At 39.1% G+C, this 121,896-nt stretch overlaps 2 protein-coding genes and 3 gene segments (V, D, J or C); all 5 read right to left on the bottom strand.

Moving 5' to 3' along the window:
* Nucleotides 1-1,581: 1,581 nt before the first annotated feature.
* Nucleotides 1,582-13,873, bottom strand: LOC142988031 (uncharacterized). The gene is made up of 14 exons (XM_076137028.1): nt 13,708-13,873; nt 12,303-12,608; nt 7,349-7,666; nt 6,971-7,264; nt 6,575-6,886; nt 6,179-6,463; nt 5,679-5,978; nt 5,283-5,594; nt 4,887-5,171; nt 4,378-4,704; nt 3,967-4,281; nt 3,605-3,892; nt 3,332-3,486; nt 1,582-1,593 (listed from the first exon to the last, which is right to left on the bottom strand). Exons 1-14 carry the CDS (start codon nt 13,796-13,798, stop codon nt 1,582-1,584), a joined length of 3,600 nt encoding a protein of 1,199 aa, XP_075993143.1. The 5' UTR covers nt 13,799-13,873.
* Nucleotides 13,874-23,498: 9,625 nt separating this feature from the next.
* Nucleotides 23,499-27,658, bottom strand: LOC142987995 (immunoglobulin heavy constant mu-like). The segment is given in 8 exon segments: nt 23,499-23,564; nt 23,757-23,899; nt 24,356-24,694; nt 24,805-25,110; nt 25,239-25,523; nt 25,644-25,940; nt 26,846-26,939; nt 27,422-27,658. Coding segments are annotated over 7 exon segments (1,479 nt in total).
* Nucleotides 27,659-29,580: 1,922 nt separating this feature from the next.
* LOC142988030 (uncharacterized) lies at nt 29,581-50,383 on the bottom strand. The gene is made up of 17 exons (XM_076137027.1): nt 50,231-50,383; nt 48,828-49,133; nt 43,875-44,192; nt 43,497-43,790; nt 43,101-43,412; nt 42,705-42,989; nt 42,205-42,504; nt 41,809-42,120; nt 41,413-41,697; nt 40,904-41,230; nt 40,493-40,807; nt 40,131-40,418; nt 39,858-40,012; nt 32,857-32,875; nt 32,383-32,627; nt 30,313-30,493; nt 29,581-29,591 (listed from the first exon to the last, which is right to left on the bottom strand). The coding sequence occupies exons 1-17, from the start codon at nt 50,319-50,321 to the stop codon at nt 29,581-29,583; spliced, it is 4,044 nt and encodes a 1,347-aa protein (XP_075993142.1). The 5' UTR covers nt 50,322-50,383.
* An 11,972-nt stretch (nt 50,384-62,355) lies between these two features.
* Nucleotides 62,356-65,744, bottom strand: LOC142988029 (Ig heavy chain C region-like). The segment is given in 6 exon segments: nt 62,356-62,370; nt 62,563-62,705; nt 63,164-63,502; nt 63,613-63,918; nt 64,047-64,328; nt 65,651-65,744. Coding segments are annotated over 6 exon segments (1,179 nt in total).
* Nucleotides 65,745-68,891: 3,147 nt separating this feature from the next.
* LOC142988028 (immunoglobulin heavy variable 3-48-like) lies at nt 68,892-69,323 on the bottom strand. The segment is given in 1 exon segment: nt 68,892-69,323. A coding segment is annotated over 1 exon segment (432 nt).
* Between the last annotated feature and the right edge of the window lie 52,573 nt (nt 69,324-121,896).

Raw genomic sequence — 121,896 nt, 5'->3', positions numbered from 1 at the left:
CCGACTCAGAAGTTCTTACTTGTTTTTCTGGCAGAAATGTCCCACCCGGACTCAATCCGTCATGGTTTAAACCAGATTATTATTATTTTTTAATTACTGGGAAATGTGTGTCGCTGTCTTTCGACAACAAGATGGCGTCAACAGCTAGGAACCAAACTTTGCCTTAGCTGCTGATGTGTTATTGTCTTATTTAGAGGTGGTTTTTCGGACTTGTGATGCTTCTTGCTGAATGTTGAAGCTCTTACATGATGCTTACGCTCTGCTGTTGTATATAACTAGCTGTGGTATATAACTAGCTGTGGTTGTTACTTTCTTGGCTGTGTGTTTACCTTTTATGTTCATGTACAGCTGGAAATGTACAGCACATGCAATAGACCTTTTTCATTGCATATATCCTGCTTCTCATGAAAGCTGTTATCAAAAGTTTAGGATGTTGGGACTTCAAAATGACGTTCACCACTCTATTTGTGATATGCTATTATCCTAAGCCTTAACGAAGTGTTGAATGTGTTGCCGCTTCCGGTAAACCACACGAGCAGCTAACATATATGCCTTCCAAAAAACAGTCCAAGTTTGCTAGCGTCTGTCTTCATTCACCTGGAAATGTATTGGCTAATAGTGCTCTGGTGACACCAACAAGGATGAACTAGATTTACTATTGCACTTGACTTTTAACGAGCACTGAAATTGCAACACTTGTGTAGTGTACTGAAATGTCATTATTTTCATCCAAGCAGTTGGAAACTTTAGAGCAAGTAGGCTCGTCTCTAGCATTGACAAATTGTGCTCTTAGGACATCACCTACTCTGTCCTAGCTCCTCTGATGCTCTTGTTTTCTAATCTTTCATTTCTAATTTGTCCTTTTTTCTTTCATTTCTAATTTGTCCTTTTTTCTCATTCATCATAGTACCTAACTTATTGCACTTCTACTCTAGCTCTAGTTATGCTCTTAGCTGTTGGTTTAGGAAGGAAATGCGCTTACGATTTCTTGTGACCTGAAGTTCTTTTATCTACCTTTGTTGAACACACTTATTGTAAGTCGCTCTGGATAAAAGCGTCTGCTAAATGATCGTAATGTAATGTAATGTAATGTGCTATCATTACTAATCATGCTATCATTAAGTTCCAGGTTTAAATTCTGGGGTGAGTACTGTGGTTTTTACTACACCATCCTGCAAGTTTTCTGCTCTTCTATGTAGACTGAAATCCCAAATAACTGATATGTTATGTAATCTTCTCCTAGATCTTTAAGCATTGGTTCTCTGGGCCTTTAAGGCTGCATGAGTCCTATAGAGGAGTTAGCGATGACTCACCCAAATCATTTGAGTCACACCCCTTTGATGGAAATAGATTTTCAATTTCACAAGTACATTTTAGTTTAACAAATAAATTTTAAACATAAACCTTCTTTTCCCCCTTCATTTATTTTTATTCATTAACTACATTCACCCATCACCGGGAGACATATTGTACATTGTATTTGTCAGTCCAAGTGTAAACACACATCGGCAGGATTTCACAACAGTCAAACCGGTGGGACAAAACCAAACCACACTTTTACTGAAAGTCGACTAGATGGTGCTATTTGACCACCTAATGAGCAACACATCAGCTCATCACACACTTCATGGATGGGATCAGGTTCACAGGAAAGCCTCACAATGTGAAATCCAACAACCATATTTCCGCCATCCACATAGCACATTATTCTATGTTTAAGGTAATTGTTGAATAGAAATGTGCTAAAGCAGACGTGATGGGACAGGGTGGTCATCTTTCCTTGGGAAAATGATGGAAAAGAATCACAACTGGAGGATAGCACTCCATCTCCCATTTCCTATGCATGGGCAATTTCTTAAAGTTATGATAGAAACACAGTATCTCCAACATATTTCACATCCATGATAGATATATATATATATATAGATCTATATATCTATATCTATATATAGATATATAGATCTATATATAGATATAGATATATAGATATATATGTATAGAAACAGTCTAATGCATAGATTCATGAATAGATGTGTGTGTGTGTGGTGTGTTTTGTGCTGATGACCAACAGGTGGCTCTGCAGCTCTATCACAGCATCACAGCCTATAACCTCCTCCTATAAGACTCCTGTCACATCAATCTCGTTTTTCTTTACTATTTAAGTGTTGTTTATATATGTAACCTGATGAATAAATGACTCTGATTTGTATGTCTGAAGCATACTCTGTATTCTGTCCATACACATATGGAACAAAGAAGTCATAACCCTTGAAGGCTCAGATTTAGAGTTGAGGCTTTCATTTCTTTATGTGAGACATTAAAAATACTACATTCAATATTTGATACACTGTAGATATACAGTCAAATGTGTCCAACAGTACATGTATATACACTGGGCATGTGTGTGTATGTATCCAAATATAGCATAGTGTTCACTTTGTGTTTTTGTCTGTCTTTTCCCCTCTTGGTAATAGGACTTGTAGCCACATGTGAGCATTATTTCATTATTTCAGCATTCATTCAGTGACTCCATCCCACCACCAGCGTCACAGACTTGGGCCGGCTGCCACAGGGTCCTCTGCCAATAAAGGCCACGCACTGTGCTGTGGAGATGACTCCAGAGGCAGCCAATGGTTAGCCTGGATGAGCTAAGTGTCATCCCTCCCAGATGTGAATTCCTTCAAAGCTGCAAGCTACACAGCTCTTACTCACAGTGAGTGTGCATATATGTAAACTATTGAAAATGGAGCACACAGATATCTCTCTTGTCATGGGGATGTACCTTAATCTTGACATGTAAAAGTCCTCTTAAGACCTAACAGCACTGGCAAGCTGCAGCTCATGACGAGCATTTCATCTGGGAAATGTCAAATCACTACTGCTTCATGTAGAGCTATAGCTCACTCTTCTGGACAGTTTGAGTAACACAGAAAATGTTGGTACTGTGCCAGTGCACACAATGATTTGCACAAGTAACTTTAAAACAACAGACATGGAGTTTTGTGTCATAATGCATTTAATCACTGTATTCAAGAAGGCAGAAATGTGCTATTTTTCTCCAAAACTTTCTCCCGTTATGATGGAAAAAAAACACACACACACAAAATAACATGAAAAAACTAAACACAACTCAATATGTGAAGTGTGACAAAAATGCCAGGATTCTTTTGTTAAACCATGCTCCCTAAAAAATAAAAATCCATATCAGGGCCAGGAAATAGTGATCATCATCCCTCTGTGCTCCTCATCATTTGGTCTGAAATGAAAAAATCAGAAAATCAGACGGGATCTGTTGGACGGTTTTATATTCAAATTGAACTGTCAATCTCACCTTGATGAGCGTGACTAAGACATTATAGATGATGGACACAAGGAAAAGGAAGAGGACTGTGAAAACCATATACATGTACACATTCTCCTCCTCCAAGTCCCGGTTGACATCAGCATGCACGTTGTAATCAAAGACAGCACTTGTCTCTGGGATCACTGTAAAAGAATCATGTTGAGAGATGTCTGTTAAGTATGATCAACATTGACTTTGCTACAGTACAAGCTAGATAGTTGCATGGGAGTAAACCATTTCAATTTATGGAGCAACTGGCACCTGGTTTAGATATATTCAGGGCTATGGTGACAGTAGTGTGTGTCACGATGCAGTTGTAGACCACCCCAGATGCCCAAATGCCTGGGTCCAGACGAAGCCGGCTTTGGATGCTGAACTTTCCCTTTGGCCCTTGGTGGGGTTCACTGGTGTTATAGTCCAACAGCTCTGTGGTGTCATCCAGAAACCAGGTAATGTTGATGTTTGCGGGGCTGAAGCCAAACACCAGGCACATCAGCTCACCAGCGCCATGGAACAAGGTTGCAGAAGGTTGCGACGGGGTTACTGCAGCTGGGAATACACACATTGGTATGAATTGATGCTGGGGAGCTTCACGTTACTACAGCTATTGACTCTTTACTCACCAAAAATATCTGTTATTGTTCTTTTGAGAGGAATTTCAGATGATTCATGTTCAACAACACAAGAATACGATTCCTGCTCCTCTGTCCTGGATGCGTTGAGTCGACTGCTCAGTGAATAAGTGCTGCTCCCTGTGTATTTCCACGTAGGGCTGTTGGTGTAGTGAGATAAGGGTAGCTTGTCTCCCTCTCTCTCCCAGTACACTATGACATTGGATGGGAAAAATCCCGTAACCATACAAACCACTGTGAGCATGTTTGATGTTGTCAACTCAGACATTGTCGGCTGAATTATCTTCAGCATTGGTGGATGTAGGGCTTTAGAAAAAAAGAATGCACAATATTAATAGGGTTTACATTTTGCTGGGTCAGAATTAGCAATAACATTCTTATGCATAGTTGTTGGGATCCTACCTGTGCTTCTGCTTACACGGTCCTCGTAGACCTTATTGGAACATTTGTGCTTTCCTTCACAAGACACTTCTTTGTATGAATTCCAGGCCCTTGTTGATACATTGAGGAAGCTCAACAAAGTCTCTGTTCCATTGCTGTGACTGACGGGTGACATTGTAAGGACATTCAGTTGAGATTCTTTCCCCCCTATTTTCCAGGTGATCAAGAAATCTCGGAGACTCGGACCAACCAAAAGACAAGAGATATTCATCTGTCCACTGTTCTGGAGCTCTTGAAGGGTCGGTCCCTGAACATACACACCAACTATATGGGATGATGGTGGTGTAACTGAAAAACAGAATGTGATGGTAAACTTTTTATGGCACTTTTGTAGTGGATAAAATACCAATGTTTGACTCCACCTGAAGTTTGTTGTTATGGCGGTTGAATGTTTCTTTCGTACTACTTTATTTTACCTGCTTCCATTTGGCAGTGGGTTGAGACTGTTATTGTGTTAAGTTTCACTTTACCTGAACAGACGCTGATGTTCTTTGTTTCTTTTTTGATCCCTGACTGGTCAGAAACCTCACATGTGAAGACCTTCCCTGTTTTCCACTCTGTTTGAGGGACAGGAAGTTGACTTCTTATGCCCACACGTCCATTTGCACCCATGCTGATGTCACTGGTTGATGCAGGTGTTTGTGGGGACCCAGAAATCCATTTAATTTGAGGGTTGAAGCCCCATGCAGAGCATAGGAGTGTCTGTGGTTGTGTTTCTTCACTGGGGACAAGAGAGAGCTCCATTGATGGGTCCTCTAAATATATTGAAAAACATATATCAATCAAATGGTCCAATTAAAAGGAATAAAGAGGGAACTAAAATCTGCAAATCAACCGTTTAATGGAAGAACAGTAGCTGTGCTCACCAAATATACCCCCAATGGAGTTGGACTTCCAGCTGTTGGAGAAGCCTTGATTCACTTTGCATGTGAAAGTTTTCCCATCATTCCAGTAAAGCTCAGGGACAGGGAAGTGTCTTGTGACTGAATGGTGGCCTGGGGCTTCCGGGAGTTCAACAAACAGTTTTTCAGAGATGTCAACCCCGTTGGCCTGAAACGTGACATAAAGGTCGCTGGAGGAGAGCTGTGTGATGTCACACTCCAGCACAAACCTGTCTCTCTTCTGTACATCTGGCAACAATCTTCTGATGGCCACAGATGGAGTTGAAAGTGAAGGACCTGGGTGAGAACCAAAACATTATGTTTTTTCATATATTTCATTGGAACGCCACAGCTGATTTGAGTGCTGCACAGTCCTCTTACCTGTAATATTCACAGGCTCCTCTTTGGTTTGGAAGCAGCTGTGTTTAGCGCTGCAAGATACATGCTTGAGGGTTTTCCACTTTTTTAAGGGAACTGTCAGATTGCTGATGATATGAGATGTGTTTCTGGCCTGGCTCACTTTCTTGGGTGTAGACCGTCCATCCATCTTCCAGGTCACTGTGGCATCAAAGACAGTGTTGACCAAGCATGTTGCCTTCACCTCAGACCCTGCAAGCATTACTGTCTTGAAGCTGGGGAGCTCCACATGAATGGAGGGAGAAGTCTCTGAATGAGTTGTTACTGGAACCACAGAAGAAGAATTATTTATAGCAGGATGCAAGACATAATCTTGAGTAGATTGCAATTTTACTAACAAAATATTTTTCATAGAATAAGACCATGACCCACTTAAGACTTTTCAATTACAAGCTTTTGATAAGAGCCATTGCTTCTATTTGGCAGTGGGTTGAGACTGTTATTGTGTTATGTTTTCACTTTACCTGAACAGACGCTGATGTTCTTTGTTTCCTTTTTGATCCCTGACCGGTCAGAAACCTCACATGTGAAGACCTTCCCTGTTTTCCACTCTGTTTGAGGGACAGGAAGTTGACTTCTTATTCCCACACGTCCATTTGCACCCATGCTGATGTCACTGGTTGATGCAGGTGTTTGTGGAGACCCAGAATTCCATTTAATTTGAGGGTTGAAGCCCCATGCAGAGCATAGGAGTGTCTGTGGTTGTGTTTCTTCACTTGGGACCAGAGAGAGCTCCATTGATGGGTCCTCTAAATATATTGAAAAACATATATCAATCAAATGGTCCAATTATAAGGAATAAAGAGGGAACTTGCATCTGCAAATCAACCGTTTAATGGAAGAACAGTAGCTGTGCTCACCAAATATACCCCCAATGGAGTTGGACTTCCAGCTGTTGGAGAAGCCTTGATTCACTTTGCATGTGAAAGTTTTCCCATCATTCCAGTAAAGCTCAGGGACAGGGAAGTGTCTTGTGACTGAATGGTGGCCTGGGGCTTCCGGGAGTTCAACAAACAGTTTTTCAGAGATGTCAACCCCGTTGGCCTGAAACGTGACATAAAGGTCGCTGGAGGAGAGCTGTGTGATGTCACACGCCAGCACAAACCTGTCTCTCTTCTGTACATCTGGCAACAATCTCCTGATGGCCACAGATGGAGTTGAAAGTGAAGGACCTGGGTGAGAACCAAAACATTATGTTTTTTCATATATTTCATTGGAACGCCACGGCTGATTTGAGTGCTGCACAGTCCTCTTACCTGTAATATTCACAGGCTCCTCTTTGGTTTGGAAGCAGCTGTGTTCAGCTCTGCAAGATACATGCTTGAGGGTTTTCCACTTTTGTAAGGGAACTGTCAGTTTGCTGATGATATGAGATGTGTTTCTGGCCTGGCTCACGTTGCTGGGTGTAGACGCTACATCCATCTTCCAGGTCACTGTGGCATCAAAGACAGTGTTGACCAAGCATGTTGCTGTCACCTCAGACCCTGCCAGCATTACTGTCTTGAAGCTGGGGAGCTCCACATGAATGGTTGGAGGGGAGTTTCCGTGAACTGTCACATAAAATAGTTCTGGTCAAAAACGTTACTCACTCTGATGGAGGCATTTCACGCTTTTACTGTGATACATTCACTTACCTGTACAAATGCTCATTGATGCATCGGATTCCCTGTTGCCATGGTTGGACTTGCATGTATACGCTGAGCCTTCTGTCCACTTCTTCATGTCCGGCTCAATCTGACTGGTTACACTGAAGGTTTTCCCCACCTCCTGCACACTCTGCAGCCTTCTTTGGATTGGCACAATGTTTAGAGTACTTTTGTCCACTTCCCATTCCACATTGAGTTCTCCTGGAAAGAAGTCACTTAGCGTGCAGATGAGTTTGACTGTTGAGGCCCCAAATTCACCTTCCCACACAGGGTAGAGTGTGATGTTTGGAGAGACAACCCGTAGCACTGAGGTAAGAACACAGGTTATTTTTTAACAATTAGTTTATTGTCCAAGCTCTCTCAGGACATTTTAGAAATGTACATCATTCAATCAGAAATGTAGATGTACATACCTTAAGTGATTGATCAAGGAACAACTATACAGTCTCAAATCTAGGTGCCTTATTCTTTTATTTAGACTAGATGGCAGACTTGTACTTTTACAGTTTCAGGTGGAAATGTAGCTGGAAGTCTGTTGCACAGATGTTGCAGAATGACAGAGCAGAGTGATCAGTGCGTGCAGCAAGCAGAAGCATTGGGTAACACCCAGAACACAAAAAGTCTCCGAAAAACAGAAGTGAAACATGACACTGAGCAACGGTGCATCACATACAGCAGGTGTGAGGTGTGGTTATGCCAGTAAGAGAAATATACTGTACATTTGAATATCTCACAACTGTTTACATATGTTATCATTCAAATCCTTTTTACATGATAACTCGTGACTTTGCTACAGGTTTCAGTTCTCATGGCTATTAATAATAGAGTTGAGAACCAACAGAGTATTTGCATATTGAATTGAACATGGTCTGTTGATTTCCAGATGCTGACCAGCTCAGAGACGTATGATAAAACATAATTATGAAGTAAAAAAATATGAAACATAATTAAAGGTTTTAAAGGGGAAAGTGAGTAACAAACATGTTATAATTGATCATTCAAACTCAAAGATAAAATGGCTAAAGCAAGAACATGAAAAGTGTAATGGACATCATATTTTTAGAAATGGAAGCACATTTTTAAATGCTATCTTTAGTTAAATGTTTATTTAGGTAGTAATGCTAATCTAAGTAAACCTGAACAAGACAGTGAGAACAATAACAAAGTATAAGAGGACGTCAATGTGGAAATGTTTTTAAACAGAAAGTTAATTTCTTTTCATTTGACCTGAAAAGAAAAACAAAACAAAAAAGTCTTAGTGCACAAACAATATAAACAAAAACACATACATTCTAATTCTATTTGAGCTTAATGCACATCATATACTGTATACAGATCATAGCTGCATCATGAAATGGAGGGAAACCCTCATGTGGGATCCATCTGGTTTGACCTGATTATACATCTCAAGGTTGAAATAAATCAATACATTGTTGCATGAACAACTCAATACACTGAAAAATGTATAGATATATGCTAAACATATGATCAGTAAAATTTCAGAAAAAAATAATGCTTTTGATAATATAATGTAACACTAAATTACATTATGATAATATAATAACTGTTCACAACTATGCACAACTATGTGTACAGCATATTTGTCATTATTGTCAGCACTATGCGATATGTATTTTGCCAACTTGATTTTAAGTCATTAAAAAATAAAATCATACCTTGAAAGCAGTGGTTCCAATGCTGTACAACAGAGTGATGAGGAAGAGGAGGATGAAGATGAGGCCTGTGATCTCCATGCTGTCTTCATATGCTGTCAGGTCTTTGCTTAATTGGCTGTCAGTCACAATCAGGTAATCTGGATCTATTTAGTATTAAGTCAGAGAGCTTCAGTTATTGCTTTTATGTAAGTGGCCATTCACAACAAGTTCTGGGTGTGTTTTGAAAATAATCACAAAGCTTTTTGTGCTGTGGCGTTTGTCTCTACAGGGGTCAGAATGCATTATGCCACATAGTTCATGGCTTCTTGGCAGTAATGAATATAAAAGTACTGCATGCTTGTTCTGAAATTAAAGTCACACTTAAGTCAATAGAAGGAGTTTTGGACAAGAGGGAGGATGAGAACCGAACTGAGATCCCAACCCCTTAAAAAACATAATTCTAGGTTCAGCTTTTTCTGCTGCCTCCAGCAGAACAAAGTAAGAGTGATATGGTGACCCTGACTTGCTAAATACAAGACTTCTACCCAGTTGTTGTAAAATTGACTTATTGCCGAATCTCCTTGAGCTCTCGTTTCGCATCATTAGGATAAATACTGGCTTGCAAAAGATTGGAGACCTAATTTCATGCCAAGTTATTGTGACTTGACACTTTTGTATCAAATCTAATAGTCAAGACCTATTTTGGACACCGTAGCAGTTACAATCATCCTGATTTGTTTCTGAAAGACCCCACAGGGATGCACGACTTGGACCCAGTAGAGGAACACAAGCAGACAAAGACGAGGCACAAACATTGATGGTGCACGGCTATATTTAGTTGGATTGAATGTTAATCTTAAAAGTAGTTGGGTGGATTAAATGTGAGAAAGTTTATGCCCTGCTATTTTCACTACACCCTGAAGCATATGTTTGATTGGAATACCTTGGCTTGAGGCTAATATAGATGAGCACAGCTGCACTTAAACACATAGACTGCACGAGACGTACATCAACAGTTACAACAGAGTTACAAAGTGATTTTTTTTTATTTTGATTTTGAATTTGCATTTAAAACACAAACAGCACATCATATCACACAAGCAACAAACATTTAACAACAAACAGCAGTAGACACAGCAAGACACCACAACATCTACTGGGCCTAGCACGTTTGAGGGACGTTCATGTTGAGGTTGACCAGGTTGACATTCTCACGTGATCTCTCAGCCATGGACCTCATAATGACGCCAGTTGAGTCCAAAATGGATTCGTGGTAAACTACACAGTTATATACCACATCATTATCTACCCAGTCCTCACGGCTGAGGGTTAACTGGCCATAGACAGAATAGGAGCCATTATTTTCTACAGGGATTGTGGTGGAGAATGTGCCCGCCTCTGCAGGCTTATCATCAATAAGCCAAGACACCGCAATCTGCTGTGGGTAGAAGTCTTTCACATAGCAAGTCAGGGTCACCATATTGCTTTTACGTTGTTCTACTGGAGGCAGCAGAAACACTGACGGACGCTGAAACTTTCCTCCTGCAATCAGGAAAGAACAATTAGGCCTTTATGCTGCAAACCTTCCCAGACATTTCTGCTTCAAACTACATTGATAATGACAATTTCTTACCTCTCTGCTTTTGATAAACTGTCTCAATTGGTGTCAGCAACTGTGAATGGTGTACATAACAGATTCTCTTCAATCCATCGGCCCAAGTTTCATAAGGGATTTCAAGAGAGAGGCTGAGTGATTTCTTTCCATTTTTTTTCATTGTTTTAAGCTTTTTCCCGTTCTCATCCTCCCAGATAATCTCGTTCAAATGGTCTGGATTTGACTTCAGTGTGACTTTGCACACCACGTTTGCTGTTTTGTTTAGAAACAATGTAGCAAGTGAAGGGGGGATGATCTCTACTTTCACCAAATCATCAGAGGGAGGCTCAATGGAAGGATCTGTCGGGTGAAGGATCAGTGATGTTTTATTGGGTTGTAATTAACTTACATTAACCAAAAAGAAGAAAAACAGGTCTACTCACCAGTTCCACACTTCTTGCTCCAAGTTGCATTCCAAGTTTGAGGACCTTCTGCATCTTTCCCGTTAAACTTGCATGTAAACACGCCGTCAGTCTCATTGGTCAGAAGAAAACTTGCTGCACTGTACACTTTGGTTCCATTGCCATACTTTGTTTCACCAGCAGGTGTTTTGATCTCATTATTGTCTTTCTGGATTTCCGTTCCATCTCTCAGCCATTTGATGTCATAATCTTTAGGTGAAAACTCTTTGGCAAAGCAGGAGAAGGTCCTTCTAGTCTCCTCATCAGAGGAGGCCAACACTTCAAGAGTTGGCGCCTTAAAAAACGGCACTGAAAAACAAACATATACACAAATATATGTATGCAGAAGCAGGGAATAATATATATGAAGAAGCAACGTGAACTATACCCTACAATGTTGTATTATTAGGTTATAATTTTCCAGGGAACTTGCATGTACAAATGCACACACTTGATGCGAACATGAAAGCTATTTGCTAAAGTCTGCAGAGGTGTCCAAAGGGAAAACAAACTAAAACGACTGAGCCCTTCATGCTTGCTTCTGCATATACATTGATTGTAGAGGCAACAGATTGAACCTTACAGGCTTTAACAGTGAATTATCATCGACAGATCAAGTGAAAGCAGTCAGCGAGGGGAAAGAACAGGGATTATGCAGATGGAGGGGGAAAAGCGGAACATTAACAAACCGCTAAAATAGGTGAAAAGAACATATATGAGTGTGAGAAAGTCAATGAGCATAAACAAACTTCAGCCTTTTCCTTCCACCTTCCTGTCTGGCACACAATTACAACTATTACAACTATCCATGCATCCATTTACATTAGTTTACAAACAAAATAGAATTATTGTTGGATCAGCAAAAGCAGCACAACTAGTTAATTTTGCTTACATATCTGGAATCATAGTTTTCCAGACAAATGATCCTTATTGCTAATGGATTTAGTTTTTCCCGTTTTACCAATCAAACGATGTTAGGTTAAAATTGTAAAAATAAATAGGACAGTACAGTACAGTGTGACTGATAGGACTTGGAATGCACAATAACAAACAGTCACTTTTGAATTCCGCCCCAATAAACTAGGATTAATCAATTAAGTACAAATAAATATAAACCAAGATATAGAGATTAGCTTTACGTAAAGATATAAAGGTGCAAATGGATATAGTATATATCAGTTAAATGACAATTATTATTCCTATTAGTTATGTTGATAGTTTTAGAGTCTTACCGGGTGGTGGTGGTATCTGGGCATCAGTAGTATCTCCTCCTGGCAGTGTCGCAGAACATTTAAAAACGTTCGCGGTCGCGGTCCATTCTGCACGATTCACAGTGATCTTAGAGACTCCGGTGAAAAAGTTGTTTTTCTGCACCGAAGGATATTGAACAAAGTCAGGCAGGTTGTTTCCATTTTGGGTCCATTGGAAGGTCAGTGCGGACGGTGAGAATCCGGTGGCAAAGCAGCCGAGAGTGACCGTGGGCTCAGACCCAGAACGACATGGCATCAGTGGAAACACAGTCGGTGCTCTTGGTGTGCCTGAGAGAAGACAAGCAAGCATGTGGCATTAAGATAATGAAGCAAAAATTAACCTCAACATCAATTTTAATTCAAAGATCGCAGAAAACCAACAGTCACGTTTAAACTTTGTGTTGCCCTATTCTTCATGACCTTCCTGATAATTAATCATATTTCATTCAGAGTAAGTTAGACAAAAAAACAAATTCAGCATTTCCCTCAAATATGAGGATGATATTAATGTCATTGATAGTCGATGATCATGGCAGCATTAATGTCACCCAAATCATTTTATCCCCCTGAATATTACCGAATAAACTGTATATATAAGAAACTTTGCAATAATACAGCAATTATTTACAAGGACAAATCGATTCTTACCTGATGTCACAGTTACTGTTGTACCTTTGCCCCAGTAATCAAAAGCACCGTAGTACCGCAGTGCCAAATCTACTACTACCAGTTAATATGTAAGGTCACTTTTGCTGAATAGTCAGTATAAAAACTCTGTCTTTACACTAACATGGTATTTCGTCATTAGATAGACAACTTGAATAAAAAAAGCCATGAAATACATTTCACACAGCAGTTTTCGACACAATGAGTAATACTGAGAAATAAAACTCTAAACATGGCGATGCCCAGTGTGAAACATGTGCCGCTGTAGACTCTAATGTATAAATATTAATCAAACTCTTACCTGATGATACTGTTACTGTCGTGCCTTTCCCCCAATAGGCAAAAGCCCTGTTATCACAGTTGTGAAATGTAACCTACACTGTTCACAAAAACTATCCTCCCATCATGTAGCACATTTGTACACTAAAGGTAATGTCATTTTCTAAAAATCACAATAACATTTTAATAATGTGATTACATTATTAACAGTCTCACAAATTATGTATTACTGCATTAAAAAACCTGCATCCACAAACCCACACAGGGCGTTGTATTGCTTTTATCTTGCTTTGGCTTACCTGTTTGGTTATCTGGATGAAATGAAATCATTTCAACCAACAAACTATTTTGCCGGGTTATCATGACACTCAAAGCATCACAATTGGTAAAAAAAAATACATTTCAATTCAAACATTTGGACACACTAAAATGAAGGGCTTACCTGATGTGACAGTCACCATTGTGCCTTTTCCCCAGTAGTCAAAACCATAGTCACAGTATAATATTCTGACACAATCAGCATACAAAAACATGCTCCTAAAAGCTGTTGAATTCAGCCACTGTTTCGAATATTAAACATTAAACGGCGCATTTTGAGAATGAAAATAAAACAAAGCTTTTACCTGTTGTAACAGTCACCGTTGTCCCTTTTCCCCAGTAGTCAAAGTAGTAATCACAGTGACAGATTTAATAGCGCTTTAGCGCAAAGACATAGTCCAATTTGAATCACCGAATGAAATGATTCAATACATTATACGCCTAACACTTTCCCTGATCTACATTTGTAGTTTTCTGTATTCATCCTATTTAAAGGAAGGCTGCGATATACATCAACACAACGACAATTAAAATTGAAAAACAATATATCTTGACTTGACATTGATTCTAATATTACTTACCAGAAGTTACGGTGACTTGTGTTCCTTTCCCCCAGTAGTCAAAGTAGTTGTCACAGTGATGTCAAGTTATCTGTGTGTAATTCAAATACCAAAACATAATTTAAATCAATAAAGACAAACGTTTTTCACTGACAAAGCCCCTCTTTATTAACCATATCCCATGGGATGTTCATTTCCTGTGGTCTGGGTTACATAAAATTAAGTGTGTTTGCTAACAGTTGGTGAAAACTTCCTCTTTTTCAAACATTCCTGCCAACTCTATTTCCTGCAGCATATTCATACCACCAAACATACCAATGACAGAAAGAGGAGTGAATGACTATGGAGTTGAGATATGTACAATTCTTGCATTTTCAGAAAATGGCTTTTAGTATATTTAGGAAATCCTTCCAGACCATCGGTGAACTACCATACAAGTAGTAAGCTATTATAAGCTTTCCATGCAAATGTGTTTGAAAGTACAACAATGGGAAAAAAAAATAATAATAACAGAGTATGTGTTAGTCTTTATAGTACTATTTTGAAATTGTACACATGTAGGAGTATTTGCTGGATCATGGGAGTGGAATGAATCCTCCTAGTTTGACTTCTAAAGGAATGCATGTGGATGTCCTCTGTAGGGGACATGAATCAATCATCTTCATTTCAAAAACCGAAATTGGCTACAATATTGAAACCTGTGGAGAGGACATCCAGGGCATTTCAGTAATATCTCACTTGTTGGGATTTGTGACCAAATCAACTCACTCTCTTCAAATTGGCAGATATGGTGTTTCTAAAGGCGGCCACGGGGACAGTAATCTCTATGAAAAAGGAAGGCAGCTACAGAAATGGTCATCAGAAAACGTTTGCAACAGTAACATAGGACGAGTGCAATGATTGCATATGATTAGCTACGATCAGATGTTAGGCCTGAACTGGGAAATGGACACAATGCTCAGATTTGTTGAACTGTGTGCCATTAACAGCCGAATCCAGTACAGATCAGACAATCAAGTTCTGGGAGACTTAAGGAAGACACCCATGAACATGATTGTCCAGGAACAATCTGATTGAAGTCCTCAAAGTCATGTGGGGAGCACTGATGATGAAAAAACAAATTCATTCACGGTCAAAAAGTTCTCATTCTTCTCCCAGGTGCACAATTCATACTCTAGGATAGATTATTTTCTTAAAGACAACTCTCTCAAATCCTGTGTCGCTTCCTCTGATTACCTAAGCATCCTAATATCTGACCATGCCCCCTGGATTATTACATATCCAACTGTCTACATACAAATCCTCCCCTCCCCTGTGGAGGTTTAACTCATTACTGCTGGCAGATAACAATCTCCAATTCCATTGATGACTTTCTTTTGTTTAGTGAAAACGACTCTACTTCATACTCATTGCTCTGGGAGTCGCTGAAAGACTTAGAGGTCAAATTATTTTCTACTCTTCTCACTCCAGTAAAAAACACAACAGCAAGGTTAAAAAACTCTCTGCTACCATCACCTCCCTCGACCAAGAGTGCGCATCGGATCCCTCCCCAGAACCTTTCAAGAAACGCCTTAACCTTCAGACCGAATTTGATCTTATATCCACCAAGGATACCGAGCGCCTACTACTACAAACCCGTGCTACTTACTACGAACATGGCAATAAACCCAGTCGTCTATTGGCACATCAGTTAAAAAGACAATCCACCTCCCGTCTGACACCCAAGATCTGTACTGAAACGAACACCCCCACTACTGACCCCGTGGAAATAAACACCACATGTAAATCATTCTACTCCTCCCTTTACAAGTCCGAATTTCCTTCAGACATCACAGAGATGAATCAGTTCCTTGCCAACCTCAATTTCCCAAACATCAAATCCGACATTGCGATAGCACTGGATTCTTCAATTTCTCTTGAAGAATTACACTCCGCAATCAGAGCCATGCAATCCAACAAAGCCCCAGGCCCCGATGGATTTCCCATAGATTTTTTCAGGAAATTCAGTACTAAACCTGCACCCCTACAATGTTTAATGAATCTCTAGAGAAAGGCACCCTTCCGCCCACCTTGGGTCAAGCTTCAATAGCTCTCCTCCCCAAAAAAGACAAAGACCCCACCGCCTGTGGCTCCTATAGACCTCTATCCCTTGCAATGTCATGTAAAATGCTTGCTTCAACTAAAAAAAACATTCACACCAAGTATCACAATCTAACCATCAAATAATATAGTCTAGGTCAAATAATACATTTGACAAACAAACCAAATATGTTTAATTTTAAGATGGAAATTTTAATACTAGATATCCTGATTTTTTTACTTGATTTGGGCATTTATCATCGGATGCCTGCCAACATTCAATATTCAATGTGGCCTTCTTCCTTCAGTGTGGCATTCTTTGTGTGCACCTGTCAGTCAGAAGTGTTACAACCACAACGACACCCGTGCCTCACCTACAGGTAAGGTCGGAAACTTGGGGCTGAGTCTGACACTAGAAATGTGTTAGTTTGGGGAAGCAAAGTGTGTGAAATGTTTTGTGATTGAATTTGAAGGTGCAACTTCTGTATATCAGTCTGCAGGCTTTATACGTAATTGGCAATCACGCCATTGTTGATTCGTCAAGAAAGCTGCATCGACTGAAGAATGCCACACTGAATGATGAATGCCACATCAAATAATGAATGTCGGTATAAAAAATGTAATGGTATGAAAAAATGTAACTGGGCACGAAAAGCAAAAGAAAGACAGAAGAGACAAAAATGGGGGTGGGGGGTGCAGTTGGAATGGCAGAGACATGGGGGTCGGGACCCTCACCCATTTTAATTAGTTTTAGGGATAGAGTCAGCAAGCTTAAGAGCCTGAAAGCTTTTCAACAGCTTAGCAAAGGTTTGTCCAACAACAGTAGAGGATGGTATCATTTACATTAAAGTGATGCATTTGTAATTGTAGAGTAAATGTTATTGATAGATAACGAGAATTGAGAGTGGACCTAAACAGGTGCTTTGTGCGACATCTTAATTACATGTTTAGGCGTCAAAGGACTCTTACCACTCTTACTACATTTTATCTCCCAAAGGTACTAGTTTTTTCAGTAGACTGATTCAGTGCAAACAATTCATTTATGTGTACCGGACAAACATCTTTTCTAATATAATTGTTTGAGTGAGTAATTCCAGAGCTTTTCTGCAGCATGAAATTTGCCACTGGTGTGAGAGCCTTTGGCCGTCACATTTAGTTAATAGGTTCCAGTCTGTGGTTTCAGTTTGTTAACTGGATGCGGAAGCACCTGCTGTGGTGAAGTTTCCTGTGTGTTATAGAAATATTACCCAGGAAGGATGTTGATTGCCAAAAGTTCAAAATGTGTACAGTTCTGAAAAATACCCCCAGATACTTTTTGAGTACAAAGGAGGAAGCTCACTACAGCCAACAGAGGTTTTTGTCATGCCATGTATCACTGTGCCAGTTCCCGTACACACAGTGACACATCCTCATACAAAAACCTCTGACCTTCTCTTTTAATGTTGATGTGTGGCAACATTTTCTTTTCTTCAGCAGGCTCATTTATTTTGTAGTACCTTTGTTCCACAATCAAAGTCATCATAATAAATGTAAATTACTCTAGTTAAGCAAAAACAATAAAAATGCGACTTTCAACTTTTGACACTTTTCTATCTATAATTTTAATTATTATTTTATAATATTATTATTTATTATTACTATTTTATGTGTATAATATAATATAATCATAACACAAACCCTCTTCACTCTCCTGGAATCTGAGGCATTGAAATTCAATTTCCTCACACATTTTTTGCCCCTTTGGATGACCTTACCTAAGAGGGTGATCATCTTTAGTTAATTAGAGAAGTGCAAGTAGTGGTGGTCTCTGTTAAAAATCAAATGATCCCGTTACACATGTTATTGTTATCTACAATCATTTCTTCTATGGAAAAAGCTCATATTGCGCATCAACAAGTGGATTGATTGCACATTAATAGAGACATAACTTTCAAGGATTGGAACGAGTGTTGTAATATAATATATGTAATATTATTTTCCCATTAAATCACTGTTATGATATTACTTTTCACACTTATGGGTAGTTGCTAACTGGTGCATGTGCTTGATAATGCACTCTATGTGAAATCGTATCAAATGTGTCACAAATTCTGCATGGACTCACTGTTGCTACATTTTACCTGTTAAATTGACAAAAGACAAAAGTCCGTCAGTGTAGTGAATTTAATCATCCAACTGACCTCTACTAACATAAAACATACCCCCGGATTCGTTGTGAGTACAAAGGAGGAAACTCACTAAAGTCAACAGGTTTTTGTCATGCCATGTATCACTGTGGTACCCACTGTATACACAGTGACACATCCTCATACAAAAACCTTTGGCCTCCTCTTGAATCCTCGAATGTTGATGTGTGGCAACGTTTTCTTTTTTCAGCAGGGTAAATTATTTTGTAGTACCTTTGTTCCACAATAAAAGTCATCATACTAAATGTAATATGACTCTAGTTAAGGAAATTAAAAATAAAATGCAATTTTCAACTTTTGACACTTTGTGTAACTATAGGTTGAATTCTGCTAATTCATTTTTGAATGTAATACATGTGCTTGATAATGCACTCTATGTGTAATCGTACCAATTGCAAATTTAATCATCTAACTGACCTCTACTAACATAAAAGAAAAATACCCCCAGATTCTTTCTGAGTACAAAGGAGGAAGCTCATTAAAGCCAACCGGGGTTTTTGTCATGCCATGTATCACTGTGCCACCCCCCCGAGTAGTCACAGTGACACATCCCTATACAAAAACCTTTCACCTCCTCTTTTAATGTTAATGTGTGGCAATGTTTTCTTTTCTTCAGCAGGGTCACTCATTTTCTTAGTACCTTTGTTCCACAATAAAAGTCATCATAATAAATATAATATTACTCTAGTTAAGCAAAAACAATAAAAATGCAACTTTCAACTTTTGACACTTTTATATATAAACTTATAGGTTGAATTCTGCTTCATCAAACCTAAGCAAGTATTGTGGAGTAATATCAACTATTTTTGTTATTTGTTGTGGTTTGTGCTTATGCGATCTTGTTAAGCAAATATGTAGCAGGCTTTTTCTAACATCATCATCTTCTGAATGTAACTGGCTGGCTGACATCACCTTAGTTACACACTTAATTGTAGTCGTATGTTTTGGTCATATTATTTCACCTGTATAGATAAATCTCTTGAGCTCATATATTTCACTATCAAAAGCTGGATCTGTTTTAACCCCAGTTAATAAACCATCATGGGATACACGTGAATATTTTCAACGTGAGTGGGACTTTAGTATTGAAGACATTTTATAAAACATCAAATATGTACAATATTAAAGAATTAGTGTCAAAAATGCCATATCAATTTCAAAAGAATCCTCTTTCAATCTCATACTCTGCTGAAAGTCATTCACACATTGCAGAGTCTTTCCCTCTGGTTGTAGAGGGTGGTTTTTGTCATAGGTTATATCACTGTGGTTGCTATATGAACCACAGTGATACAAATCTTTACAAAAACCCCGCCCTGTGTATCAGCTTCCACAAGTCACAATTACAGTGCATTCACTTTAAACCACAACGCTTCTACTCCAACTGTTATCTACAATCATTTCTTCAATTATCTAACATATATATTTTTTCAAATCATTTCTTCTATGGAAAAAGCTCATATTGCGCATCAACAAGTGGATTGATTGCACATTAATAGAGACATAACTTTCAAGGATTGGAACGAGTGTTGTAATATAATATATGTAATATTATTTTCCCATTAAATCTCTATTATGATATTACTTTTCACACTTATGGGTAGTTGCTAACTGGATTTTGTTAACTTTGTGCTCAATAACAGTAAAGTTGATGAACTGATTCCTATCTTATTCATTGTTAAATGTAATACATGTGCTTGATAATGCACTCTATGTGAAATCGTACCAAATGTGTCACAAATTCTGCATGGACTCACTGTCGCTACAATTTTACCTGTTAATCAGACAAAAGACAAAAGCCCATCAGTGTAGTGAATTTAATCATACAACTGACCTCTACTAACATAAAACATACCCCCAGATTCTTTGTGAGTACAAAGGAGGAAACTCATTAAAGTCAACAGGTTTTTGTCATGCCATGTATCACTGTGGTACCCAGTGTATACACAGTGACACATCCTCATACAAAAACCTTTGACCTCCTCTTGAATCCCGAATGTTGATGTGTGGCAACGTTTTCTTTTTTCAGCAGGGTAAATTATTTTGTAGTACCTTTGTTCCACAATAAAAGTCATCATACTAAATGTAATATGACTCTAGTTAAGGAAATTAAAAATAAAATGCAATTGTCAACTTTTGACACTTCCTGTATAACTATAGGTTAAATTCTGCTTCATTAAACCTAAGCAACTATTGTCATGTAATAATAAACTATTATCTACAAACATTTCTTCTTTGGAAGAAGCTCATATTGCGCATCAACAACTTTCAAGAATTAGACCTAGTGTTGATTTGCATTCTAAAACACTTCAGAGAGGTTTTGATCACTGTGTGAAGCACTGTGGGTCCCCGTGTACACAGTGAAACAAAGCACTGCCAAAACCTGCTGCACACTCACAACAGTGCCACCATCATTCATCCTTTCATTCACATGCATTTACATGTAGTTACTGTAAAACTGAATATTATCATCAAAGACAGCATCTTTTGTTTTATTTGTAGTTTTGTTTGTTTGAAGGAACATTTTATTGTTTTTCAATTACACAAATACATTTTTGTTTTACAAATACATTTGCCCCAAAAAGGAAATCACATGAGGCAACATTTAGAGTTTGTTCATTGCTTAACATCGTAGCTATTGAAATCTTGCAGTGCTGTTCTGCTGGTACAATCGAAATAACTCCGAACATTACACTGAATTACACTGAAATATAAATGTGAATGCAATGTGGAGCAAAAAACATGCAACTTAACTTGTCTGATTTGTGTTGTGCACATAACTGCAGGGCAAAGCGATTCTCAATTGAACTGAAATGAGTCATGCTCATCATTTATTCTTTTTATTCTTTACATACTCTTGATTAACAACAGCAGACGTGACACAATTGTTGTCACAACTTGGTTTTTGTTATGGTGTGTAACACTACAGGTTGCAGCAGCTTCTATTTTTTTAGGCATATATAAATACACAGAGACTGGCCAAGAGGTCAGAAAATATGTACGGTCTTCCTCTCACTATACGATTCTACTGATAAAACCAAATCACAAATATGTGATGAGCCAGAGACTTTATAGTAGTTATATGTACCCATAATGTTTGTATTGTGTTGTTGTATTTCTTCTGGCTGTGCTTTAGGATCTTCAGTGTCAATTAAAGCTTGAACACTACTCATAAATACGTAAGTGTCGTGTGCCTTTCTGACCTTCCTGTGCTTCTTTCTTTCTTTTTAAAAGCTAAAAGTAAATAAAATTATAGCTTAATGATGGAGGTCACAAAATGAAATAGACATGGTCAGAACCCTAAAATGTCCTTGATGTCCAAATTCTGTAATTTCTCACACTCTACAGTTACACCTTTTTATACTAACTGGGAGTATTGGCTCATTAGAAGTATTAGTAAAAGTAGTAGTCTTGCTAAAAGTACTGCTAAAGGTACTACTAGTTGTAGAACTGGTATGAGTATTGTTTTATTGTTATATTGTTGTATAATAGTAGTACTAAAAACACTTCCTCATAGTGGTAGCAGTCCTAGTATGAGTACTACTACTATGAAACTGTTGGCTTGGTCAGTTTGGTCACTGTTTTGGCAGAGCTTGGACGTCCTGGGCCTCTGGCCAGTACAAGTACCTATACTAGTATAAGTAGTATTAATACATTTTAATGACATGATCGTTTGCTGTGGATTAACATGTGTATGAAGTATGCACATGGATGTATTTTTCACCTATCTGTCACTTTTAATCTAGCTAATACTGCCCCCTCCTGTACATCAGGGCCCCTGTACTCATGAGTCACTGGGGAGGCTTGTGTCAACACAGTCATTACAAATATATAACCGTCATTCGATATTTGTTATGACTCAGCACTGAAAAATACATTAAGAACAGGATAGATTTTAAGTCCCTTATAAACCAAATGTTTTGACCTTTTTACCCTGAAAATGTTTTATTTTGGAGACAAACAAAACAAGAATTTTAAAGGAGCAATCATTTATTTTAGAAAATTATTCTAAAAGCTGTATAAATGTATTTATTATGTATTTAGATCACATAAATTATTATCATGATGATTTATAGAACAGAGACGTTTGTGGAAAAAAGCTCTTTTTTTTTTGTGAGACTAAATGTTTTGTCCAGTCTAGCAAAACATGAAAAGTCTAGAAGTCCAATGAAAGCCAATAAAAAAGAAATTACAATTACAAAGTCTACTGCCAGCACCGTTCTATTGTAACTGCCTGATGCTGATGTGACTTTAATTTTCATCCACTCCATTTGTTGGTATCTTCCATGTTGTCATGCAGCAAAGCATCTTAAAATGAATGTGTAGATTTCCTTAGTAACTGTTCTCACCACTAAAAAGGAAAACACATCAAACATTTATCTTATATGCACTGAAAACATTTATTATGCCATCCAGTTCAACACAACGAATACATCTAAGCTTAAATATTGCACATCCACTACCATACGCTGTAGTCAATGTACAAAAGAATAAAAAGAATAAAATACCATATGTATATGAAGATCTATCTATGCTATGGCTGTCATATGTAATTGCAGTAAGACAATCAGCACAAACACTTGATATACCAATGGACACACACCAAAGGATGTTTGTCTTGTTTCGAGGAAGGTTATTTGTAGCTCTGACTGTTTGTGTGTGGGGTGGGGGAGGGAGGGGAAGCTCTCTAGGGAAGATATCTTTAGAAGCCACAGGAAACACAAATACCTCCTTCACTTAACTGATAACAGAAGTGAGAGCACAAAAGACCTCAAAAGCATTTACAAAGACAGTATCATACCAAGTTGGAGTCATTTACACGTTTGAACACATGTTACATCTGTATTCAGTTGTCTCTCCCCCTTAGTTTAAGAAAGCCCACTTACAGACATGGCCATAAAAGCCCAATAATAAATGTGGTGATATTTACTTTACAAACTGCCACAGATACATCTCATTTACATATCAATGGAATGTTAATTAACAAGTTGAAAGTTGTTACAAAAACTAAATCATTCCTTAGCAACATTAGGTTTGGGTATCATTTCATATAGGAAATATAGGTAACTTTGTTTTGCTAGTTTTTCTACGACTTCCATTTGTAAAAACAAAAAATCCAAAATGCCGATCGGCTACGACTCCCTTTACTGTCTCTGCATCTGAAAGAAACAACGAAAATGTAGTTAAAAAACAATTTAAAACTACAGCTAAACAGTTACAAATAAAAAGCAGTCACCCTCGCACTCGTGATTAACCCCTGCAGGCCCCCCTACAAATCTACAGGCTGTCCCCGTCTGTCCCATATTGTTCTTCTTATTGGTGCTAGAAGCTGCTTCCTGTCATTCGTTTACCTTGATCAGGCTGAATATCATGGTATAGGAGAGAGAGAATATGAAGAGGAATATGAAGGACGAGGCTGTGGACCACAGACTGCTGAACTCATCATAGTCCACGTCATTGTCTGTGCAGTTTAGAGCACAATCCGTAGGCAGCTCTACGAAGGAGAAGGTACATGAGATTAGCTGAGGTATTCTGTAAATGTGTATGTGTGTGTGTTTTATATTAGTGAAATTATACCAGAATTTAATCTTGGAATATGTATTATAGTATCTATAATATAGCAATTAAACTATGCATGATCAGCATGTGTGAAACTGAGTACAGTATGTGAGCTCTCTGCTGACACAAACCTTTCACTTTCTTTGCTCTTACTTTGCATTTAAGTCAAATCAAGGACATTCAACAAAAAGCGTCTCCATGCTGCAACATTTATTGAAACACGTATCACACTGACAATGCAGTGACTTGCACAGGTACAACATTAAGCACATAACACGACGACAAAAACCAAAGTGACACGTACAAAGCCATCACAGAGTGAACGTTTTCCACAGAGAGACAGAAGGGCAACATACACAAAAGACCACGTCTAAAGGTGAAGCCTATTTACTTTCACATGTGTTACTCTGCTCCTTAGACACTCCTCTTGGTTTGACAGCATCTTTGGCGCCAGCATACCAAACATTGCAGGAGAAAACTACATTCTTTTCCCACTTCTCCTTGGTGGTGGTGTAAACATTTGTAACCGAGAAGCCATTTTGGGTCTCCCTTGGTGGGAAGGTGATGCCGTCAGTGTAGCTCCCAGTCTTATTGCCAACTTGTTCTGACCAGGTGATGTAGTAATCACACTGCGAGGCACTGGAGACCAGACACACCAGACTGACGGAGCCTGATTGGCTGATTTCCTCCTCTGGAGGCACATAGACTGTTACTTTAAGGTCCTTTCCATCTGAAACAGATATTTGGTTTACCATGGAGGCTGATATATGAGCCTTATGCCTATATGACATGTCTGTGTGTGTAGTTTAGTGAGTATAGTAACATCAGATGGCAACATACCTCCTTTGTGGAGAGAGAGATCTTGAATAACTGGTGTCATGTCCTCCCACAGGGCATAACAGCGGACTTTGTTAACAGTGGCCCAGTCTCTGCGAATCAGCGTGTTGGTTTTGCTGTAAAGTTTTCCTTCCTTCTTTAGCGGTAGATTTGTGTTACTGCTGACATTTTGCCCATCAACCTGCCAACTGATTCTAGTGTTGGATACAATGTCGTTGTCCACTCCAGTAATGGTGCATTCAAACTCTGCCTGGTTGTTCTTGAAGATCATGTGTGCTCTTGGAGGATGCAGTGTCATTGTCACAGGAGCTACAGGAGGGAGTGACAGAGAGAGAACACACGTCCATGTCCACATGACAGGAGAAAGACACCATTCTGTCCTAATCCTTTCAATGCTAGATTACTTTCAGATAGTGACAACCTGGCTCATACTGTACCTGTTGAGGCTTTCTTTGTAATGGTTTTTCCACTGTGAATGACCTCACAGCTATAGACATCGTTACTGTCCCACTCTGTCTTGTTGACCTTCAGGACACTGACAGCAGAATGGAGGGAACCCGTTTTCAGGGTGGACCACTTGTTGAAACCGTTCAGCTCTTGGTTATTTTTCTTCCATTTGACTGACAAGGTTACAGGGCGAAAGGTTTCAATCATGCATATGAGGGACTGGGTATCTCCATTTGGCACTGAGAGTAAAGTTACTTCTGGGTGAAATACAGAATCTGAGAACAAGGGGAAACATAGGTATAGAGGTCATTCATTGTCAGATATAAATATCAAAATGATTGTCTTCAATGAGTATATAAATCTTAGAAAGACGTAACATTTTTACTATCACATACTTTCTACAGTCACTGTTTGAGGGGTTCCTTCATGATTTACAGAACAACGAAAAGAGCTCCTGGAATCCCATTGAGATCTCGCTACGTGGACCAGGCTGACCCCCGTATAAGCGCTGTTCCTCATAACCGAGGGATATTGTTGAGAAGACAATTCGCTGCCACTGCTACTCGTCCACTGAAAAGTGACAGCTTCTGGGTAGAAGCCATATGCGAGGCATCCCAGTGTGATTGTATTTCCAGCCCCAGTGCTGCATTGATGCAAAGGGACCACAGACGGTGGTGTTGTTGGGGTTTGAACTGTGTAAAGAAGTTGTAAAAGGTGTTATAACACATGAATACAAAGACATCTAAATTGTAAAAAAAGAAAAGAAAACTAAATGCACACAGATATTTACATTCAAACACAATTTATCGAATCTCTCAAACTGCATTTTTGTCACTGTAATCATATCAACAATATTAGTATCACTATGTTTCAACATGCATCTGCTGTAGAGATCTTTGAAAAATTTGGAAATTTCAATTAATAATTTCACAAATTACAATTACAATATACATTTGAAATTATTAAAAAAAATGGATTAATGGCAAGTTGCAAAAACAGAAGACATATCAAATCAAAGTTATTTTTGATTTAAATAAAGGAAGATTACTCAAGAAAAACATTAATGTGACACAGTTTGATCGACGTCCACAGGACAAACAATTAATTATTTGAAAATGTAACGTTTTCAGTGAAATAATACATTGAAAACGTTCTGATGATCAAGTTTGACCTGTAGTATATTTGCACTTTGTCGTTTTAAAACAAGTTTCTTGAAAATATTTACTTGCTGGTGTCTATTCAATTGTTAAGTGAAGGACGTGTTTTAGATTAAATATTTAACAACTATTGCTTACACACAGTATACTAAAGAAAACAAACTAAAGGATAATAAAGGCTCTACACAGATGCAGACATTCATCACCAGCAGTTACATTTTACCTTCATAAATTAATATCAAACTGTATAGTTACGGGGTTTTTTTCAGCTTTCTAAAAACCTGTTGCATCAAATATCTTTCATCTGTCTAACCTTAACCGAAAACCACAAAGACACCAAATCTGCTCTCTACCCTCAGGACACTTGACCTTGACACTTTCAAGGTATAAATGTAAAATATCCTGGTGAACAGTAGATATTCTGATCAAACGTGACTTACCTGAAGAAACGGTGACTTTGGTCCCACGACCCCACAGGTCAAAGTAACACAGTGATACATCTCCATTCAGTGCTTGAACAAAAACCCTGAGCATCTAAAAACCACACTAAAACTTCAGTAAATGCATGAAATAAACAGTAACATGGTTTATCATGTGGGTAATATAATATATTACAGTCATCCTAAATGTTTTAATGTTTTATTGATACATGAGCAGATCTATAAGTAACATTTACTGGAAGACGTATTCTTTTATCTGTGTTATAACTATAACTTTTGCCTACTAAATAATTCACAAACATCATGACATAAGCGTTACGTCATGATATAAAGACAAGATACACAAATATGTTTTTCCTCTCCGATTTTCTCATCACAAATGTGCATAAACTTGAGGTTTTTGCACTTTGGTTTTTGTATAGGCATCTTTCTTAGTGGCCCATCCCATAGTGCCACAATGATACACACTGATACAAAAACCAAACTCCACTGGAAATCTCTCATGCACAGTGTTTACAATAGTGATATACTACGCAAACTACAGTATAAAGAAGGATTAAAAGACATATTTCTTACCTCGAGGGCTCTGCTATAAATAGAACATTTTTCAGTTTTCAGTTGAGCTCTGTTTTCCTGTTGTATAATTGTGTAGCTTCCACACACTCACAGACTTCTGGTGCTGGGTGCTGACTGTAGCTAAAGAGCATACTGTATACAAGAAACACAAAATAATGGATGGATATTTGGGTGGATGAGTGGAAAGAAAATGTAGGAATAGACTGGCAGGAGGTCGAGCGGTTAGACATGCAGACAGACAGATGGATGGGTGGGTGGATGGGTGGGTGGATGGGTGGGTGGGCGGCTGAATGCTCTGTGCTTGACTTGACAGAGTACAGGAGGGTGAGAAATTTTGTGAGACATTTACTAAGTCCAGAATGTCTATCAACATTAATTATCATTTACACTTAGTTTATCATGTTTGTGACTTGACAGAGTACAGGAGGGTCAGAAATGAAGGATTTTGCACAGCTGCTCAATCTACTCCAGCCACTGTGGCTTTCGAGCACAATAATAAACAGCAGAGTCTTCAGTCTTCAGGCTGTTCATCTGCAGATACACCTTGTCCATGTTGTTGTCTCTAGAAATGGTGAAGCGGTTCTTCACAGACTGGGAATACGATATAGTGCTACCACTCGGAGCAGAAATGTAGGCGATCCATTCCAGTCCTTTCCCTTCAGCTTGTCTGATCCAGCCGATATCAGCGCTAGAATCTGATATTCCTGCATATGTACAGGTCAGTTTGTGAGAGTCTCCATGCTGCTTTACCACTGCTTCAGACTGAGTCAGAGTCTGACTCCAAACACCTGCAGCTTGACGAGAACAAAACCAAAAAACCTTAACAATGAATGAATGATGTGTTGCGTCCTTCACCAGTCAAAGCTGACAGCATTAGAAATGTGACACACGTAGATCATCAGAACTTAGAGATGACTTGAGCTTCTTCATAAAGAAAAAAAAAACATGATAGATCTTATCCTATAATTGCATGCACAATGTCATGTTAAATGTTTGCTTCAATAAAAAAAAATAGCACAAAAAAAATAAAAAATAAAAAAATAAAAAAATAATATACATGAAACATTTTTTTGCCATATTTCGTTTGAGTATAAAACTTGAAGTAAATAAATCTATAGAGTATAAACTAGTGAATGAGATACAATATACATTATGACATTTATGAGCTGGTACGTTGTAATGTACACATAATGAATAAATAATAATGTATCAAAATAGATTGTTAATGTATTTTGAATTGTTATTGTGAATGAAGTACTGTGTCTTTTTCCTTTTTAGATAAGAGCAACAATTCCACCAACACCACCTGAGGAGGTGCAGTGTCAGGAAACTGTATGTGGATTATAAAGGAAGAACATTATGGACTTGTTGTGTTTTTAACATGAGCTCATTTGTTTCTGAGGTCATTTTATACAGCTGAAGCTTTTCATGATTCAAGACAGTGAGTGTTCTCAAAGTGTGAGTTCAGTAGGATTTTGTACAGCTGCTTCACAACTTCAGTCACTGTGGCTCTCGAGCACAATAATAAACAGCAGAGTCTTCATTCTTCAGATTGTTCATCTGCAGATACACCTGCTGTCTGCTGCTGTCTCTGGAGATGATAAACCGGCCCTTTACTGACTGAGAGTGGTAACCACTGCCACCATCATCAGAAGCAACCCACTCCAGTCCTTTTCCAGTAGCCTGTCTGATCCAGCCCATCCAGTAGCTGCTGAGTGTGAACCCAGAGACTGTACAGGTCAGTTTGTGTGAGTCTGCAGGGTTTTTAACCACTGCTTCAGATTGTGTCAGAGTTTGAGCAGCAACACCTGTCAAGATAATAAAAGATCATTATATACATTGAAGTGCATTCTTGACATCATTGGAAACATCAGATCCAGATGTGTAGAGCTTCACCTGCCCAGCAGACAGCTAAAAGCAGCAGTCCTGTCCTGTAGTCCATCATGCTAAAGTGTGTGTCCACTGTTCTCTGTCAGCCTCTCTGCAGTCACATATGTAGAGGAGGAAGACATCCAAGTTTTGCATTGACTCCTCCTCACAGGGAGGAAGGACACAACTGGACTGGACTTTACTCTCAGTTGCTGTTTAGTCAAAATGTAGAGCTGCAAAATTACTTTGTGTTCATGTATTTACATATAAGAAACATACAGGATCTTTTTCTACACAAAGCCTTTGTCACACAGCACAACAGCAAAGATCACTGGTTGATTTTTTTGTCATTTCATGGCCATCAATGTACAACAAACTCAATCTACCCTTCATAGGTTTAAACAGGAAAATATGTTACATTTGTATCTGGAGGAATGAAACTATTCTCTAAACTTCTGTCTCCAGTAAAACATTATAAAATAATAATAATAATAATAATAATAATAATAATGATGATGATGATGATGATGATAATGATGATGATGATGATGATGATTATGATGGTTATAATAATAATAATAATAATAATAATAATAATGATGATGATGATGATGATAATGATGATGATGATGATGATGATGATGATGATTATAATGGTTATAATAATAATAATAATAATAATAATAAAGATTATGATGATGATGATGATGATGATGATGATGATGGTAATAATAATAACAATAATAATAATAATAATAATTATAATAATAATAATAATCATAATAATCATAATAATAACATATTAGTACAGCTCAGCTTCATGGTGAAGTTTTGGATCAGTTCATCTATTTATTTGTTTATGAGGCAGTGTTTGGTTTTGTGTAATTTACTGTATTCATTTCTACATTATATATGCTAATTACACAAACAAATCAATAGTTCAATATAAATAGTTTAGAAAAAAGAGAGTGGGTCATGATTAAACTACTCTGATGTCAAGTAACTGACAACAACTGACTTACATTCCAGTGCTTCAGCTAAATAGAGGAAGTGGTTTGTGTATGTTGTCTCTGTTACTGTTTCCCACTGTGTTCCTCTTGCACAGTGATACACTGCAGTGTCCTCGGCCTTCAGATGGTTCATCTGTAGGTAGACTTTCTGGCTGGAGTCGTCTCTGGAGATGGTGAATCTGCCCTTGACTGACTGGGAGTAAGAAATGGGAGTACTAGCTGTGTCTATGTAAGCGATCCACTCTGGTCCTTTACCCGCAGCCTGCCTGATCAAGCTTCACGCTAAACTACTAAAACTAAACCCTGAGGTTGTGCAGGTGAGTCTGTGGGATTCTCCAGGTGTTTTCAGCACCGGTCCAGACTCGGTTATGCTCCAACCTTTAACACCCGTGCAAACAAACAGCAGCGAGCAAGAGCGTTAGCTTCATGTCAGCCATGTTTACAGCGTGCTTAGAATGTCTTCAAAGCAATGAAAGCCCTTTAAATATGATGGGAGCTGTCTCCCTCACACAATTTGTTTATTGCAAACTCCTCCCACATCTCAGCCAGCATCTGTGATTCCATGCATCTGGAGCAAAATATCATGCAAAACAAAAGAACATGTGAGTGTTTACAGTGGTGGTGTTATTAGTGTTGGTTATTATATTGTTCAATATCAGGTTCTGGTTGATTTTCACTTAATCCTTTGCCTAAATATGAGAGATATTCTTAATTTATTAACTCTATCATCTTTTGTTTATTTGTTCATGTGGACATTTCATTATCAATATTTTTCTAAATATACGATATTCATTTTATTTTTTATTCTATATCTTATTCCAGCTGTAGCTCTGGTTAGTATTTTGAGCTTAAGAGGGAGAAATATCAAACTTTGTACAGTATTTAAGGATTCAAAGAGCTGTCAGTGATGTGAGACAGTGAGTGTTCTCAAAGTGTGAGTTCAGTAGGATTTTGTGCAGCTGCTTCACAACTTCAGTCACTGTGGCTGTCGAGCACAATAATAAACAGCAGAGTCTTCAGTCTTCAGATTGTTCATCTGCAGATACACCTGCTGTCTGCTGTTGTCTCTGGAGATGATAAACCGGCCCTTGACTGACTGAGAGTAGTAAGCAGTGCCACCATTATGAGTAGCAACCCACTCCAGTCCTTTTCCAGGAGCGTGTCTGATCCAGCCCATCCAGTAGCTGCTGAGTGCGAACCCAGAGACTGTACAGGTCAGTTTGTGTGAGTCTGCAGGGTTTTTAACCACTGCTTCAGATTGTGTCAGAGTTTGAGCAGCAACACCTGTCAAGATAATAAAAGATCATTATATACATTGAAGTGCATTCTTGACATCATTGGAAACATCAGATCCAGATGTGTAGAGCTTCACCTGCCCAGCAGACAGCTAAAAGCAGCAGTCCTGTCCTGTAGTCCATCATGCTAAAGTGTGTGTCCACTGTTCTCTGTCAGCCTCTCTGCAGTCACATATGTAGAGGAGGAAGACATCCAAGTTTTGCATTGACTCCTCCTCACAGGGCGTGAAGTTGGTCTGGACTCTAACTCGTGTTTGGTGAACTGTGAGTAGTGCTTGATTGTACATCTAAGGAGTTTGGCCGCCCCCTACAGGTTCAAGTAGAGACGACACAATCTCTGTATAAACGTGGAAAGGACTTTACAACTACTGTATATTATTGTGAATTCTGAATGACTTTAGGTGACATTTAGTTGATGTTTATTTCCTACAGTACTGCAGAGGTCAATGTTTCACATTTATAATGTTTCTACAAATGTTATCGAGTGTTGTTTGTATCAAATATACAGCGTGTCATCATTGTGAATGGTTGAACTGCTCACTCAGTAGATCTTTTGTGCTTGGTTATTCATTAAGCAAATTGAATTATATATGGATGTTCAGTCTGTATTCATGGTGATGTAATACTTTATACTGTGGTAAGTAGACATTACAGTGGAGGGAGGGGAGGGAGGATCGCTCTTTGAAAAGCTCTGTGATGATTTTGTTCAGCGTTGCTTGCTCTTGTGTCACTGTGCCTCACGAGCACAATAATAAAGTGCAGAGTCTTCAGCTTTCAGACTCTTCACCTCTAAGTACACAACATTTCGGGAAGTGTCTTTGGTGATGGTAAACTGGCCCTGGAGACTTTGGGCAAATATTGTTCCAGTTCCGCTGTCAATACGTCCGATCCATTCAAGTCCTTTTCCTGGTTTCTGACGAATCCAGTGCAGCCATGCAAGAGGAAGTCCATCCACCTTACAGGACAGTGTGACGGACTCTGCGGCGCTCCTGACCACAGCCTCTGAGGAGGTGAGGGACTGGCCACCAACAGCTGAGAGACACACGCAGAGTTTAGATGATGGGAAGACAGCAGGCGATCCATTTTCCAACAGCGAATAAGTACTTCACTCACCTGAAATGAGAGCCAAGAGGAAGACACTTTCCACAGCTGCTATGGTGGAAACCTTACTGAATCTGCCACTGCTGGAGATGAAGAGATATATGTGATACGGACAGACTGGGTGGAGACTGTGGCTCAATCCTCATATTTGCATTGTTACCAGTCTTGATCTGGAGGTACTTAAAGATCACAAAGACAAGCACTGTTTGTCAAATGGGCAACAGCTGATAGTGTGTGTGTAAATAGAGGAAAAGCAATCTTGAATGTTTTCTTCTTTCTGAATTATTTCATTGTTAAAAACACATTTGCTCAGATGTAAAAATGTGTTCTGTTCATGTTACAAACTTTGGTGCATTCAGTGTCACCCTAACCCGGTTTTGGCATTTGCTGATAATAGATGGATGCCAATTTTACACTATGGCTCTGTGGTTTGGGGATTCAATGTGACATTTACTGCTATTCAAGTACTGCGATTTGTATTCTCAGCCTCGTCAAAAGTGATTTAATCTAGCAAACTCCATTGATCAAATATGTTTCCATTCGTCAGATGCTTTGGAGTTGTCTTTCTGTTTTGGTGTGTTGGTTTAAATGATATAAACATTAGTCAAAGAAAGGAAAGAGAGGTCAGACAAAACTGTTTTATTTGTTTTATTTTTAACAAATAAAGTTGTGCCTCCATAATAAAACATTGCCCTCCATGTGCATCTTTCTTCCTGATCAGTTAAAAGTGTGAAAATACATGGGCTCCTCCTCTGGTCACTTTGTGCATCAACTGTGCAAACACTGAGGGGTTTTTGTGCAGGTCCACTGATGGTTTGTATCATTGTGAGTCTCTGGCACAGTAATACACAGCAGAGTCTTCAGGCTGCATATTCTGTCCGTTCAGAGTCGCTGTGTTTGTAGACGTTTCCAAGGAGATACTGAACTTGTTTTTAAGTGAATCTTTGAAGAAAGTGTAATGAGTACTTTTCATTCCAATCCACTCCAGTCCTTTCCCTGCAGGCTGTCTGATCCAAGCTGTGTAATAGCTGCTAAAAGAATACGTGACCTGACATCTGATGGTCAGCTGTTGACCTGGCTGCACACTCACAGAGGCTGGCTGTGTCAGCTGTTCACACCTCACACCTGTAAAGAAAAACATGTTCAATCTTCAGTCGGTGTTGAACAGAGTGAGACCTATAAAAGAGTCTCAGTGAAACTCACAGGATCCGGCAGACAGCAGCAGCAGCAGCAGAGCTACAGAGAACATGGTTGGTATTGAAGGTGATCTGCTGGGAGCTTCTCTCCTTCTGCCTCAGCTGACAGCATGATAGGAAGAGTTTATAGCAGACTGGAAGGAAGTTCACTTTGCATAGAAAAGGACACTGACAGGCTATAAAAGAGGCTCCAGGTCAGACTGTCCTATTACAAGCAGACAATACTTGGATTGTGTGTATGAGTCATCTTTTAGTTTTTCAATACTTCCTATAGAAAATGAGTTTATTTTTCATACATTAACTTAAACTGAATGTGTTGCAGGTCCTGCTGTATATGTTTAGATGATAATGTCCCTCACTCTTTATTTGTTATCTACATTTGAAGTGTATCAAGTATGTCACAGAAAGGAAAAACAACATAATTGATTAATATGTGATCATGCTCTTGTCTCAGACCTTCAGTTATTATTCAGTTCTCAACTAGTTTTAACTTGAAGGCTCCTTCATTTCAGATTATTGGAAAATTACTGAGAGATGTTCGATTTATCATTGTTGATGTTTTTGTTTGTTGTTCTTGAGAGAATCTTTACTTTTGTGGTGTATTTATATTTTCAGAAATATTTGTGTTTGCTTCACTCCATAACCAAATTAAAATACATACTTTCAGTCCATTACCTTCAAAGCTTTGATGATGGAATATTCACGTCCCTGTGGTGAAAAAATGTAAATAGAACTGCAATATTTGTTAAAAAATATATATATATATATATATATATATATATATATATATATATACAAATTTCAAAAAATTATGAATGAATTATAATTGCCAGAAATATTTTTAATAAAAAAAGTCAAAAAGTGACAGAGATTACATAATATTATGGATATACAGATTTAGTTCATGTCTGCATCAGAAGTTCTGCATGTCACCGTGAGGAGAAAGAGATTATTTTACTTTCAATACTGGAGTACAGTTAATATCCAAAAAATACTTTTGGTACTTGAGTAGAATTAACATCAACAGCTGAGTTCATTTTACTCAAACATTTTTCCTCATTGATGTATTTCACTTGTAACAACGTCATTTTGGAATGATAAATAAATGATGACTCTATACTTTTACACAAGTGCAGCTTCCAGGTTCTTGCTCCTCCTCTTTGTTTCTGTTATATTTATTTTTCCACATCACATAAAGATGATAAAACAGTTCTGATTCAGTGAACAAATTCATGTGTATGCTCTTCATCGTTATTAAATGTGATGAGTCAAATGTTGCTAAAGAGACTTTTTGGAGATTTCAGATTCACTGAGTGTCATTTGAAATAATGTTTCAGCAGAATCTGTATTGTGCTTCATTCCTCTCTGTTGTAACTGCTCACATTATGAGTTAGAGAGAGAAAAGTCAAGAAAAACAGTGGTGTGGTGGCGCCCCCTCTGGTGGCTTCATGAACAACTGTGCAGACACTGAGGGGTTTTTGTGCAGGTCCACTGATGGTTTGTATCATTGTGAGTCTCTGGCACAGTAATACACAGCAGAGTCTTCAGGCTGCATATTCTGTCCGATCAGAGTCACTGTCTTTGTGGACGTTTCCAAGGAGATACTGAACTTGTTTTTTAAGTGAATCTTTGAAGAGAGTGCCACCAGTATTTTTCATTCCAATCCACTCCAGTCCTTTCCCTGCAGGCTGTCTGATCCAAGCTGTCCAATAGCCAAGAGAATAAGAGACCTGACATCTGATGGTCAGCTGTTGACCTGGCTGCACACTCACAGAGGCTGGCTGTGTCAGCTGTTCACACCTCACACCTGTAAAGAAAAACATGTTCAATCTTCAGTCGGTGTTGAACAGAGTGAGACCTATAAAAGCAGACAATTTGTTTCAGAAGTTATCATTTAATATTTCCCTATTTCCTGAAGGAATTTTGTTTACTTTTCAAATATTTGCTTAAAATTGCACTCTGTATGAGTACTGCACTGGAGTCCTGCTGTATGTGGGTTGATGATAATATCCTATACTCTATTTTTGTGCCAGACTGGTTCAGGCCCAGAAATGACATCATTCTTTGTCTGAACATTGCAGTAACACTCCTGCCTTCAACAAACTATTTGAACACTGGTGTAATTCCCTTAAGAGTCCTCCTCTAAGTTAAAACTGATAATAATTTTTTTTATACGGTTTCACATTCTTGTCTCAGATCTTCAGTTATACTACAATTATCTACTGGTCCCCGATACATTCAGGAACCTTGACTTCAGATTACTGACAAATTATGATTCAGGGTCAATGTGCAATTAATGATCATTATCGTTTTTCCTTTGAACTATCACATTCATGTTTGTTCACATCACAGCAAAGGTTTCTGAAAATGTTCATGCTCTTAATTAACTGTATAAAAGTCACTGTACAGCTCTTCGTCAAAACGTGTGGATTCGTGTTGGTCTGTATCCCCACCTAGAGGTGAAAACGATCATGGGCACGGTGGGTTCTACTCCCAGACATGTTGGTTGTATTGATTGCCTGCATTTCACTTCGGTGCAAAGGTAAAAATGGCTGACAGAGACGGAGCAAGTTGACTTCTGTTTTTCTTCAATCGGAAGTCACTTTGGTGTTTTAGTTGCTGTTTTATGGAAACATATCATGAAAGCCCACGTAACAGGAAACAAACCAACTGCAAATACAGCTGGTGCTTTCATTTTGACTTTGTGTGCGCTTGTGTATTTGTGTTATGTGTCCAGTTGTGTTTTTTATGTCTTTTCTACATGTTTTCATAATAAGGCTTCCACAATCGCATAACCATAATAACTGTATTGATGTTTTGTTTTTCATTTAGTTGCATGGATAGTCGATGTACTTGCTAGGATGCACTTTAAATTATAATTAAATATGATGACTTGCTCTTTATGTGTCGGGTATGTTCATCGACATTGTCATGCTGTGCTGTGATTTATTTTAGAACTTCCGACTCAGAAGTTCTTACTTGTTTTTCTGGCAGAAATGTCCCACCCGGACTCAATCCGTCATGGTTTAAACCAGATTATTATTATTTTTTAATTACTGGGAAATGTGTGTCGCTGTCTTTCGACAACAAGATGGCGTCAACAGCTAGGAACCAAACTTTGCCTTAGCTGCTGATGTGTTATTGTCTTATTTAGAGGTGGTTTTTCGGACTTGAGATGCTTCTTGCTGAATGTTGAAGCTCTTACATGATGCTTACGCTCTGCTGTTCTATATAACTAGCTGTGGTATATAACTAGCTGTGGTTGTTACTTTCTTGGCTGTGTGTTTACCTTTTATGTTCATGTACAGCTGGAAATGTACAGCACATGCTTCAAACCTTTTTCATTGCATATATCCTGCTTCTCATGAACGCTGTTATCAAAAGTTTAGGATGTTGGGACTTCAAAATGACGTTCACCACTCTATTTGTGATATGCTATTATCCTAAGCCTTAACGAAGTGTTGAATGTGTTGCCGCTTCCGGTAAACCACACGAGCAGCTAACATATATGCCTTCCAAAAAACAGTCCAAGTTTGCTAGCGTCTGTCTTCATTCACCTGGAAATGTATTGGCTAATAGTGCTCTGGTGACACCAACAAGGATGAACTAGATTTACAATTGCACTTGACTTTTAACGAGCACTGAAATTGCAACACTTGTGTGGTGTACTGAAATGTCATTATTTTCATCCAAGCCGTTGGAAACTTGAGAGCAAGTAGGCTCGTCTCTAGCATTGACAAATTGTGCTATCATTACTTATCATGCTATCATTAAGTTCCAGGTTTAAATTCTGGGGTGAGTACTGTGGTTTTTACTACACCGTTCTGCAAGTTTTCTGCTCTTCTATGTAGGCTGAAATCCCAAATAACTGATATGTTATGTAATCTTCTCCTAGATCTTTAAGCGTTGGTTCTCTGGGCCTTTAAGGCTGCATGAGTCCTATAGAGGAGTTAGCGATGACTTCACCCAAATTATTTGAGTCACACCCCTTTGATGGAAATAGATTTTCAATTTCACAAGTACATTTTAGTTTAACAAATACATTTTAAACATAAACCTTCTGTCCCCCTTCATTTATTTGTGGAACGCTTCATTTACTACATTCACCCATCAACGGGAGACATATTGTACATTGTATTTGTCAGTCCAAGTGTAAACACACATCGGCAGGATTTCACAACAGTCAAACCGGTGGGACAAAACCAAACCACACTTTTACTGAAAGTCGACTAGATGGTGCTATTTGACCACCTAATGAGCAACACATCAGCTCATCACACACTTCATGGATGGGATCAGGTTCACAGGAAAACCTCACAATGTGAAATCCAACAACCATATTTCCGCCATCCACATAGCACATTATTCTATGTTTAAGGTAATTGTTGAATAGAAATGTGCTAAAGCAGACGTGATGGGACAGGGCGGTCATCTTTCCTTGGGAAAATGATGGAAAAGAATCACAACTGGAGGATAGCACTCCATCTCCCATTTCCTATGCATGGGCAATTTCTTAAAGTTATGATAGAAACACAGTATCTCCAACATATTTCACATCCATGATAGATAGATATATATATATAGATCTATATATCTATATCTATATATAGATCTATATATAGATATAGATATATAGATATATATGTATAGAAACAGTCTAATGCATAGATTCATGAATAGATGTGTGTGTGTGTGGTGTGTTTTGTGCTGATGACCAACAGGTGGCTCTGCAGCTCTATCACAGCATCACAGCCTATAACCTCCTCCTATAAGACTCCTGTCACATCAATCTCGTTTTTCTTTACTATTTAAGTGTTTTTTATATATGTAACCTGATGAATAAATGACTCTGATTTGTATGTCTGAAGCATACTCTGTATTCTGTCCATACACATATGGAACAAAGAAGTCATAACCCTTGAAGGCTCAGATTTAGAGTTGAGGCTTTCATTTCTTTATGTGAGACATTAAAAATACTATATTCAATATTTGATACACTGTAGATATACAGTCAAATGTGTTTAACAGTACATGTATATACACTGGGCATGTGTGTGTATGTATCCAAATATAGCATAGTGTTCACTTTGTGTTTTTGTCTGTCTTTTCCCCTCTTGGTAATAGGACTTGTAGCCACATGTGAGCATTATTTCAGCATTCATTCAGTGACTCCATCCCACCACCAGCGTCACAGACTTGGGCCGGCTGCCACAGGGTCCTCTGCCAATAAAGGCCACGCACTGTGCCAGATGACTCCAGAGGCAGCCAATGGTTAGCCTGGATGAGCTAAGTGTCATCCCTCCTAGATGTGAATTCCTTCAAAGCCGCAAGCTACACAGCTCTTACTCACAGTGAGTGTGCATATATGTAAACTATTGAAAATGGAGCACACAGATATCTCTCATGTCATGGGGATGTACCTTAATCTTGACATGTAAAAGTCCTCTTAAGACCTAACAGCACTGGCAAGCTGCAGCTCATGACGAGCATTTCATCTGGGAAATGTCAAATCACTACTGCTTCATGTAGAGCTATAGCTCACTCTTCTGGACAGTTTGAGTAACACAGAAAATGTTGGTACTGTGCCACTGCACACAATGATTTGCATAAGTAACTTTAAAACAACAGACATGGAGTTTTGTGTCATAATGCATTTAATCACTGTATTCAAGAAGGCAGAAATGTTCTATTTTTCTCCAAAACTTTCTCCCGTTATGATGAAAAAAAAACACACACAAAATAACATGAAAAAACTAAACACAACTCAATATGTGAAGTGTGACAAAAATGCCAGGATTCTTTTGTTAAACCATGTGCCCTAAAAAATAAAAATCCATATCAGGGCCAGGAAATAGTGATCATCATCCCTCTGTGCTCCTCATCATTTGGTCTGAAATGAAAAAATCAGAAAATCAGACGGGATCTGCTGGACGGTTTTATATTCAAATTGAACTGTCAATCTCACCTTGATGAGCGTGACTAAGACATTATAGATGATGGACACAAGGAAAAGGAAGAGGACTGTGAAAACCATATACATGTACACATTCTCCTCCTCCAAGTCCCGGTTGACATCAGCATGCACGTTGTAATCAAAGACAGCACTTGTCTCTGGGATCACTGTAAAAGAATCATGTTGAGAGATGTCTGTTAAGTATGATCAACATTGACTTTGCTACAGTACAAGCTAGATAGTTGCATGGGAGTAAACCATTTCAATTTATGGAGCAACTGGCACCTGGTTTAGATATATTCAGGGCTATGGTGACAGTAGTGTGTGTCACGATGCAGTTGTAGACCACCCCAGATGCCCAAATGCCTGGGTCCAGACGAAGCCGGCTTTGGATGCTGAACTTTCCCTTTGGCCCTTGGTGGGGTTCACTGGTGTTATAGTCCAACAGCTCTGTGGTGTCATCCAGAAACCAGGTAATGTTGATGTTTGCGGGGCTGAAGCCAAACACCAGGCACATCAGCTCACCAGCGCCATGGAACAAGGTTGCAGAAGGTTGCGACGGGGTTACTGCAGCTGGGAATACACACATTGGTATGAATTGATGCTGGGGAGCTTCACGTTACTACAGCTATTGACTCTTTACTCACCAAAAATATCTGTTATTGTTCTTTTGAGAGGAATTTCAGATGATTCATGTTCAACAACACAAGAATACGATTCCTGCTCCTCTGTCCTGGATGCGTTGAGTCGACTGCTCAGTGAATAAGTGCTGCTCCCTGTGTATTTCCACGTAGGGCTGTTGGTGTAGTGAGATAAGGGTAGCTTGTCTCCCTCTCTCTCCCAGTACACTATGACATTGGATGGGAAAAATCCCGTAACCATACAAACCACTGTGAGCATGTTTGATGTTGTCAACTCAGACATTGTCGGCTGAATTATCTTCAGCATTGGTGGATGTAGGGCTTTAGAAAAAAAGAATGCACAATATTAATAGGGTTTACATTTTGCTGGGTCAGAATTAGCAATAACATTCTTATGCATAGTTTTTGGGATCCTACCTGTGCTTCTGCTTACACGGTCCTCGTAGACCTTATTGGAACATTTGTGCTTTCCTTCACAAGACACTTCTTTGTATGAATTCCAGGCCCTTGTTGATACATTGAGGAAGCTCAACAAAGTCTCTGTTCCATTGCTGTAACTGACGGGTGACATTGTAAGGACATTCAGTTGAGATTCTTTCCCCCCTATTTTCCAGGTGATCAAGAAATCGGAGAGACTCGGACCAACCAAAAGACAAGAGATATTCATCTGTCCACTGTTCTGGAGCTCTTGAAGGGTCGGTCCCTGAACATACACACCAACTATATGGGATGATGGTGGTGTAACTGAAAAACAGAATGTGATGGTAAACTTTTTATGGCACTTTTGTAGTGGATAAAATACCAATGTTTGACTCCACCTGAAGTTTATTGTTATGGCGGTTGAATGTTTCTTTCGTACTACTTTATTTTACCTGCTTCCATTTGGCAGTGGGTTGAGACTGTTATTGTGTTAAGTTTCACTTTACCTGAACAGACGCTGATGTTCTTTGTTTCTTTTTTGATCCCTGACCGGTCAGAAACCTCACATGTGAAGACCTTCCCTGTTTTCCACTCTGTTTGAGGGACAGGAAGTTGACTTCTTATTCCCACACGTCCATTTGCACCCATGCTGATGTCACTGGTTGATGCAGGTGTTTGTGGAGACCCAGAATTCCATTTAATTTGAGGGTTGAAGCCCCATGCAGAGCATAGGAGTGTCTGTGGTTGTGTTTCTTCACTGGGGACAAGAGAGAGCTCCATTGATGGGTCCTCTAAATATATTGAAAAACATATATCAATCAAATGGTCCAATTATAAGGAATAAAGAGGGAACTTGCATCTGCAAATCAACCGTTTAATGGAAGAACAGTAGCTGTGCTCACCAAATATACCCCAAATGGAGTTGGACTTCCAGCTGTTGGAGAAGCCTTGATTCACTTTGCATGTGAAAGTTTTCCCATCATTCCAGTAAAGCTCAGGGACAGGGAAGTGTCTTGTGACTGAATGGTGGCCTGGGGCTTCCGGGAGTTCAACAAACAGTTTTTCAGAGATGTCAACCCCGTTGGCCTGAAACGTGACATAAAGGTCGCTGGAGGAGAGCTGTGTGATGTCACACTCCAGCACAAACCTGTCTCTCTTCTGTACATCTGGCAACAATCTTCTGATGGCCACAGATGGAGTTGAAAGTGAAGGACCTGGGTGAGAACCAAAACATTATGTTTTTTCATATATTTCATTGGAACACCACAGCTGATTTGAGTGCTGCACAGTCCTCTTACCTGTAATATTCACAGGCTCCTCTTTGGTTTGGAAGCAGCTGTGTTTAGCGCTGCAAGATACATGCTTGAGGGTTTTCCACTTTTTTAAGGGAACTGTCAGATTGCTGATGATATGAGATGTGTTTCTGGCCTGGCTCACTTTCTTGGGTGTAGACCGTCCATCCATCTTCCAGGTCACTGTGGCATCAAAGACAGTGTTGACCAAGCATGTTGCCTTCACCTCAGACCCTGCAAGCATTACTGTCTTGAAGCTGGGGAGCTCCACATGAATGGAGGGAGAAGTCTCTGAATGAGTTGTTACTGGAACCACAGAAGAAGAATTATTTATAGCAGGATGCAAGACATAATCTTGAGTAGATTGCAATTTTACTAACAAAATATTTTTCATAGAATAAGACCATGACCCACTTAAGACTTTTCAATTACAAGCTTTTGATAAGAGCCATTGCTTCTATTTGGCAGTGGGTTGAGACTGTTATTGTGTTATGTTTTCACTTTACCTGAACAGACGCTGATGTTCTTTGTTTCCTTTTTGATCCCTGACCGGTCAGAAACCTCACATGTGAAGACCTTCCCTGTTTTCCACTCTGTTTGAGGGACAGGAAGTTGACTTCTTATTCCCACACGTCCATTTGCACCCATGCTGATGTCACTGGTTGATGCAGGTGTTTGTGGAGACCCAGAATTCCATTTAATTTGAGGGTTGAAGCCCCATGCAGAGCATAGGAGTGTCTGTGGTTGTGTTTCTTCACTTGGGACCAGAGAGAGCTCCATTGATGGGTCCTCTAAATATATTGAAAAACATATATCAATCAAATGGTCCAATTATAAGGAATAAAGAGGGAACTTGCATCTGCAAATCAACCGTTTAATGGAAGAACAGTAGCTGTGCTCACCAAATATACCCCCAATGGAGTTGGACTTCCAGCTGTTGGAGAAGCCTTGATTCACTTTGCATGTGAAAGTTTTCCCATCATTCCAGTAAAGCTCAGGGACAGGGAAGTGTCTTGTGACTGAATGGTGGCCTGGGGCTTCCGGGAGTTCAACAAACAGTTTTTCAGAGATGTCAACCCCGTTGGCCTGAAACGTGACATAAAGGTCGCTGGAGGAGAGCTGTGTGATGTCACACGCCAGCACAAACCTGTCTCTCTTCTGTACATCTGGCAACAATCTCCTGATGGCCACAGATGGAGTTGAAAGTGAAGGACCTGGGTGAGAACCAAAACATTATGTTTTTTCATATATTTCATTGGAACGCCACGGCTGATTTGAGTGCTGCACAGTCCTCTTACCTGTAATATTCACAGACTCCTCTTTGGTTTGGAAGCAGCTGTGTTCAGCTCTGCAAGATACATGCTTGAGGGTTTTCCACTTTTGTAAGGGAACTGTCAGTTTGCTGATGATATGAGATGTGTTTCTGGCCTGGCCCACGTTGCTGGGTGTAGACGCTACATCCATCTTCCAGGTCACTGTGGCATCAAAGACAGTGTTGACCAAGCATGTTGCTGTCACCTCAGACCCTGCCAGCATTACTGTCTTGAAGCTGGGGAGCTCCACATGAATGGTTGGAGGGGAGTTTCCGTGAACTGTCACATAAAATAGTTCTGGTCAAAAACGTTACTCACTCTGATGGAGGCATTTCACGCTTTTACTGTGATACATTCACTTACCTGTACAAATGCTCATTGATGCATCGGATTCCCTGTTGCCATGGTTGGACTTGCATGTATACGCTGAGCCTTCTGTCCACTTCTTCATGTCCGGCTCAATCTGACTGGTTACACTGAAGGTTTTCCCCACCTCCTGCACACTCTGCAGCCTTCTTTGGATTGGCACAATGTTTAGAGTACTTTTGTCCACTTCCCATTTCACACTGAGTTCTCCTGGAAAGAAGTCACTTAGCGTGCAGATGAGTTTGACTGTTGAGGCCCCAAATTCACCTTCCCACACAGGGTAGAGTGTGATGTTTGGAGAGACAACCCGTAGCACTGAGGTAAGAACACAGGTTATTTTTTAACAATTAGTTTATTGTCCAAGCTCTCTCAGGACATTTTAGAAATGTACATCATTCAATCAGAAATGTAGATGTACATACCTTAAGTGATTGATCAAGGAACAACTATACAGTCTCAAATCTAGGTGCCTTATTCTTTTATTTAGACTAGATGGCAGACTTGTACTTTTACAGTTTCAGGTGGAAATGTAGCTGGAAGTCTGTTGCACAGATGTTGCAGAATGACAGAGCAGAGTGATCAGTGCGTGCAGCAAGCAGAAGCATTGGGTAACACCCAGATCACAAAAAGTCTCCGAAAAACAGAAGTGAAACATGACACTGAGCAACGGTGCATCACATACAGCAGGTGTGAGGTGTGGTTATGCCAGTAAGAGAAATATACTGTACATTTGAATATCTCACAACTGTTTACATATGTTATCATTCAAATCCTTTTTACATGATAACTCGTGACTTTGCTACAGGTTTCAGTTCTCATGGCTATTAATAATAGAGTTGAGAACCAACAGAGTATTTGCATATTGAATTGAACATGGTCTGTTGATTTCCAGATGCTGACCAGCTCAGAGACGTATGATAAAACATAATTATGAAGTAAAAAAATATGATACATAATTAAAGGTTTTAAAGGGGAAAGTGAGTAACAAACATGTTATAATTGATCATTCAAACTCAAAGATAAAATGGCTAAAGCAAGAACATGAAAAGTGTAATGGACATCATATTTTTAGAAATGGAAACACATTTTTAAATGCTATCTTTAGTTAAATGTTTATTTAGGTAGTAATGCTAATCTAAGTAAACCTGAACAAGACAGTGAGAACAATAACAAAGTATAAGAGGACGTCAATGTGGAAATGTTTTTAAACAGAAAGTTAATTTCTTTTCATTTGACCTGAAAAGAAAAACAAAACAAAAAAGTCTTAGTGCACAAACAATATAAACAAAAACACATACATTCTAATTCTATTTGAGCTTAATGCACATCATATACTGTATACAGATCATAGCTGCATCATGAAATGGAGGGAAACCCTCATGTGGGATCCATCTGGTTTGACCTGATTATACATCTCAAGGTTGAAATAAATCAATACATTGTTGCATGAACAACTCAAAACACTGAAAAATGTATAGATATATGCTAAACATATGATCAGTAAAATTTCAGAAAAAATAATGCTTTTGATAATATAATGTAACACTAAATTACATTATGATAATATAATAACTGTTCACAACTATGCACAACTATGTGTACAGCATATTTGTCATTATTGTCAGCACTATGCGATATGTATTTTGCCAACTTGATTTTAAGTCATTAAAAAATAAAATCATACCTTGAAAGCAGTGGTTCCAATGCTGTACAAAAGAGTGATGAGGAAGAGGAGGATGAAGATGAGGCCTGTGATCTCCATGCTGTCTTCATATGCTGTCAGGTCTTTGCTTAATTGGCTGTCAGTCACAATCAGGTAATCTGGATCTATTTAGTATTAAGTCAGAGAGCCTCAGTTATTGCTTTTATGTAAGTGGCCATTCACAACAAGTTCTGGGTGTGTTTTGAAAATAATCACAAAGCTTTTTGGGCTGTGGCGTTTGTCTCTACAGGGGTCAGAATGCATTATGCCACATAGTTCATGGCTTCTTGGCAGTAATGAATATAAAAGTACTGCATGCTTGTTCTGAAATTAAAGTCACACTTAAGTCAATAGAAGGAGTTTTGGACAAGAGGGAGGATGAGAACCGAACTGAGATCCCAACCCCTTAAAAAACATAATTCTAGGTTCAGCTTTTTCTGCTGCCTCCAGCAGAACAAAGTAAGAGTGATATGGTGACCCTGACTTGCTAAATACAAGACTTCTACCCAGTTGTTGTAAAATTGACTTATTGCCGAATCTCCTTGAGCTCTCGTTTCGCATCATTAGGATAAATACTGGCTTGCAAAAGATTGGAGACCTAATTTCATGCCAAGTTATTGTGACTTGACACTTTTGTATCAAATCTAATAGTCAAGACCTATTTTGGACACCGTAGCAGTTACAATCATCCTGATTTGTTTCTGAAAGACCCCACAGGGATGCACGACTTGGACCCAGTAGAGGAACACAAGCAGACAAAGACGAGGCACAAACATTGATGGTGCACGGCTATATTTAGTTGGATTGAATGTTAATCTTAAAAGTAGTTGGGTGGATTAAATGTGAGAAAGTTTATGCCCTGCTATTTTCACTACACCCTGAAGCATATGTTTGATTGGAATACCTTGGCTTGAGGCTAATATAGATGAGCACAGCTGCACTTAAACACATAGACTGCACGAGACGTACATCAACAGTTACAACAGAGTTACAAAGTGATTTTTTTTTATTTTGATTTTGAATTTGCATTTAAAACACAAACAGCACATCATATCACACAAGCAACAAACATTAAACAACAAACAGCAGTAGACACAGCAAGACACCACAACATCTACTGGGCCTAGCACGTTTGAGGGACGTTCATGTTGAGGTTGACCAGGTTGACATTCTCACGTGATCTCTCAGCCATGGACCTCATAATGACGCCAGTTGAGTCCAAAATGGATTCGTGGTAAACTACACAGTTATATACCACATCATTATCTACCCAGTCCTCACGGCTGAGGGTTAACTGGCCATAGACAGAATAGGAGTCATTATTTTCTACAGGGATTGTGGTGGAGAATGTGCCCGCCTCTGCAGGCTTATCATCAATAAGCCAAGACACCGCAATCTGCTGTGGGTAGAAGTCTTTCACATAGCAAGTCAGGGTCACCATATTGCTTTTACGTTGTTCTACTGGAGGCAGCAGAAACACTGACGGACGCTGAAACTTTCCTCCTGCAATCAGGAAAGAACAATTAGGCCTTTATGCTGCAAACCTTCCCAGACATTTCTGCTTCAAACTACATTGATAATGACAATTTCTTACCTCTCTGCTTTTGATAAACTGTCTCAATTGGTGTCAGCAACTGTGAATGGTGTACATAACAGATTCTCTTCAATCCATCGGCCCAAGTTTCATAAGGGATTTCAAGAGAGAGGCTGAGTGATTTCTTTCCATTTTTTTTCATTGTTTTAAGCTTTTTCCCGTTCTCATCCTCCCAGATAATCTCGTTCAAATCGTCTGGATTTGACTTCAGTGTGACTTTGCACACCACGTTTGCTGTTTTGTTTAGAAACAATGTAGCAAGTGAAGGGGGGATGATCTCTACTTTCACCAAATCATCAGTGGGGGGATCTGTCGAGTGAAGGATCAGTGATGTTTCATTGGGTTGCAATTAACTTACATTAACCAAAAAAAAGAAAAACAGGTCTACTCACCACTTCCACACTTCTCTTTCTTGCTCCAAGTTGCATTCCAAGTTTGAGTACCTTCTGCATCTTTCCCGTTAAACTTGCATGTAAACACGCCGTCAGTCTCATTGGTCAGAAGAAAACTTGCTGCACTGTACACTTTGTTTCCATTGTCATACTTTGTTTCACCAGCAGGTGTTTTGATCTCATTATTGTCTTTCTGGATTTCCGTTCCATCTCTCAGCCATTTGATGTCATATTCTTTAGGTGAAAACTCTTTGGCAAAGCAGGAGAAGGTCCTTCCAGTCTCCTCATCAGAGGAGGCCAACACTTCAAGAGTTGGCGCCTTAAAAAACGGCACTGAAAAACAAACATATACACAAATATATGTATGCAGAAGCAGGGAATAATATATATGAAGAAGCAACGTGAACTATACCCTACAATGTTGTATTATTAGGTTATAATTTTCCAGGGAACTTGCATGTACAAATGCACACACTTGATGCGAACATGAAAGCCATTTGCTAAAGTCTGCAGAGGTGTCCAAAGGGAAAACAAACTAAAACGACTGAGCCCTTCATGCTTGCTTCTGCATATACATTGATTGTAGAGGCAACAGATTGAACCTTACAGGCTTTAACAGTGAATTATCATCGACAGATCAAGTGAAAGCAGTCAGCGAGGGGAAAGAACAGGGATTATGCAGATGGAGGGAAAAAAGCGGAACATTAACAAACCGCTAAAATAGGTGAAAAGAACATATATGAGTGTGAGAAAGTCAATGAGCATGAACAAACTTCAGCCTTTTCCTTCCACCTTCCTGTCTGGCACACAATTATAACTATTACAACTATCCATGGATCCATTTACATTAGTTTACAAACAAAATAGAATTATTGTTGGATCAGCAAAAGCAGCACAACTAGTTAATTTTGCTTACATATCTGGAATCAAAGTTTTCCAGACAAATGATCCTTATTGCTAATGGATTTAGTTATTCCCGTTTTACCAATCAAACGATGTTAGGTTGAAATTGTAAAAATAAATAGAACAGTACAGTACAGTGTGACTGATAGGACTTGGAATGCACAATAACAAACAGTCACTTTTGAATTCCGCCCCAATAAACTAGGATTAATCAATTTAGTACAAATAAATATAAACCAAGATATAGAGATTAGCTTTACGTAAAGATATAAAGGTGCAAATGGATATAGTATATATCAGTTAAATGACAAATTATTATTCCTATTAGTTATGTTGATAGTTTTAGCAACGAGTCTTACCGGGTGGTCGTGGTATCTGGGCATCAGTAGTATCTCCTCCTGGCAGTGTCGCAGAACATTTAAAAACGTTCGCGGTCGCGGTCCATTCTGCACGATTCACAGTGATCTTAGACACTCCGGTGAAAAAGTTGTTTTTCTGCACCGAAGGATATTGAACAAAGTCAGGCAGGTTGTTGTCATTTTGGGTCCATTGGAAGGTCAGTGCGGACGGTGAGAATCCGGTGGCAAAGCAGCCGAGAGTGACCGTGGGCTCAGACCCAGAACGACATGGCATCAGTGGAAACACAGTCGGTGCTCTTGGTGTGCCTGAGAGAAGACAAGCAAGCATGTGGCATTAAGATAATGAAGCAAAAATTAACCTCAACATCAATTTTAATTCAAAGATCGCAGAAAACCAACAGTCACATTTAAACTTTGTGTTGCCCTATTCTTCATGACCTTCCTGATAATTAATCATATTTCATTCAGAGTAAGTTAGACAAAAAAACAAATTCAGCATTTCCCTCAAATATGAGAATGATATTAATGTCATTGATAGTCGATGATCATGGCAGCATTAATGTCACCCATATCATTTTATCCCCCTGAATGTTACCGAATAAACTGTATATATAAGAAACTTTGCAATAATACAGCAATTATTTACAAGGACAAATCGATTCTTACCTGATGTCACAGTTACTGTTGTACCTTTGCCCCAGTAATCAAAAGCACCGTAGTACCACAGTGCCAAATCTACTACTACCAGTTAATATGTAAGGTCACTTTTGCTGAATAGTCAGTATAAAAACTCTGTCTTTACACTAACATGGTATTTCGTCATTAGATAGACAACTTGAATAAAAAAAGCCATGAAATACATTTCACACAGCAGTTTTCGACACAATGAGTAATACTGAGAAATAAAACTCTAAACATGGCGATGCCCAGTGTGAAACATGTGCCGCTGTAGACTCTAATGTATAAATATTAATCAAACTCTTACCTGATGATACTGTTACTGTCGTGCCTTTCCCCCAATAGTCAAAACCCCAGTTATCACAGTTGTGAAATGTAATCTACACTGTTCACAAAAACTATCCTCCCATCATGTAGCACATTTGTACACTAAAGGTAATGTCATTTTCTAAAAATCACAATAACATTTTAATAATGTGATTACATTATTAACAGTCTCACAAATTATGTATTACTGCATTAAAAAACCTGCATCCACAAACCCACACAGGGCGTTGTATTGCTTTTATCTTGCGTTGGCTTACCTGTTTGGTTATCTGGATGAAATGAAATCATTTCAACCAACAAACTATTTTGCCGGGTTATCATGACACTCAAAGCATCACAATTGGTAAAAAAATACATTTCAATTCAAACATTTGGACACACTAAAATGAAGGGCTTACCTGATGTGACAGTCACCATTGTGCCTTTTCCCCAGTAGTCAAAACCATAGTCACAGTATAATATTCTGACACAATCAGCGTACAAAAACATGCTCCTAAAAGCTGTTGAATTCAGCCACTGTTTCGAATATTAAACATTAAACGGCGCATTTTGAGAATGAAAATAAAACAAAGCTTTTACCTGTTGTAACAGTCACCGTTGTCCCTTTTCCCCAGTAGTCAAAGTAGTAATCACAGTGACAGATTTAATAGCGCTTTAGCGCAAAAACATAGTCCAATTTGAATCACCGAATGAAATGATTCAATACATTATACGCCTAACACTTTCCCTGATCTACATTTGTAGTTTTCTGTATTCATCCTATTTAAAGGAAGGCTGCGATATACATCAACATAATGACAATTAAAATTGAAAAACAATATATCTTGACTTTACATTGATTCTAATATTACTTACCAGAAGTTACGGTGACTTGTGTTCCTTTCCCCCAGTAGTCAAAGTAGTTGTCACAGTGATGTCAAGTTATCTGTGTGTAATACAAATACCAAAACATAATTTAAATCAATAAAGACAAACGTTTTTCACTGACAAAGCCCCTCTTTATTAACCGTATCCCATGGGATGTTCATTTCCTGTGGTCTGGGTTACATAAAATTAAGTGTGTTTGCTAACAGTTGGTGAAAACTTCCTCTTTTTCAAACATTCCTGCCAACTCTATTTCCTGCAGCATGTTCATACCACCAAACATACCAATGACAGAAAGAGGAGTGAATGACTATGGAGTTGAGATATGTATAATTCTTGCATTTTCAGAAAATGGCTTTTAGTATATTTAGGAAATCCTTCCAGACCATCGGTGAACTACCATACAAGTAGTAAGCTATTATAAGCTTTCCATGCAAATGTGTTTGAAAATACAACAATGGAAAAAAAATAATAATAATAACAGAGTATGTGTTAGTCTTTATAGTACTATTTTGAAATTGTACACATGTACGAGTATTTGCTGGATCATGGGAGTGGAATGAATCCTCCTAGTTTGACTTCTAAAGGAATGCATGTGGATGTCCTCTGTAGGGGACATGAATCAATCATCTTCATTTCAAAAACCGAAATTGGCTACAATATTGAAACCTGTGGAGAGGACATCCAGGGTATTTCAGTAATATCTCACTTGTTGGGATTTGTGACCAAATCAACTCACTCTCTTCAAATTGGCAGATATGGTGTTTCTAAAGGCGGCCACGGGGACAGTAATCTCTATGAAAAAGGAAGGCAGCTACAGAAATGGTCATCAGAAAACGTTTGCAACAGTAACATAGGACGAGTGCAATGATTGCATATGAGTGAAATGATTGCATATGATTAGCTACGATCAGATGTTAGGCCTGAACTGGGAAATGGACACAATGCTCAGATTTGTTGAACTGTGTGCCATTAACAGCTGAATCCAGTACAGATCAGACAATCAAGTTCTGGGAGACTTAAGGAAGACACCCATGAACATGATTGTCCAGGAACAATCTGATTGAAGTCCTCAAAGTCATGTGGGGAGCACTGATGATGAAAAAACAAATTCATTCACGGTCAAAAAGTTCTCATTCTTCTCCCAGGTGCACAATTCATACTCTAGGATAGATTATTTTCTTAAAGACAACTCTCTCAAATCCTGTGTCGCTTCCTTTGATTACCTAAGCATCCTAATATCTGACCATGCCCCCTGGATTATTACATATCCAACTGTCTACATACAAATCCTCCCCTCCCCTGTGGAGGTTTAACTCATTACTGCTGGCAGATAACATTCTCCGATTCCATTGATGACTTTCTTTTGTTTAGTGAAAACGACTCTACTTCATACTCATTGCTCTGGGAGTCGCTGAAAGACTTAGAGGTCAAATTATTTCCTACTCTTCTCACTCCAGTAAAAAACACAACAGCAAGGTTAAAAAACTCTCTGCTACCATCACCTCCCTCGACCAAGAGTGCGCATCGGATCCCTCCCCAGAAGCTTTCAAGAAACGCCTTAACCTTCAGACCGAATTTGATCTTATATCCACCAAGGATACCGAGCGCCTACTACTACAAACCCGTGCCACTTACTACGAACATGGCAATAAACCCAGTCGTCTATTGGCACATCAGTTAAAAAGACAATCCACCTCCCGTCTGACACCCAGGATCTGTACTGAAACGAACACCCCCACTACTGACCCCGTGGAAATAAACACCACATGTAAATCATTCTACTCCTCCCTTTACAAGTCCGAATTTCCTTCAGACATCACAGAGATGAATCAGTTCTTTGCCAACCTCAATTTCCCAAACATCAATTTCCGACATTGCGATAGCACTGGATTCTTCAATTTCTCTTGAAGAATTACACTCCGCAATCAGAGCCATGCAATCCAACAAAGCCCCAGGCCCCGATGGATTTCCCATAGATTTTTTCAGGAAATTCAGTACTAAACCTGCACCCCTACAATGTTTAATGAATCTCTAGAGAAAGGCACCCTTCCGCCCACCTTGGGTCAAGCTTCAGTAGCTCTCCTCCCCAAAAAAGACAAAGACCCCACCGCCTGTGGCTCCTATAGACCTCTATCCCTCGCAATGTCATGTAAAATGCTTGCTTCAACTAAAAAAAACATTCACACCAAGTATCATAATCTAACCATCAAATAATATAGTCTAGGTCAAATAATACATTTGACAAACAAACCAAATATGTTTAATTTTAAGATGGAAATTTTAATACTAGATATCCTGATTTTTTTACTTGATTTGGGCATTTATCATCGGATGCCTGCCAACATTCAATATTCAATGTGGCCTTCTTCCTTCAGTGTGGCATTCTTTGTGTGCACCTGTCAGTCAGAAGTGGTACAACCACAACGACACCCGTGCCTCACCTACAGGTAAGGTCGGAAACTTGGGGCTGAGTCTGACACTAGAAATGTGTTAGTTTGGGGAAGCAAAGTGTGTGAAATGTTTTGTGATTGAATTTGAAGGTGCAACTGTATATACTACTACTGATATACTTCTGTATATCAGTCTGCAGGCTTTATACGTAATTGGCAATCACGCCATTGTTGATTCGTCAAGAAAGCTGCATCGACTGAAGAATGCCACACTGAATGATGAATGCCACATCAAATAATGAATGTCGGTATAAAAAATGTAATGGTATGAAAAAATGTAACTGGGCACGAAAAGCAAAAGAAAGACAGAAGAGACAAAAATGGGGGTGGGGGGTGCAGTTGGAATGGCAGAGACATGGGGGTCGGGACCCTCACCCATTTTAATTAGTTTTAGGGATAGAGTCAGCAAGCTTAAGAGCCTGAAAGCGTTTCAACAGCTGAGCAAAGGTTTGTCCAACAACAGTAGAGGATGGTATCATTTACATTAAAGTGATGCATTTGTAATTGTAGAGTAAATTTTATTGATAGATAACGAGAATTGAGAGTGGACCTAAACAGGAGCTTTGTGCGACATCTTAATTACATGTTTAGGCGTCAAAGGACTCTTACCACTCTTACTACATTTTATCTCCCAAAGGTACTAGTTTTTTCAGTAGACTCAGTAGATTCAGTGCAAACAATTCATTTATGTGTACCGGACAAACATCTTTTCTAATATAATTGTTTGAGTGAGTAATTCCAGAGCTGTTCTGCAGCATGAAATTTGCCACTGGTGTGAGAGCCTTTGGCCGTCACATTTAGTTAATAGGTTCCAGTCTGTGGTTTCAGTTTGTTAACTGGATGCGGAAGCACCTGTTGTGGTGAAGTTTCCTGTGTGTTATAGAAATATTACCCAGGAAGGATGTTGATTGCCAAAATGTTCAAAATGTGTACAGTTCTGAAAAATACCCCCAGATACTTTTTGAGTACAAAGGAGGAAGCTCACTACAGCCAACAGAGGTTTTTGTCATGCCATGTATCACTGTGCCAGTTCCCGTATACACAGTGACACATCCTCATACAAAAACCTCTGACCTTCTCTTTTAATGTTGATGTGTGGCAACGTTTTCTTTTCTTCAGCAGGCTCATTTATTTTGTAGTACCTTTGTTCCACAATCAAAGTCATCATAATAAATGTAATATTACTCTAGTTAAGCAAAAACAATAAAAATGCGACTTTCAACTTTTGACACTTTTCTATCTATAATTTTAATTATTATTTTATAATATTATTATTTATTATTACTATTTTATGTGTATAATATAATATAATCATAACACAAACCCTCTACACTCTCCTGCAATCTGAGGCATTGAAATTCAATTTCCTCACACATTTTTTGCCCCTTTGGATGACCTTACCTAAGAGGGTGATCATCTTTAGTTATTTAGAGAAGTGCAAGTAGTGGTGGTCCCTGTTAAAAAACAAATGATCCCGTTACACATGTTATTGTTATCTACAATCATTTCTTCTATGGAAAAAGCTCATATTGCGCATCAACAAGTGGATTGATTGCACATTAATAGAGACATAACTTTCAAGGATTGGAACGAGTGTTGTAATATAATATATGTAATATTATTTTCCCATTAAATCACTGTTATGATATTACTTTTCACACTTATGGGTAGTTGCTAACTGGTGCATGTGCTTGATAATGCACTCTATGTGAAATCGTAGCAAATGTGTCACAAATTCTGCATGGACTCACTGTCGCTACATTTTACCTGTTAAATTGACAAAAGACAAAAGTCCGTCAGTGTAGTGAATTTAATCATCCAACTGACCTCTACTAACATAAAACATACCCCCGGATTCGTTGTGAGTACAAAGGAAGAAGCTCATTAAAGCCAACCGAGGTTGTTGTCATGCCATGTATCACTGTGCCACCCCCCGAGTAGTCACAGTGACACATCCCTATACAAAAACCTTTCACCTCCTCTTTTAATGTTGATGTGTGGCAATGTTTTCTTTTCTTCAGCAGGGTCACTCATTTTGTAGTACCTTTGTTCCACAATAAAAGTCATCATAATAGATATAATATTACTCTAGTTAAGCAAAAACAATAAAAATGCAACTCTCAACTTTTGACACTTTTATATATAAACTTATAGGTTGAATTCTGCTTCATCAAACCTAAGCAAGTATTGTGGAGTAATATCAACTATTTTTGTTATTTGTTGTGGTTTGTGCTTATGAGATCTTGTTAAGCAAATATGTAGCAGGCTTTTTCTAACATCATCATCTTCTGAATGTAACTGGCTGGCTGACATCACCTTAGTTACACACTTAATGGTAGTCGTATGTTTTGGTCATATTATTTCACCTGTATAGATAAATCTCTTGAGCTCATATATTTCACTATCAAAAGCTGGATCTGTTTTAACCCCAGTTAATAAACCATCATGGGATACACGTGAATATTTTCAATGTGAGTGGGACTTTAGTATTGAAGACATTTTATAAAACATCAAATATGTACAATATTAAAGAATTAGTGTCAAAAATGCCATATCAATTATAAAAGAATCCTCTATCAACCTCCAACTCACACATTGCAGAGTCTTTCCCTCTGGTTGTAGAGGGTGGTTTTTGTCATAGGTTATATCACTGTGGTTGCTATATGAACCACAGTGATACAAATCTTTACAAAAACCCCGCCCTGTGTATCAGCTTCCACAAGTCACAATTACAGTGCATTCACTTTAAACCACAACGCTTCTACTCCAACTGTTATCTACAATCATTTCTTCAATTATCTATCATATATATTTTTTCAAATCATTTCTTCTATGGAAAAAGCTCATATTGCGCATCAACAAGTGGATTGATTGCACATTAATAGAGACATAACTTTCAAGGATTGGAACGAGTGTTGTAATATAATATATGTAATATTATTTTCCCATTAAATCACTGTTATGATATTACTTTTCACACTTATGGGTAGTTGCTAACTGGTGCATGTGCTTGATAATGCACTCTATGTGAAATCGTATCAAATGTGTCACAAATTCTGCATGGACTCACTGTCGCTACATTTTACCTGTTAAATTGACAAAAGACAAAAGTCCGTCAGTGTAGTGAATTTAATCATCCAACTGACCTCTACTAACATAAAACATACCCCCGGATTCGTTGTGAGTACAAAGGAGGAAACTCACTAAAGTCAACAGGTTTTTGTCATGCCATGTATCACTGTGGTTCCCCCCGTATACACAGTGACACATCCTCAAACAAAAACCTTTGACCTCCTCTTGAATCCTCGAATGTTGATGTGTGGCAACGTTTTCTTTTTTCAGCAGGGTAAATTATTTTGTAGTACCTTTGTTCCACAATAAAAGTCATCATACTAAATGTAATATGACTCTAGTTAAGGAAATTAAAAATAAAATGCAATTTTCAACTTTTGACACTTTGTGTAACTATAGGTTGAATTCTGCTAATTCATTTTTGAATGTAATACATGTGCTTGATAATGCACTCTATGTGTAATCGTACCAATTGCAAATTTAATCATCTAACTGACCTCTACTAACATAAAAGAAAAATACCCCCAGATTCTTTCTGAGTACAAAGGAGGAAGCTCATTAAAGCCAACAGAGGTTTTTGTCATGCCATGTATCACTGTGCCACCCCCCGAGTAGTCACAGTGACACATCCCTATACAAAAACCTTTCACCTCCTCTTTTAATGTTGATGTGTGGCAATGTTTTCTTTTCTTCAGCAGGGTCACTCATTTTGTAGTACCTTTGTTCCACAATAAAAGTCATCATAATATATATAATATTACTCTAGTTAAGCAAAAACAATAAAAAATGCAACTTTCAACTTTTGACACTTTTATATATAAACTTATAGGTTGAATTCTGCTTCATCAAACCTAAGCAAGTATTGTGGAGTAATATCAACTATTTTTGTTATTTGTTGTGGTTTGTGCTTATGCGATCTTGTTAAGCAAATATGTAGCAGGCTTTTTCTAACATCATCATCTTCTGAATGTAACTGGCTGGCTGACATCACCTTAGTTACACACTTAATGGTAGTCGTATGTTTTGGTCATATTATTTCACCTGGATAAATAAATCTCTTGAGCTCATATATTTCACTATCAAAAGCTGGATCTGTTTTAACCCCAGTTAATAAACCATCATGGGATACACGTGAATATTTTCAATGTGAGTGGGACTTTAGTATTGAAGACATTTTATAAAATTTCAAATATGTACAATATTAAAGAATTGGTGTCAAAAATGCCATATCAATTATAAAAGAATCCTCTATCAACCTCCAACTCTGCTGAAAGTCATTCACACATTGCAGAGTCTTTCCCTCTGGTTGTAGAGGGTGGTTTTTGTCATAGGTTATATCACTGTGGTTGCTATATGAACCACAGTGATACAAATCTTTACAAAAACCCCGCCCTGTGTATCAGTGCTTGATAATGCACTCTATGTGAAATCGTATCAAATGTGTCACAAATTCTGCATGGACTCACTGTCGCCACATTTTACCTGTTGAATAGACAAAAGACAAAAGTCCGTCAGTGTAGTGAATCTGATCATCCTACTGATCTCTACTAACATAAAAGAAAAATACCCCCAGATTCTTTGTGAGTACAAAGGAGGAAGCTCATTAAAGCCAACAGGTTTTTGTCATGCCATGTATCACTGTGCCCCATCCCCCAGTATACACAGTGACACATCCTCATACAAAAACCTTTGGCCTCCTCGTTTAATGTTGATGTGTGGCAACGTTTTCTTTTCTTCAGCAGGGTCATTTATTTTGTAGTACCTTTGTTCCACAATAAAAGTCATCATAATAAATGTAATATAACTCTAGTTAAGCAAAAAAAAAATGCAACTCTCAACTTTTGACACTTTTCTATATATACTTGTAATTATAATTTCATTATCTTATTATTTCATAAAATAAATAAATCTCTTGAGCTCATATATTTCACTATCAAAAGCTGGATCTGTTTTAACCCCAGTTAATAAACCATCATGGGATACACGTGAATATTTTCAATGTGAGTGGGACTTTAGTATTGAAGACATTTTATAAAATATCAAATATGTACAATACTAAAGAATAAGTGTCAAAAATGCCATATCAATTATAAAAGAATCCTCTATCAATCTCCAACTCTGCACATTAATAGAGACATAACTTTCAAGGATTGGAACGAGTGTTGTAATATAATATATGTAATATTATTTTCCCATTAAATCACTGTTATGATATTACTTTTCACGGGTAGTTGCCAACTGGAGTTAACTTTGTGCTCAATTACAGTAAAGTTGATGAACTGATTCCTATCTTATTCATTTTTAAATGTAATACATGTGCTTGATAATGCACTCTATGTGAAATCGTATCAAATGTGTCACAAATTCTGCATGGACTCACTGTTGCTACATTTTACCTGTTAATCAGACAAAAGACAAAAGTCCATCAGTGTAGTGAATCTAATCATCCAACTGACCTCTACAAACACAAAAGAAAAATACCCCCAGATTCTTTGTGAGTACAAAGGAGGAAACTCATTAAAGTCAACAGGTTTTTGTCATGCCATGTATCACTGTGGTTCCCACTGTATACACAGTGACACATCCTCATACAAAAACCTTTGACCTCCTCTTGAATCCTCGAATGTTGATGTGTGGCAACGTTTTCTTTTTTCAGCAGGGTAAATTATTTTGTAGTACCTTTGTTCCACAATAAAAGTCATCATACTAAATGTAATATGACTCTAGTTAAGGAAATTAAAAATAAAATGCAATTTTCAACTTTTGACACTTCCTGTATAACTATAGGTTAAATTCTGCTTCATTAAACCTAAGCAACTATTGTCATGTAATAATAAACTATTATCTACAAACATTTCTTCTTTGGAAGAAGCTCATATTGCGCATCAACAACTTTCAAGAATTAGACCTAGTGTTGATTTGCACTAAAACACTTCAGAGAGGTTTTGATCACTGTGTGAAGCACTGTGGGTCCCCGTGTACACAGTGAAACAAAGCACTGCCAAAACCTGCTGCACACTCACAACAGTGCCACCATCATTCATCCTTTCATTTACATGCATTTACATGTAGTTACTGTAAAACTGAATATTATCATCAAAGGCAGCATCTTTTGTTTTATTTGTAGTTTTGTTTGTTTGAAGGAACATTTTATTGTTTTTCAATTACACAAATACATTTTTGTTTTAGAAATACATTTGCCCTAAAAAGGAAATCACATGAGGCAACATTTAGAGTTTGTTCATTGCTTAACATCGTAGCTATTGAAATCTTGCAGTGCTGTTCTGCTGGTACAATCGAAATAACTCCGAACATTACACTGAATTACACTGAAATATAAATGTGAATGCAATGTGGAGCAAAAAACATGCAACTTAACTTGTCTGATTTGTGTTGTGCACATAACTGCAGGGGAAAGCGATTCTCAATTGAACTGAAATGAGTCATGCTCATCATTTATTCTTTTTATTCTTTACATACTCTTGATTAACAACAGCAGACGTGACACAATTGTTGTCACAACTTGGTTTTTGTTATGGTGTGTAACACTGTGCCACCCCACCCCACCCCACCACAGTGGCATATGGGTGTGCAAAAACCTTGGCACACATTTTTGGATAAAGGAGCGAGGAAACCGATGCAATCACATCAAATTGAGAGATTCCAGGTCACCTATACCCACTTGGAATAGGAATAGGAAACCAGACCACCCAAAAGATGATAACCGGGCCGGGTTTGACCACAGGACCTTCTGGTTATGAGGTACGCGTTGGGACCAACCTGGATTATTTTTATAATCCTCATTTGGAGCAGACAAGGGTTAAGCATTTTTAAATGTGAGACATCAGCGTTATGATCGACACCTTCGTGTTCTGGTCTGAGCCTTGATCTTGGGCCTCCTGGGCAGCGGTCAGCTACAGATTGCAGCAGCTTCTATTTTTTTAGGCATATATAAATACACAGAGACTGGCCAAGAGGTCAGAAAATATGTACGGTCTTCCTCTCACTATACGATTCTACTGATAAAACCAAATCACAAATATGTGATGAGCCAGAGACTTTATAGTAGTTATATGTACCCATAATGTTTGTATTGTGTTGTTGTATTTCTTCTGGCTGTGCTTTAGGATCTTCAGTGTCAATTAAAGCTTGAACACTAATCATAAATACGTAAGTGTCGTGTGCTTTTCTGACCTTCCTGTGCTTCTTTCTTTCTTTTTAAAAGCTAGAAGTAAATAAAATTATAGCTTAATGATGGAGGTCACAAAATGAAATAGACATGGTCAGAACCCTAAAATGTCCTTGATGTCCAAATTCTGTAATTTCTCACACTCTACAGTTACACCTTTTTATACTAACTGGGAGTATTGGCTCATTAGAAGTATTAGTAAAAGTAGTAGTCTTGCTAAAAGTACTGGTAAAGGTACTACTAGTTGTAGAACTGGTATGAGTATTGTTTTATTGTTATATTGTTGTATAATAGTAGTACTAAAAACACTTCCTCATAGTGGTAGCAGTCCTAGTATGAGTACTACTACTATGAAACGGTTGGCTTGGTCAGTTTGGTCACTGTTTTGGCAGAGCTTGGACGTCCTGGGCCTCTGGCCAGTACAAGTACCTATACTAGTATAAGTAGTATTAATACATTTTAATGACATGATCGTTTGCTGTGGATTAACATGTGTATGAAGTATGCACATGGATGTATTTTTCACCTATCTGTCACTTTTAATCTAGCTAATACTGCCCCCTCCTGTACGTCAGGGCCCCTGTACTGGTGAGTCACTGGTGAGGCTTGTGTCAACACAGTCATTACAAATATATAACCGTCATTCTATATTTGTTATGACTCAGCACTGAAAAATACATTAAGAACAGGATAGATTTTAAGTCCCTTTTAAACCAAATGTTTTGACCTTTTTACCCTGAAAATGTTTTATTTTGGAGACAAACAAAACAAGAATTTTAAAGGAGCAATCATTTATTTTAGAAAATTATTCTAAAAGCTGTATAAATGTATTTATTATGTATTTAGATCACATAAATTATTATCATGATGATTTATAGAACAGAGACGTTTGTGGAAAAAAGCTCTTTTTTTTTGTGAGACTAAATGTTTTGTCCAGTCTAGCAAAACATGAAAAGTCTAGAAGTCCAATGAAAGCCAATAAAAAAGAAATTACAATTACAAAGTCTACTGCCAGCACCGTTCTATTGTAACTGCCTGATGCTGATGTGACTTTAATTTTCATCCACTCCATTTGTTGGTATCTTCCATGTTGTCATGCAGCAAAGCATCTTAAAATGAATGTGTAGATTTCCTTAGTAACTGTTCTCACCACTAAAAAGGAAAACACATCAAACATTTATCTTATATGCACTGAAAACATTTATTATGCCATCCAGTTCAACACAACGAATACATCTAAGCTTAAATATTGCACATCCACTACCATACGCTGTAGTCAATGTACAAAAGAATAAAAAGAATAAAATACCATATGTATATGAAGATCTATCTATGCTATGGCTGTCATATGTAATTGCAGTAAGACAATCAGCACAAACACTTGATATACCAATGGACACACACCAAATGATGTTTGTCTTGTTTCGAGGAAGGTTATTTGTAGCTCTGACTGTTTGTGTGTGGGGTGGGGGAGGGAGGGGAAGCTCTCTAGGGAAGATATCTTTAGAAGCCACAGGAAACACAAATACCTCCTTCACTTAACTGATAACAGAAGTGAGAGCACAAAAGACCTCAAAAGCATTTACAAAGACAGTACCATACCAAGTTGGAGTCATTTACACGTTTGAACACATGTTACATCTGTATTCAGTTGTCTCTCCCCCTTAGTTTAAGAAAGCCCACTTACAGACATGGCCATAAAAGCCCAATAATAAATGTGGTGATATTTACTTTACAAACTGCCACAGATACATCTCATTTACATATCAATGGAATGTTAATTAACAAGTTGAAAGTTGTTACAAAAACTAAATCATTCCTTAGCAACATTAGGTTTGGGTATCATTTCATATAGGAAATATAGGTAACTTTGTTTTGCTTGTTTTTCTACGACTTCCATTTGTAAAAACAAAAAATCCAAAATGCCGATCGGCTACGACTCCCTTTACTGTCTCTGCATCTGAAAGAAACAACGAAAATGTAGTTAAAAAACAATTTAAAACTACAGCTAAACAGTTACAAATAAAAAGCAGTCACCCTCGCACTCGTGATTAACCCCTGCAGGCCCCCCTACAAATCTACAGGCTGTCCCCGTCTGTCCCATATTGTTCTTCTTATTGGTGCTAGAAGCTGCTTCCTGTCATTCGTTTACCTTGATCAGGCTGAATATCATGGTATAGGAGAGAGAGAATATGAAGAGGAATATGAAGGACGAGGCTGTGGACCACAGACTGCTGAACTCATCATAGTCCACGTCATTGTCTGTGCAGTTTAGAGCACAATCCGTAGGCAGCTCTACGAAGGAGAAGGTACATGAGATTAGCTGAGGTATTCTGTAAATGTGTATGTGTGTGTGTTTTATATTAGTGAAATTATACCAGAATTTAATCTTGGAATATGTATTATAGTATCTATAATATAGCAATTAAACTACTTGCATGATCAGCATGTGTGAAACTGAGTACAGTATGTGAGCTCTCTGCTGACACAAACCTTTCACTTTCTTTGCTCTTACTTTGCATTTAAGTCAAATCAAGGACATTCAACAAAAAGCGTCTCCATGCTGCAACATTTATTGAAACACGTATCACACTGACAATGCAGTGACTTGCACAGGTACAACATTAAGCACATAACACGACGACAAAAACCAAAGTGACACGTACAAAGCCATCACAGAGTGAACGTTTTCCACAGAGAGACAGAAGGGCAACATACACAAAAGACCACGTCTAAAGGTGAAGCCTATTTACTTTCACATGTGTTACGCTGCTCCTTAGACACTCCTCTTGGTTTGACAGCATAATCGGCGCCAGCATACCAAACATTGCAGGAGAAAACTACATTCTTTTCCCACTTCTCCTTGGTGGTGGTGTAAACATTTGTAACCGAGAAGCCATTTTGGGTCTCCCTTGGTGGGAAGGTGATGCCGTCAGTGTAGCTCCCAGTCTTATTGCCAACTTGTTCTGACCAGGTGATGTAGTAATCACACTGCGAGGCACTGGAGACCAGACACACCAGACTGACGGAGCCTGATTGGCTGATTTCCTCCTCTGGAGGCACATAGACTGTTACTTTAAGGTCCTTTCCATCTGAAACAGATATTTGGTTTACCATGGAGGCTGATATATGAGCCTTATGCCTATATGACATGTCTGTGTGTGTAGTTTAGTGAGTATAGTAACATCAGATGGCAACATACCTCCTTTGTGGAGAGAGAGATCTTGAATAACTGGTGTCATGTCCTCCCACAGGGCATAACAGCGGACTTTGTTAACAGTGGCCCAGTCTCTGCGAATCAGCGTGTTGGTTTTGCTGTAAAGTTTTCCTTCCTTCTTTGGCGGTAGATTTGTATCACTGCTGACATTTTGCCCATCAACCTGCCAACTGATTCTAGTGTTGGATACAATGTCAGTGTCCACTCCAGTAATGGTGCATTCAAACTCTGCCTGGTTGTTCTTGAAGATCATGTGTGCTCTTGGAGGATGCAGTGTCATTGTCACAGGAGCTACAGGAGGGAGTGACAGAGAGAGAACACACGTCCATGTCCACATGACAGGAGAAAGACACCATTCTGTCCTAATCCTTTCAATGCTAGATTACTTTCAGATAGTGACAACCTGGCTCATACTGTACCTGTTGAGGCTTTCTTTGTAATGGTTTTTCCACTGTGAATGACCTCACAGCTATAGACATCGTTACTGTCCCACTCTGTCTTGTTGACCTTCAGGACACTGACAGCAGAATGGAGGGAACCCGTTTTCAGGGTGGACCACTTGTTGAAACCATTCAGCTCTTGGTTATTTTTCTTCCATTTGACTGACAAGGTTACAGGGCGAAAGGCTTCAATCATGCATATGAGGGACTGGGTATCTCCATTTGGCACTGAGAGTAAAGTTACTTCTGGGTGAACAAATTCTGGGAACAAGGGGAAACATAGGTATAGAGGTCATTCATTGTCAGATATAAATATCAAAATGATTGTCTTCAATGAGTATATAAATCTTAGAAAGACGTAACATTTTTACTATCACATACTTTCTACAGTCACTGTTTGAGGGGTTCCTTCATGATTTACAGAACAACGAAAAGAGCTCCTGGAATCCCATTGAGATCTCGCTACGTGGACCAGGCTGACCCCCGTATAAGCGTTGTTCCTCATAACCGAGGGATATTGTTGAGAAGACAATTCGCTGCCACTGCTACTCGTCCACTGAAAAGTGACAGCTTCTGGGTAGAAGCCATATGCGAGGCATCCCAGTGTGATTGTATTTCCAGCCCCAGTGCTGCATTGATGCAAAGGGACCACAGACGGTGGTGTTGTTGGGGTTTGAACTGTGTAAAGAAGTTGTAAAAGGTGTTATAACACATGAATACAAAGACATCTAAATTGTAAAAAAAGAAAAGAAAACTAAATGCACACAGATATTTACATTCAAACACAATTTATCGAATCTCTCAAACTGCATTTTTGTCACTGTAATCATATCAACAATATTAGTATCACTATGTTTCAACATGCATCTGCTGTAGAGATCTTTGAAAAATTTGGAAATTTCAATTAATAATTTCACAAATTACAATTACAATATACATTTGAAATTATTAAAAAAAATGGATTAATGGCAAGTTGCAAAAACAGAAGACATATCAAATCAAAGTTATTTTTGATTTAAATAAAGGAAGATTACTCAAGAAAAACATTAATGTGACACAGTTTGATCGACGTCCACAGGACAAACAATTAATTATTTGAAAATGTAACGTTTTCAGTGAAATAATTCATTGAAAACGTTCCGATGATCAAGTTTGACCTGTAGTATATTTGCACTTTGTCGTTTTAAAACAAGTTTCTTGAAAATATTTACTTGCTGGTGTCTATTCAATTGTTAAGTGAAGGACGTGTTTTAGATTTCATATTTAACAACTATTGTTTACACACAGTATACTAAAGAAAACAAACTAAAGGATAATAAAGGCTCTACACAGATGCAGACATTCATCACCAGCAGTTACATTTTACCTTCATAAATTAATATCAAACTGTATAGTTACGGGTTTTTTTTCAGCTTTCTAAAAACCTGTTGCATCAAATATCTTTCATCTGTCTAACCTTAACCGAAAACCACAAAGACACCAAATCTGCTCTCTACCCTCAGGACACTTGACCTTGACACTTTCAAGGCATAAATGTAAAATATCCTGGTGAACAGTAGATATTCTGATCAAACGTGACTTACCTGAAGAAACGGTGACTTTGGTCCCACGACCCCACAGGTCAAAGTAACACAGTGATACATCTCCATTCAGTGCTTGAACAAAAACCCTGAGCATCTAAAAACCACACTAAAACTTCAGTAAATGCATGAAATAAACAGTAACATGGTTTATCATGTGGGTAATATAATATATTACAGTCATCCTAAATGTTTTAATGTTTTATTGATACATGAGCAGATCTATAAGTAACATTTACTGGAAGACGTATTCTTTTATCTGTGTAATAACCCAAACTTTTGCCTACTAAATAACTCACAAACATCATGACATAAGCGTTACGTCATGATATAAAGACAAGATACACAAATATGTTTTTCCTCTCCGATTTTCTCATCACAAATGTGCATAAACTTGAGGTTTTTGCACTTTGGTTTTTGTATAGGCATCTTTCTTAGTGGCCCACCCCATAGTGCCACAATGATACACACTGATACAAAAACCAAACTCCACTGGAAATCTCTCATGCACAGTGTTTACAATAGTGATATACTACACAAACTACAGTATATAGAAGGATTAAAAGACATATTTCTTACCTCGAGGGCTCTGCTATAAATAGAACATTTTTCAGTTTTCAGTTGAGCTCTGTTTTCCTGTTGTATAAGTGTGTAGCTTCCACACACTCACAGAGTTCTGCTGCTGGGTGCTGACTGTAGCTAAAGAGCATACTGTATACAAGAAACACAAAATAATGGATGGATATTTGGGTGGATGAGTGGAAAGAAAATGTAGGAATAGACTGGCAGGAGGTCGAGCGGTTAGACATGCAGACAGACAGATGGATGGGTGGGTGGATGGGTGGGTGGGCGGGTGAATGCTCTGTGCTTGACTTGACAGAGTACAGGAGGGTGAGAAATTTTGTGAGACATTTACTAAGTCCAGAATGTCTATAAACATTAATTATCATTTACACTTAGTTTATCATGTTTGTGACTTGACAGAGTACAGGAGGGTCAGAAATGAAGGATTTTGCACAGCTGCTCAATCTACTCCAGTCACTCTGGCTCTCAAGCACAATAATAAACAGCAGAGTCTTCAGTCTTCAGGCTGTTCATCTGCAGATACACCTGGTCCATGTTGTTGTCTCTAGAAATGGTGAAGCGGTTCTTCACAGACTGGGAATACGATATAGTGCTACCACTCGGAGCAGAAATGTAGGCGATCCATTCCAGTCCTTTCCCTTCAGCTTGTCTGATCCAGCTGATATCAGCGCTAGAATCTGATATTCCTGCATATGTACAGGTCAGTTTGTGAGAGTCTCCATGCTGCTTTACCACTGCTTCAGACTGAGTCAGAGTCTGACTCCAAACACCTGCAGAGAAAACAGCTTGATGAGAACAAAACCAAATAACCTTAACAATGAATGAAAGATATGTTGCGTCCTTCACCAGTCAAAGCTGACAGCATTAGAAATGTGACACACGTAGATCATCAGAACTTAGAGATGACTTGAGCTTCTTCATAAAGAAAAAAAAAACATGATAGATCTTATCCTATAATTGCATGCACAATGTCATGTTAAATGTTTGCTTCAATAAAAAAAAATAGCACAAAAAAAATAAAAAATAAAAAAATAAAAAAATAATATACATGAAACATTTTTTGCCATATTTCGTTTGAGTATAAAACTTGAAGTAAATAAATCTATAGAGTATAAACTAGAGAATGAGATACAATATACATAATGACATTTATGAGCTGGTACGTTGTAATGTACACATAATGAATAAATAATAATGTATCAAAATAGATTGTTAATGTATTTTCAATTGTTATTGTGAATGAAGTACTGTGTCTTTTTCCTTTTTTAGATAAGAGCAACAATTCCACCGACACCACCTGAGGAGGTGCAGTGTCAGGAAACTATGTGGATTATAAAGGAAGAACATTATGGACTTGTTGTGTTTTTAACATGAACTCAGTTGTTTCTGAGGTCATTTTATACAGCTGAAGCTTTTCATGATTGAAGACAGTGAGTGTTCTCAAAGTGTGAGTTCAGTAGGATTTTGTACAGCTGCTTCACAACTTCAGTCACTGTGGCTCTCGAGCACAATAATAAACAGCAGAATCTTCAGTCTTCAGATTGTTCATCTGCAGATTCAGCTGCTGTCTGCTGTTGTCTCTGGAGATGATAAACCGGCCCTTGACTGACTGAGAGTAGTAAGCAGTGCTACCACTATGAGTAGCAACCCACTCCAGTCCTTTTCCAGCAGCCTGTCTGATCCAGCCCATCCAGTAGCTGCTGAGTGTGAACCCAGAGACTGTACAGGTCAGTTTGTGTGAGTCTGCAGGGTTTTTAACCACTGCTTCAGATTGTGTCAGAGTTTGAGCAGCAACACCTGTCAAGATAATAAAAGATCATTATATACATTGAAGTGCATTCTTGACATCATTGGAAACATCAGATCCAGATGTGTAGAGCTTCACCTGCCCAGCAGACAGCTAAAAGCAGCAGTCCTGTCCTGTAGTCCATCATGCTAAAGTGTGTGTCCACTGTTCTCTGTCAGCCTCTCTGCAGTCACATATGTAGAGGAGGAAGACATCCAAGTTTTGCATTGACTCCTCCTCACAGGGAGGAAGGACACAACTGGACTGGACTTTGCTCTCAGTTGCTGTTTAGTCAAAATGTAGAACAGCAAAATTACTTTGTGTTCATGTATTTACATATAAGAAACATACAGGATCTTTTTCTACACAAAGCCTTTGTCACACAGCACAACAGCAAAGATCACTGGTTGATTTTTTTGTCATTTCATGGCCATCAATGTGCAACAAACTCATTCTACCCTTCATAGGTTTAAACAGGAAAATATGTTACATTTGAATCTGGAGGAATGAAACTATTCTCTAAACTTCTGTCTCCAGTAAAACATTAGAAAATAATAATAATAATAATAATAATACTACTAATAATAATAATAATAATTATAATTATAATTATAATTATAATTATAATTATAATTATTATTATAATAACCATAACATATTAGTACAGCTCAGCTTCATGGTGAAGTTTTGGATCAGTTCATCTATTTATTTGTTTATGAGGCAGTGTTTGGTTTTGTGTAATTTACTGTTTTCATTTCTACATTATGTATGCTAATTACACAAACAAATCAATAGTTCAATATAAATAGTTTGGAAAAAAGAGAGTGGGTCATGATTAAACTACTCTGATGTCAAATAACTGACAACAACTGACTAACATTCCAGTGCTTCAGCTAAATAGAGGAAGTGGTTTGTGTATGTTGTCTCTGTTACTGTTTCCCACTGTGTTCCTCCTGCACAGTGATACACTGCAGTGTCCTCGGCCTTCAGATGGTTCATCTGTAGGTAGACTTTCTGGCTGGAGTCGTCTCTGGAGATGGTGAATCTGCCCTTGACTGACTGGGAGTAATAGATGGGAGAACTACCTGTGTGTATGTAAGCGATCCACTCTGGTCCTTTACCCGCAGCCTGCCTGATCCAATTCCACCCTGAGCTACTAAAACTAAACCCTGAGGTTGTGCAGGTGAGTCTGTGGGATTCTCCAGGTGTTTTCAGCACCGGTCCAGACTCGGTTATGCTCCAACCTTTAACACCCGTGCAAACAAACAGAGCAGCGAGCAAGAGCGTTAGCTTCATGTCAGCCATGTTTACAGCGTGCTTAGTATGGCTTCAAAGCAATGAAAGCCCTTTAAATATGATGGGAGCTGTCTCCCTCACACAATTTGTTTATTGCAAACTCCTCCCACATCTCAGCCAGCATCTGTGATTCCATGCATCTGGAGCAAAATATCATGCAAAACAAAAGAACATGTGAGTGTTTACAGTGGTGGTGTTATTAGTGTTGGTTATTCTATTGTTCAATATCAGGTTCTGGTTGATTTTCACTTAATTCCTTTGCCTAAATATGAGAGATATTCTTAATTTATTAACTCTATCATCTTTTGTTTATTTGTTCATGTGGACATTTCATTATCAATATTTTCCTAAATATGCGATATTCATTTTATTTTTTATTCTATATCTTATTCCAGCTGTACCTCTGGTTAGTATTTTGGGCTTAAGAGGGAGAAATATAAAACTTTGTACAGTATTTAAGGATTCAAAGAGCTGTCAGTGATGTGAGACAGTGAGTGTTCTCAAAGTGTGAGTTCAGTAGGATTTTGTACAGCTGCTTCACAACTTCAGTCACTGTGGCTCTCCAGCACAATAATAAACAGCAGAGTCTTCAGTCTTCAGATTGTTCATCTGCAGATACACCTGCTGTCTGCTGTTGTCTCTGGAGATGATAAACCGGCCCTTGACTGACTGAGAGTAGTAAGCACTGCTAGTATCATGAGTAGCAACCCACTCCAGTCCTTTTCCAGGAGCCTGTCTGATCCAGCCCATCCTGTAGCTGCTGAGTGAGAACCCAGAGACTGTACAGGTCAGTTTGTGTGAGTCTGCAGGGTTTTTAACCACTGCTTCAGATTGTGTCAGAGTTTGGGCAGCAACACCTGTCAAGATAATAAAAGATCATTATATACATTGAAGTGCATTCTTGACATCATTGGAAACATCAGATCCAGATGTGTAGAGCTTCACCTGCCCAGCAGACAGCTAAAAGCAGCAGTCCTGTCCTGTAGTCCATCATGCTAAAGTGTGTGTCCACTGTTCTCTGTCAGCCTCTCTGCAGTCACATATGTAGAGGAGCAAGACATCCAAGTTTTGCATTGACTCCTCCTCACAGGGAGGAAGGACACAACTGGACTGGACTTTACTCTCAGTTGCTGTTTAGTCAAAATGTAGAACTGCAAAATTACTTTGTGTTCATGTATTTACATATAAGAAACATACAGGATCTTTTTCTACACAAAGCCTTTGTCACACAGCACAACAGCAAAGATCACTGGTTGATTTTTTTTGTCATTTCATGACCATCAATGTACAACAAACTCAATCTACCCTTCATAGGTTTGAACAGGAAAATATGTTACATTTGTATCTGGAGGAATGAAACTATTCTCTAAATTTCTGTCTCCAGTAGTAAATAACAGTAACAATAATGATATAATATCAGTACAGCTCAGATTGATGTTGAAGTTTTGAATCATCAATCTCTCCGTCCCTTTGTTTATTTCCAATAACTTAACTAGTTTTTATTGTGGTTCACTAAATTGATTCTTCAAGATAATCATTGATAGATTCATATTTATACTTTAATAATTAAATGTATAAAATGAATACATTATACCTTAAATGTGTGTATATAGTGTATGTTGATGCAACATGAAGTACTTTTGTGAGATCATTTCCCTGCTTGTTGTCTGTGGAGGTTTGGTCACAGCTGCTCCACTGTCTTCAGTCACTGTGGCTCTCGAGCACAGAAGTAAACAGCAGAATCCTCTGCTGTCAGGCTCCTGGCCTCCAGGTACTGAGTGCTGCTGGGCACATCTTCAGTCAGCGTCAAACGGCTTTCAAAGGAGCTGCTATAGGTAGCAGAGTTTGAACCTGTGTTCATATATGCCATCCACTCCAGAGCTTTCCCTGGTCTCTGCCGTATCCAATGAATATAGTAAGCTGTCATGTCAAACCCAGATATGACACATGACATCTTCACTGTCTCTCCAGGTCTCTTCACCTGAGAGGGAGACTGGTCCAGTTTGATGTCACCTAACACTCCTATAAGCAAAGAAAAGGACATCCATCAAATGTTAAACTCTCATGTGAGTCAGTGACACAGAAAGCTTAAAGTGTGTAACTACACAAATCCCTGACTTACCATGAAGAGTTACTAGAAAGAACAAACTGCACACAATCATCTTATAAACAGTGGGATGAAGAGTTTTCTGCTCAAAGTTCCAGTTGTTCTGTCACAAATGTCACTGGTTGTTGGTATATAAAGAAGGAAGAGTTTGCATAGACCGCCCCCTACAGGTTTAAATAGAGGAACATGTTACACAAACAAGTTTCACTGTTCAGATCTCAGATGATGATGTGTGAGTCACAGCTTTTGTAGATATCACACATGTTTTTGAGTTTTTGGACAAAGATTAACAGTTTCATCATAGTTTCATTCAGATGAGTCTATGATCAACCGCATGTTATCAAAGATCTGTTAATATTGGGGACATGAATCTGTAATGCACTCGCACTTTATTGATCTGGGCTACAAGAAGACAGACATCAATAGTCTCCTATCATTCACTTCTTTATTTGTCAGGAAGAAACACAATCACACTAAGTTTTGCTTTGTTTATTCCACTGTGTCTCATTGGGACAAACACACACAGCTGCATTCAGTCCTCAGTCTCTGCCCTCAAAGTGCTGCTTGCACAGGATGTGTCTCCAGCTGAGGGGTTTTTGTGCAGGTCCACTGATGGTTTGTATCATTGTGAGTCTCTGGCACAGTAATACACAGCAGAATCTTCAGGCTGCATATTCTGTCCGTACAGAGTCGCTGTGTTGGTGGAAGCATCTAAGGAGATACTGAAGATGTTCTTTAGTGAATCTTTGTAGTATGAAGTTGTTCCAGCTTTCTGACCAATCCACTCCAGTCCTTTCCCTGCAGGCTGTCTGATCCAAGCTGTGTAGTAGCTGTTAACAGAATAAGAGACCTGACAGGAGATGGTCAGACGTTGACCTGGCTGCTTACTCACAGAGGCTGGCTGTGTCAGCTGTTCACACTTCACACCTGTTTAAAAAAGAAATATGTCTGATAAATTAACCAGTTCCTTTGCAAAGGGAGAAATGCTGATGCAGTCCAACTCTGAGACACTCACAGCATCCAGCAGTCAGCAGCAGCAGCAGCAAAGTCACACAGAACATGATTGTGTTGGAGCTGAAGAGATGGAAGCTTCTGTTCCTCTTTAACCTCCACTGACAGGCGGATATGAAGTCTTTATATCTGAACATGGAGACTGAGTCATTTACATACTGAGCACATGACACACTGACGTGAATATAACAGAGAAGCAAATGGATGAAGTAGATTTGAGTCATTTGCAGAAACAGCTTACTGAGCTTCACTGTAACACTTCACTTCAACCTGCTGTCTGCTGGTATTACAGCCAGCTTATGATACTGCAGACTGTGTCAGACATGTTAGACTGGATTCTGGCTGTCAAACTTCATGAAAACTTCCATGGGCCTCATCATCAATATTTGTTCATATGAACAAAGACGAAAAGTCACGACTGGTTGATGAAATGTGCACAAGAGTTTGTTAGTTAGTTCATATATCACATGACAAGAAGAGGAAAAACATTGTTTCTGCTTATCAGAATACTTTCTGTTTGAGTGGAGTTGAGAAAAATACTTATTTTTACTGTGAATCAAGAATAATTCTGTTGAAGGTAAATATATAGAGAGAGATTTATATTTATAATAGCTGTTAATAATCCAGTGCTGCTAATTCTCTCAGGGGGAGAGGATGTGCTGGCCCTCACTTATTCTACATGAGTCGCTCTAAAGACTTCATTTGAATTTTGTGAGACATTTACGAAGTCCAGAATGTCTATCGACATTAATTATCATTTACACTCAGTTTATCATGTTTGTGACTTGACAGAGTACGGGAGGGTGAGAAATTAAGGATTTTGCACAGCTGCTCAATCTACTCCAGTCACTGTGGCTCTCTAGCACAATAATAAACAGCAGAGTCTTCAGTCTTCAGGCTGTTCATCTGCAGATACACCTGGTCCATGTTGTTGTCTCTGGAAATGGTGAAGCGGTTCTTCACAGACTGGGAATACGATATAGTGCTACCACTCGGAGCAGAAATGTAGGCGATCCATTCCAGTCCTTTCCCTTCAGCTTGTCTGATCCAGCCGATATCAGCGCTAGAATCTGATATTCCTGCATATGTACAGGTCAGTTTGTGAGAGTCTCCATGCTGCTTTACCACTGCTTCAGACTGAGTCAGAGTCTGACTCCAAACACCTGCAGAGAAAAGCAGCTTGATGAGAACAAAACCAAATAACCTTAACAATGAATGAAAGATATGTTGCGTCCTTCACCAGTCAAAGCTGACAGCATTAGAAATGTGACACACGTAGCTGAAGCCATGATGATCTGCTCAGGAGTCTGATCTCACTTCTTCAAATAAAGAAGGAACACAGCAGGGTTTTGCATCGACTCCTCCTCGCAATCATGAATAGTCAAAATATGGTGTGTGGCCATTAGAGTTTGTGGTCGCTTCTCTGGAGTAATATCTTTGTTCAAGAGATGTAGTGCAAGAGAACAGTGCAGGAGTTGATTCAGTTTCTTCTACTTCTTGGGATTTTATTATTTTTTTCTTGCAAACAGAACCCATTCATGGCAGGAAAACAAACACATAATCTGATAATTAGTCAATTGATGACTTGCAGGATTTCTTTGATTTGGACTGATTCTTCTTGCAGATGAGAAGGCAAACCACCATCAGATCATCAGAACTTAGAGATGACATGAGCTCCTTCATAAAGATAAACATCGTATCCTATAATTGTATGTGCAATGTCATGTAAAATGTTTGCTTCAATAAAAAAAAAAAAACACAAAAAAAAATAAAAAAATAAAAAAATAAAAAAATAAAGATATACATGAAACATTTTTTGCCATATTTCGTTTGAGTATAAAACTTGAAGTAAATAAATCTATAGAGTATTAACTAGTGAATGAGATACAATATACATTATAACATTTATGAGCTGGTACGTTGTAATGTACACATAATGAATAAATAATAATGTATCAATATAGATTTTTAATGTATTTTGAATTGTTATTGTGAATGAAGTACTGCGTCTTCTTCCTTTTTAGATAAGAGCAACAATTCCACCAACAACAACTGAGGAGGTGCAGTGTCAGGAAACTGTATGTGGATTATAAAGGAAGAACATTATGGACTTGTTGTGTTTTTAACATGAGCTCATTTGTTTCTGAGGTCATTTTATACAGCCTAAGCTTTTCATGATTGAAAACAGAGAGTGTTCTCAAAGTGTGAGTTCAGTAGGATTTTGTACAGCTGCTTCACAACTTCAGTCACTGTGGCTCTCGAGCACAATAATAAACAGCAGAATCTTCAGTCTTCAGATTGTTCATCTGCAGATACACCTGCTGTCTGCTGTTGTCTCTGGAGATGATAAACCGGCCCTTGACTGACTGAGAGTAGAGAGCAGTGCTACTATAATGATAAGCAACCCACTCCAGTCCTTTTCCAGGAGCCTGTCTGATCCAGCTCATCTCGTAGCTGCTGAGTGTGAACCCAGAGACTGTACAGGTCAGTTTGTGTGAGTCTGCAGGGTTTTTAACCACTGCTTCAGATTGTGTCAGAGTTTGAGCAGCAACACCTGTCAAGATAATAAAAGATCATTATATACATTGAAGTGCATTCTTGACATCATTGGAAACATCAGATCCAGATGTGTAGAGCTTCACCTGCCCAGCAGACAGCTAAAAGCAGCAGTCCTGTCCTGTAGTCCATCATGCTAAAGTATGTGTCCACTGTTCTCTGTCAGCCTCTCTGCAGTCACATATGTAGAGGAGGAAGACATCCAAGTTTTGCATTGACTCCTCCTCACAGGGAGGAAGGACACAACTGGACTGGACTTTGCTCTCAGTTGCTGTTTAGTCAAAATGTAGAACAGCAAAATTACTTTGTGTTCATGTATTTACATATAAGAAACATACAGGATCTTTTTCTACACAAAGCCTTTGTCACACAGCACAACAGCAAAGATCACTGGTTGATTTTTTTGTCATTTCATGGCCATCAATGTACAACAAACTCATTCTACCCTTCATAGGTTTAAACAGGAAAATATGTTACATTTGTATCTGGAGGAATGAAACTATTCTCTAAACTTCTGTCTCCAGTAAAACATTAGAAAATAATAATAATAATGATAATAATAATAATTATATATATTTATTTATATTATATAATGTATCATTTCTACATTATGTATGCTAATTACACAAACAAATCAATAGTTCAATATAAATAGTTTGGAAAAAAGAGAGTGGGTCATGATTAAACTACTCTGATGTCAAATAACTGACAACAACTGACTAACATTCCAGTGCTTCAGCTAAATAGAGGAAGTGGTTTGTGTATGTTGTCTCTGTTACTGTTTCCCACTGTGTTCCTCCTGCACAGTGATACACTGCAGTGTCCTCGGCCTTCAGATGGTTCATCTGTAGGTAGACTTTCTGGCTGGAGTCGTCTCTGGAGATGGTGAATCTGCCCTTGACTGACTGGGAGTAATAGATGGGAGAACTATCTGTGTGTATGAAAGCGATCCACTCTGGTCCTTTACCCGCAGCCTGCCTGATCCAGCTCCACACTGTGCTACTAAAACTAAACCCTGAGGTTGTGCAGGTGAGTCTGTGGGATTCTCCAGGTGTTTTCAGCACCGGTCCAGACTCGGTTATGCTCCAACCTTTAACACCCGTGCAAACAAACAGAGCAGCGAGCAAGAGCGTTAGCTTCATGTCAGCCATGTTTACAGCGTGCTTAGTATGGCTTCAAAGCAATGAAAGCCCTTTAAATATGATGGGAGCTGTCTCCCTCACACAATTTGTTTATTGCAAACTCCTCCCACATCTCAGCCAGCATCTGTGATTCCATGCATCTGGAGCAAAATATCATGCAAAACAAAAGAACATGTGAGTGTTTACAGTGGTGGTGTTATTAGTGTTGGTTATTCTATTGTTCAATATCAGGTTCTGGTTGATTTTCACTTAATTCCTTTGCCTAAATATGAGAGATATTCTTAATTTATTAACTCTATCATCTTTTGTTTATTTGTTCATGTGGACATTTCATTATCAATATTTTCCTAAATATGCGATATTCATTTTATTTTTTATTCTATATCTTATTCCAGCTGTAGCTCTGGTTAGTATTTTGGGCTTAAGAGGGAGAAATATCAAACTTTGTACAGTATTTAAGGATTCAAAGAGCTGTCAGTGATGTGAGACAGTGAGTGTTCTCAAAGCGTGAGTTCAGTAGGATTTTGTACAGCTGCTTCACAACTTCAGTCACTGTGGCTCTCGAGCACAATAATAAACAGCAGAATCTTCAGTCTTCAGATTGTTCATCTGCAGATACACCTGCTGTCTGCTGTTGTCTCTGGAGATGATAAACCGGCCCTTGACTGACTGAGAGTAGAGAGCAGTGCTACTATAATGATAAGCAACCCACTCCAGTCCTTTTCCAGGAGCCTGTCTGATCCAGCTCATCTCGTAGCTGCTGAGTGTGAACCCAGAGACTGTACAGGTCAGTTTGTGTGAGTCTGCAGGGTTTTTAACCACTGCTTCAGATTGTGTCAGAGTTTGAGCAGCAACACCTGTCAAGATAATAAAAGATCATTATATACATTGAAGTGCATTCTTGACATCATTGGAAACATCAGATCCAGATGTGTAGAGCTTCACCTGCCCAGCAGACAGCTAAAAGCAGCAGTCCTGTCCTGTAGTCCATCATGCTAAAGTATGTGTCCACTGTTCTCTGTCAGCCTCTCTGCAGTCACATATGTAGAGGAGGAAGACATCCAAGTTTTGCATTGACTCCTCCTCACAGGGAGGAAGGACACAACTGGACTGGACTTTGCTCTCAGTTGCTGTTTAGTCAAAATGTAGAACAGCAAAATTACTTTGTGTTCATGTATTTACATATAAGAAACATACAGGATCTTTTTCTACACAAAGCCTTTGTCACACAGCACAACAGCAAAGATCAATGGTTGATTTTTCTTTGTCATTTCATGACCATCAATGTACAACAAACTCAATCTACCCTTCATAGGTTTAAACAGGAAAATATGTTACATTTGTATCTGGAGGAATGAAACTATTCTCTAAACTTCTGTCTCCAGTTGTAAATAACAGTAACAATAATGATATAATATCAGTACAGCTCAGATTGATGTTGAAGTTTTGAATCATCAATCTCTCCGTCTCTTTATTTATTTCCAATAACTTAACTAGTTTTTATTGTGGTTCACTAAATTGATTCTTCAAGATAATCATTGATAGATTCATATTTATACTTTAATAATTAAATGTATAAAATGAATACATTATACCTTAAATGTGTGTATATAGTGTATGTTGATGCAACATGAAGTACTTTTGTGAGATCATTTCCCTGCTTGTTGTCTGTGGAGGTTTGGTCACAGCTGCTCCACTGTCTTCAGTCACTGTGGCTCTTCGAGCACAGAAGTAAACAGCAGAATCCTCTGCTGTCAGGCTCCTGGCCTCCAGGTACTGAGTGCTGCTGGGCACATCTTCAGTCAGCGTCAAACGGCTTTCAAAGGAGCTGCTATAGCTAGCAGAGTTTGAACCTGTGCTCATATATGCCATCCACTCCAGAGCTTTCCCTGGTCTCTGCCGTATCCAACCAATATTGTAACTTGTCATGCGATACCCAGATATGACACATGACATCTTCACTGTCTCTCCAGGTCTCTTCACCTGAGAGGGAGACTGGTCCAGTTTGATGTCACCTAACACTCCTATAAGCAAAGAAAAGGACATCCATCAAATGTTAAACTCTCATGTGAGTCAGTGACACAGAAAGCTTAAAGTGTGTAACTACACAAATCCCTGACGCACCATGAAGAGTTACTAGAAAGAACAAACTGCACACAATCATCTTATAAACAGTGGGATGAAGAGTTTTCTGCTCAAAGTTCCAGTTGTTCTGTCACAAATGTCACTGGTTGTTGGTATATAAAGAAGGAAGAGTTTGCATAGACCGCCCCCTACAGGTTTAAATAGAGGAACATGTTACACAAACAAGTTTCACTGTTCAGATCTCAGATGATGATGTGTGAGTCACAGCTTTTGTAGATATCACACATGTTTTTGAGTTTTTGGACAAAGATTAACAGTTTCATCATAGTTTCATTCAGATGAGTCTATGATCAACCGCATGTTATCAAAGATCTGTTAATATTGGGGACATGAATCTGTAATGCACTCGCACTTTATTGATCTGGGCTACAAGAAGACAGACATCAATAGTCTCCTATCATTCACTTCTTTATTTGTCAGGAAGAAACACAATCACACTAAGTTTTGCTTTGTTTATTCCACTGTGTCTCATTGAGACAAACACACACAGCTGCATTCAGTCCTCAGTCTCTGCCCTGAAAGTGCTGCTTGCACAGGATGTGTCTCCAGCTGAGGGGTTTTTGTGCAGGTCCACTGATGGTTTGTATCATTGTGAGTCTCTGGCACAGTAATACACAGCAGAGTCTTCAGGCTGCATATTCTGTCCGTACAGAGTCGCTGTGTTGGTGGAAGCATCTAAGGAGATACTGAAGATGTTCTTTAGTGAATCTTTGTAGTATGAAGTTGTTCCAACTTTCTGACCAATCCACTCCAGTCCTTTCCCTGCAGGCTGTCTGATCCAAGCTGTGTAGTAGCTGTTAACAGAATAAGAGACCTGACAGGAGATGGTCAGACGTTGACCTGGCTGCTTACTCACAGAGGCTGGCTGTGTCAGCTGTTCACACTTCACACCTGTTTAAAAAAGAAATATGTGTGAGAAATTAGCCAGTTCCTTTGCAAAGGGAGAAATGCTGATGCAGTCCAACTCTGAGACACTCACAGCATCCAGCAGTCAGCAGCAGCAGCAGCAAAGTCACACAGAACATGATTGTGTTGGAGCTGAAGAGATGGAAGCTTCTGTTCCTCTTTAATCTCCACTGACAGGCGGATATGAAGTCTTTATATCTGAACATGGAGACTGAGTCATTTACATACTGAGCACATGACACACTGACGTGAATATAACAGAGAAGCAAATGGATGAAGTAGATTTGAGTCATTTGCAGAAACAGCTTACTGAGCTTCACTGTAACACTTCACTTCAACCTGCTGTCTGCTGGTATTACAGCCAGCTTATGATACTGCAGACTGTGTCAGACATGTTAGACTGGATTCTGGCTGTCAAACTTCATGAAAACTTCCATGGGCCTCATCATAAATATTTGTTCATAAGAACAAAGACGAAAAAGAGTTTGTTAGTTAGTTCATATATCACATGACAAGAAGAGGAAAAACATTGTTTCTGCTTATCAGAATACTTTCTGTTTGAGTGGAGTTGAGAAAAATACTTATTTTTACTGTGAATCAAGAATAATTCTGTTGAAGGTAAATATATAGAGAGAGATTTATATTTATAATAGCTGTTAATAATCCAGTGCTGCTAATTCTCTCAGGGGGAGAGGATGTGCTGGCCCTCACTTATTCTACATGAGTCGCTCTAAAGACTTCATTTGAATTTTGTGAGACATTTATGAAGTCCAGAATGTCTATCGACATTAATTATCATTTAAACTCAGTTTATCATGTTTGTGACTTGACAGAGTACGGGAGGGTGAGAAATTAAGGATTTTGCACAGCTGCTCAATCTACTCCAGTCACTGTGGCTCTCGAGCACAATAATAAACAGCAGAGTCTTCAGTCTTCAGGCTGTTCATCTGCAGATACACCTGGTCCATGTTGTTGTCTCTGGAAATGGTGAAGCGGTTCTTCACAGACTGGGAATACAATATAGTGCTACCACTCGGAGCATTAATGTAGGCGATCCATTCCAGTCCTTTCCCTTCAGCTTGTCTGATCCAGCCGATATCAGCGCTAGAATCTGATATTCCTGCATATGTACAGGTCAGTTTGTGAGAGTCTCCATGCTGCTTTACCACTGCTTCAGACTGAGTCAGAGTCTGACTCCAAACACCTGCAGAGAAAAGCAGCTTGATGAGAACAAAACCAAATAACCTTAACAATGAATGAAAGATATGTTGCGTCCTTCACCAGTCAAAGCTGACAGCATTAGAAATGTGACACACGTAGCTGAAGCCATGATGATCTGCTCAGGAGTCTGATCTCACTTCTTCAAATACAGAAGGAACACAGCAGGGTTTTGCATCGACTCCTCCTCGCAATGATGAATAGTCAAAATATGGTGTGTGGCCATCAGAGTTTGTGGTCGCTTCTCTGGAGTAATATCTTTGTTCAAGAGATGTAGTGCAAGAGAACAGTGCAGAAGTTGATTCCGTTTCTTCTACTTCTTGGGATTTTATTATTTTTTTCTTGCAAACAGAACCCATTCATGGCAGGAAAACAAACACATAATCTGATAATTAGTCAATTGATGACTTGCAGGATTTCTTTGATTTGGACTGATTCTTCTTGCAGATGAGAAGGCAAACCACCATCACATCATCAGAACTTAGAGATGGCTTGAGCTCCTTCATAAAGATAAACATGATACATCTTATCCTATAATTGTATGTGCAATGTCATGTAAAATGTTTGCTTCAATAAAAAATAAATAGCACAAAAAAAAATAATAATAATAATAATAATAAATAAATAAAGATATACATGAAACATTTTTTGCCATATTTCGTTTGAGTATAAAACTTGAAGTAAATTAATCTATAGAGTATAAACTAGTGAATGGGATACAATATACATTATAACATTTATGAGCTGGTACGTTGTAATGTACACATAATGAATAAATAATAATGTATCAATATAGATTTTTAATGTATTTTGAATTGTTATTGTGAATGAAGTACTGTGTCTTTTTCCTTTTTTAGATAAGAGCAACAATTCCACCAACAACACCTGAGGAGGTGCAGTGTCAGGAAACTGTATGTGGATTATAAAGGAAGAACATTATGGACTTCTTGTGTTTTTAACATGAGCTCATTTGTTTCTGAGGTCATTTTATACAGCCTAAGCTTTTCATGATTGAAGACAGAGAGTGTTCTCAAAGTGTGAGTTCAGTAGGATTTTGTACAGCTGCTTCACAACTTCAGTCACTGTGGCTCTCGAGCACAATAATAAACAGCAGAGTCTTCAGTCTTCAGATTGTTCATCTGCAGATACATCTGCTGTCTGCTGTTGTCGCTGGAGATAAACCGGCCCTTGACTGACTGAGAGTAGTAAGCAGTGCTGCCACTATGAGAAGCAACCCACTCCAGTCCTTTTCCAGCAGCCTGTCTGATCCAGCCCATCCAGTAGCTGCTGAGTGAGAACCCAGAGACTGTACAGGTCAGTTTGTGTGAGTCTGCAGGGTTTTTAACCACTGCTTCAGATTGTGTCAGAGTTTGAGCAGCAACACCTGTCAAGATAATAAAAGATCATTATATACATTGAAGTGCATTCTTGACATCATTGGAAACATCAGATCCAGATGTGTAGAGCTTCACCTGCCCAGCAGACAGCTAAAAGCAGCAGTCCTGTCCTGTAGTCCATCATGCTAAAGTGTGTGTCCACTGTTCTCTGTCAGCCTCTCTGCAGTCACATATGTAGAGGACGAAGACATCCAAGTTTTGCATTGACTCCTCCTCACAGGGCGTGAAGTTGGTCTGGACTCTAACTCGTGTTTGGTGAACTGTGAGTAGTGCTTGATTGTACATCTAAGGAGTTTGGCCGCCCCCTACAGGTTCAAGTAGAGACGACACAATCTCTGTATAAACGTGGAAAGGACTTTACAACTACTGTATATTATTGTGAATTCTGAATGACTTTAGGTGACATTTAGTTGATGTTTATTTCCTACAGTACTGCAGAGGTCAATGTTTCACATTTATAATGTTTCTACAAATGTTATCGAGTGTTGTTTGTATCAAATATACAGCGTGTCATCATTGTGAATGGTTGAACTGCTCACTCAGTAGATCTTTTGTGCTTGGTTATTCATTAAGCAAATTGAATTATATATGGATGTTCAGTCTGTATTCATGGTGATGTAATACTTTATACTGTGGTAAGTAGACATTACAGTGGAGGGAGGGGAGGGAGGGTCGCTCTTTGAAAAGCTCTGTGATGATTTTGTTCAGCGTTGCTTGCTCTTGTGTCACTGTGCCTCACGAGCACAATAATTAAGTGCAGAGTCTTCAGCTTTCAGACTCTTCACCTGTAAGTACACAACATTTCGGGAAGTGTCTTTGGTGATGGTAAACTGGCCCTGGAGACTTTGGGCAAATATTGTTCCAGTTCCACTGTCAATACGTCCGATCCATTCCAGTCCTTTTCCTGGTTTCTGACGAATCCAGTGCACCCAGTGCAAGAGGAAGTCCATCCACCTTACAGGACAGTGTGACGGACTCTGCGGCGCTCCTGACCACAGCCTCTGAGGAGGTGAGGGACTGGCCACCAACAGCTGAGAGACACACGCAGAGTTTAGATGATGGGAAGACAGCAGGCGATCCATTTTCCAACAGCGAAGAAGTACTTCACTCACCTGAAATGAGAGCCAAGAGGAAGACACTTTCCACAGCTGCCATGGTGGAAACCTTACTGAATCTGCCACTGCTGGAGATGAAGAGATATATGTGATACGGACAGACTGGGTGGAGACTGTGGCTCAATCCTCATATTTGCATTGTTACCAGTCTTGATCTGGAGGTACTTAAAGATCACAAAGACAAGCACTGTTTGTCAAATGGGCAACAGCTGATAGCGTGTGTGGAAATAGAGGAAATAGAGGAAAAGCAATCTTGAATGTTTTCTTCTTTCTGAATTATTTCATTGTTAAAAACACATTTGCTCAGATGTAAAAATGTGTTCTGTTCATGTTACAAACTTTGGTGCATTCAGTGTCACCCTAACCCCGTTTTGGCATTTGCTGATAATAGCTGGATGCCAATTTTACACTATGGCTCTGTGGTTTGGGGATTCAATGTGACATTTACTGCTATTCAAGTACTGCGATTTGTATTCTCAGCCTCGTCAAAAGTGATTTAATCTAGCAAACTCCATTGATCAAATATGTTTCCATTCGTCAGATGCTTTGGAGTTGTCTTTCTGTTTTGGTGTGTTAGTTTAAATGATATAAACATTAGTCAAACAAACTGAAGAGCGGTCAGACAAAACTGTTTTATTTGTTTTATTTTTAACAAATAAAGTTGTGCCTCCATAATAAAACATTGCCCTCCATGTGCATCTTTCTTCCTGATCGGTTTAAAGTGTGAAAATACATGGGCTCCTCCTCTGGTCACGTTGTGCATCAACTGTGCAGACACTGAGGGGTTTTTGTGCAGGTCCACTGATGGTTTGTATCATTGTGAGTCTCTGGCACAGTAATACACAGCAGAGTCTTCAGGCTGCATATTCTGTCCGTTCAGAGTCACTGTTTTTGTGGACGTTTCCAAGGAGATACTGAACTTGTTTTTTAGTGAATCTTTGAAGTGAGTGCCACCAGTATATTTCATTCCAATCCACTCCAGTCCTTTCCCTGCAGGCTGTCTGATCCAAGCTGTCCAATAGCTGCTAAGAGCATAAGACACCTGACATCTGATGGTCAGCTGTTGACCTGGCTGCACACTCACAGAGGCTGGCTGTGTCAGCTGTTCACACCTCACACCTGTAAAGAAAAACATGTTCAATCTTCAGTCGGTGTTGAACAGAGTGAGACCTATAAAAGAGTCTCAGTGAAACTCACAGGATCCAGCAGACAGCAGCAGCAGCAGCAGAGCTACAGAGAACATGGTTGGTATTGAAGGTGATCTGCTGGGAGCTTCTCTCCTTCTGCCTCAGCTGACAGCATGATAGGAAGAGTTTATAGCAGACTGGAAGGAAGTTCACTTTGCATAGAAAAGGACACTGACAGGCTATAAAAGAGGCTCCAGGTCAGACTGTCCTATTACAAGCAGACTATACTTGGATTTGTTTTAGAAATTATTGTTTAATATCTCCGTCTTTTCACCTGTTGAATTGTAGACGCTTAATATGTTTTCATTCATATGTTTCATCTATCTATCTAGCTATCTATCTATCTATCTATCTATCCATCTATTTTGATCTGTTAATGACCTTCATTCTTTATTTGTTTTGTGAATGTGAAGTATAAACAGCAACTCTTCACTTGGCTTTGTGTGTTGAGTGTTTGTGTTGTTCTCTCCTGTGTCTCTGTGGCTGTGGAGCACAATAATAAACAGCAGAATCTTCTGTTTTCAGGCTGTTCATCTGGAGATACACCTGCTGTCTGCTGTTGTCTCTGGAGATGATCAAGCGGCCCTGGATTGACTGAGAGTAGTAAAGTGTTGTCACCATCACTGATAGAAGCTTCACACTACACATATTTTACTATCAGTTACACTTTTTGTTGTCACATTGTCTATCATCAATGTGACATCAATGCACCACAGATGAACCTGTTTTTATTATTTATGAATATTATACATTTATCCATATTGTTTTTTGTTGATTTTGTCAATTTTCATCAGTTTTCTATCAAATCCAGCTTTTTATTTGTCCTATGCTTGTCATTATAACTCATGATTATAATATTCATCATTACACTTTCATACATGCAAAGTCATTCAACCATAAGCACAGCTGTTTCTTTCACACTGACTTCACATCAACTAAGGAGCAGTCCTCATTGTCTTCATTTACACCTCCTGCTGCCCCCTGGAGGTCAATATATAAAACACTTCTTTGGGTTTTTGTAAAGCCTCTCTCCTTGTTCTCATCACTGTGAGTCTCTGGCACAGTAATAGACTGCAGAGTCCTCTGGCTTCAGGTTGGGCAGTCTCAGATAAACCATGCTGTTGCTATTATCTCTTGTGATTTCTGCACGTCCTTTCACACTGCTGGCATATAATGTTGTGCCTCCACCGGTGCTAATATACGCCAACCATTCCAAAGCTTTTCCTTCAGCTTGTCTTATCCAGTTCATCTCAAAGCTACTGAAGCTAAAGCCAGTACCCCTGCAGGAAAGACTGAGAGTTTCCTGAGGCTGTTTCAACACTGGAGTGGAGGGAATGGACTCCATAGCCTGGCCATTCACAGCTGCCAAACAACAAGAGAACAGACAGAAGGTGAGAAAAAGGAGAATAAGGAGGAACTGTAAAACAACCAAAAACCTTTTTTCCTCTTTAAAGCAGCATGAAGCGTCACACACTCACAGGGCAGGAAGAGAGCTGTCAGCAGAAGGCACAGTTTGTTGGCCATCCTAGAGTTGAAGATGTGAAGTCAGCTGCTCCACACAGCACAGTGAGACAGCCAGTCAGTGTGAGGACAGATGTAAGCACTCTGCAGCTCTGTATTTGCATTGTGATGAAGGTCAGAGGTTATTCAAATACACCTTTACATACAAATGATGACATCACAACTGCCGGTGCTCCTGATCTTTACAAAGTGCACGCAACCAAAAACAGGGAGGAGGGAGTGGCTACAGTACTGCCACTCATGTACAGCTTCTCTGTATCTGAGTGGATTCAGTGTTAGTCATGTTTTATCTGTGTTGTTCCTGAAACCTGAGTAGCACAAAAATATGAAGAGTAATAATTGTAAATATATATTAGTAGATATTATTATGTTGATCTGCAGGATAAACTCCATATCTCACAATGTAACAGCAGGTCATGTTAGAGTTTACATCCAGCCTTGACTTTCTCTGATGTGGATGACATCATCATGTAATATTACTCATTTTACTACGCTGTCAGTTCAATTGTTTCTTTAAAATGTCCACACTTTCATAATTTTATATGAATGTCTGCATGATTGAATAACATTCAGTGGCCTCTAACATGTTAAGCAGGGAATCAGTCTTGAATGATTGTGAGGTCTCATAGCGCCTCCTCTGGTGGGTTTGTGGAACTGTGCAGACACTGAGGGGTTTTTGTGCAGGTCCACTGATGGTTTGTATCATTGTGAGTCTCTGGCACAGTAATACACAGCAGAGTCTTCAGGCTGCATATTCTGTCCGTTCAGAGTCACTGTCTTTGTGGACGTTTCCAAGGAGATACTGAACTTGTTTTTCAGTGAATCTTTGTAGTGAGAGTCACCAGTATATTTCATTCCAATCCACTCCAGTCCTTTCCCTGCAGGCTGTCTGATCCAAGCTGTGTAATAGCTGCTAAGAGCATAGGTGACCTGACATCTGATGGTCAGCTGTTGACCTGGCTGCACACTCACAGAGGCTGGCTGTGTCAGCTGTTCACACCTCACACCTGTAAAGAAAAACATGTTCAATCTTCAGTCGGTGTTGAACAGAGTGAGACCTATAAAAGAGTCTCAGTGAAACTCACAGGATCCAGCAGACAGCAGCAGCAGCAGCAGAGCTACAGAGAACATGGTTGGTATTGAAGGTGATCTGCTGGGAGCTTCTCTCCTTCTGCCTCAGCTGACAGCATGATAGGAAGAGTTTATAGCAGACTGGAAGGAAGTTCACTTTGCATAGAAAAGGACACTGACAGGCTATAAAAGAGGCTCCAGGTCAGACTGTCCTATTACAAGCAGACAGTACTTGGATTGTGTGTATGAGTCATCTTTTAATATTTCAATACTTCCTCTAGAAAATGAGTTTATTTTTCATACATTAACTCAAACGGAATGTGTTGCAGGTCCTGCTGTATATGTTTAGATGATAATGTCCCTTACTCTTTATTTGTTACGCACATTTGAAGTGTATCAAGTATGTCACAGAAAGGAAAAACAAGATAAATGATTTCTTTGTGATCATGCTCTTGTCTCAGACCTTCAGTTATTATTCAGTTCTCAACTAGTTTTAACTTGAAGGCTCCCTGACTTCAGATTTTAGGAAAATTACTGGGACTTAGCATTGTAATTGTTTTTGTACAGAGTGTTGCTCTCTCCTGTGTCACTGTGGCTCTCCAGCACAATAATAAAGAGCAGAATCTTCAATATTAGAGGTTGTTGTAGTGTTTAGTATGGTGTTGATGTGGAGATACACCTGCTGCTGTCTGCTGCTGTCTCTGGAGATGATAAACAGACCTCAGATTAACTGACAGTGCAGCTCCTGTATATATACCTAAGTATAAAGACATTAACTATATGGGTATGTATGATGGGTATATCAGCTCAGTGTAAGTATGAGTACAGTAGGACTTTGTCCAGTTGCTCAGCTAACTTTAGTCCCTGTGGCTCTCCAGCACAATAATAAAGAGCAGACACAGATTAACCTCTGATTATTATTTATGAATATTGTCTCTATTGATTACGGCAATTTTCATCAGAGTTTTCTATCAAATCCAGCTTTTTATTTGCCCTATGCTTGTCATTATAACTCATGATTATAATATTCATCATTACACTTTCGTACATGCAAAGTCATTCAACCATAAGCACAGCTGTTTCTTTCACACTGACTTCACATCAACTAAGGAGCAGTCCTCATTGTCTTCATTTACACCTCCTGCTGCCCCCTGGAGGTCAATATATAAAACACTTCTTTGGGTTTTTGTAAAGCCTCTCTCCTTGTTCTCATCACTGTGAGTCTCTGGCACAGTAATAGACTGCAGAGTCCTCTGGCTTCAGGTTGGGCAGTCTCAGATAAACTATGCTGTTGCTATTATCTCTTGTGATTTCTGCACGTCCTTTCACACTGCTGGCATATAATGTTGAGCTTCCAGCGGAGTTAATATACGCCAACCATTCCAAAGCTTTTCCCTCAGCTTGTCTTATCCAGTGCATCCAATAGCTACTGAAGGTAAAGCCAGTACCCCTGCAGGAAAGACTGAGAGTTTCCTGAGGCTGTTTCAACACTGGAGTGGAGGGAATGGACTCCATAGCCTGGCCATTCACAGCTGCCAAACAACAAGAGAACAGACAGAAGGTGAGAAAAAGGATAATAAGGACCAACTGTAAAACAACCAACAACCTTTCCCACTACTCACAGGATTCAGCAGACAGCAGCAGCAGCAGCAGAGCTACAGAGAACATGGTTGGTATTGAAGGTGATCTGCTGGGAGCTTCTCTCCTTCTGCCTCAGCTGACAGCATGATAGGAAGAGTTTATAGCAGACTGGAAGGAAGTTCACTTTGCATAGAAAAGGACACTGACAGGCTATAAAAGAGGCTCCAGGTCAGACTGTCCTAATACAAGCAGACAATACTTGGATTGTGTGTATGAGTCATCTTTTAATATTTCAATACTTCCCCCAGAAAATGAGTTTATTTTTCATACATTAACTCAAACTGAATGTGTTGCAGGTCCTGCTGTATATGTTTAGATGATAATGTCCCTTACTCTTTATGTGTTATCTACATTTGAAGTGTATCAAGTATGTCACAGAAAGGAAAAACAATATAAATGATTAATATGTGATCATGCTCTTGTCTCAGACCTTCAGTTATTATTCAGTTCTCAACTAGTTTTAACTTGAAGGCTCCTTCATTTCAGATTACATGAAAATTACTTGGATTCATCATTGTGATTGTTGTTGTGCAGAGTGTTGCTCTCTCCTGTGTCACTGTGGCTCTCCAGCACAATAATAAAGAGCAGAATCTTCAATATTAGAGGTTGTTGTAGTGTTTAGTATGGTGTTGATGTGGAGATACACCTGCTGCTGTCTGCTGCTGTCTCTGGAGATGATAAACAGACCTCAGATTAACTGACAGTGCAGCTCCTGTATATATACCTAAGTATAAAGACATTAACTATATGGGTATGTATGATGGGTATATCAGCTCAGTGTAAGTATGAGTACAGTAGGACTTTGTCCAGTTGCTCAGCTAACTTTAGTCCCTGTGGCTCTCCAGCACAATAATAAAGAGCAGACACAGATTAACCTCTGATTATTATTTATGAATATTGTCTCTATTGATTATAGCAATTTTCATCAGAGTTTTCTATCAAATCCAGCTTTTTATTTGCCCTTTGCTTGTCATTATAACTCATGATTATAATATTCATCATTACACTTTGTACATGCAAAGTCGTTCAACCATAAGCACAGCTGTTTCTTTCACACTGACTTCACATCAACTAAGGAGCAGTCCTCATTGTCTTCATTTACACCTCCTGCTGCCCCCTGGAGGTCAATATATAAAACACTTCTTTGGGTTTTTGTAAAGCCTCTCTCCTTGTTCTCATCACTGTGAGTCTCTGGCACAGTAATAGACTGCAGAGTCCTCTGGCTTCAGGTTGGGCAGTCTCAGATAAAGCATGCTGTTGCTATCATCTCTTGTGATTTCTGCACGTCCTTTCACACTGCTGGCATAATATATTGGGGTTGACCTTGTGCCAATATATGCCAACCATTCCAAAGCTTTTCCTTCAGCTTGTCTTATCCAGCCCATATAATAGCTACTGAAGGTAAAGCCAGTACCCCTGCAAGAAAGACTGAGAGTTTCCTGAGGCTGTTTCAACACTGGAGTGGAGGGAATGGACTCCATAGCCTGGCCATTCACAGCTGCCAAACAACAAGAGAACAGACAGAAGGTGAGAAAAAGGAGAATAAGGACCAACTGTAAAACAACCAACAACCTTTCCCACTACTCACAGGATCCCGCAGACAGCAGCAGCAGCAGCAGAGCTACAGAGAACATGGTTGGTATTGAAGGTGATCTGCTGGGAGCTTCTCTCCTTCTGCCTCAGCTGACAGCATGATAGGAAGAGTTTATAGCAGACTGGAAGGAAGTTCACTTTACATAGAAAAGGACACTGACAGGCTATAAAAGAGGCTCCAGGTCAGACTGTCCTATTACAAGCAGACAATACTTGGATTTGTTTTAGAAGATATTGTTTAATATCTCCGTCTTTTCACCTATTGATTTGTAGACGCTTAATATGTTTTCATTCGTATGTTTTATCTATCTATCTATCTATCTATCTATCTATCTATCTATCTATCTATCTATCTATCTATCTATCTATCTATCTATCTATCTATCTATCTATTTTGATCTGTTAATGTCCTCCATTCTTTATTTGTTTTGTGAATGTGAAGTATAAACAGCAACTCTTCACTTGGCTTTGTGTGCTGAGTGTTTGTGTTGTTCTCTCCTGTGTCTCTGTGGCTGTGGAGCACAATAATAAACAGCAGAATCTTCTGTTTTCAGGCTGTTCATCTGGAGATACACCTGCTGTCTGCTGTTGTCTCTGGAGATGATCAAGCGGCCCTGGATTGACTGAGAGTAGTAAAGTGCTGTCACCATCACTGATAGAAGCTTCACACTCCACATATTTTACTATCAGTTACACTTTTTCTTTACATTGTCTATCATCAATGTGACATCATTGCACCACAGATGAACCTGTTTTTATTATTTATGAATATTATACATTTATCCATATTGTTTTTTGTTGATTTTGTCAATTTTCATCAGTTTTCTATCAAATCCAGCTTTTTATTTGTCCTTTGCTTGTCACTATGACTCATGATTATAATATTCATCATTACACTTTCGTACATGCAAAGTCATTCAACCATAAGCACAGCTGTCTTTCACACTGACTTCACATCAACTAAGGAGCAGTCCTCATTGTCTTCATTTACACCTCCTGCTGCCCCCTGGAGGTCAATATATAAAACACTTCTTTGGGTTTTTGTAAAGCCTCTCTCCTTGTTCTCATCACTGTGAGTCTCCGGCACAGTAATAGACTGCAGAGTCCTCTGGCTTCAGGTTGGGCAGTCTCAGATAAACCATGCTGTTGCTATTATCTCTTGTGATTTCTGCACGTCCTTTCACACTGCTGGCATAATATGTTGCGCTTGAATCAGTGTAAATGATCCCCAACCATTCAAACGGTTTTCCTTCAGCTTGTCTTATCCAGTGCATATGATAGCTACTGAAGGTAAAGCCAGTACCCCTGCAGGAAAGACTGAGAGTTTCCTGAGGCTGTTTCAACACTGGAGTGGAGGGAATGGACTCCATAGCCTAGCCATTCACAGCTGCCAAACAACAAGAGAACAGACAGAAGGTGAGACAAAGGAGAATAAGGAGGAACTGTAAAACAACCAAAAACCTTTTTTCCTCTTTCAAGCAGCATGAAGCGTCACACACTCACAGGGCAGGAAGAGAGCTGTCAGCAGAAGGCACAGTTTGTTGGCCATCCTAGAGTTGAAGTCAGCTGCTCCACACAGCACAGTGAGACAGCCAGTCAGTGTGAGGACAGATGTAAGCACTCTGCAGCTCTGTATTTGCATTGTGATGAAGGTCAGAGGTTATTCAAATACACCTTTACATACAAATGATGACATCACAACTGCCGGTGCTCCTGATCTTTACAAAGTGCACGCAACCAAAAACAGGGAGGAGGGAGTGGCTACAGTACTGCCACTCATGTACAGCTTCTCTGTATCTGAGTGGATTCAGTGTTAGTCATGTTTTATCTGTGTTGTTCCTGAAACCTGAGTAGCACAAAAATATGAAGAGTAATAATTGTAAATATATATTAGTAGATATTATTATGTTGATCTGCAGGATAAACTCCATATCTCACAATGTAACAGCAGGTCATGTTAGAGTTTACATCCAGCCTTGACTTTCTCGGATGTGGATGACATCATCATGTAATATTACTCATTTTACTACGCTGTCAGTTCAATTGTTTCTTTAAAATGTCTCCACTTTCATAATTTTATATGAATGTCTGCATGATTGAATAACATTCAGTGGCCTCTAACATGTTAAGCAGGGAATCAGTCTTGAATGATTGTGAGGTCTCATAGCGCCTCCTCTGGTGGGTTTGTGGAACTGTGCAGACACTGAGGGGTTTTTGTGCAGGTCCACTGATGGTTTGTATCATTGTGAGTCTCTGGCACAGTAATACACAGCAGAGTCTTCAGGCTGCATATTCTGTCCGTTCAGAGTCACTGTCTTTGTGGACGTTTCCAAGGAGATACTGAACTTGTTCTTTAGTGAATCTTTGAAGTGAGTGCCACCAGTATATTTCTGTCCAATCCACTCCAGTCCTTTCCCTGCAGGCTGTCTGATCCAAGCTGTGTAATAGCCAAGAGAATAGGAGACCTGACATCTGATGGTCAGCTGTTGACCTGGCTGCACACTCACAGAGGCTGGCTGTGTCAGCTGTTCACACCTCACACCTGTAAAGAAAAACATGTTCAATCTTCAGTCGGTGTTGAACAGAGTGAGACCTCTAAAAGAGTCTCAGTGAAACTCACAGGATCCAGCAGACAGCAGCAGCAGCAGCAGAGCTACAGAGAACATGGTTGGTATTGAAGGTGATCTGCTGGGAGCTTCTCTCCTTCTGCCTCAGCTGACAGCATGATAGGAAGAGTTTATAGCAGACTGGAAGGAAGTTCACTTTGCATAGAAAAGGACACTGACAGGCTATAAAAGAGGCTCCAGGTCAGACTGTCCTATTACAAGCAGACAATACTTGGATTGTGTGTATGAGTCATCTTTTAATATTTCAATACTTCCCCCAGAAAATGAGTTTATTTTTCATACATTAACTCAAACTGAATGTGTTGCAGGTCCTGCTGTATATGTTTAGATGATAATGTCCCTTACTCTTTATTTGTTATCTACATTTGAAGTGTATCAAGTATGTCACAGAAAGGAAAAACAAGATAAATGATTAATATGTGATCATGCTCTTGTCTCAGACCTTCAGTTATTATTCAGTTCTCAACTAGTTTTAACTTGAAAGCTCCTTCATTTCAGATTATTGGAAAATTACTGAGAGATGTTCGATTTATCATTGTTGATGTTTTTGTTTGTTGTTCTTGAGAGAATCTTCACTTTTGTGGTGTATATATATTTTCAGAAATATTTGTGTTTGCTTCACTCCATAACCAAATTAAAATACATACTTTCAGTCCATTACCCTCAAAGCTTTGATGATGGAATATTCATGTCCCTGTGGTGAAAAAATGTAAATAGAACTGAAATATTTATTAAAAAATATATATATATATACATATATGTATATACAAATTACAAAATATTATGAATGAAATTTAATTGCCTGAAATATTTCTAATAAAAAAAGTCAAAAAGTGACAGAGATTACATAATATTATGGATGTACAGATTTAGTTCATGTCTGCATCAGAAGTTCTGCATGTCACCGTGAGGAGCAAGAGATTATTTTACTTTCAATACTGGAGTACAGTTATTATCCAAAAAATACTTTTGGTACTTGAGTAGAATTAACATCAACAGCTGAGTTCATTTCACTCAAACATTTTACCTCATTGATGTATTTCACTTGTAACAACGTCATTTTGGAATGAAGAATAAATGATGAATCTATACTTTAACACAAGTGCAGCTTCCAGGTTCTTGCCCCTCCTCTTTGTTTCTGTTATATTTATTTTTCCGCATCACATAAAGATGATAAAACAGTTCTGATTCAGTGAACAAATTCATGGGTTTATGCTCTTCATCGTTATTGAATGTGATGAGTCAAATGTTGCTAAAGACTTTTTGGAGATTTCAGATTCACTGAGTGTCAAAATAATGTTTCAGCAGAATCTGTATTGTGCTTCATTCCTCTCTGTTGTAACTGCTCACATTATGAGTTAGAGAGAGAAAAGTCAAGAAATACAGTGGTGTGGTGGCGCCCCCTCTGGTGGCTTCATGAACAACTGTGCAGACACTGAGGGGTTTTTGTGCAGGTCCACTGATGGTTTGTATCATTGTGAGTCTCTGGCACAGTAATACACAGCAGAGTCTTCAGGCTGCATATTCTGTCCGTTCAGAGTCACTGTTTTTGTGGACGTTTCCAAGGAGATACTGAACTTGTTTTTCAGTGAATCTTTGTAGTAAGAGTCATCAGTATCTTTCATTCCAATCCACTCCAGTCCTTTCCCTGTAGGCTGTCTGATCCAAGCTGTGTAATAGCTGCTAAGAGCATAAGACACCTGACATCTGATGGTCAGCTGTTGACCTGGCTGCACACTCACAGAGGCTGGCTGTGTCAGCTGTTCACACCACACACCTGTAAAGAAAAACATGTTCAATCTTCAGTCGGTGTTGAACAGAGTGAGACCTATAAAAGAGTCTCAGTGAAACTCACAGGATCCAGCAGACAGCAGCAGCAGCAGCAGAGCTACAGAGAACATGGTTGGTATTGAAGGTGATCTGCTGGGAGCTTCTCTCCTTCTGCCTCAGCTGACAGCATGATAGGAAGAGTTTATAGCAGACTGGAAGGAAGTTCACTTTGCATAGAAAAGGACACTGACAGGCTATAAAAGAGGCTCCAGGTCAGACTGTCCTATTACAAGCAGACAATACTTGGATTGTGTGTATGAGTCATCTTTTAATATTTCAATACTTCCTCTAGAAAATGAGTTTATTTTTCATACATTAACTCAAACGGAATGTGTTGCAGGTCCTGCTGTATATGTTTAGATGATAATGTCCCTTACTCTTTATTTTTTACGTACATTTGAAGTGTATCAAGTATGTCACAGAAAGGAAAAACAAGATAAATGATTAATATGTGATCATGCTCTTGTCTCAGACCTTCAGTTATTATTCAGTTCTCAACTAGTTTTAACTTGAAGGGTCCTTGACTTCAGATTTTAGGAAAATTACTGGGACTTAGCATTGTAATTGTTTTTGTACAGAGTGTTGCTCTCTCCTGTGTCACTGTGGCTCTCCAGCACAATAATAAACAGCAGAATCTTCAATATTAGAGGTTGTTGTAGTGTTTAGTATGGTGTTGATGTGGAGATACACCTGCTGCTGTCTGCTGCTGTCTCTGGAGATGATAAACAGACCTCAGATTAACTGACAGTGCAGCTCCTGTATATATACCTAAGTATAAAGACATTAACTATATGGGTATGTATGATGGGTATATCAGCTCAGTGTAAGTATGAGTACAGTAGGACTTTGTCCAGTTGCTCAGCTAACTTTAGTCCCTGTGGCTCTCCAGCACAATAATAAAGAGCAGACACAGATTAACCTCTGATTATTATTTATGAATATTGTCTCTATTGATTATAGCAATTTTCCTCATAGTTTTCTATCAAATCCAGCTTTTTATTTGTCCTATGCTTGTCATTATAACTCATGATTATAATATTCATCATTACACTTTCGTACATGCAAAGTCGTTCAACCATAAGCACAGCTGTTTCTTTCACACTGACTTCACATCAACTAAGGAGCAGTCCTCATTGTCTTCATTTACACCTCCTGCTGCCCCCTGGAGGTCAATATATAAAACACTTCTTTGGGTTTTTGTAAAGCCTCTCTCCTTGTTCTCATCACTGTGAGTCTCTGGCACAGTAATAGACTGCAGAGTCCTCTGGCTTCAGGTTGGGCAGTCTCAGATAAACCATGCTGTTGCTATTATCTCTTGTGATTTCTGCACGTCCTTTCACACTGCTGGCATAAGATGTTGTGCCTCCACCGGTGCTAATATACGCCAACCATTCCAAAGCTTTTCCTTCAGCTTGTCTTATCCAGTGCATATGATAGTCACTGAAGGTAAAGCCAGTACCCCTGCAGGAAAGACTGAGAGTTTCCTGAGGCTGTTTCAACACTGGAGTGGAGGGAATGGACTCCATAGCCTGGCCATTCACAGCTGCCAAACAACAAGAGAACAGACAGAAGGTGAGACAAAGGAGAATAAGGAGGAAGTGTAAAACAACCAAAAACCTTTTTTCCTCTTTAAAGCAGCATGAAGCGTCACACACTCACAGGGCAGGAAGAGAGCTGTCAGCAGAAGGCACAGTTTGTTGGCCATCCTAGAGTTGAAGATGTGAAGTCAGCTGCTCCACACAGCACAGTGAGACAGCCAGTCAGTGTGAGGACAGATGTAAGCACTCTGCAGCTCTGTATTTGCATTGTGATGAAGGTCAGAGGTTATTCAAATACACCTTTACATACAAATGATGACATCACAACTGCCGGTGCTCCTGATCTTTACAAAGTGCACGCAACCAAAAACAGGGAGGAGGGAGTGGCTACAGTACTGCCACTCATGTACAGCTTCTCTGTATCTGAGTGGATTCAGTGTTAGTCATGTTTTATCTGTGTTGTTCCTGAAACCTGAGTAGCACAAAAATATGAAGAGTAATAATTGTAAATATATATTAGTAGATATTATTATGTTGATCTGCAGGATAAACTCCATATCTCACAATGTAACAGCAGGTCATGTTAGAGTTTACATCCAGCCTTGACTTTCTCGGATGTGGATGACATCATCATGTAATATTACTCATTTTACTACGCTGTCAGTTCAATTGTTTCTTTAAAATGTCCACACTTTCATAATTTTATATGAATGTCTGCATAATTGAATAACATTCAGTGGCCTCTAACATGTTAAGCAGGGAATCAGTCTTGAATGATTGTGAGGTCTCGTAGCGCCTCCTCTGGTGGGTTTGTGGAACTGTGCAGACACTGAGGGGTTTTTGTGCAGGTCCACTGATGGTTTGTATCATTGTGAGTCTCTGGCACAGTAATACACAGCAGAGTCTTCAGGCTGCATATTCTGTCCGTTCAGAGTCACTGTCTTTGTGGACGTTTCCAAGGAGATACTGAACTTGTTTTTCAGTGAATCTTTGTAGTAAGAGTCACCAGTATATTTTGATCCAATCCACTCCAGTCCTTTCCCTGCAGGCTGTCTGATCCAAGCTGTGTAATAGCTGCTAAGAGCATAAGTGACCTGACATCTGATGGTCAGCTGTTGACCCGGCTGCACACTCACAGAGGCTGGCTGTGTCAGCTGTTCACACCTCACACCTGTAAAGAAAAACATGTTCAATCTTCAGTCGGTGTTGAACAGAGTGAGACCTATAAAAGAGTCTCAGTGAAACTCACAGGATCCAGCAGACAGCAGCAGCAGCAGCAGAGCTACAGAGAACATGGTTGGTATTGAAGGTGATCTGCTGGGAGCTTCTCTCCTTCTGCCTCAGCTGACAGCATGATAGGAAGAGTTTATAGCAGACTGGAAGGAAGTTCACTTTGCATAGAAAAGGACACTGACAGGCTATAAAAGAGGCTCCAGGTCAGACTGTCCTTTTACAAGCAGACAGTACTTGGATTGTGTGTATAAGTCATCTTTTAATATTTCAATACTTCCTACAGAAAATGAGTTTAATTTTTCATACATTAACTTAAACTGAATGTGTTGCAGGTCCTGCTGTATATGTTTAGATGATAATGTCCCTTACTCTTTATTTGTTATCTACATTTGAAGTGTATCAAGTATGTCACAGAAAGGAAAAACAACATAATTGATTAATATGTGATCATGCTCTTGTCTCAGACCTTCAGTTATTATTCAGTTCTCATCTAGTTTTAACTTGAAGGCTCCTTCATTTCAGATTATTGGAAAATTACTGGGACTTATCATTGTAATTGTTTTTGTACAGAGTGTTGCTCTCTCCTGTCTCACTGTGGCTCTCCAGCACAATAATAAAGAGCAGAATCTTCAATATTAGAGGTTGTTGTAGTGTTTAGTATGGTGTTGATGTGGAGATACACCTGCTGCTGTCTGCTGCTGTCTCTGGAGATGATAAACAGACCTCAGATTAACTGACAGTGCAGCTCCTGTATATATACCTAAGTATAAAGACATTAACTATATGGGTATGTATGATGGGTATATCAGCTCAGTGTAAGTATGAGTACAGTAGGACTTTGTCCAGTTGCTCAGCTAACTTTAGTCCCTGTGGCTCTCCAGCACAATAATAAAGAGCAGACACAGATTAACCTCTGATTATTATTTATGAATATTGTGCTTTTATGAATATTATTTCTTTATTGATTTTGGAAAATGTCTTGCTTGTCATTATAACTCATGATTATAATATTCATCATTACACTTTGTACATGCAAAGTCGTTCAACCATAAGCACAGCTGTTTCTTTCACACTGACTTCACATCAACTAAGGAGCAGTCCTCATTGTCTTCATTTACACCTCCTGCTGCCCCCTGGAGGTCAATATATAAAACACTTCTTTGGGTTTTTGTAAAGCCTCTCTCCTTGTTCTCATCACTGTGTGTGTCTGGCACAGTAATAGACTGCAGAGTCCTCTGGCTTCAGGTTGGGCAGTCTCAGATAAACCATGCTGTTGCTATTATCTCTTGTGATTTCTGCACGTCCTTTCACACTGCTGGCATAATATGTTGCGCTTCCACCGTATTCAATATACCCCAACCATTCCAAAGCTTTTCCTTCATCTTGTCTTATCCAGTGCATATCATAGCTACTGAAGGTAAAGCCAGTACCCCTGCAGGAAAGACTGAGAGTTTCCTGAGGCTGTTTCAACACTGGAGTGGAGGGAATGGACTCCATAGCCTGGCCATTCACAGCTGCCAAACAACAAGAGAACAGACAGAAGGTGAGACAAAGGAGAATAAGGACCAACTGTTAAACAACCAACAACCTTTCCCACTACTCACAGGATCCAGCAGACAGCAGCAGCAGCAGCAGAGCTACAGAGAACATGGTTGGTATTGAAGGTGATCTGCTGGGAGCTTCTCTCCTTCTGCCTCAGCTGACAGCATGATAGGAAGAGTTTATAGCAGACTGGAAGGAAGTTCACTTTGCATAGAAAAGGACACTGACAGGCTATAAAAGAGGCTCCAGGTCAGACTGTCCTATTACAAGCAGACAGTACTTGGATTGTGTGTATGAGTCATCTTTTAATATTTCAATACTTCCTCTAGAAAATGAGTTTAGTTTCCAAACATTAACTTAAACTGAATGTGTTGCAGGTCCTGCTGTATATGTTTAGATGATAATGTCCCTTACTCTTTATTTGTTATCTACATTTGAAGTGTATCAAGTATGTCACAGAAAGGAAAAACAAGATAAATGATTTCTTTGTGATCATGCTCTTGTCTCAGACCTTCAGTTATTATTCAGTTCTCAACTAGTTTTAACTTGAAGGCTCCTTCATTTCAAATGATTGGAAAATTACTGGGACTTATCATTGTACTTGTTTTTGTACAGAGTGTTGCTCTCTCCTGTGTCACTGTGGCTCTCCAGCACAATAATAAACAGCAGAATCTTCAATATTAGAGGTTGTTGTAGTGTTTAGTATGGTGTTGATGTGGAGATACACCTGCTGCTGTCTGCTGCTGTCTCTGGAGATGATAAACAGACCTCAGATTAACTGACAGTGCAGCTCCTGTATATATACCTAAGTATAAAGACATTAACTATATGGGTATGTATGATGGGTATATCAGCTCAGTGTAAGGATGAGTACAGTAGGACTTTGTCCAGTTGCTCAGCTAACTTTAGTCCCTGTGGCTCTCCAGCACAATAATAAAGAGCAGACACAGATTAACCTCTGATAATTATTTATGAATATTGTCTCTATTGATTATGGCAATTTTCATCAGAGTTTTATATCAAATCCATCTTTTTATTTGTCCTATGTTTGTCACTATGTCTCATGATTAATATATTCATCATTACACTTTCATACATGCAACGTCGTTCAACCATAAGCACAGCTGTTTCTTTCACACTGACTTCACATCAACTAAGGATCAGTCCTCATTGTCTTCATTTACACCTCCTGCTGCCCCCTGGAGGTCAATATATAAAACACTTCTTTGGGTTTTTGTAAAGCCTCTCTCCTTGTTCTCATCACTGTGAGTCTCTGGCACAGTAATAGACTGCAGAGTCCTCTGGCTTCAGGTTGGGCAGTCTCAGATATGTTGTGCTTTGGGCATCATCTCTACTTAATTCTAAACGTCCTCTCAAACTGCTGACATACGTGTTGCTGCTTGCAGTAGAGAAACTGTTCCCTATCCATTCCAACGGTTTTCCTGCAGTTTGTCTTATCCAGGTCATAGCACAGCAGCTAAACGTGAAGCCAGATCCCCTGCAGGACAGACTGAGAGTCTCCCCGGGATTCTTCACCACTGAACTGGAAGGAATGGACTCCATACTCTGACCTGTGCACCCTGCTGAGACAAAGAGATAGAAAGAAACAGAGAGACAGAGAGAATGACAAGGAACATAAGACAATGATCAATGAAATGTCCTTCTATCACTGAGTGATCATGAATCCATGTTGGCTCTTAAAAAGTCCAATCAACAAGAGGAGAACTCACGGGACAGAGAGAGAGCGAGAAACAGAAGAAAAATCATCTTTTGACCTCTGAGGCTCAACACAAACACAAGCCCAGTGAGCAGGACAGAAATATACAACACACACCAGAGATTTGCATCAGGATGTCTTGGAGGGAGTGGCTACAGGGAGGCAGTAGCTCAGTGGGTAGAGCTTCCGCTTGGGAACCCTGCCGAGGTGCCCCTGAGCAAGGCACCGAACCCTCAATTGCTCCCCCTTCTGCGAAGGGTGGTAATGTAATGTAATGTAAGTCGCTTTGGATAAAAGCGTCTGCCAAATGCTCGTAATGTAATGTAATGTAATGCTACAGTACTGCCACTCATGTACAGCTTCTCTGTATCTACTGGATACACAGAAGCCAGAGACTGGAAGGAAGTTCACTTTGCATAGAAAAGGACACTGACAGGCTATATAAGAGGCTCCAGGTCAGACTGTCCTATTACAAGCAGACAATACTTGGATTGTGTGTATGAGTCATCTTTTAATATTTCAATACTTCCCCCAGAAAATGAGTTTATTTTTCATACATTAACTCAAACTGAATGTGTTGCAGGTCCTGCTGTATATGTTTAGATGATAATGTCCCTTACTCTTTATTTGTTATCTACATTTGAAGTGTATCAAGAATGTCACGGAAATGAAAAACAAGATAATTGATTACAATGTGTTGATGCTCTTGTCTCAGACCTTCAGTTATTATTCAGTTCTCATCAAGTTTTAACTTGAAGGCTCCTTGATTTTGTTTGTGGTGCAGAGCAACAAAGTTTAAATATTTCATCACAGTATCAATAGATGAATTTGTCGTTTTGTGGAGTATATATAGTATATATCAATAATTATGTTTACTGGACTTCACATCTAAGTAAAATTTATATTTGTAGTCCATTATTTTTCAAAGCTCTGAAATATTTTGAATAAAAAAGTCAAAAAGTGATTAAGATAATATAATATTATGGAAATAGAGATTTTGTTCATGTCTGTATCACAAGTTCTGAATGCTAACCTGAGGAGCAAGAGATAATTTGACTTTCAATACCTGAGGATCCAAAAAATACTTGTACCTGAGTAAAAATTAACAACTACAGCATTTTACCTCATTGATGAATTATACTTGTAACAAAGTCATTTTTTAATAATAAATAAATGATGACTCTATACTTTTACACAAGTGCAGCTTCCAGGTACCTGCCCCTCCTCTTTGTATCTGTTATATTTATTTTTCCACTTCACATAAAGATCATAAAACAGTTCTGAATCAGTGATCAAGATCATGTGTTTATGATCTTCATCATTATTGACAGTGATGAGTCAAATGTTGCTAAAGACTTTTTGGAGATTTCAGATTCACTGAGTGTCAAAATAATGTTTCAGCAGAATCTGTATTGTGCTTCATTCCTCTCTGTTGTAACTGCTCACATTATGAGTTAGTGAGAGAAAAGTCAAGAAATACAGTGGTGTGGTGGCGCCCCCTCTGGTGGCTTCATGAACAACTGTGCAGACACTGAGGGGTTTTTGTGCAGGTCCACTGATGGTTTGTATCATTGTGAGTCTCTGGCACAGTAATACACAGCAGAGTCTTCAGGCTGCATATTCTGTCCGTTCAGAGTCACTGTCTTTGTGGACGTTTCTAAGGAGATACTGAACTTGTTTTTCAGTGAATCTTTGTAGGAAGAGTCACCAGTATATTTCATTCCAATCCACTCCAGTCCTTTCCCTGCAGGCTGTCTGATCCAAGCTGTCCAATAGCTGCTAAGAGCATAAGTGACCTGACATCTGATGGTCAGCTGTTGACCTGGCTGCACACTCACAGAGGCTGGCTGTGTCAGCTGTTCACACCTCACACCTGTAAAGAAAAACATGTTCAATCTTCAGTCGGTGTTGAACAGAGTGAGACCTCTAAAAGAGTCTCAGTGAAACTCACAGGATCCAGCAGACAGCAGCAGCAGCAGCAGAGCTACAGAGAACATGGTTGGTATTGAAGGTGATCTGCTGGGAGCTTCTCTCCTTCTGCCTCAGCTGACAGCATGATAGGAAGAGTTTATAGCAGACTGGAAGGAAGTTCACTTTGCATAGAAAAGGACACTGACAGGCTATAAAAGAGGCTCCAGGTCAGACTGTCCTATTACAAGCAGACAATACTTGGATTGTGTGTATGAGTCATCTTTTAATATTTCAATACTTCCTATAGAAAATGAGTTTATTTTTCATACATTAACTTAAACTGAATGTGTTGCAGGTCCTGCTGTATATGTTTAGATGATAATGTCCCTTACTCTTTATTTGTTATCTACATTTGAAGTGTATCAAGTATGTCACAGAAAGGAAAAACAAGATAATTGATTAATATGTGATCATGCTCTTGTCTCAGACCTTCAGTTATTATTCAGTTCTCAACTAGTTTTAACTTGAAGGCTCCTTCATTTCAGATTATTGGAAAATTTCTGGGATTCATCATTGTAATTGTTTTTGTACAGAGTGTTGCTCTCTCCTGTGTCACTGTGGCTCTCCAGCACAATAATAAAGAGCAGAATCTTCAATATTAGAGGTTGTTGTAGTGTTTAGTATGGTGTTGATGTGGAGATACACCTGCTGCTGTCTGCTGCTGTCTCTGGAGATGATAAACAGACCTCAGATTAACTGACAGTGCAGCTCCTGTATATATACCTAAGTATAAAGACATTAACTATATGGGTATGTATGATGGGTATATCAGCTCAGTGTAAGTATGAGTACAGTAGGACTTTGTCCAGTTGCTCAGCTAACTTTAGTCCCTGTGGCTCTCCAGCACAATAATAAAGAGCAGACACAGATTAACCTCTGATTATTATTTATGAATATTGTCTCTATTGATTATGGCAATTTTCATGAGAGTTTTATATCAAATCCAGTTTTTTATTTGCCCTTTGCTTGTCATTATAACTCATGATTATAATATTCATCATTACACTTTCGTACATGCAAAGTCATTCAACCATAAGCACAGCTGTTTCTTTCACACTGACTTCACATCAACTAAGGAGCAGTCCTCATTGTCTTCATTTACACCTCCTGCTGCCCCCTGGAGGTCAATATATAAAACACTTCTTTGGGTTTTTGTAAAGCCTCTCTCCTTGTTCTCATCACTGTGAGTCTCTGGCACAGTAATAGACTGCAGAGTCCTCTGGCTTCAGGTTGGGCAGTCTCAGATAAACCATGCTGTTGCTATCATCTCTTGTGATTTCTGCACGTCCTTTCACACTGCTGGCATAAGATGTTGAGCTTCCATCGTATTTAATCCACGCCAACCATTCCAAAGCTTTTCCTTCAGCTTGTCTTATCCAGTGCATATGATAGTCACTGAAGGTAAAGCCAGTACCCCTGCAGGAAAGACTGAGAGTTTCCTGAGGCTGTTTCAACACTGGAGTGGAGGGAATGGACTCCATAGCCTGGCCATTCACAGCTGCCAAACAACAAGAGAACAGACAGAAGGTGAGACAAAGGAGAATAAGGAGGAACTGTAAAACAACCAAAAACCTTTTTTCCTCTTTCAAGCAGCATGAAGCGTCACACACTCACAGGGCAGGAAGAGAGCTGTCAGCAGAAGGCACAGTTTGTTGGCCATCCTAGAGTTGAAGATGTGAAGTCAGCTGCTCCACACAGCACAGTGAGACAGCCAGTCAGTGTGAGGACAGATGTAAGCACTCTGCAGCTCTGTATTTGCATTGTGATGAAGGTCAGAGGTTATTCAAATACACCTTTACATACAAATGATGACATCACAACTGCCGGTGCTCCTGATCTTTACAAAGTGCACGCAACCAAAAACAGGGAGGAGGGAGTGGCTACAGTACTGCCACTCATGTACAGCTTCTCTGTATCTGAGTGGATTCAGTGTTAGTCATGTTTTATCTGTGTTGTTCCTGAAACCTGAGTAGCACAAAAATATGAAGAGTAATAATTGTAAATATATATTAGTAGATATTATTATGTTGATCTGCAGGATAAACTCCATATCTCACAATGTAACAGCAGGTCATGTTAGAGTTTACATCCAGCCTTGACTTTCTCGGATGTGGATGACATCATCATGTAATATTACTCATTTTACTACGCTGTCAGTTCAATTCTTTGTTTTTTTAAATTCTCCACTTTCATAATTTTATATGAATGTCTGCATGATTGAATAACATTCAGTGGCCTCTAACATGTTAAGCAGGGAATCAGTCTTGAATGATTGTGAGGTCTCATAGCGCCTCCTCTGGTGGGTTTGTGGAACTGTGCAGACACTGAGGGGTTTTTGTGCAGGTCCACTGATGGTTTGTATCATTGTGAGTCTCTGGCACAGTAATACACAGCAGAGTCTTCAGGCTGCATATTCTGTCCGTTCAGAGTCACTGTCTTTGTGGACGTTTCCAAGGAGATACTGAACTTGTTTTTCAGTGAATCTTTGAAGGAGGAGCTACCAGTTCCTTTCATTCCAATCCACTCCAGTCCTTTCCCTGCAGGCTGTCTGATCCAAGCTGTCCAATAGCCAAGATCATAAGTGACCTGACATCTGATGGTCAGCTGTTGACCTGGCTGCACACTCACAGAGGCTGGCTGTGTCAGCTGTTCACACCTCACACCTGTAAAGAAAAACATGTTCAATCTTCAGTCGGTGTTGAACAGAGTGAGACCTATAAAAGAGTCTCAGTGAAACTCACAGGATCCAGCAGACAGCAGCAGCAGCAGCAGAGCTACAGAGAACATGGTTGGTATTGAAGGTGATCTGCTGGGAGCTTCTCTCCTTCTGCCTCAGCTGACAGCATGATAGGAAGAGTTTATAGCAGACTGGAAGGAAGTTCACTTTGCATAGAAAAGGACACTGACAGGCTATAAAAGAGGCTCCAGGTCAGACTGTCCTATTACAAGCAGACAGTACTTGGATTGTGTGTATGAGTCATCTTTTAGTTTTTCAATACTTCCTCTAGAAAATGAGTTTATTTTTCATACATTAACTCAAACTGAATGTGTTGCAGGTCCTGCTGTATATGTTTAGATGATAATGTCCCTTACTCTTTATTTGTTATCTACATTTGAAGTGTATCAAGTATGTCACAGAAAGGAAAAACAAGATAAATGATTTCTTTGTGATCATGCTCTTGTCTCAGACCTTCAGTTATTATTCAGTTCTCAACTAGTTTTAACTTGAAGGCTGCTTGACTTCAGATTTTAGGAAAATTACTGGGACTTAGCATTGTAATTGTTGTTGTACAGAGTGTTGCTCTCTCCTGTCTCACTGTGGCTCTCCAGCACAATAATAAAGAGCAGAATCTTCAATATTAGAGGTTGTTGTAGTGTTTAGTATGGTGTTGATGTGGAGATACACCTGCTGCTGTCTGCTGCTGTCTCTGGAGATGATAAACAGACCTCAGATTAACTGACAGTGCAGCTCCTGTATATATACCTAAGTATAAAGACATTAACTATATGGGTATGTATGATGGGTATATCAGCTCAGTGTAAGTATGAGTACAGTAGGACTTTGTCCAGTTGCTCAGCTAACTTTAGTCCCTGTGGCTCTCCAGCACAATAATAAAGAGCAGACACAGATTAACCTCTGATTATTATTTATGAATATTGTGCTTTTATGAATATAATTTCTTTATTGATTTTGGAAAATGTCTTGCTTGTCACTATAACTCATGATTATAATATTCATCATTACACTTTCATACATGCAAAGTCATTCAACCATAAGCACAGCTGTTTCTTTCACACTGACTTCACATCAACTAAGGAGCAGTCCTCATTGTCTTCATTTACACCTCCTGCTGCCCCCTGGAGGTCAATATATAAAACACTTCTTTGGGTTTTTGTAAAGCCTCTCTCCTTGTTCTCATCACTGTGAGTCTCTGGCACAGTTATAGACTGCAGAGTCCTCTGGCTTCAGGTTGGGCAGTCTCAGATATGTTGTGCTTTGGGCATCATCTCTACTTAATTCTAAACGTCCTCTCTAACTGCTGACATACGTGTTTCTGCTTGCAGTAGAGAAACTGTTCCCTATCCATTCCAACGGTTTTCCTGCAGTTTGTCTTATCCAGGTCATAGCACAGCAGCTAAACGTGAAGCCAGATCCCCTGCAGGACAGACTGAGAGTCTCCCCGGGATTCTTCACCACTGAACTGGAAGGAATGGACTCCATACTCTGACCTGTGCACCCTGCTGAGACAAAGAGATAGAAAGAAACAGAGAGACAGAGAGAATGACAAGGAACATAAGACAATGATCAATGAAATGTCCTTCTATCACTGAGTGATCATGAATCCATGTTGGCTCTTAAAAAGTCCAATCAACAAGAGGAGAACTCACGGGACAGAGAGAGAGCGAGAAACAGAAGAAAAATCATCTTTTGACCTCTGAGGCTCAACACAAACACAAGCCCAGTGAGCAGGACAGAAATATACAACACACACCAGAGATTTGCATCAGGATGTCTTGGAGGGAGTGGCTACAGGGAGGCAGTAGCTCAGTTGGTAGAGCTTCCGCTTGGGAACCCTGCCGAGGTGCCCCTGAGCAAGGCACCGAACCCTCAATTGCTCCCCCTTCTGCGAAGGGTGGTAATGTAATGTAATGTAAGTCGCTTTGGATAAAAGCGTCTGCCAAATGCTCGTAATGTAATGTAATGTAATGCTACAGTACTGCCACTCATGTACAGCTTCTCTGTATCTACTGGATACACAGAAGCCAGAGACTGGAAGGATGGATTTTTTTTAGAGAATTATTACTTTCATGGATATGATATATTTTCAGAAATGATTATGTTTACTTCACTACACATCCAAATTAAAATATATTTTTGTAGTCCTTTATTTTCAAACCTTTTGGTGATGGAATATTTAAGCCACAGTAGTACAAAAATAAAGAATTAATTGCAATGTTTGTAAAAAAAAAAAAAAAAAATCAAATCAGAAAGATTTTGTAACTAGAAGTCAAAAAGTGACAAATATAACATAATATTATGGTAATTCAGATTAAGTTCATGTCTGTATCTGAAGTTCTGCATGTCACTGTGAGGAGTAAGAGATTATTTTACTTTCAATACTTGAGTAGAGTTATTATTAAAAATAGCTAAGTTCATTTTACTCAAACATTTTTCCTCATTGATGTATTTCACTTGTAACAAAGTCATTTTGGAATGAAGAATAAATGATGAATCTATACTTTTACACAAGTGCAGCTTCCTGGTTCTTGCTCCTCCATGTTGTATCTGTAATAGTTATATTTTCCACATCACATGAGGTTCACTAAACAGTTCTGATTCAGTGAACAATTCATGTGTTTATGCTCTTCATCATTATTGACGGTGATGAGTCAAATGTTGCTAAAGAGACTTTTTGGAGATTTCAGATTGTGTCAAAATAATGTTTCAGCATGTTTCAGCAACACTCAAACTGAATGTGTTGCAGGTCCTGCTGTATATGTTTAGATGATAATGTCCCTTACTCTTTATTTGTTATCTACATTTGAAGTGTATCAAGTATGTCACAGAAAGGAAAAACAAGATAATTGATTACAATGTGTTGATGCTCTTGTCTCAGACCTTCAGTTATTATTCAGTTCTCATCAAGTTTTAACTTGAAGGCTCCTTGATTTTGTTTGTGGTGCAGAGCAACAAAGTTTAAATATTTCATCACAGTATCAATGGATGAATTTGTCGTTTTGTGGAGTATATATAGTATATATCAATAATTATGTTTACTGGACTTCACATCTAAGTAAAATTTATATTTGTAGTCCATTATTTTTCAAAGCTCTGAAATATTTTGAATAAAAAAGTCAAAAAGTGATTAAGATAATATAATATTATGGAAATAGAGATTTTGTTCATGTCTGTATCACAAGTTCTGAATGCTAACCTGAGGAGCAAGAGATAATTTGACTTTCAATACCTGAGGATCCAAAAAATACTTGTACCTGAGTAAAAATTAACAACTACAGCATTTTACCTCATTGATGAATTATACTTGTAACAAAGTCATTTTTTAATAATAAATAAATGATGACTCTATACTTTTACACAAGTGCAGCTTCCAGGTACCTGCCCCTCCTCTTTGTATCTGTTATATTTATTTTTCCACTTCACATAAAGATCATAAAACAGTTCTGAATCAGTGATCAAGATCATGTGTTTATGATCTTCATCATTATTGACAGTGATGAGTCAAATGTTGCTAAAGACTTTTTGGAGATTTCAGATTCACTGAGTGTCAAAATAATGTTTCAGCAGAATCTGTATTGTGCTTCATTCCTCTCTGTTGTAACTGCTCACATTATGAGTTAGTGAGAGAAAAGTCAAGAAATACAGTGGTGTGGTGGCGCCCCCTCTGGTGGCTTCATGAACAACTGTGCAGACACTGAGGGGTTTTTGTGCAGGTCCACTGATGGTTTGTATCATTGTGAGTCTCTGGCACAGTAATACACAGCAGAGTCTTCAGGCTGCATATTCTGTCCGTTCAGAGTCACTGTCTTTGTGGACGTTTCCAAGGAGATACTGAACTTGTTTTTCAGTGAATCTTTGAAGTAGGAGCTACCAGTTCCTTTCATTCCAATCCACTCCAGTCCTTTCCCTGCAGGCTGTCTGATCCAAGCTGTCCGATAGCTAAGATCATAAGTGACCTGACATCTGATGGTCAGCTGTTGACCTGGCTGCACACTCACAGAGGCTGGCTGTGTCAACTGTTCACACCTCACACCTGTAAAGAAAAACATGTTCAATCTTCAGTCGGTGTTGAACAGAGTGAGACCTATAAAAGAGTCTCAGTGAAACTCACAGGATCCAGCAGACAGCAGCAGCAGCAGCAGAGCTACAGAGAACATGGTTGGTATTGAAGGTGATCTGCTGGGAGCTTCTCTCCTTCTGCCTCAGCTGACAGCATGATAGGAAGAGTTTATAGCAGACTGGAAGGAAGTTCACTTTGCATAGAAAAGGACACTGACAGGCTATAAAAGAGGCTCCAGGTCAGACTGTCCTATTACAAGCAGACAGTACTTGGATTGTGTGTATGAGTCATCTTTTAATATTTCAATACTTCCTCTAGAAAATGAGTTTATTTTTCATACATTAACTGAAACTGAATGTGTTGCAGGTCCTGCTGTATATGTTTAGATGATAATGTCCCTTACTCTTTATTTGTTATCTACATTTGAAGCGTATGAAGTATGTCACTGAAAGGAAAAACAAGATAAATAATTAAATGTGTTCATGCCCTTGTTTGTGATGTGGAGCAACAAAGTACAAATATTTGAATACAGTATTAATGTATTTTTTCAGAGAATTATTACTTTCATGGATATAATATATTTACAGTAATGATTATGTTTACTTCACTACACATCCAAATTACAATACATATTTGTAGTCCTTTATTTTCAAACCCTTTTGGTGATGGAATATTTAAGCCACTATGGTACAAAAATAAAGAATTAATTGCAATGTTTGTAAAAAAAATAAAATGAGATAAAAAAAAACCTGAAAGATTTTGTAAATAGAAGTAAAAAAGTGACAAAGACAACATAATATTATAGTAATTTAGATTAAGTTCATGTCTGTATCAGAAGTTCTGCATGTCACCGTGAGGAGCACTTGATTATTTTACTTTCAATACTTGAGTACTGGTATTATCCAAAAAACACTTTTGGTACTTGAGTAGAATTTACATCAACATCTAAGTTCATTTTTTCTCAAACATTTTTCCTCATTGATGTATTTCACTTGTAACAACGTCATTTTGGAATGAAGAATAAATGATGAATCTATACTTTAACACAAGTGCAGCTGTTTTCTGTTGATTATGGCAGTTTTCCTCAGAGTTTTCTATCAAATCCAGCTTTTTATTTGTCCTTTGCTTGTCATTATAACTCATGACTATATTATTTCTTATTACACTTTTGTACGGGCAAAACCATTGAACCATAAGCACAGCTGTTTCTTTCACACTGACTTCACATCAACTAAGGAGCAGTCCTCATTGTCTTCATTTACACCTCCTGCTGCCCCCTGGAGGTCAATATATAAAACACTTCTTTGGGTTTTTGTAAAGCCTCTCTCCTTGTTCTCATCACTGTGAGTCTCTGGCACAGTAATAGACTGCAGAGTCCTCTGGCGTCAGGTTGGGCAGTCTCAGATAAACCATGCTGTTGCTATTATCTCTTGTGATTTCTGCACGTCCTTTCACACTGCTGGCATAAGCTGTTGTGCCTCCAGCGGAGTTAATATACGCCAACCATTCCAAAGCTTTTCCTTCAGCTTGTCTTATCCAGTTCATATTAAAGCTGCTGAAGGTAAAGCCAGTACCCCTGCAGGAAAGGCTGAGAGTTTCCTGAGGCTGTTTCAACACTGGAGTGGAGGGAATGGACTCCATAGCCTGGCCATTCACAGCTGCCAAACAACAAGAGAACAGACAGAAGGTGAGACAAAGGAGAATAAGGAGGAACTGTAAAACAACCAAAAACCTTTTTTCCTCTTTCAAGCAGCATGAAGCGTCACACACTCACAGGGCAGGAAGAGAGCTGTCAGCAGAAGGCACAGTTTGTTGGCCATCCTAGAGTTGAAGATGTGAAGTCAGCTGCTCCACACAGCACAGTGAGACAGCCAGTCAGTGTGAGGACAGATGTAAGCACTCTGCAGCTCTGTATTTGCATTGTGATGAAGGTCAGAGGTTATTCAAATACACCTTTACATACAAATGATGACATCACAACTGCCGGTGCTCCTGATCTTTACAAAGTGCACGCAACCAAAAACAGGGAGGAGGGAGTGGCTACAGTACTGCCACTCATGTACAGCTTCTCTGTATCTGAGTGGATTCAGTGTTAGTCATGTTTTATCTGTGTTGTTCCTGAAACCTGAGTAGCACAAAAATATGAAGAGTAATAATTGTAAATATATATTAGTAGATATTATTATGTTGATCTGCAGGATAAACTCCATATCTCACAATGTAACAGCAGGTCATGTTAGAGTTTACATCCAGCCTTAACTTTCTCGGATGTGGATGACATCATCATGTAATATTACTCATTTTACTACGCTGTCAGTTCAATTGTTTCTTTAAAATGTCCACACTTTCATAATTTTATATGAATGTCTGCATGATTGCATAACATTCAGTGGCCTCTAACATGTTAAGCAGGGAATCAGTCTTGAATGATTGTGAGGTCTCATAGCGCCTCCTCTGGTGGGTTTGTGGAACTGTGCAGACACTGAGGGGTTTTTGTGCAGGTCCACTGATGGTTTGTATCATTGTGAGTCTCTGGCACAGTAATACACAGCAGAGTCTTCAGGCTGCATATTCTGTCCGTTCAGAGTCGCTGTCTTTGTGGACGTTTCCAAGGAGATACTGAACTTGTTTTTTAGTGAATCTTTGTAGTAAGAGGCACTAGTATGTTTGAATCCAATCCACTCCAGTCCTTTCCCTGCAGGCTGTCTGATCCAAGCTGTGTAATAGCCAAGATCATAAGTGACCTGACATCTGATGGTCAGCTGTTGACCTGGCTGCACACTCACAGAGGCTGGCTGTGTCAGCTGTTCACACCTCACACCTGTAAAGAAAAACATGTTCAATCTTCAGTCGGTGTTGAACAGAGTGAGACCTATAAAAGAGTCTCAGTGAAACTCACAGGATCCAGCAGACAGCAGCAGCAGCAGCAGAGCTACAGAGAACATGGTTGGTATTGAAGGTGATCTGCTGGGAGCTTCTCTCCTTCTGCCTCAGCTGACAGCATGATAGGAAGAGTTTATAGCAGACTGGAAGGAAGTTCACTTTGCATAGAAAAGGACACTGACAGGCTATAAAAGAGGCTCCAGGTCAGACTGTCCTATTACAAGCAGACAGTACTTGGATTGTGTGTATGAGTCATCTTTTAATATTTCAATACTTCCTCTAGAAAATGAGTTTATTTTTTATACATTAACTCAAACGGAATGTGTTGCAGGTCCTGCTGTATATGTTTAGATGATAATGTCCCTTACTCTTTATTTGTTACGTACATTTGAAGTGTATCAAGTATGTCACAGAAAGGAAAAACAAGATAAATGATTAATATGTGATCATGCTCTTGTCTCAGACCTTCAGTTATTATTCAGTTCTCAACTAGTTTTAACTTGAAGGGTCCTTGACTTCAGATTTTAGGAAAATTACTGGGACTTAGCATTGTAATTGTTTTTGTACAGAGTGTTGCTCTCTCCTGTGTCACTGTGGCTCTCCAGCACAATAATAAACAGCAGAATCTTCAATATTAGAGGTTGTTGTAGTGTTTAGTATGGTGTTGATGTGGAGATACACCTGCTGCTGTCTGCTGCTGTCTCTGGAGATGATAAACAGACCTCAGATTAACTGACAGTGCAGCTCCTGTATATATACCTAAGTATAAAGACATTAACTATATGGGTATGTATGATGGGTATATCAGCTCAGTGTAAGTATGAGTACAGTAGGACTTTGTCCAGTTGCTCAGCTAACTTTAGTCCCTGTGGCTCTCCAGCACAATAATAAAGAGCAGACACAGATTAACCTCTGATTATTATTTATGAATATTGTCTCTATTGATTATGGCAATTTTCATCAGAGTTTTCTATCAAATCCAGCTTTTTATTTGTCCTATGTTTGTCACTATGACTCATGATTAATATATTCATCATTACACTTTCGTACATGCAAAGTCATTCAACCATAAGCACAGCTGTTTCTTTCACACTGACTTCACATCAACTAAGGAGCAGTCCTCATTGTCTTCATTTACACCTCCTGCTGCCCCCTGGAGGTCAATATATAAAACACTTCTTTGGGTTTTTGTAAAGCCTCTCTCCTTGTTCTCATCACTGTGAGTCTCTGGCACAGTAATAGACTGCAGAGTCCTCTGGCTTCAGGTTGGGCAGTCTCAGATAAACCATGCTGTTGCTATCATCTCTTGTGATTTCTGCACGTCCTTTCACACTGCTGGCATAAGATGTTGTGCTTCCATCGGTGTAAATCCACGCCAACCATTCCAAACCTTTTCCTTCAGCTTGTCTTATCCAGCTCATTCTAAAGCTACTGAAGCTAAAGCCAGTACCCCTGCAGGAAAGACTGAGAGTTTCCTGAGGCTGTTTCAACACTGGAGTGGAGGGAATGGACTCCATAGCCTCGCCATTCACAGCTGCCAAACAACAAGAGAACAGACAGAAGGTGAGACAAAGGAGAATAAGGAGGAACTGTAAAACAACCAAAAACCTTTTTTCCTCTTTAAAGCAGCATGAAGCGTCACACACTCACAGGGCAGGAAGAGAGCTGTCAGCAGAAGGCACAGTTTGTTGGCCATCCTAGAGTTGAAGATGTGAAGTCAGCTGCTCCACACAGCACAGTGAGACAGCCAGTCAGTGTGAGGACAGATGTAAGCACTCTGCAGCTCTGTATTTGCATTGTGAAGAAGGTCAGAGGTTATTCAAATACACCTTTACATACAAATGATGACATCACAACTGCCGGTGCTCCTGATCTTTACAAAGTGCACGCAACCAAAAACAGGGAGGAGGGAGTGGCTACAGTACTGCCACTCATGTACAGCTTCTCTGTATCTGAGTGGATTCAGTGTTAGTCATGTTTTATCTGTGTTGTTCCTGAAACCTGAGTAGCACAAAAATATGAAGAGTAATAATTGTAAATATATATTAGTAGATATTATTATGTTGATCTGCAGGATAAACTCCATATCTCACAATGTAACAGCAGGTCATGTTAGAGTTTACATCCAGCCTTGACTTTCTCTGATGTGGATGACATCATCATGTAATATTACTCACTTTACTACACTGTCAGTTAAATTGTTTGTTTTTTTTAAATGTCCCCACTTTCATAATTGTACATGAATCATCAATTCATCATTAAATAACATTAAAGAAAATATCTGCATGATTGAATAACATTCAGTGGCCTCTAACATGTTAAGCAGGGAATCAGTCTTGAATGATTGTGAGGTCTCATAGCGCCTCCTCTGGTGGGTTTGTGGAACTGTGCAGACACTGAGGGGTTTTTGTGCAGGTCCACTGATGGTTTGTATCATTGTGAGTCTCTGGCACAGTCATACACAGCAGAGTCTTCAGGCTGCATATTCTGTCCGTTCAGAGTCACTGTCTTTGTGGACGTTTCCAAGGAGATACTGAACTTGTTTTTCAGTGAATCTTTGAAGTAGGAGCTACCAGTATCTTTCATTCCAATCCACTCCAGTCCTTTCCCTGCAGGCTGTCTGATCCAAGCTGTCCAATAGCTGCTAAGAGAATAAGACACCTGACATCTGATGGTCAGCTGTTGACCTGGCTGCACACTCACAGAGGCTGGCTGTGTCAGCTGTTCACACCTCACACCTGTAAAGAAAAACATGTTCAATCTTCAGTCGGTGTTGAACAGAGTGAGACCTATAAAAGAGTCTCAGTGAAACTCACAGGATCCAGCAGACAGCAGCAGCAGCAGCAGCAGAGCTACAGAGAACATGGTTGGTATTGAAGGTGATCTGCTGGGAGCTTCTCTCCTTCTGCCTCAGCTGACAGCATGATAGGAAGAGTTTATAGCAGACTGGAAGGAAGTTCACTTTGCATAGAAAAGGACACTGACAGGCTATAAAAGAGGCTCCAGGTCAGACTGTCCTATTACAAGCAGACAATACTTGGATTGTGTGTATGAGTCATCTTTTAATATTTCAATACTTCCCCCAGAAAATGAGTTTATTTTTTATACATTAACTCAAACTGAATGTGTTGCAGGTCCTGCTGTATATGTTTAGATGATAATGTCCCTTACTCTTTATTTGTTATCTACATTTGAAGTGTATCAAGTATGTCACAGAAAGGAAAACCAACATAATTGATAAATATGTGATCATGCTCTTGTCTCAGACCTTCAGTTATTATTCAGTTCTCAACTAGTTTTAACTTGAAGGCTCCTTCATTTCAGATTATTGGAAAATTACTGGGATTCACCATTGTAATTGTTTTTGTACAGAGTGTTGCTCTCTCCTGTGTCACTGTGGCTCTCCAGCACAATAATAAAGAGCAGAATCTTCAATATTAGAGGTTGTTGTAGTGTTTAGTATGGTGTTGATGTGGAGATACACCTGCTGCTGTCTGCTGCTGTCTCTGGAGATGATAAACAGACCTCAGATTAACTGACAGTGCAGCTCCTGTATATATACCTAAGTATAAAGACATTAACTATATGGGTATGTATGATGGGTATATCAGCTCAGTGTAAGGATGAGTACAGTAGGACTTTGTCCAGTTGCTCAGCTAACTTTAGTCCCTGTGGCTCTCCAGCACAATAATAAAGAGCAGACACAGATTAACCTCTGATTATTATTTATGAATATTGTCTCTATTGATTATGGCAATTTTCATGAAAGTTTTATATCAAATCCAGTTTTTTATTTGCCCTTTGCTTGTCATTATAACTCATGATTATAATATTCATCATTACACTTTCGTACATGCAAAGTCATTCAACCATTAGCACAGCTGTTTCTGTCACACTGACTTCACATCAACTAAGGAGCAGTCCTCATTGTCTTCATTTACACCTCCTGCTGCCCCCTGGAGGTCAATATATAAAACACTTCTTTGGGTTTTTGTAAAGCCTCTCTCCTTGTTCTCATCACTGTGAGTCTCTGGCACAGTAATAGACTGCAGAGTCCTCTGGCTTCAGGTTGGGCAGTCTCAGATAAACCATGCTGTTGCTATTATCTCTTGTGATTTCTGCACGTCCTTTCACACTGCTGGCATAATATGTTGAGCTTCCAGTGTCAAAATACCCCAACCATTCCAAAGCTTTTCCCTCAGCTTGTCTTATCCAGTGCATATCATAGCTACTGAAGCTAAAGCCAGTACCCCTGCAGGAAAGACTGAGAGTTTCCTGAGGCTGTTTCAACACTGGAGTGGAGGGAATGGACTCCATAGCCTGGCCATTCACAGCTGCCAAACAACAAGAGAACAGACAGAAGGTGAGAAAAAGGAGAATAAGGAGGAACTGTAAAACAACCAAAAACCTTTTTTCCTCTCGCAGCATGAAGCGTCACACACTCACAGGGCAGGAAGAGAGCTGTCAGCAGAAGGCACAGTTTGTTGGCCATCCTAGAGTTGAAGATGTGAAGTCAGCTGCTCCACACAGCACAGTGAGACAGCCAGTCAGTGTGAGGACAGATGTAAGCACTCTGCAGCTCTGTATTTGCATTGTGATGAAGGTCAGAGGTTATTCAAATACACCTTTACATACAAATGATGACATCACAACTGCCGGTGCTCCTGATCTTTACAAAGTGCACGCAACCAAAAACAGGGAGGAGGGAGTGGCTACAGTACTGCCACTCATGTACAGCTTCTCTGTATCTGAGTGGATTCAGTGTTAGTCATGTTTTATCTGTGTTGTTCCTGAAACCTGAGTAGCACAAAAATATGAAGAGTAATAATTGTAAATATATATTAGTAGATATTATTATGTTGATCTGCAGGATAAACTCCATATCTCACAATGTAACAGCAGGTCATGTTAGAGTTTACATCCAGCCTTGACTTTCTCGGATGTGGATGACATCATCATGTAATATTACTCATTTTACTACGCTGTCAGTTCAATTGTTTCTTTAAAATGTCCACACTTTCATAATTTTATATGAATGTCTGCATGATTGAATAACATTCAGTGGCCTCTAACATGTTAAGCAGGGAATCAGTCTTGAATGATTGTGAGGTCTCATAGCGCCTCCTCTGGTGGGTTTGTGGAACTGTGCAGACACTGAGGGGTTTTTGTGCAGGTCCACTGATGGTTTGTATCATTGTGAGTCTCTGGCACAGTAATACACAGCAGAGTCTTCAGACTGCATATTCTGTCCGTTCAGAGTCACTGTCTTTGTGGACGTTTCCAAGGAGATACTGAACTTGTTTTTCAGTGAATCTTTGTAGTAAGAGTCACCAGTATCTTTTGATCCAATCCACTCCAGTCCTTTCCCTGCAGGCTGTCTGATCCAAGCTGTGTAATAGCTGCTAAGAGCATAGGTGACCTGACATCTGATGGTCAGCTGTTGACCTGGCTGCACACTCACAGAGGCTGGCTGTGTCAGCTGTTCACACCTCACACCTGTAAAGAAAAACATGTTCAATCTTCAGTCGCTGTTGAACAGAGTGAGACCTATAAAAGAGTCTCAGTGAAACTCACAGGATCCAGCAGACAGCAGCAGCAGCAGCAGAGCTACAGAGAACATGGTTGGTATTGAAGGTGATCTGCTGGGAGCTTCTCTCCTTCTGCCTCAGCTGACAGCATGATAGGAAGAGTTTATAGCAGACTGGAAGGAAGTTCACTTTGCATAGAAAAGGACACTGACAGGCTATAAAAGAGGCTCCAGGTCAGACTGTCCTATTACAAGCAGACAATACTTGGATTGTGTGTATGAGTCATCTTTTAATATTTCAATACTTCCCCCAGAAAATGAGTTTATTTTTCATACATTAACTGAAACTGAATGTGTTGCAGGTCCTGCTGTATATGTTTAGATGATAATGTCCCTCACTCTTTATTTGTTATCTACATTTGAAGTGTATCAAGTATGTCACAGAAAGGAAAAACAAGATAAATGATTAATATGTGATCATGCTCTTGTATCAGACCTTCAGTTATTATTCAATTCTCAACTAGTTTTAACTTGAAGGGTCCTTCATTTCAGATTATTGGAAAATTACTCATAGATGTGCGATTTATCATTGCTAATGTTTTTGTTTGTGATGTAGACCAACACAGTACTTTTCAGAGTACTTAACTTAGTAAATATATATTCAGAAATATTTGTGTTTACTTGACTACACATCCAAATTAAAATATATATTTGTAGTCCATTATTTTCAAACCTTTGATGATGGATGGATATTTAGGCCACTGTGGTACAAAAAATTAAAAAGAATTGCAATGTAGGCAAAAAAAATGTCAATGAAATATTTAAGATAAAAAGTCAGAAAGTGACAGAGATTACATAATATTATGGTAATTCAGATTAAGTTCATGCCGGAATCAAAAGTTCTGAATGTCACCAAGAGGAGAAAGAGATTATTTTACTTTCAATACTTGAGTACTGTTATTATCCACAAAATACTTTTGATACTTGAGTAGAATTTACATCAACATCTAAGTTCATTTTACTCAAACATTTTTCCTCATTGATGTCTTTCACTTGTAACAAAGTCATTTTGGAATGAAGAATAAATGATGACTCTATAGTTTAACACAAGTGCAGCTTCCAGGTTCTTGCTCCTCCTCTTTGTTTCTGTTATATTTATTTTTCCACATCACATAAAGATTATAAAACAGTTCTGATTCAGTGAACAAATTCATGGGTTTATGCTCTTCATCGTTATTAAATGTGATGAGTCAAATGTTGCTAAAGAGACTTTTGGAGATTTCAGATTCACTGAGTGTCATTTAAAATAATGTTTCAGCAGAATCTGTATTGTGCTTCATTCCTCTCTGTTGTAACTGCTCACATTATGAGTTAAAGAGAGAAAAGTCAAGAAAAACAATGGTGTGATTGCGCCCCCTCTGGTGGCTTCATGAACAACTGTGCAGACACTGAGGGGTTTTTGTGCAGGTCCACTGATGGTTTGTATCATTGTGAGTCTCTGGCACAGTAATACACAGCAGAGTCTTCAGGCTGCATATTCTGTCCGTTCAGAGTCACTGTTTTTGTGGACGTTTCCAAGGAGATACTGAACTTGTTTTTTAGTGCATCTTTGTAGGAAGAGTCACCAGTATATATTGATCCAATCCACTCCAGTCCTTTCCCTGCAGGCTGTCTGATCCAAGCTGTCCAATAGCTAAGAGCATAGGTGACCTGACATCTGATGGTCAGCTGTTGACCTGGCTGCACACTCACAGAGGCTGGCTGTGTCAGCTGTTCACACCTCACACCTGTAAAGAAAAACATGTTCAATCTTCAGTCGGTGTTGAACAGAGTGAGACCTATAAAAGAGTCTCAGTGAAACTCACAGGATCCAGCAGACAGCAGCAGCAGCAGCAGAGCTACAGAGAACATGGTTGGTATTGAAGGTGATCTGCTGGGAGCTTCTCTCCTTCTGCCTCAGCTGACAGCATGATAGGAAGAGTTTATAGCAGACTGGAAGGAAGTTCACTTTGCATAGAAAAGGACACTGACAGGCTATAAAAGAGGCTCCAGGTCAGACTGTCCTATTACAAGCAGACAGTACTTGGATTGTGTGTATGAGTCATCTTTTAATATTTCAATACTTCCTCTAGAAAATGAGTTTAGTTTTCATACATTAACTCAAACTGAATGTGTTGCAGGTCCTGCTGTATATGTTTAGATGATAATGTCCCTTACTCTTTATTTGTTACGTACATTTGAAGTGTATCAAGTATGTCACAGAAAGGAAAAACAAGATAAATGATTAATATGTGATCATGCTCTTGTCTCAGACCTTCAGTTATTATTCAGTTCTCAACTAGTTTTAACTTGAAGGCTCCTTGACTTCAGATTTTAGGAAAATTACTGGGACTTAGCATTGTAATTGTTTTTGTACAGAGTGTTGCTCTCTCCTGTGTCACTGTGGCTCTCCAGCACAATAATAAAGAGCAGAATCTTCAATATTAGAGGTTGTTGTAGTGTTTAGTATGGTGTTGATGTGGAGATACACCTGCTGCTGTCTGCTGCTGTCTCTGGAGATGATAAACAGACCTCAGATTAACTGACAGTGCAGCTCCTGTATATATACCTAAGTATAAAGACATTAACTATATGGGTATGTATGATGGGTATATCAGCTCAGTGTAAGGATGAGTACAGTAGGACTTTGTCCAGTTGCTCAGCTAACTTTAGTCCCTGTGGCTCTCCAGCACAATAATAAAGAGCAGACACAGATTAACCTCTGATTATTATTCATGAATATTGTCTCTATTGATTATGGCAATTTTCATCAGCGTTTTCTATCAAATCCAGCTTTTTATTTGGCCTATGCTTGTCATTATAACTCATGGTTATAATATTCATCATTACACTTTCGTACATGCAAAGTCATTCAACCATAAGCACAGCTGTTTCTTTCACACTGACTTCACATCAACTAAGGAGCAGTCCTCATTGTCTTCATTTACACCTCCTGCTGCCCCCTGGAGGTCAATATATAAAACACTTCTTTGGGTTTTTGTAAAGCCTCTCTCCTTGTTCTCATCACTGTGTGCGTCTGGCACAGTAATAGACTGCAGAGTCCTCTGGCTTCAGGTTGGGCAGTCTCAGATAAACCATGCTGTTGCTATTATCTCTTGTGATTTCTGCACGTCCTTTCACACTGCTGGCATAATTTGTTGCGCTTCCATCGGTGTAAATATATCCCAACCATTCCAAAGCTTTTCCTTCAGCTTGTCTTATCCAGTTCATCCCATGGCTACTGAAGGTAAAGCCAGTACCCCTGCAGGAAAGACTGAGAGTTTCCTGAGGCTGTTTCAACACTGGAGTGGAGGGAATGGACTCCATAGCTTCGCCATTCACAGCTGCCAAACAACAAGAGAACAGACAGAAGGTGAGAAAAAGGAGAATAAGGAGGAACTGTAAAACAACCAAAAACCTTTTTTCCTCTTTCAAGCAGCATGAAGCGTCACACACTCACAGGGCAGGAAGAGAGCTGTCAGCAGAAGGCACAGTTTGTTGGCCATCCTAGAGTTGAAGATGTGAAGTCAGCTGCTCCACACAGCACAGTGAGACAGCCAGTCAGTGTGAGGACAGATGTAAGCACTCTGCAGCTCTGTATTTGCATTGTGAAGAAGGTCAGAGGTTATTCAAATACACCTTTACATACAAATGATGACATCACAACTGCCGGTGCTCCTGATCTTTACAAAGTGCACGCAACCAAAAACAGGGAGGAGGGAGTGGCTACAGTACTGCCACTCATGTACAGCTTCTCTGTATCTGAGTGGATTCAGTGTTAGTCATGTTTTATCTGTGTTGTTCCTGAAACCTGAGTAGCACAAAAATATGAAGAGTAATAATTGTAAATATATATTAGTAGATATTATTATGTTGATCTGCAGGATAAACTCCATATCTCACAATGTAACAGCAGGTCATGTTAGAGTTTACATCCAGCCTTGACTTTCTCGGATGTGGATGACATCATCATGTAATATTACTCATTTTACTACGCTGTCAGTTCAATTCTTTGTTTTTTTTAATTCTCCACTTTCATAATTTTTAATGAATCATCAATGCATATTTGAAGAAAATTAAAGAAAATATCTGCATAATTGAATAACATTCAGTGGCCTCTAACATGTTAAGCAGGGAATCAGTCTTGAATGATTGTGAGGTCTCATAGCGCCTCCTCTGGTGGGTTTGTGGAACTGTGCAGACACTGAGGGGTTTTTGTGCAGGTCCACTGATGGTTTGTATCATTGTGAGTCTCTGGCACAGTA

Source organism: Genypterus blacodes, unplaced genomic scaffold (assembly GCF_046128005.1).
Source record: "Genypterus blacodes isolate CSIRO-AG114 ecotype Tasmania unplaced genomic scaffold, CSIRO-AGI_Gbla_v1 ptg000291l_1, whole genome shotgun sequence".
Lineage (NCBI taxonomy): Eukaryota > Metazoa > Chordata > Actinopteri > Ophidiiformes > Ophidiidae > Genypterus > Genypterus blacodes.
Note: the sequence above shows the minus strand (reverse complement) of the source record. Positions and strands in the feature narration are given on the sequence as shown.

Excerpts from the sequence above, each read along its gene's own strand:
- LOC142988030 (XM_076137027.1), bottom strand. The coding sequence starts at position 50,321 with ATGTTTTTGTACGCTGATTGTGTCAGAATATTATACTGTGACTATGGT. Across the intron at positions 49,134-50,230 it reads AATGGTGACTGTCACATCAG|GCACACCAAGAGCACCGACT; the intron begins GTAAGCCCTTCA and ends GTCTTCTCTCAG. Across the intron at positions 42,990-43,100 it reads CTCCATTGGGGGTATATTTG|AGGACCCATCAATGGAGCTC; the intron begins GTGAGCACAGCT and ends CAATATATTTAG.
- LOC142988031 (XM_076137028.1), bottom strand. The coding sequence starts at position 13,798 with ATGTTTTTGTATGCTGATTGTGTCAGAATATTATACTGTGACTATGGT. Across the intron at positions 7,667-12,302 it reads CCAGATACCACCACCACCCG|TGCTACGGGTTGTCTCTCCA; the intron begins GTAAGACTCTAA and ends TTCTTACCTCAG. Across the intron at positions 6,464-6,574 it reads CTCCATTGGGGGTATATTTG|AGGACCCATCAATGGAGCTC; the intron begins GTGAGCACAGCT and ends CAATATATTTAG.